At 41.8% G+C, this 144,179-nt stretch overlaps 7 protein-coding genes and 2 long non-coding RNA genes across 11 annotated transcripts in view; 3 read left to right on the top strand and 6 right to left on the bottom strand.

The window, feature by feature from the left end:
- The window catches only part of LOC307029862 (NLR family CARD domain-containing protein 3-like), an 11,912-nt gene extending 5,497 nt beyond the window's left edge, over positions 1–6,415 (bottom strand). The window contains exons 1-3 of the mRNA XM_079665951.1: positions 6,341–6,415; positions 3,977–4,202; positions 1–706 (exon numbers count right to left, since the gene is read on the bottom strand). The exon at positions 1–706 is cut by the window's left edge and continues 1,098 nt beyond it. Of these exons, the coding sequence (XP_079522077.1) occupies positions 1–706; positions 3,977–4,202; positions 6,341–6,343 (935 nt within the window). The 5' untranslated portion in view covers positions 6,344–6,415. The remainder of the gene's footprint in view (positions 707–3,976; positions 4,203–6,340) is intronic.
- A 29,013-nt stretch (positions 6,416–35,428) lies between these two features.
- LOC307029861 (NLR family CARD domain-containing protein 3-like) lies at positions 35,429–61,076 on the top strand. Of its 3 annotated transcripts, none has more exons than XM_079665948.1 (11): positions 35,429–35,527; positions 37,514–37,666; positions 38,735–38,818; positions 38,923–39,036; positions 47,924–48,002; positions 54,840–55,065; positions 55,447–57,241; positions 57,342–57,515; positions 59,136–59,309; positions 59,840–59,886; positions 60,085–61,076. In XM_079665948.1, the coding sequence occupies exons 3-11, from the start codon at positions 38,799–38,801 to the stop codon at positions 60,666–60,668; spliced, it is 3,213 nt and encodes a 1,070-aa protein (XP_079522074.1). In that variant the 5' UTR covers positions 35,429–35,527; positions 37,514–37,666; positions 38,735–38,798; the 3' UTR covers positions 60,669–61,076. The 3 variants fall into 3 exon arrangements, with proteins under 3 accessions (XP_079522074.1, XP_079522075.1, XP_079522076.1); XM_079665949.1 differs by lacking the exon at positions 35,429–35,527 and adding an exon at positions 37,214–37,321; XM_079665950.1 differs by lacking the exons at positions 35,429–35,527; positions 37,514–37,666; positions 38,735–38,818; positions 38,923–39,036 and adding an exon at positions 46,938–47,031.
- A 5,655-nt stretch (positions 61,077–66,731) lies between these two features.
- Positions 66,732–71,502, bottom strand: LOC307029869 (annexin A2-like). The gene is made up of 8 exons (XM_079665958.1): positions 71,368–71,502; positions 70,333–70,412; positions 69,291–69,350; positions 68,955–69,048; positions 68,245–68,340; positions 68,002–68,060; positions 67,223–67,345; positions 66,732–66,878 (listed from the first exon to the last, which is right to left on the bottom strand). The coding sequence occupies exons 1-8, from the start codon at positions 71,423–71,425 to the stop codon at positions 66,819–66,821; spliced, it is 630 nt and encodes a 209-aa protein (XP_079522084.1). The 5' UTR covers positions 71,426–71,502; the 3' UTR covers positions 66,732–66,818.
- Positions 71,503–80,749: 9,247 nt separating this feature from the next.
- Positions 80,750–143,118, bottom strand: LOC307029870 (NLR family CARD domain-containing protein 3-like). The gene is made up of 10 exons (XM_079665959.1): positions 143,013–143,118; positions 141,791–141,874; positions 141,301–141,414; positions 89,858–89,936; positions 88,037–88,265; positions 83,014–84,817; positions 82,737–82,910; positions 82,303–82,476; positions 81,881–81,927; positions 80,750–81,761 (listed from the first exon to the last, which is right to left on the bottom strand). The coding sequence occupies exons 2-10, from the start codon at positions 141,808–141,810 to the stop codon at positions 81,208–81,210; spliced, it is 3,195 nt and encodes a 1,064-aa protein (XP_079522085.1). The 5' UTR covers positions 141,811–141,874; positions 143,013–143,118; the 3' UTR covers positions 80,750–81,207.
- LOC307029873 lies at positions 90,347–94,089 on the bottom strand. Its single transcript, XR_013805432.1, has 4 exons — positions 93,963–94,089; positions 92,003–92,127; positions 90,781–90,864; positions 90,347–90,676 (listed from the first exon to the last, which is right to left on the bottom strand). It is a non-coding gene; the product is annotated as an uncharacterized lncRNA (long non-coding RNA).
- LOC307029874 lies at positions 102,913–104,530 on the top strand. Its single transcript, XR_013805433.1, has 3 exons — positions 102,913–103,039; positions 104,048–104,131; positions 104,465–104,530. It is a non-coding gene; the product is annotated as an uncharacterized lncRNA (long non-coding RNA).
- LOC307029865 (NLR family CARD domain-containing protein 3-like) lies at positions 106,767–113,705 on the top strand. Its single transcript, XM_079665954.1, has 7 exons — positions 106,767–107,070; positions 107,439–109,236; positions 109,341–109,514; positions 109,605–109,778; positions 111,653–111,826; positions 112,367–112,413; positions 112,614–113,705. Exons 1-7 carry the CDS (start codon positions 107,034–107,036, stop codon positions 113,186–113,188), a joined length of 2,979 nt encoding a protein of 992 aa, XP_079522080.1. The 5' UTR covers positions 106,767–107,033; the 3' UTR covers positions 113,189–113,705.
- LOC307027892 (annexin A2-like) lies at positions 114,482–127,994 on the bottom strand (the record flags this gene model as incomplete). The annotated part of the gene is made up of 11 exons (XM_079662585.1): positions 114,482–114,713; positions 116,720–116,842; positions 117,548–117,606; positions 117,791–117,886; positions 118,307–118,400; positions 118,643–118,702; positions 119,682–119,761; positions 120,716–120,806; positions 122,277–122,390; positions 122,717–122,829; positions 127,976–127,994. The coding sequence occupies 11 exons, from the start codon at positions 127,992–127,994 to the stop codon at positions 114,654–114,656; spliced, it is 909 nt and encodes a 302-aa protein (XP_079518711.1). The 3' UTR covers positions 114,482–114,653.
- Positions 131,195–140,082, bottom strand: LOC307030064 (NLR family CARD domain-containing protein 3-like; the record flags this gene model as incomplete). Its single annotated transcript, XM_079666282.1, has 6 exons — positions 131,195–133,014; positions 133,134–133,180; positions 133,556–133,729; positions 134,279–134,452; positions 134,810–136,607; positions 139,842–140,082. 6 exons carry the CDS (start codon positions 140,080–140,082, stop codon positions 132,347–132,349), a joined length of 3,102 nt encoding a protein of 1,033 aa, XP_079522408.1. The 3' UTR covers positions 131,195–132,346.
- Positions 143,119–144,179: the final 1,061 nt, after the last annotated feature.

Here is a 144,179-nt window from a genome sequence, read left to right as displayed (position 1 = left end):
TCCACACACTCAGGAGGGATCTGATTGGCTGCTGCAGGTCGTGTGCTTATCCAGAGGTGAGCAGAGGGAAGCAGCTTCCCCCTGATGAGGTTTGTCAGCAGCACATCCACTGAGGTGGACTCTGTGACATCAGTCAGGATGTCAGTGTTGAGGAAGTCCAGAGGAAGTCGACTCTCATCCAGACCGTCAAAGATGAACACAACCGGGAACTGATCAAACCTGCAGATTCCTGCGTCTCTGGTTTCAGAGAAGAAGTGATGAACAAGTTCCACCAAGCTGTACTTGTTCTCTCTCACCACATTCAGCTCTCTGAAGGTGAATGGAAATATGAACTGGATGTCCTGGTTGGCTTTGCCTTCAACCCAGTCCAGAGTGAACTTCTGTGTTAAGACTGTTTTCCCAATGCCAGCCACGCCCTTTGTCAGCACTGCTCTGATTGGTGCATCTCTTCCAAGTGAGGCTTTAAAGAGGTCTTCTTGTCTGATGGTTGTTTCTGGTCTGTCTGGTTTCCTGGATGCTGTTTCAATCTGTCTGACCTCATGTTCATCATTGACCTCTGCAGACCCCCCCTCTGTGATGTAGAGCTCTGTGTAGATCTGGTTCAGAAGGGTTGGGTTTCCTGCTTTAGCAATGCCCTCAAACACACACTGGAACCTCTCCTTCAGGGTGGATTTGAGTTTACGTCTGCAGACTGCAGCAGCAGTTCCTGAATGGACAAACAAGAAATGTAATTAAAAAGTAAGTAAGACGGTACAGTACATTTTATTTATTTTATTTTACCTTTATTTAACCAGGAAACCAGTAAGTAACTTTCTTCAGCACATAAATTGACTACCGATGGAGTATCTTAAAGATCTCCTATCATGCTATTTTAGGCATATATCATGGGTCTCAGATGTATACACATATACAAAAAAACATGTCTATAAAGTATTTTGCTCAAAATACCTAACAGATCATGCATTTTAGACATCCCTCACATCCCTCTATTTAAGCCCTGTAAAGGCCCGGACACACCAGGCCGAAATCGGCCGTTTTCGTTAGACGGATGACGAAGCGTGGCCTGTCGCCCAAACTCAATTTGGAGTGTCCCGCACCGTCGGCCGTGACACGCCTTATTTGGCCTTTCATGGCTGACGTCGGCCACAGGCAGTTGGACAAAGAAATCACTCTGATTGGCTGTTCAACTAGCGAATCAGTGCATGAGAAGTGAAACGGTTGCTTGAGAATGTCTTCCACAAGCAACACTCCAATGGCTGATAGCTCCAGTACCGCACGAGGCATGTTTTCGATGGACGAGAGTGGAAACGGAACGCACACGCTATTTGTTGTTTGTTTATATCACGCAGTCTGTTCTTCTTCTCTGTCTTCCGTTTGTTGCCTCTTTTGAATGACGAATACACACTACCGCCGCCTGCTGGTAAGGAGAGTTATTGCCACTCACGCACTGAAGTCTTTGCGGTGTGTTCCAGTGTGACACATGGCCAAGACGCAAGAGAACACGCCGACGCAACAGTCGGCGTCGGCAAGTTCTCTGGTGACTGCTTGGTGTGTCAGGGCCTTTAGACAATGGCTAATTATCTGATGTAGCTGCTGGCCCCGCCCCCTTTGGAGCAGAGCTGCAGAGATAAAGGCTGATAACCCAGCAGATTCTCAGCTAAATCCTGCTGTGAAGAAATGCCATATCATATTCCAGACCACATCAAGGATTATAACAGAAACAGTATTGAGCTCAAACTCCTTTTCTCTCTCAGGTTTACCACAAGGTGAGTTCCTTTTTTTATTTCCTGCTTTTTTACACATACTCTCTCCAGTACTGTGTTAGCTCTGAGTGTTAGCGATGCTAATGTAAACAAAGACCTAGGTCCTTGTGATAGAGTGTTGCAGTGATGACGTATTTTTGTAACCTGACCCTGAATAAGCTGCTGGTTCCCTTGACAAAAAGCAATGGGATTTCTCCACCGGATTTTGGAATATTGTAAACAATAACCTGTTTGATAAACGTTTTGTTCAGCTGGATAATCTCCACATGTCTATCCTACTTTTATAATTTCGAATCATAAATCTAATGTCCAGAAGCAAAATGCTAACGTCATGCTATAAAGGAACTACAGCCGAGTCCAGCAGCACGACCTCAACGTCACGCCAACTTCAGATCCATATTCAAACACACAGATTCTAAATGGTACGAGTTGAAGCGTTTGTTTGAACAGTCTGCAGGAGGCAGGGACTTGCTCTCAAGCAGAACAGAAACTAACTTAGAGGAGTGTTTACGTGTTCGGCGTAATGACGTACAACGTCCTCCACGACTTCTGTAGTCCTATTCAGCCACTTGGCAACAACCATCGTTTTTCAGACACGTCCACTCTTCAGAAATCACCAGTGGGGTCACTGCTGATGGATTTAATGTCGTAGAACAAAACGTGATCCGTCTCTTCAGTGTGTCTCAACCACAGACCTTATTTCCAGCTATTTTCCAAAAACATGTTAAAAAGTCAAACGATGACAGCTCCACCCGCACATGTACCGAATCAGACATTACGAAGGCATTGTGCTCTGGAGCTGGCAGAGTGAAGTCTTTCTGATGTCTGGTCCGTATGATTGGAACATTTGTGTCGTGGCTTCCTTCCTTGTTTCTCCATCAAGCCACTAGACGCCTTAAACAGACAGTTCTAACTCGTTTCTTTCCTTAAAGTACTCACAGTTTGAAGTGCTGCTTGGCCTCCTATGGTTTAGAAGATGTTGCGATGTGTTTGCTCAAAATAAAATAACAAACTTTTGCACATGCAACAAAGAAAAATAGGCCTTTACAATATTCAAAAGAAATAGGCAAAACTCAAATAAAACAAACAACTTAGGTATTCTTTCTTTCGTGATAATGCTTATAACTTCACAACTTAAAGGGTACTTGTACGGTTTGTATGTACGGTACGAATATGAGTGTTACGGTTAAAAACTGTTCCTCAACGGCGTCTCTCAACAGGTTGCCCATCACTGTGGCATTAGCACAGGCGCCGTGGGAATTGTAGTCCTTTATAGTGTGTTGACTACAGACGTCACAATTAGGTGGCCTTTCTTATCAAATCAAAATACTGGCTCTAACAATTTGCTTTCTCAACATACATATACAGCTCTGTCCGCTATCTCAAACTCCTGCCTAACTTCAGGAAACCGGCGCAGGACTTGGCAAAATGCCTTTCCTCTGTTTACACCACACTGAAAGATTGGGTGCAGAATGTACTCATGGATTAGGTGCGCAGCTGTAGCGAGGTACTGATGGTTCTCACTGATGTCCAGTGCTCTCCAGTCTAGCTTGTGCAGATTTCTGTTTTTCCTGTGCCTTTTAACTGCCATGCAAATTGCATGGCAGTTAAAAGTTAAGAATGGAAAATTACCAATCGGGTTCCACTACATGTTTGTAAAGCTTGGTTGGATGCTACACAATCAGATGCTGTTGGTACCTGTACATGTGGATAGATATGTAAATTGTAATCCCTGTAAATGTTGCTGTATGATGTCCTTTTGTTGTTCTGTTGTTTATGTTTGTATGTCTTCATGTGGAACCTACTGCTGCAGGTCTCCCTTGAAAAAGAGATCATTGATCTCAATGGGATTTCACCTGGATAAATAAAGGTTTTGAAATGAATTGAATTGAATGGTACAATCAGTGTCAACAAAATACATAAAGTTTGGTGAAGTGACTAATTTGCGCTACTTTTTTAGCCTGTTAAGGTTTCCAGATTAATCTGGAACATTAACGTTCACAAGTTTCATATCATCATAGCTAACTGTTCAGCTCCGTTTATTAGTAATGTACCCAGAGCAATAATATTAACAGCGCAAAGTTTTGTTGCTTCCTTAATGAATGTTTTAGTACCAGTAGTAACCAGTAAGCGTATGCACTGATTAACAAGACTATGCATTTTAAAGTGAAACTGGAAAGTGAATTATTTTTAAATGTATTGAACCCTCTTACTGCTCTGCAGACGGTCAGCCAGCTCCTCCTGCTTCATGCTCCTCAGGAAGTGCAGTGAGATGTTCAGAAATGCCTCTCTGCTGCTCCTCTGCTCTTCATCCTCACCGTCCAGCACCTCCTCATCCTCCCTCTGACTCTCTAAGCATTCTGGGTAATCTGAAGTCAGGACTGTCTGGATCTTCTTCAGCTCGCTCTTCACAAAAGTGACGATGTGGTCCTCCAGCAGCTGGAACAGAGTAAATGGCTTATATGGTTGAGCTGTGAACAGTGTGTGTGTGTGTGTGTGTGTGTGTGTGTGTGTGTGTGTGTGTGTGTGTGTGTGTGTGTGTGTGTGTGTGTGTGTGTGTGTGTGTGTGTGTGTGTGTGTGTGTGTGTGTGTGTGTGTGTGTGTGTGTGTGTGTGTGTGTGTGTGTGTGTGTGTGTGTGTTAGCGTACTAATGTTATAAATGTGCCAGTTGTTCCTTGTGTCTCTAACTGGAGGGAGCCAAAGATCATGTGTGCAGACTGCACCATAGAGACGGCCCTCTCTCAAATCAGATACTTCCTTAAGTACACTACCGTATTGTACACTGAGAACACACACATTGGGGAACATCCCTCTCCAACCTCTCTCTACCTGCTCCCTCCTCCTGCCACCCTGGATGGGCGGAGCTAGCTAATCTATAAAGACAGCCAGCTCACCTGTGGCAAACCCTCTCCCCCCATGAACACAGAAGCTGGCCTCATGCAGCTCTTGAGAACCAATTGTTTGTCTGAGTAAATAATCAGTAAGTTTTCCTTTCCTTTGTATTTTCATAGCAGCTTGAGTAGCCTAGTTTATCTCCATATTTTCTGTACCGTTTACACTGCATTTGGTTTATTTATTTCCACATTACAAGTAATTATGTAAAAAGATAACTGCTTTGCTGGATTATAATTTGAAGTATGAATATATAGAACACAGGATAGAATTTAAAATTCTTCTTCTCGCCTACAAAGCCCTTAATGGGCAGGCGCCATCTTACCTTAAAGAACTCATTATACCCTATTGTCCTACTAGGGCATTGCGTTCCAAGAATGCAGGGTTGTTGGTTGTTCCTAGAGTCTCTAAAAGTACAATGGGAGCCAGAGCCTTTTCTTATCAAGCTCCACTTTTGTGGAATCAGCTTCCAGTTTGTGTTCGGACGGCAGACACCCTATCCGTTTTTAAGAGTGTGCTTAAGACCTTCCTTTTTGATAAAGCTTATAGTTAGGGCTGATTAGATTCAGCCCCTAGTTTTGCTGATATAGGCTTAGTTTGTCGGGGGACATCTTACTTCTTCCTTCTCTCTGTCTATACCTGTGTACTCTCATGTTCCGATTAACCCAGCTTCCCCAAATGTCTTTCTTTTTGGTGTCTTTATACGCCGGGATCCGGAGTCATGGATGATCCTGCGGTCCTGTGTCATGGATCGCGAGTCCTGGATCTTGAGTCGTGGCTGTGGTCCTGGATCATAAGTCCTGGATGGATATCCTCGTGGATTCATCTTCCTATTATACACACATTTATTTCCAAACATCTGGTCTACCTATGTTGTAAATGTATTATCTTTTCAATTTACACACGGCATCTATTGCACGTCTGTCCGTCCTGGGAGAGGGATCCCTCCTCTGTTGCTCTCCCTGAGGTTTCTCCATGTTCCCCTTTAAACTTTGGGTTTCTCTGGAAGTGTTTCCTTGTACGATGTGAGGGTCTAAGGACAGAGGGTCTGAGGACAGAGGGTCTAAGGACAGAAGGTGTCGTATTGTCATAATGATATTCTGTACAAACTGTGAAGTCCACTGAGACAAATGTAACATTTGTGATATTGGGCTATATAAATAAACGTTGATTGATTGATTGAATATTATGTTTGAACTAAGATGTGTTGGACTTTCCTACCAGATCCACCAGACCACAATTAAGACCAACAAGAATCAACAAATTACGATTAAAAACAATGATCTGGAATTCCTGTCTGCATGTGCTCATCTTTAAATCCACTGCGTTGACCGTTTAATCCTTGAACCAACCACCCTCACCCCCCTCCATATTCTTCACACATCGCACACGGCTGCTGTGCCCTCAAAGGACTGCAAGCTGTTGCTAGCTACCAACGCTCTCGGGTGATTTACCAAATCGTTACAGGCTGCTCTACTAACCCAATATGTTGAGTGATATGTTTATCTAAAAGTAAAAAAAAGAAACATGAAACTTCTGTTTTGTATTGAGTGGCATTGTGAGGCACGTATACACTTAAAACGTCAATTGTAAATACAAAAGATGCATATTAAGACCGTATTGATCACAATTCAGTAGTGAGTTTGTGGCTGTTGTCGTCAGCAGGAGTAGCTGTATCTACTCACCATAAATATGGAGTCCAGGTCAGTTTGATGCTGCGGGGCAGACTGACCACCCGGACTCTCTGATCTCTGCTGATGAACTCTGTGGAACGAAGAGGAGGATTTAAAAACAAATACAGAAACTAAGAGTTACATGTGCTGTGTTAGAAGATCCTCCTTCAAACCGGACATACAGAGAGACATCAATGAAAAGCAGACGGGGGACAGGAAGTAGCTTTGATAAACAAACCGGAGGACTAAAGTGAGTAGGCTGATCCGAACAGGACAGTTTTGAATGTGCTGATTGTGTCAGACTGTCAGAAGTGTAATACATCTTCAGTGACTGACATCAGTTTGAAGCTCTGCTGTGTTCTCCTGATGGTTCAGTTCTTTGCTTCAAGAATTCCTTTACAATGTGCAGCAAATACAATTCAGCTGAGAATGATGTAGAAATAATAAAGTTTTAAAAGCGAACAACAAAAATAACTTGAATTCATACCCTGGTCCATCACTCTGCTCTCCATCTTTAAACGTAATAGGGTTAGGCATAGAGGCTTCACTCCTCATGGACACACAGCTGGGTCCAGGAGAGTCTGGTCTCTCATGCTGGATCCTGATAGAAACACAATCACTGATGAATGTTCAGAAGATAAAACGTTGTTGATAATTATGTTGAATTTCAAGCGTTTTAATAGAGAAAAAGAAAAATGACTTTTGCTTTAATTATTACCTTGGACTATCATCATGCTCTCCATCTTTACACTTAATAGGTCGAGGCATAGACCGGTCACTCTTCATGGACACACAGCTGGGTCCAGATTCAGGAGAGTCTGGTCTCTCATGTTCGAACCTGAAACAAATTGATACATGTGTTGAAGGTGTAACAGCTAACAACCCTGTCTCCTAAAAATTACGTTCCCACAGGACTAAACTGCATTCTCAATTACGTTTAGCAAGAAACTTATTTTCTCCCACGTTACGTTTGTTATGAACGTATCTCAAATACGTTTATTTTCTACATATCTTTGCCACTTATTGTCTTGCTTATAATAATGATAATAGTCATTTATAAATATCATTTTAGAGCACACCTTTGAAATCGACAATCGGGCTCGATATATGGTTAAATTAAAATCAGTAGGCGAGGCTGTAATTTCTCCAGCTGTTACTCTCATGAGCGAGGCAGAACATAATAGTTTTATCATGCCAAAAAGCTGCTGTGTCGTTTATTGCACCTCAAACATTAAAACAAATCCAGAGTTACGTGTTTCTGTACTTCCTCTAAGAAGAAAGGACAGTTAAAGAAGATCTCTGTGGCTTCAGGCTTGATCGCCGCTCAAATGACAGCGTTGGTTTCCCTGAAAGTGGGCGGGGTCGTAAAGTGACATAGATTTTACTCTCATATTATTCAAAACCATTCTATTTATTCTAACGTAAATTACATGCCAGTGTTTTATCTTTTTATTTATTTGTTTTTATTTTAAATCGTACAATGTCGGACTTTTTTTTGCCGAACTGGGGCTTAGAGCCTCAAAAAAAAATTAGCATGCTTTTTAGCCTTAAATAAAGTCACCGGAAACAGAAGGGACATTTCGATATTTAGGATGGCCGAAGACACTACACTACCCATAATCCCCAGCTATCGTTTGGGACTACAGTCCCGTTGACAAACCCCGTGATGTTGGAGTGGCCAAGGTTACGCCGAGCGTCAAGCTCTTTGAAATGGAACGAAACCACGGCAGACTATTCAAAACTGGAATCGAACGCCCCCCGAGAACTACACACGCTGGCTATTGTGTTTCGCACGTGGCACGTTTCTACTGGAAATTGTAGTTTTAAAATACGTTTTTCCCAAAATTAGAAGTTGACAGTATTAAACTGTGTACAGCCCTGGAGGTTTAGGCGATAGGAAACACATTGGTGTGTACACATTTAAAACATATAATTACTAAATGGGTGAAAATCACTTGTATCCATAATGCGCAGCATTAATATATACCCACATGACAGCTCATTGTTACTTTGTAATTCTACTCCACTACAATTCAGAGGTTAACCTGGTATTTTTACTCCACTACACTTATTTTAGTTACTTTGCAGATTCTGATTAATGATGTGAAATGTAAACAACCCTTAAAGCAGACTTTAGTTACACCTGAGTAAAATTCAGTGAAGGTGATTTTCAAGTGCCAACAATCAGGAGAGATATTTGATAGTTGAGTCTTGAGAAGACTAAACATTTATCTGCAGATCTCTATTAAGTATATTCATTACTCGTTATTCTCTACTAATAGTTAATTAAAGACTGTACAGTATAATGGCTATTTTGCACGGTGTAGTTATGCAATGAATGAAAAACTTGGGTCACATATCAATATGTGTGTATACCTCCACCATTAAACTGTCATATTCTGCACATTTCTTATTCTATCTTCATAAGAGTATAATTAATGTGTATAATATCAGTTAAAATAAGTGCTTCATAGTTAACATTGCAGGAAAGCAATATATTAGACGTTAAGTACTTTGTCAGGCTTAATATTTATCTGTAGATACCCCCAAAGCTTTTTTCTTATTTGAAAGAAGACCTTAACCTAAAGTATTATTTAATGTTTGAATAAAGGTTAATTAGTTTTTCTGTTTTGCACCTCTTCATATTATCTTTGTACATCCAGCACTAAACTGTTTTATTGTAGAGATCACTTACAGTATCTTCTTGATTTTTTATATTCTATATTTCTATCACAGACCTTCTACTTCCCCCTATGAAAGTATGTACTCTTAATATTTTTTTCATCAAATAACATTATTCAACAAAACTAACATTATTCAACAAAAATAATTCAATAACATGCTTTAACCACTAGGCGGTGCACACAAGGTACACAGCATCCTAATAATAACTTTGTATTATTAGTGTAGGACACTTATGTATATGTATAACATCTGAAGATATTTAGTTTTATTCATGTTTTTACATAATTTTACAGGATATTGCTAAACTATTTCTCATGTTTTACTTCTACACATTAATATCTCATTTGTAAAACATCACAGACAGAAAGGTATATCCATCATTTAATGGTAAGCTATTGAAATTGTGATTCCATAGCTGTGTCTCCCATCACCCAAAACCCCTGACTATTCTCTCAAATCAGTATTTACATTCTTATATTCAAAGAAAATCAGTAATATCTTTAAAAACTACAAGTCCTTTTCTATCAGCTGCGCACCGTTATGGTGTAAATACAGCCTATCTACCAACAGTGGCGTTTTCTCCCGGAGGCCAAGGGAAGCCAGGCTTCCCCAAGTTTTTTCGGATTGTAGTTATAATTTTAATAAATAAATAAAAACACTTCGTTTAGTTTCGGAAATTCTTTGTTGTGTGTTGCTGCCGGCCCGTCTCTCCCCCATTCTCATTGAGTATTTTACAAAGAGTGAAACAGCGCCCCTCTAGATGTTATGGTGAAACAGTAGATTGCACTCTCTGTTGCGAGAGGAGGCCAGCCGAAATTTGCTTCCCTTGGTGAAAAAAAATGGAGGGATTGACCAATCAGATGAGGCTCACGTCATGCCCCTGCCAACCTGTGATTGCTTCCGATTGCTTGGCGGCTGGCTTCCCTTGCCTCACAATCCAATCAAATCGCATCAACTTCAGCTCGTACTGTAAGTCATCACCGCCCTTAGAAAGTAGCAAGCAACTGAAGCAAGTGCAATTATGGAGGGTGGAGATTTGGAGTATTTCATCAAAAACTATTTTACTAAACTTCCGCCACAGCAGCAAATACAAATTAAATCTGATGACAGGCCAATGCCCAAACTGGAGTTGTGTACAGAGAGGAAAAAATGAGCGAATCGGACGTAAAACTTTAAATAACAAACAGCGGATTTCTAACGTTTGACATTTCATGTGGCCGGACTGGGTCAGTTTCAAGGGCTGAATTTGAGTCCCAGTCCGCCCCTGCATATAAGCAGGAGTGGCTAAATGTTTGTAAGCAGGAGAGCTAGATCCTATAGGTAGTGGGAGCCTGTAAAAAATGTGACTGTGTTCGTCCGTGTAAAGAGGCAATCCATCCTAGGTAAGGTAAACACTGCTGATTATGATGAATATCATAATTCAATTCCAATCAACAAACGTTAAATCCACTTTGCTTCAAGAATTCCTTTACAATTTGCAGCAAATAAAATGCAGCTGAGAATGTACTGTAGAAATTATAAAGTTTTAAAAGCGAACAACAAAAATAACTTGAATTCATACCCTGGTCCATCACTCTGCTTTCCATCTCCAAACGTTAGAGGGTGAGGCATAGATTTTTCACTCTTCATGGACACACAGCTGGGTCCAGGAGAGTCTGGTCTCTCATGGTGGATCCTGATAGAAACACAATCACTGATGAATGTTCAGAAGATAAAACTTTGTAGATAATTATGTTGAATTTCAAGCGTTTTAATAGAGAAAAATAAAAAATGACTTTTGCTTTAATTCTTACCTTCGACTATCATCATGCTCTCCATCTTCCATCTGCTCAGACAGGTCATTCTCCATGAACACACAGCTGGGTCCAAGTCCAGGAGAGTATGGTCTCTCATGTTGGAACCTGATAGAATCAAAAACATGATAAATGCAAAGATCCACTGAATTTCAACTGCATATTTTAGTGCTGATATTACATTACATCACATGTTACTTGTTAGACGCTTAAAAATGTACGGAGCCCTGGAGGGTTCATAGAGAGAAAAATAAATACAACGAGGCCACGCTTTATTAACTTGTGCGCACAATACACTTTCTCGTTCGCACGAGATACTTTCTTATGATTAAACACATCAAACTGCCCGATTATTACGCCATATTATTAGTTTTATGAAGAATATGTCCGGTTGCCAAGGCGTGTGTGTGTGTATTTGTTTATGATAGTGTCGTTCGTTCCGGTGCACTCCGGCAGGACTATAGCACTACATCGAGATTAAGATTAAACACATTTCTTTCACTTGGGAATACACATATAACTATGGAGAACCAGATTTGTGTAAATTACTGTTTGTGGTCATTTGAAAACAAATGCCGGTGGTGTCGGACACACACAAACACACCGAACACACACACACAGAGCGGAGCTGAGCACAAACACACACACACACACACACACACACAAACACACCGAACACACACACACAGAGCGGAGCTGAGCACAAACACACACACACACACACACACACACACACACACACACACACACACACACACACACACACACACACACACACACACACACACACACACACACACACACACACACACAGCCCACACACACACACACACACACAGCGGAGCGGAGCTGAGCACAAACACACACACACACACACACACACACACACACACACACACACACACACACACACACACACACACACACACACACACACACACACACACACACACACACACACACACACACACACACACACACACACACACACACACACACACACACACACACGCACACAGAGCCGGGCTGAGCACAAACACACACACATCATGCGCCCTGGTGACAGGACATCTCCTTCATAAAACGAGTAATATGGAATACTCTGGTAGTTCGATGTGTGTAGAGGTGTGTGTGGTTAAACGTAGCAGCCTCGACCTCTATTCAGCTGTTCTAATGAAGGTAAACACAGTGAAGTAAACAGTAAAAGGCTCAGCTCTTTGCAGCTGGTGCTGCTCTTCTCAGATTCTGCTGAGTTACACGTTACTGGGTCATTCTATGAAAACGTGCCATTTTGTGTCCCTGACACAAAAACTACCCCATTAAGCTGTATAAAAGCTGTATTAACATCAGAAAATAAACAAATGTAGTTGTTATTATATGGTAAACAAATAAAGTTCATTAAAAAAATTCATACATTTATATATTTTTTTATTTTAAAGATTTTTGTATTGTATATCTGTTAAATATGGTCAAAATGTCTTGTCCCTCGGTAAAACTTTTACATTACAACTGGCTTTTTAAGAGGATAAAACCAAATTATCTTAAAAAAACTTTTATATATGAAAAGCCTCAATTGTTAGTTAACCTATGACGCATGTATTTTATTCTTCACTTTTTTGAAATATTGAAAAATATTCAATTTTATAACTGTCCCTACGTTTTACGTCAAATGCGTTACTTTGAATAAACACGCCCCCCTGAGGGGCAATGAGCATCCCAGAAGTGACATCATTTTCAGGAAGTGACATCATATGCCTTTTCTCAAGACTGACAAACAGACAAGTAAGTGCTCCTATTTTTTTATGAATTTTCAATGAGTTGTGTTTAGTTTGACTGAAGGGGACGGTCATAGTGTGTCAACCCGCGGGTTACCATAATATCATGTATTAAAAAGTTAAACACTTTAAATTAAAATGTACATATAAAAATGCATTTTAGCCTCTTTAGAATGCACACCATGTGGTGTCATTGTGTGAACCACATGGCAAGTAATGGCTGCCAAAAACTTATTTTGTCAAACCTGTTACTGTCAAACCTGTTACTATTAACCCTTTCCCTGCCATGTTCCAATATTTATTCTGTGTCCAAAACCAGAATTATTAATACAATACATAATTATTACCTCCGCCCAGGAGGTTATGTGATCGCCTGACTTCTGTGTTTGTGTGTTTGTTTTGTGGAGTTGTTGGAAATGACAAAAGGAATAAGTGATTCAATTTTGGTGGTCATCTGAATCAGCGTGTAGATGTTATGGCGTGTAGATGTTATGGCATCAGTGACATGGTCATGGCGGAGGTTTGCGCTCTCTGAGTGCTTCTAGTTATTATTAATGTTATTTATATGATATAATATGAAATAACTTATTTTGAACAAGAAAGGTGATTTAATATGCATTTGTATTTTACATGCTTTTGTTAGGATGCCTCTATCTGCAGCAGAAAAACAGCGCCGATACAGGCAGCGTAGGGATGCTGATCCTGAGGAAAGAAAAAGTCATTTAGAAAAAGAGAAGGATAGATCGAGGAGGGACAAGGCTGTTAGCATTGTGTGTTTTAAAAAAAAATAAAAATGAAAAAGATCAGTTAAATTTGTTTTTTCCCGTTATATGGATATAAAATATTCATATTTTATTAAATATTAAGGTTCCTTATAGTTGTTTCCTGCAAATGACGCAATTTTGGCCCCGGAACCGGGTCCGTGGGGCTTAAGAGGTTTTAAATGTTTTCATCAAATAAAATGTATTCAACAACAAAATGCAATAACGTGCTTTAACCACTAGGTGGTGCAGGTTAAAAAAAAGTGGTGTAGTTAATAAAACATAATAATTAGGGCCGGGACTTTAATGCGTTAATTAAGATTAATTAATTACACAAAAATTAACGCGTTAAAAATATTTACGCATTTTAATCACGCTTATTTTTGCACCGCGGAAAGTTTCTCACTGGATGAGTTTCAGGGGTACCGATTATACTGGAGCACCAACTAACGTTCATGACTTCAGACAACAACAAATCAGAGTGAACAATAGTCAAACATGAACGAAGAAGCTGATGAGACCGCTTTGGTTGGTCCCGTGGATGGGACATTTTGTTTTAAAAAACGGACGGATGGAAGCATCGATAAGAGCACGGTTGTTTGCAAATTATGCAAAAAGGAATTCGCATATCACCGCAGCACATCAAGCCTCAAGTATCACCTCAATGCAAAACATATAGCAGCTAGCGTGGAAGCTAGCGTTGACGTTAGCCCGACTCGGAGTACAAGGACCCACACCCAATTCGCGTTGATCAAACAGTGGCCTATGCAACAGAGAGATTTTATTTTTCATCAGGATATTGGAAGAATAGGAGGGATTGAGGTCAATCACTGGCACTTTTTTATTTTATTTTAAATGGTACACTTTATGTTGAACTATTTATTACGTTGTTGGTGCAACTGGCACTTTATGTTGAACTGTTTATTGTTTTGGCCAAGGTTATTGAGAGAGTTGGACTGAAATTGATTAGATTTTTTAAATCAACTGTTGGTAAATCCACAAAGTCTGTTATGGCCTCTGAAGCAACAGAGAGATGTTTTCTAATAGTCAGGGTTTCCAATGTTCTGAATGTACTTGAAAGTATTGTGTTTTACTTCAAAAACAAAGTGTTATAGTTTACAGAAGGTCTACCTACCTATAGGCTACCTGAATCTCTGAAATGTACTATATTCCTAAATATGCTATTGCTACACTTTATGGCAAAAATTGCACTTTTCTGTTGGTCTTGGTTAAGAACCACATTGAAAAAAATAAACAATGTTTTGTTGCTTAAGCTTATGTATTCAGTCATTATTCAATGGTATACTAAAATCCATGTGAAAGAAATTGCTTCTCACTGTTCTCAGGTCAAATATTTATATGTGATTAAAAATGCGATTAATTTCGATTAATTAATTACAAGGCCTCTAATTAATTAGATTATTTTTTTTAATCGAGTCCCGGCCCTAATAATAATATCAAACATAATATGATTATTAACTTTATTGTGAAATTAAAAGAGAACGGTAAAGGAAAATGCAGTTTCAGTCTCTCTATTTGAAGATTATGCATTGTACCATGAACCTGTACAGACCTGTAACAGTCAACTGCATGAGGAGTTGGAAAGGTAGTAAATAATATCTTTAAAAACTACAAAAAGATCCCTTTCTATCTGTGCACCGTTATGGTGTATGTATAGCCTATCTACCAATTGGATCAAATATAAAAGTCAGCCAAATTAGTGTTGATACTGCAAGGAGACGTATTGTGTGAAAAGAAATGGAAGATGTTGTTTAATTGCTAATATATTTATGATCCACGTCACATATTCAGTTTTGGCGGCATTTCTTACAGTTTGTCAAAAGGTCTCCTCATCAGGGCTCTATAAATAAATATCTACGGCAGATATGTAATATTTAATGCAGCCGAACCGTGTATTACAATGCCGTTATGTGATGACTTCTAAAGAGAAAAGCAAGCACACTCGGAATAAAGCATTATTTTATTTAAAAAAAAATTGTTTTTCCGATTTCATATCGCATAAACACCATATCCCGACATGCATTGCGGCTAAAACAATCGATATTTTAGCCTATCAAAACCTCTGAAAAAAGAAAGGTGTCTCTCAGAATCGAAAGAGAAAAACCAATGGGAAAAACACAAAAGCATTGTACACAATTTAAACCAATAAATGTCGTATAATTAACTGATAAACTGATGTTTCTTAGTTGATGAGTACTGCAGATATCACTGCTAAATCATTTGATCATTGGTTTTATTATGAAAACGTTGAGACCGGAAATACTGTTTTCAACCCATAACTTTACATGGAGGCTGCCGCATACCTCAAATCATCTTCGTAATATCTATCAAACTATAGATCCTACATATCGACTGGACGTGGATTCTAAAAGTACAATATACACTTCTTGCTATAAATCTAATCAAAAAGCGTTTTAATGGCCAAACTATCCTACAATTTAGGATTTTACAGAGAGGGTTATTTCTGAATAAACGACCATCTGTAATGTTTGCATTCAATGGGAGCACTAGAGGGCAAACACTTTAAAACGTAATCATAGGACGTATTAAGCGCTTGAACAAACAACATATTTGGTCGTAATAAGGGCCTGAACAATCGGCCCATTTGGTCGTATGAGTTGGAGGACTTGTTGGTATGTTAACACTGATTTACATGTTTTGACAGAATGGAGGCATGCTTCACTATCTTATATAGAGTTTCTAAAGTATAAGGTTCTGTTTTTTATTTACAAAAAAATGTAAATATTGTTAGAAATCCTTGAGCTATTACGTTTTTGTTTGTTAATATTGGATTTTTTACTACAGGTTACTTTTTATGTGTGTAATACTCAAACAGCATTTAGCTAATTATACTTTTACTTAAGTAACATTTTCATTACCAGACTTTCACTTGTAATAGAGTATTCTTACAGTGTGGTATGAATATTTTTACTTAAGAAAAGGGCCGGATACTCCTTCGACCTCTGAGTGACAATGTGTTTATGGGCCTGCTTTGTTTAATTTAACGGGTGTATGTGCAGTATATGTTAAAATAATTGTAAACTCAGTGACCATCAACTGGCGGCCCACGGGCGCCATCCGGCCCGCCAGACATTCTGATCTGGCCCACACGGCGGGGGTGACTGTGGCATTGGCAGAGTGGTTAGTGCGTTCGCCCCCCACTCATTTTCTTTTTTACAATGTTTCGTGAGTAATGTGCAGTACCGGAGTCCAACAGAGAGGCAGCAGCTACGGGACAGTAGCCTGCGTACTGCGTAGCCTTCCCTGCCCTGAAGAAGAAGTGATCCTTTGTTAGCGTGAAAAGTCGTGCAGTAGCCCCACTACGAGGCTCCGGCTAGTTGACAGTACATGAGCGTGCTCCACTAGCACCCCCCCAACATAGTCCAACAGAGAGGCAGCAGCTGCGTGCGCAGACCCGCTACGAGGCTCCGGCGAGTTGACAGCACCCCACCCCCCCCAAATTGCATTTGATGATACTTAATAATTATATTTAAATATTACCTACATTTTTATTAAATAAAAAATACAAATAGCAAGTAAAAACAACCTGAAGAGCCAAATATATTTTACTGGAGATTTGTAATACGAAGCAAATGTAATTTTAAGTCAAATCTACTATGCAATAGTAAGTCAAATGTACTTACAAAAACTGAGTGTGACAGTAAAGTTTACTTAAGTGCCTTTAGTAACAAACACTTCTTAACTGTAAGTAGAAGCTACTTGAAATATACGTTGTTACATTTACTTAGGTTACTTAGGAGTGAGTTTTCTTACCTCGATTTTCCTAAGTAAATCTTGCTCCCCGATTTTTTCAGTGTACTCAGTACTGTGGGTAATCCCCACAGAAGCAATTTGGGGTGAAGTGTCTTGCCCAGGGACACATCGACATGCTGACTGCAGTGGGGTTTGAACCTGTGCTCCCCTGACCCGAACACCAACGCACTAATCCACTGCACCACACGCCTCCCGTATTGATCCGAGTGGTGTCCATCAGTGACGCCAGCAGGTTCAAACTCCCTCTTGAGAGTCATTACACTTTTTCCAAATAATCCAGGTTCATGTCCAGGTCTCTTTACGAAGGGAGGGACTCCCTCGTCTGTGTCCTCACACTGACTTATATCAGTCGTACCTGCAACAAACACAACAACATGCTCATTACTGCTCCTTCCTCTCTGTCACACACTGGCTCTGGGGATGTGACAGGAAGGGAGTTTAGAAGTGTGTTTATCATCAATGTCATGAATGAAAGAAGTTCATGGACGAGCGGCATATCTGCTGTGAATGTAAGGGTTAGGGTTAGGAAATGATATACTTTTTTTTTCCCCTCTTCATAAGAGGAGGTGGAGTTGCAGCAATCTTTGATTCAAGTTTACTTATCATTACTAAACAAAAATTAAATTATACCTCCTTTGAAAGCCTCGTTTTTAGTCTTACGCATCCGACCTGCAAAACTTTGCAGCCAATCTTATTTGTTACAGTGTACCGTGCACCAGGTCCTTATTCAGAATTCTTATCAGGATTCTCTGAGTTTTTATCAGCTTTGGTTCTTAAAACAGAGAAAGTAATTATCATAGGTGACTTTAATATTCATGTTGACGATGATAAAAATAGCCTTACTGTTGCATTTAACTCTATATTAGATTCTGTTGGTTTCAGTCAGAGTGTAAATAAACCAACCCACTGCTATAATCACACTCTCGACCTTGTTCTGACTTATGGTATTGAAATTGAGCAACTATTAGTTGAACCGCATAATCCTGCTTTATCCGACCATTTCTTAGTAACTTTTGAAGTACTGTTACTAGACTACAAAGCATTAGCCAAAAGCTCCTGCAGCAGAAACCTATCTGTTAGTGCTATAGCCAAATTTAAGGAAGAGATTCCACCAATACTTAACTCGATAGCATGTCTGCATGTAGGGGAGGAAACTTATACAAAATGTACACCACCCCAAATTGATCATGTTGTTGATAGTGCTACAGATGCGCTGCGAATACAATTAGACTCTGTTGCTCCTTTGAAAAAGAAGAAAATAAAACAACATAGATTAGCTCCATGGCATAATGCCCAAACCCGCAAAATAAAGCAAAAGTCGAGACAACTTGAAAGGATATGGCGTTCCACTAAACTTGAAGAATCTCGTTTAATTTGGCATATTACTCTCAATGAATAAAAGAAAGCACTGCGTAAAGCGAGAGCAGCCTACTACTCTTCATTAATAGATGAGAATAAGAATAATGCAAGATTTCTTTTCAGCACTGTAGCCAGGCTGACAGAGAGCCACAGCTCGACTGAGCCTTCTATTCCCATAGCACTCAGTAGGAATGATTTGATGTGATTTTTTAATGATAAAATTGTTACTCTTAGAAACAAAATCAATGACCTCTTGCCTTTAACCAGTATAGTGTTATCAACAGCTGCCGGAAACGTAAGTTCTAATATTACACTAGATACTAAACTAGAATGCTTTTCAGCCATAAACCTTGAACAATTAAATTCAATGATTCTCTCTTCTAAACCATCAACGTGTATCTTAGACCCGATTCCAACTAAGCTGTTAAAAGAAGTTTTTCCATTAATTAGCACTTCTTTATTAAATATTAGGAATATGTCTTTATTATCAGGCTATGTTCCACAATCATTCAAAGTAGCAGTGATAAAACCGCTTCTTAAAAAGCACAACCTCGATCCAGAGGTTTTAGCCAACTATAGACCAATTTCTAATCTTCCGTTCCTCTCAAAAATTATTGAGAAAGCGGTCGCAAAACAGCTGTGTGATTACTTAAAAAACGATGATTTATCTGAAGACTTTCAGTCTGGCTTTAGAACACATCATAGCACAGAGACAGCTCTGGTTAAAGTCACTAATGACATTCTAATAGCCTCAGACAAGGGACTTGTCTCTATTCTTGTTTTGCTCGATCTCAGTGCTGCATTTGATACTATCGACCATGATATCCTATTGCAAAGACTAGAGCACTTAGTTGGCATACAGGGAACTGCTTTAGGCTGGTTTAGGTCCTATCTATCTGAACGCTCTCAGTTTGTACGTGTCAACGATGAATCTTCCACGCAAACCAAAGTTAGCCATGGAGTGCCACAGGGCTCAGTGCTTGGACCTATTTTGTTCACATTATATATGCTTCCTTTAGGCAATATTATAAGGAATCATTCTGTAAACTTTCATTGTTATGCGGATGATACTCAACTATATTTATCAATCAAGCCTGATGAAATTAATCATCTTAATAAAATTCAAGACTGCCTCAAGGACTTAAAAACGTGGATGACCTTACATGTTTTGATGTTAAACACGACCAAAACTGAAGTTATTGTACTTGGCCTGAAAAATCTACGAAACAAATTATCTAAAGATTTACTAACTATGGATGGCATTAATTTGGCCTCCAGTGAGACTGTAAGGAATCTTGGTGTTATATTTGATCAGGATTTATCCTTTAACGCCCACATAAAATCAATTTCAAGGACCGCCTATTTCCATCTACGTAACATTGCAAAAATCAGGCATATCTTGCCTCAAAACGATGCAGAGAAACTAGTCCATGCATTTGTTACTTCAAGGCTGGATTATTGTAACTCCTTATTATCAGGGTGTACCAAGAAGTCAGTCAAGTCGCTTCAGCTGATTCAAAATGCTGCAGCTCGTGTACTAACCAGAGTTAGGAAAAGGGACCACATTACTCCTGTTCTGGCTGCCTTACACTGGCTCCCTATAGAACACAGGATAGAATTTAAAATTCTTCTTCTCGCCTACAAAGCCCTTAATGGGCAGGCGCCATCTTACCTTAAAGAACTCATTATACCCTACTGTCCTACTAGGGCATTGCGTTCCAAGAATGCAGGGTTGTTGGTTGTTCCTAGAGTCTCTAAAAGTACAATGGGAGCCAGAGCCTTTTCTTATCAAGCTCCACTTTTGTGAAATCAGCTTCCAGTTTGTGTTCGGGCGGCAGACACCCTATCCGTTTTTAAGAGTGCGCTAAAGACCTTCCTTTTTGATAAAGCTTATAGTTAGGGCTGATTAGATTCAGCCCCTAGTTTTGCTGATATAGGCTTAGTTTGTCGGGGGACATCTTACTTCTTCCTTCTCTCTGTCTATACCTGTGTACTCTCATGTTCCGATTAACCCAGCTTCCCCATATGTCTTTCTTTTTGGTGTCTATATATGCCGGGATCCGGAGTCATGGATGATCCTGCAGTCCTGTGTCATGGATCGCGAGTCCTGGATCTTGAGTCGTGGCTGTGGTCCTGGATCATAAGTCCTGGATGGATATCCTCGTGGATTCATCTTCCTATTATACACACATGCATTTCCAAACATTTGGACTACCTATGTTGCAAATGTATTATCTTTTCAATGTACACACGGCATCTATTGCACGTCTGTCCGTCCTGGGAGAGGGATCCCTCCTCTGTTGCTCTCCCTGAGGTTTCTCCCATTTTTCCCTTTAAACTGTGGGTTTTCTCTGGAAGTGTTTCCTTGTACGATGTGAGGGTCTAAGGACAGAGGGTTTCGTATTGTCATACTGATATTCTGTACAAACTGTGAAGTCCACTGAGACAAATGTAACATTTGTGATATTGGGCTGTATAAATAAACATTGATTGATTGAAGTTCTGCCACTGCAGTTACACAGTTTGTTCTCTTGCATGCAATAGGCATTACATTGGGACATACTACTTCTTCATAGCATTGCACCTTTACCCTCTTTTTTATCCACTGCAAAAGATTGTTGGTCAGAATAGCCTGAAAGGCATGTTGGTTTACAAACTATAAAATGCAACCAGCTGCAGTTGAACATCCTGGTATTCTGGAGTCCTGGACAGGATGCAGGGACCCCAACACGTGCTGCACAGCCCCCGTCATTACCCAGAAAAACAGTATGTTGAACACATATTTCTGTTAGATTGTCACAATGTGTTGAAGTACACCCACAATGAACTGACTTGAGATTGGAGAGGATTTCAGATAAAAGTCCAGCTGACATGAGACTCCACTGGAGCGTCTCTATAGGCAGTATCATTAAAGACTGAAGTATTATTTGAGTTATTTGAAGGATTAAAGTAACGTGTTATGGCAGGAAAGTTCAATCTGGTATATTCATTTTAATGTCACCTCATATATAGAATGTGTGTTAAACTTGTGATTTCTGCATTGAGTGACTTCTGCCTAGCAGATACCAAGAAGAGGCCCCTAGGGTCTTTCTGTGTATTATCAATAGTCCTTGCAATCAACAGGGGAATTCCCAGATACATTTTCAGATATAAGGCAGTTAAAGTCTTGTAGAATTAATGATTTATCTCCTACAGACCCCAAAAGAGGCCTTGAGACTTGGGTCACCCAGCAGTAAATGAGATAAAGGTCCTTTTGAGCTTATCAATAAAATGTATTCATTCCTAGTAAGCTGACTTTGGGGTGAAGGGAAGTTCAGGGAAGCCATTAAGCGACAAGAACAATTAACTTATGTTGGTTGACTGATGCGGTGACTGTCATGGGACGATGGCGTTTGGATATTTACAAATATGGCTTTCATAAAGGAAAACAGGTGACTGTTGTGTGATAAGATACATGATAGGATGTGTGTGTGTTGAAGATGTTTAGGGGGAATGAGTATGTGTCCTGTCAAAGAGTCCTCTGTCATGACTCCAAATCATTGATTGGGGGATCTGCCTGAGGGCAGAGGGACAAACACACACACACACACACACACACACACACACACACACACACACACACACACACACACACACACACACACACACACACACACACACACACACACACACACACACACACACACACACACACACACACACACACACACACACACACACACACACACACACACGCGCACAGAAGCAACATGGAATCAACAAACTGACTTACTACCTGGGATCCCGCCCAGAAGGGAAACCGACCAATGGAACACTGCCAGCTCACTGTCTAGCTCGCTCAGAAGTGAACTCTGTGTATAAATGTTGTGATCATTTTGAAGATCGGCGCTCTTGTTTCTGACTGGCCGTTCCTGAGACGTGTCTCACACGGTGGTAGAACCTGAGCCCGGACTACTCTGCAGAGTGCTTCGTGATTCGGTGATGTATTGTATGTTTTTGCCATTAAAGCAGATTATTGTTTAACCCTTATCCTGGCTGCTTTGACTTTTCCTTCTTTTAAAACAAACTCATAGAGGAACGCGCGAAGCAGAGATTCTGCCTCAACACACCCTGTCCCCAGAACTACACATGCTGGCTATTGTGTCTCGCAACATGTTCTCTATCTATGGCCCGTCTCTGCTGGGAATTGTAGTTTTAAAAGACGTTTTCGTATTTCCCATAATGAGAAGTTGCCAGTATTAAACTGTGAACATCCCTGGAGGTTTAGGGGATAGGAAACACTCAAATGTAAAACATATAATTAATAAATGGGTGAAATGTCTTGTGCCCATAATGGGCAGCATTAATATATACCCACATGCCAGCTAAGGTCAGAAGAGCTTTATTTAACAGCTGGTCTTATGTCTGTGACCCCTCCTGTTGTTCATTGATAAGCCTGAAACATGCACTTGTCAAGGTTCAGAGGCAAATCTGGCAGTAGCCATCGATCATCTTAAGATAAGATATACTTTATTGATCCCAAGTTGGAAACATTTGCGTTACATCAGCATGTGTAACAGTTGTAAATATGCAGTGGTGTTTATTTGTAAATCATTTAGTATAATCACACAAATTCTGTGTTTTATTTAATAATTCTGTGATCTTTATTTATTGATTATTCAATACCTGACAAGGCCGGAGATGAAATATCTACATACATCTTATAAGAGTATAATTAATATGTATAATATCAGTTAAAATAAGTGCGTCAACATACAGTAGTTAAAGCAATATATTAGTACATTTCAATAACATGCTTTAACCAGCAGGTGTCCCTTTCTATCAGCTGTGCACCGTTATGGTGTACATATACCAATTGGATCAAATATAAAAGTCAGCCGAATTAGTATTGATCCTGCGAGGAGACGTATTGGGAAGAGAAATTGAAGATTTTGTTTGATTGCTGATATATTTATGATCCACGTCACATATTCAGTTTCGGCGGCAGTTCTTCATGTTTGTCTAGAAGTCTTCTCAGCAGGGCTCTATAAATAGAGAACTACGGCAGATATGTAATATGTAATGCAGCCGAACCGTGTATTACAATGCAGTTATGTGATGACTTTCAAAGAGAAAAGCAAGCACACTCGGAATAAAGTATTATTATTATTTTCTTTTTTTAATTCGGATTTCACATCAACAGGAAGTCCGGTTAACTAAAATGTCCGTGCGGAACAATACCCCAACCCATAGATCCGCGGGTGAATAATAATCACCACATTACACACATCTCTTCACATTTACATTTTAATTTACATTAAAGTATTCCGTGAGGCCTTCTAAAATGTTTTTAAATATAATTAGGGTTGTAGTTGAAGAGTTTGTAACGGACAACGGCACGTCCATTAATTCCACAACCACACACATGGATTAACATCGATTTAATACATTAATGTAGCGATTGTTTCTGCTAAAAGAGGTGTCGACCAGCTGGGGCAACAAGAAAATTGGCAAAATCGAGTGTTATTATTATATATATTAAAAAATAAATAATTATTATATTAATATTTACAATAACAACCGACCGTCTGGGTAGCATTTGCCGGGGAGCGTTCTCATGGTGTCTATTATCAACGCTATGGGAGGTCTATGAAGGTCTAGGGACGCCCTGCCCATTGAAAACTGACTTCCAAGGGGTACCCTGTCCGTAATAGAGTGACGGGGAGGGGCCCTGACCGTCCGTCAATATGTGACGGGTTGGGAGTGAGAACGTGTTGAAAAAACACTTTGGTGGACAGTGATTTGGTCAGGTCGCTGGATTCACGGAAGAAGATGCAGGTGTCCAGGAATTCTACTGGGAGGGATTGAAAGTCCACCTGACACAAGACTCCACTGGAGCGTCTCTACTGTATATGCACTAAAGACGAGACATAAAGACCCTCTTCACACAGTGACTGTGGAGAGACCACAAAGGATGTTTTATAACCTTCCTGGTGTGTGTGCGATTCAAAGATAAAGAAATAAAAACACCTCAGTCTCGTTGATCCGAGCCGTCTGTCCGGTTCTTACATTTCCTCCCAGCACTAAGGATGCTTACTCAGATTACAATCTGTCACCTTTACAAGGAAGTCTTTCTTGAAAAACATTCTCCACAATACTTTAGAATAGATATTTAGCAGCAAGAAAAATTTAAACGGTGATACAGAACAAGTGATCCTGATGATCAAACATTTACAGATTCCTCTGGAAGGTTTCTCACCTGATGAGTTTTAGGAAACACAAATACTTTGTCTGGTTAGGTTACTTCTTTGCTGGAATCATCCAATCATCCAATTTCCAAAAAGCATTTAAATCATATTCTTACCTTCTGAATTCCCTTCAGGTCAATTGAAACACCTTCATGCTTCATGTATCTCTGCTCATCAATCCTGTATCTGCCGTCCCTCCCTCATAACTTCAGAGCATCAAAACACATGAGTCACAAGAAACCTGTCAATTTGAGATATGGTGTAGTTCTACTAGCTGTCCACTAGATGGTGCTAACTGATCATCTAATGAAATAAAGCTCAGCACTAATTTACAAATTTTCCCTCTGACAGTTGATGTGATCTCATTAGCATCCTAGTGTAGCTGTGATGAAGAGTTTTCCACAGACTCACAGTATTGACTGATCTCCGTCCTCTCTGCTGACGCCTGAAGACACAGATCTGTTCTTTTATTAGGTTTTTATCCAGGTTAAAGTCAAGACAATTGTAACTCTGGTTCCTACACCAATAACACAATAAATTAATGTTATTTATAATCACACTTTTCATTTTAATAAACAAAACTCAAAGTGCTACAGAGTAAAAATCTGAATAAAAACATTTAAAACATTAAGTAGACAAGGCAACAAGAGGATGGTTCAAGTTCAAGCAAAAGTCTTTGTTACAACAAATGTGTTTTAGGCCTTACAAATTCATAAGCTTCAAATAAGATAAACTATTTTGATTGATACCAGTAAAAATGCATTTTCTTGTTGTTATTTTGATTTGCCAAGTTGGACATTGCGATTTTAAGTATTTATTTGGAAAACATTTGTTTTGGATGAAGTTTAAGTAAACCTTTTTGATCAAACACAATGATGATTTGCGACTTACATCTTCTGATATTCACGCTGAAACATTATCAGTCAAACTGTCAAAAACACGAGACATCAAATGTCAATAAACAACAGGACTGATCACCGTGGAATTCCCCTGGAAACCAACATCAGAAACAACAACAGAGCCGACTGAGCCGCCTGCAGCGTCTTGGCCTAATAGTTGTGTCTCACACACATTGCAGTGAGAACAGCAAGTTATCTACGTTCTGCTCATACCGTCAGATGATAGAACTGGCCTTTTTGAATGGTCACGTTAAATACTGGATTCTGATTGGTGGATCTGTTATCTCTGTTTAGTAGTTAGTTGCTAAGGATGCTCTGATCAAGGGACCCTGTGCTGTCATATCGATCCGGTCAGTGTAACTTTAAAAAGATGTAAGTTTAAAGATATTTGAACTGTCAGAAAACAACATGGAATACTTTGTGAATATTATATTTTAAAGTAAATAAACAGAGAAGAAGAACAATAGAGTTTAAAGGGAATGGAATATCAGTCAAGACATAAAGGCCCTAAACATGCAGTCACTGTGAAGAGACCACAAAGAGGTTATATCACTTCTGCTATGTTTACTCTTCTATGTTGAACTTTTTTTTTAACAACATGTCAGTCACATTGATCAGAGCTGTTTTACCCGATCAGAAACTGCCTGCATTTTTCAACTGCTGATGATATCTCAGATTACAATCAAACTGCTGCCAAAAGCTGGCACCATTACAAGGAAGTCTTTCTAAAATCATTCTTTAACTCTGAGGGATATTCTCCACAACACTATAGAACAGATATATAGAATCAGAATCAGGAAACATTAGTCCTGTCCATTTAAACAGTGATACAGAACAAGTGATCCTGATGATCAAACATCTACAGATTCCTCTGGTAGGGTTCTCACCTGATGAACTGAGTTTTAGGAAACGAAAATACTTTCTCAGTTCAGGTTACTTCTTGGTTGGAATTATCCCCAAATATAATCTTGAATAAAAAAGCATCTCTATCATATTATCAGCTGCTGAATTCCCTTCAGGTCTATTGAGACGGCTTCACATGAGGAGGAAACTCTTCGACAGTCAGAAACCCAGTCAGTGTGAGGTGATGTAGTTCGAACAGCTGTCCACTAGGTGGTGCTAACGGACCCTCTAATGAAATAAAGCTCAGCACTAACACATGATGAAGCAGCGTGGATCACGTGCATGTGTGCCTGATCGGACACTTTATATTACATTTAGCCGACGCTTTTATCTAAAGTGACTAAAAAATGTGCAATAAATCAAACAACCTATAAAGATACAAACTGAGAGCAGCTAGCCTCCTGCAGGTACATTAACTTCAAACATCCCACACGTTTTTAGATTACTAAATACAGAATGAGAAGTTTATTTATTTGTTGCCCAAGGTGCACATCGTTAATACATGTAAATATCGTTGATAAAAATGATCAGTTAAATTCTCAAAGAGCAACACATCAAATGGCAATACAGATTGGGACTGATGTCGATGGGACTCAATTTCAAAGTCAAACTTTGGACTCAGCCGACTGTGACTTCAGAAACAAACAGGTATATTTTACATTATGTGCCTCCATGAGAGGAAAAATACTGTCTTTGTTACACACTAAGTTCAGTCCTGGATTCTGATTGGTCTGTTATTTCTGACTTGGACAGGTACAGAAAACCTCGATCAGTGCTGCCGTCATTTTAAGTCACGGTTGCAGTTCAGACACTGATAATAGAACAGAAAGATGGACCTCTACATAAACATATTTCATGTTATCACAAACATCCCTTCAGAAAAGTCAATGCTCCATCAAACCAGACCCGGCGCCCGAACAAATCTAAAGGGAGGGTGTTCTGTCATTCTAATGACTGACTTCTATCTCCTCGACTGCTATATCCTTAGTGGCCTCTAGGGACAGGCAAGTGCGTTCCTAGTAAAACGTCTGTGTTAGGCTTCCGTTCTGCCATTTAGTTTGAGAGCCGCATAGGGAACAGGTCCCTGACTCTATCTGTCTCCATCCGGTTATTTTCACCCTTGAGAAGGCATAATCTGAGAGTACATTTGTTTAGGGAAACATTTTGCATAATGTGCTAATTATATGTTTGCATCTCATGTAACATTTATCTAAATTCAGCATATGTAGTTAAGCCATGTAATTGCTGCATGAGTAGTAATTGTCCCTTATTGGATGTTGGAGTGCATTTGGTTTATTTTTGGGGAAAAGTACATTATATTTTGTTGTTGTTAGATATTTATACATGTCTTTGTTTGTATCATTTCAGTTTCACGCCGCTCCTATTAAAATACCAAACGTCAGCTCCTGTCTCTGTCATTTTTGGGAGAGTGTTTAGCTCGCTGCATAGCCATGCATCTACATGCGTGGTGAGGGCAGAAGAGAGGGCATATGATTTTCATGGGAGGGCACACAAAACCGTCACGTGCTTCGGGCCTGCGGTACAATATATATCAAACAGCAAGACCAACAGCATTGCGTAAAGACGCACACTTATCGCAAATACATACACAAATAAAGACAACAACATAGAAACCACTTTTGAAACATTGTGTGCGTGGAAGCACAAACACTGGTAAATCACGAACAAGGCACACACTGGGTAAGGATGGCAGCTTCCTCATCGTTGCACTCGGAGAGAAATAGTAGAGACGGCGACGATGAACTGTTCAGCCCGCCTTGGGCATGGTTCATGTTCCTGTGCACTGCCTGACTCGGACATGCTGTGGAGTGAGTCGTGGTCACCTCTGAGAGGGAGTTGGTTGACAGCTAAAAAAGCTATAATATCAACGACAGCGTATGGAGTATATATCTCTCTCTCTCTCTCTCTCTCTCTCTCTCTCTCTCTCTCTCTCTCTCTCTCTCTCTCTCTCTCTCTCTCTCTCTCTCTCTCTCTCTCTCTCTCTCTCTCTCTCTCTCTCTCTCTCTCTCTCAGCCCCGGGGTTTGCCGAGGTCAAGCTTGCAAAGGCAGGTGCAGGGTCGCCAGCAGCATCATCGGCTGCAGTTCTTTCAGCGCTATTTCGTTTGAATAAATCCTTAGACCTTTTAAGCCAATTTCTGATGTCCATTTTGTAATTCAAACAGAAATGGGAGTCTACAGAATCCACAATAAACAATAAACAAATCCAGAATAGGTGGCAGAGTGTGACGCTGTGATTGGTCTAAATGTGGACGAATCACAAATCTATGTGTTTATTTATAATTTAAAAACTTTTTTTTTTTTAAGTGTTATAAATAATAAAAAACGTGTTTATTGGGGGAGGGCAGGAATGCCCTCCCACGGCGCCGAGCATGCATCAAACTGTTTCAAATACAAAGTCCAGCAAACATGAGACACCACTGGAGCGACTCTGACTGCAGTATCATTACAGACAAAAAGGCCCTTTACACACAGGTATTATATCACGCTATGTTTCAATGTTAAAACTAGGGCTGTCAAGTTAACATGTTAATAAGGCGGTAATAACGCGTTAATAACGCGTTAACGCCAAAGAGAATTAACGCCACTAATTATTTTAACGCGATTAACGCATGTGCATTTTTTGTCCTCGGCCGCCCCATAGTTTAAGAGCGCATCGAATTTAAAATACCATCTATAAACTCAAGCACACTGCTCCTGCCGCCCGCTTGCGGCAGACCACCCTTGAAAGTGTGCGGGGGAGACGCCCGGACACGTCAACGAGCAGCAAACTTTCAACAAAGATCGCTAACAAAGTTTGCAGGCCAATTAACATTGTGGAGGAGGAGGGGCTAACGGCCCCTACACACGGCGGCGTGCGTTGCCGCTTCAACGCTTCTGCCCATTCACTTTGAATGGGGTGACGTCACGATTCGTCTGCAACTGCATTGTGGGAGCAAAGCGTAGCTTCTCTCGCGGTGGTCGCTGCAAAAGTAGAGCAATGTTCTACTTTTGATGCCTCGACGGAGGCGTCAGCCAATCAAATCATATGCCAGTCGAAGCTCGAGCCAATCAGACCGCGTGCTTGTGTGTCTGGAGCGGGAGATTCATGTGATTGGTTGTTTGTCGAGTTTCAGCCCCCCCCGCCGGCAAGCGACAACGCATGCCGCCGTGTGTAAGGGCCGTAAGTGATATAATTCGGATCGCATACAACGACTGTACTTATGAATTGCCTTCCAGAGCCATCGAAAATACACAACTTGTATGAAGTCCAAAAAGCGAAAGTAGAAGAGGATTTAAGAAAGACTCACCGGAGACTATTGGACTTCACTCAGTAAGGACAGTTACCTCGGGGTCACAGCGCATTATTTTGACAAACAGTGGGAACTTCAGTCTCATGCTTTGACAGTTATGAAAACAGAGGAGCGGCATTTCGCCGACAACTGCGCCGACACACACACACACACACACACACACACACACACACACACACACACACACACACACACACACACACACACACACACACACACACACACACACACACACACACACACACACACACACACACACACACACACACACACACACACACACACACACACACACACACACACTTTGTATTGTATTATTGTATGAGAGAGGTTCCAGGTTGAATTAAGGGTAATATTTGTAATGTTCAGAGGTTGTTGTGTTTAATATTCATGAGAATATTTGTCATTGTTCAAATGATAATAAACAAACATTAGCATAAAGCATATTTGTCCACTCATAGGTTGATAAGAGTATTAAAAACTTGAAAAATATCCCTCTAAGGAACATTTAGAACAGATAAAAAATGTGCGATTAATTTACGATTAATCGCAATTAACTATGGAGAATCATGCAATTAATCGCGATTAAACATTTTAATCGACTGACAGCCCTAGTTAAAACATTAAAAAACAAACAAACATGTCAGTCATGTTGATCTGAGATTTTAGTCAGGATCAGACACTTTTTTCACTGTAGATGTGAACTCAGATTACAATCAAACTGCTGCCAAGAACTGTCGCCATTACAAGGAAGTCTTTCTGAAATCATTCGTCTTTAATTCTGAGACTAATTCTCTACGATACTTTGGAATAGATTTATAGAATCAGCACCAAGAAACATTTGTTCTGATCAGTTAAACAGTGATACAACAAGATGTGATCAGAGTGATCCTGATGCTCAAACATTTACAGATTAAGTTTAATTAGGTCAAGTAACTTGTTGGCTGTATCCAACCTCAAATGTATAATAATGGACCAAACAAACTTACAAACCAAAAAAAGCATTTAAATCATATTCTCACCTGCTGAATTCCCTTCAGGTCAATTTAGACGCCTGCGTGTGTGTGTGGAGGAAACTCTGCTCATCTCTTCCTCATCAGTCCTGTGTCTGCCTGCATCTGATCTGAGGACGCCGTCACTCCCTCATAACTTCAGAGTATAACAACACACCAGAGTGACCTGAGAACAGGTCCAACGGGAAGAAGAACCAGTCAAGGCTACTAGCTCTCCACTAGATGGTGCTGACTGACACAAAACATTTCATATCAGCAAGTACAATAATAATAATAATAATAATGGCTTTAATTTATAAAGCACTTCATATTTGCATTCAAATCCCGAAGTGCTAACATCGTAAAAAGAATAAAATAAGATAAAAGGGTGATAATAAATAAGTAAAAGGTCTAGGGAAAGGCTCTATTGAAGAGGTGGGTTTTGAGGCCTTTTTTAAAAACCTCCACGGTCTGTGATGCTCTCATGTGGTCGGGGAGAGCGTTCCACAGACTGGGGGCAGCCGAGCAGAAGGCCCGGTCTCCCATGGTACGGAGCTTAGTCCTCGGGGGTTTGAGGAGGTTTGAGTTGCTGGAGCGGGTGGTCCGCACGGAGGTAAGGGGGGTGAGGAGTTCCTTGAGGTATGGAGGGGCTGTTCCATAGATACAAGTATATATATAGTACAAACACATCGGAGGGACATGAATATAGCGTAGCCACAAACCTGGATTCTCAAGAAGCTCAGGCTGCTCGGGTGATGTTCTTTTTCCACTTCTTCAAACACGCTTTGGCTTGCTCACACATGTTTATTTAATGGCAAATGTACTCCTTTGCCCTTGTGAAAACTGTGTATGTTAGCTTTAAAAGCTTTTCATGTGAAATATCCATACATGTGTTATGTTTAGGCAACCATACTACTTGCATAGGTTAGGTAGTTATATTTATCCCCAGATGTTTAATCCCAAACTTTAAAAAGAACCTGTAACAAATATTACATTTTATTCAGTTGGAATACCGCCATTGTTTTGTATTTCACCTACATATTCCAACAATTGTTTTAGGGGATTTATGGTGGCAGAGATAAATTAACATCTGTGACTGAAGTTAAAAGGAGAGACTTGGTCATTAAAATGTTGAGCATTTTGTTCTGTATTCAATTTTCTACGTAAGGACACTCCTTTGTTTTCAGACTAATTGAGGAATGCCATTTGGACCCTGAACACTTAAAGAACAACTTGCAGGTTAGAGACACCAGTGAATAAATGTGTAGGAAAATGATGAATACACTAGATTTTTTTTTAAATATACAGAAATATACACTACAGTGATATCTGGCGTCGTTTTAGTAAGAGATGTTCACTTCCGCATAAAAAAGCCTCCGCACGTGACCTCCCGCGTGTGACGTAACATGGGGGAGAGTGGCCGGTCTAACGTATGAATAAACATGGATCACAATGCCAGTTTTGACACAGAAGAGGTTGAAAATATATATTCAAATGCATATGATTATAATTATGAGCCTGCTAGGCGTCCAAGAGACCAGGAGCAGCCAAGGATTAGAAAAAATAACGGCCTTCGGAGAGAAATGGAGCTGTGGTGTGAGGAGAACCAGTGGAGAACTGGGCAGATGTCTTGGTGAGTGACCGGCGTTAGCTACAGAATGTTAGCTAACGTCACATCACAACATTGTAAAGTTAGCAATCATATATCAGGCTATAACTAAAGTAGCATTGATAATATAGTAACGTTACTGGCAGGACTGTTGATACTGATCCATAACAGAAACTAATGCGCAAGTATCAGCCGTATCTCACGTTACCTAATGCAACTCCACACTACGGTGCTGTGTACCGGAGGAGAGACGCGAGATACGGCTGATACTTGACGATCTGGCGGAGAAAGGTTGTGGAGCCTCCGTTGATATGCTGTTGTAAAGATGGCTTCATGGAAAGCAGGTGTGTAGTCGGGGAGGGTGCCCAGCTGATTGCAGCAGGTGAGTGGAGGTTGAGCCGGGAGCCAGGAGTGACAGCCACCACGCACACACAAACAACACAGACAGGGGGAAACAAACAAACACAAAGGAGACGGCTGGAGCAGTACAGCCACCACAGCGTTACCCAATGCAACTCCACACTACGTCTTACGGTGCCGTGTACCGGAGGGGAGAGAGAGCAGCGAAGGGGGGGAGAGAGAGAGAGAGCAGCGAAGGGGGGGAGATGTAATACGGTTTCCTGATAAAGCTGTGGAGAGTATGTGCTGCAGGGAGGTGGATGCACAACGCACCCAGGAACGAACGCTAGCTCCGGTCCTTTTCCCGTGAGGGTAACTGTGGACTCGATGTCCTGACAGGCTGGTATTTGTGCAACCTGCACAAACACCAGCTCACCATGATTACAAAGGGTGAAATGCAATGTAAAATTACTGAAAAAATACCAGCTCACTAAATCACAACCGCTCAAACCAACAAACTACTACCGCGGATTGGGCAGAGAAGGAGTCCGAGAAAGTTAACTCCCCCATGTGACGTAATATGACGCGTTTCACGTATGACGTTAAAAAAAAGCAGTTTTTAGTAGCAGAGCTCAAAACGGCTCCTTTTCCTATGAATTCCTAATGTCTTGTAAAACATATCAAATCCTGCATTAACATTTTTAATTGTAATTTTCAGGCAAGGTTAAGCATAAATGTAGTAAAAAAAAAACCTGCAAGTTGCTCTTTAATGCCTGCACGTTACAGTACATTAGGTGTTGAAATAGAATAGTCCCTCAGTCGCATTGATCAGTTTTTAAGACCTGTTTTGACACTTCCCTCATTTTACACAGAAGACAGGAAATGAAGATTACAATCTACGTGCTGCACATTCTGCTTGAGAAACACTGACAACACTAGCTGATGACCTGGATCACCCGAAATCAAACAAAGAGCCAGGACAAGACAATTATTGTAATGTTATTTTTGAATATGCAAATGAGGCTTCATTATATTCTAACTTTGGTGACTTTAGGAAAATCTACAAACACAAAGATAGAAAAATAAAATAAAAAGTAAATGTCGAAATTATTTCTTTCCACTTCTCTGAAATAAGAGATTTCAACCAATGCATGAGAAATATGTTTTTAGCTGTAGTCAGTCATTTAGAGCCATCTAGTGGAAAGCTATTGGAACTACATCACCACTAACACTGACTGGGTTTCTGACGATGGTTACACAGGTTTTCACGTCACTCTGTTTTGTTTTGATACTCTCAAGTAATTGTTTGGGTACATGTACCCCAGTGATGTTAATTATGCCTGTGACGGTAGGTCAAATTAAAGATCCGAATTCCAAACCCTCCCGAGAGAAAAGGGATGCACCGTTGGCCTCTTTCGTCGACAGAGATTACATGCATGCATAGGCGTTCATCGGGGAGTGCCAGAAGAGTTTAAAGCGAGAAATCAGATATTGGCGGGGCTCTAATCACTCTTCTTTTGGGTAACTATTAATAAGAATGTTGAGATGATAAATGATATGTATTATAATCAACAACGTTTTGTTAATTACACTCATGATGCTATTAAAGGATTAGCTGAACAGTTAGATGCAACCTCCCGCTGAAAAGAATGGCACCAGAGATGCTCCTGGCTGAGGAAGGAGGTGTTTGTGATCTGTTCGTGATGCTGAACATTTATCCCTACCAACACTGTTAGATGGATCTGTCACTAAAGCTTCAGCAGAGCTTAGCTCACTCAGAGTTAGCTGAACACTCTGAGCTAGACCCTTCACTTACAGGCTGGTTGATGGCTTGGTAAATGGAAAGCAGTGATTTGAGCTATTCTCACCTCTCTAATCTCTGGCATAGGACTGTTGGCTCTGTGTGGCTGTTGCTTTATTCCCTGTTAGAGGACTTGTTATGAAAGCTATTAACAAATCAGTATTAATGATGTTAGCCTATCAACCTCTGAAGACTGAAGCTGACATGTTGAAGTCTCCTCCTCCTCCTCTGACTCCAGTTCTGACTTTGATGAAACAAATGCGTAAATATCTTTTGTTTTATTTCCTTCAGATTAGCTTGCTCATCCCAGTGACTGCAATATGCTTCTTCTATCAGACACTGTGATGTATTAAATTGAATCCTTGTGAATTTTGAATGCCAATGATAACATGTATAATACTTCTATATTTGTGATCAATATGTAATATGAACAGAAGAGTGGAGTGTAATGGGAAATGTCATCCTGCTGAGTGAGCATTTCAAGTTCACCATCTGTTCTTCTTTGACAAGCTATTTCTCACAACAGGTAGCAGTAACATGTCCTAACCTAAATGAGTCGTAAATGGTGTTAGAGCTATTTAATGTTGCTAATGTATTTGCTAGCAGGTGTGTTTAAAAGAATCCTATATGTTTCTAATCAGACAGATATACACCTGATCAACACGGCTGCTTCATCACATCTCAATGTCACTGCTGACTGCGTTTCATTAGATTGTCAGTTAGCCCCATCTAGTGGACAGCTAGTAGAAGTACATCACCTCTCACTGGTGTCTTGCTCTTGTTGGACAGGTTTCCACGTGACTCTGATGTATTTTTACACTCTGAAGTTATGAGGGAGTGACGGCGTCCTCAGATCAGATGCACGCAGACACAGGACTGATGAGGAAGACATTAGCAGAGTTTATTCCACACACGCAGGCGTCTACATTGACCTGAAGAGAATTCAACAGGTGAGAATATGATTTTCAAAATGTGGGTTTATACATTTGGGTATAAAAACAACCAAGTAGTTACCTGAGCTAACCACAGAGATATGTTGACTAAAACGTAGTTCATTGATGAGAACCCTTCCAGAGGAATCTGTAGAGGTTTGATCACCAGGATCACTTTGATTAAATGGTTCTGTATCTCTGTTTAAATGGACAGGACTAATGTTTCTTGATGCTGATTCTATATACACATAAAGTATTGTGGAGAATTTCCCTCTGAGTTAAAGAAGGATATAAAAAAGACTTCCTTGTAATGGTGCCAGCTGTTGGCAGCAGTTTGATTGTAATCTGAGATCATCAGTGCTGTGAGGGAGTGTCAAACCCGGATCAACGTGACTGAGGTGCTTTTGTTTATTTGTAATCTTTGAAGAGTAAACACACCAGGAATGATGTACAACCTCTTTGTGGTCTCTTCACATTCACTGCGTGTTTAGGGCCTTTGTCTCTTTACTGATACTGCAGTCAGAGACGCTCCAGTGGATGTTAGCTGGACTTTGTATTTGAAACTGTTTGATGGAGCGTTGAGTTTTCTGACTGGATGTTTGTGATAGCGTGAGATATGTTAGTGGAGGGCTCCGTCTTCTGTTCTCAGCGTCTGAACTGCAGCATCGTAACTTAACGTGACAGCAGCACTGATCCAGGTTCTCTGTAACTGTCCAGGTCTGTTTAAATTGTATTTCCCATCAACCAGTCTCTAAATACAGCCAGAGCCCATTCCCTTTAAACTCTAGTGTTCTTCTTCTCTGTTTATTTACTTTAAAATATAATATTCTCAAAGTATTCCCTGGTGTTTTCTGACAGTTCAAATGTCTTTAAACTAAGTTACACTGAGCGGATCGATACGACAGCACAGGGTCCCTTGATCAGAGCATCTTTAGCAACTAACTACTAAACAGAGATAAGATCCACCAATCAGAATCCAGTATTTAACGTGACCATTCAAAAAGGCCAGTTCTATCATCTGACGGTATGAGCAGAACGTAGATAACTTGCTGTTCTCACTGCAATGTGTGTGAGACACAACTATTAGGCCAAGACGCTGCAGGCGGCTCAGTCGGCTCTGTTGTTGTTTCTGATGTTGGTTTCCAGGGGAATTCCACGGTGATCAGTCCTGTTGTTTATTATCATTTGATGTCTCGTGTTTTTGACAGTTTGACTGATAATGTTTCAGCGTGAATATCAGAAGATGTAGGTCACAAATCATTGTAGAACAATGAGTGTAATCAAAAATGTTCACTCAAACTTCATTACCTTACATTGCATTTAGCTGACGCTTTTATCCAAACCGACTTACAATAAGTGCATTTGACCAGGAAGATACAACCGTGAAGAAAACAGAATCATATAAGTACATCAGGTTTCATAGAGCTTACTTAAACTAGCAATGTCCAACTTGGCCAATCAAAAACAAAAAAATGTATCACCCAAAATGGTTTATCTTGTTTGAAGCTTATGAACTTGTAAGGCCTAAAAAATATTTTGTTTGTAACAAAGCCTTTTGCTAGAACTTTAACCATCCTCTTGTTGCCTTGTCTACTTAATGTTTAATGTTTTTATTCAGATTTTTACTCTGTAGCACTTTGAGTTTTGTTTATTCAAATGAAAAGTGCGATAATAAATAACATTGATTAATTGTGTTATTGGTGTAGGATCCATAGTTACATTTTTGTTGACTTTAACCTGGATAAAATCCTAATAAAAGAACAGATCTGTGTCTTCAGGCGTCAGCAGAGAGGACGGAGATCAGTCCATACTGTGAGTCTGTGGGAAACTCTTCATCACAGCTACACTAGGATGCTAATGAGATCACATCAACTGTCAGAGTGAACATTTGTAAATTAGTGCTGAGCTTTATTTAATTAGATGATCAGTTACCACCATCTAGTGGACAGCTAGTAGAACTACACCCTCTCCTAAATTGACAGTTTTGTTGTGCTTGTTGGACAGGTTTCTTGTGACTCATGTGTTTTGATGCTCTGAAGTTATGAGGGAGTGACGGCGTCCTCAGATCAGATGCAGGCAGAAACGGAACCGATGAGGATGAGATTAGCAGAGTTTCTTCCACAAGGTGTTTCAATCGATCTGAAGGGAATTCAGAAGGTAAGAATATGATTTAAATGCTTTTTGGAAATTGGATAATTGGATAATTGGATAATTCCAGCAAAGAAGTAACCTAACTTGAAAACATGTTTGTGTTTCCTAAAAAAAGGAATCTGTAAATGTTTGATCATCAGGATCACTTGTTCTGTATCACCGTTTAAATATTTCTTGCTGCTTAATATCTATTCTAAAGTATTGTGGAGAATGTTTTTCAAGTAAGACTTCCTTGTAAAGGTGACAGATTGTAATCTGAGTAAGCATCCTTAGTGCTGGGAGGAAATGTAAGAACAGGACTGACGGCTCGGATCAACGGGACTGAGGTGTTTTTATTTCTTTATCTTTGAAGCGTACACACACCAGGCAGGTTATAAAACATCCTTTGTGGTCTCTCCACAGTCACTGTGTGTAGAGGGTCTTTATGTCTTCAATGATACTGCAGTCAGAGACGCTCCAGTGGAGTCTCATGTCAGCTGGACTTTGGATCTGAAATCCTCTCCTCTCCAAGTCAGCTCATTGTGGGTGATCTTCAACACATTGTGACAACCTAACACCTATATGTTCAACATACAGTTTGTCTGGGTGAATCTGGGGGCTGTGCAGCACGTGTTGGGGTCCCTGCATCCTGTCTAGGACTCCAGAATGCCAGGATGTTCAACTGCAGCTGGTTGCATTTTGTAGTTTGTAAATCAGCATGCCTTTCTGGCTATTCTGACCCACAATCCTTTGCAGTGCATACAAAGTGGGTAGTATATCCTAATGTAATGCCTATTGCATGCAAGAGAACAAAATCTTTAACTGCAGTGGCAGAACTTATGAAGAGGAAAAATAAAAAGTATGTCATTTCCTAACCCTAACCCTTACCTCCACAGCAGATATGCCACTCGTCCTTTGACTTCTCTCATTCTTGATATTGCTGATAAACACACTTCATTGTAAATCTCCATAGATAAATACATTGTGTTTGATTTAGTATCAGCTCACACAGACTCCCTTCTTGTTCATTCCCAGATCCAGTGTGTGACAGAGAGGAAGGAGCAGTAATGAGCATGTTGTTGTGTTTGTGTTTAGGAACGACACCACAACAGATCCTCCAGGAATCTACAGAGGACGTTTGAGCCTGCCAACCTGCAAGATGGAAACCACTGATCCAAAGTTAGTATTTATCTTATCAGTATTAACATATTCAAAAGTCTGCATCATTTTCAGCAGAGTTTCAGTGCACGTTTACATTCATCATGTTTTTGTGTTTCTATCAGGATCCCCCCTGAGGGACCAGACTCTCCTGGACCCAGCTGTGTGTCCATGAAGAGTGGAAACTCTATGCCTCGACCTATTACGTGTAAAGATGGAGAGCATGATGATAGTCCAAGGTAAGAATTAAAGCAAAAGTCATTTTTCTTTTTCTCTATTAAAACGCTTCAAATTCAACCTAATTATCAATAAAGTTTTATCTTCTGAACATTCATCAGTGATTGTGTTTCTATCAGGATCCCCCATGAGAGACCAGACTCTCCTGAACCCAGCTGTGTGTCCATGAAGAGTGACTCGTCTACTACGTCTGAAGATGAAGAGCCATTTGATCTAGGGTAAGAATTTAGAGCATAAGTATTTTTTGTCGTGCGCCATTAAATGTTTGAAACTCTATAACTATTTAATTATTTATTTATTAATGTATTATTTATTTATATTGTAGTATTTATCTGTGTATTATTTATTACTATTACATATTTCCTATCTAATATTTTATAATTCCTCCTCATCTGGACTCTTTTATGAATTTTAAATGCATGGGTTTTATTGTTTATTATTATTAATACCATTTTATATCTTTTTTTAAATTTCATATATTTTATCTATTATTATTTATATTGTACATGTCACAGTTCATTCTATGTTTGCACGGTGTATTGCATGTTTTCTTATGTCCTTAGGTTCCAAATGAGGAGGTTATATCTTTTATCTTTTTTATATATTTTTAGTCCCCCGTTTCCTATCTAAACATTGTTTATATTATTTAATTTATATTTGAGTTATTACTTTCCACTTTATTTGAAATGGAAGTTGTAGCCTCCCGCAGGGAAACACCCTGAATTTCGGCCTTGCTCGGTTTGGTTAAGCCTCGCTAGGCCCGGCTCACTTTATGCTGCGTTTCCATTACAGTTTAGGAGCTGGGGCAGTAACTATAGTAACGCAGTGTAGGCGGAGCCGTGACATCATCTTCAATGAGCGCCCGTGAGCACCCCAGAAAAAACAACATCAGCCGTTAGCTGTTAGCCCTCACAGCTCCTCATATCTGTTCAGAAACTAGACAAAAGTGAAACAAGTCCAAACCACAGACTGTCTGTGTCATGGAGAATACAGTCGCTGGTTTATTTATGTCTGTATAGACTGTTGTGAGTGTGGACGGTCGGAGCATATAGCCTATATTGTGTTAGCTTAGCCGATCTCCATTTAGACAACAAATCAAATCAAGTTTTATTTATATAGCACATTTTTAAAGATTTTTGGTGGAGCCAAAGTGCTGTACATATAATAAAAAGACCCTACAGTAGAGACACTTTACTGCAAATACAACAGCACAGATTGTTCAGAATATCAGTGTGAGAAAACGACACCCTCTGTCCTCAGACCCTCTGTCCTTAGACCCTCTGTCCTGAGACCCTCACATCGTACAAGGAAAAACTTCCAGAGAAAGCCCACAGTTTAAAAGGGAACATGGAGAAACCTCAGGGAGAGCAACAGAGGAGGGATCCCTCTCCCAGGACGGACAGACGTGCAATAGATGCCGTGTGTAAATCGAAGAGATAATACATTTTACAGCGTAGGTAGACCAGATGTTAGGAAATGCATGTGTCTGTAATAAGAAGATCACGCATTTTTAAATTCATAGTTTTTACTAACCGGGATTAGTATGTTGTTACTTCGGCATCATTTTGAAACGTGTATTACAATTACATCACGGTCAAATATGTTCATCTTGTTGTAGTTGTAGCCCCCTTGACAGCGATTCTCTCTCTAGTTTAGCACACTCAGCCCGACTCAGCCCTGTTTGTTTGCCTCGATAGAAACACGATTTAGTCGGGCCAGAAAAAAGGTGAAAAAGTAGCCCCAGGCCGGAATTAGGCCGAGTGTAAGCGCAACCAAAAACAGGCCCCGCACGGCTCGGCACGCTTAAAGAGAGCCGCTGCAGTGGAAACTTTTTTTTGACTCCTGATACCTACCTTGAGATTTAGACCTTTTGCCAAGTGAGTTTTTGTGTTGCTGTACAACTTAGCTTTGGCTATTTAACTGCTTTCTATTTTATGAAAGTACGATTTAGTTTTTGTTATTAAAGAACATTCTATTTTTGGACAACTGTCTTCGAGTCCTGCTTTTGGGTCCTGCGTCCTGCGTCCTGTGTCTCGGTTCATAACAGCCATTGGTTGACTTTACGTTAAAATGTTTGTGTGCCTACTAACCCGTGTGTATTTTATATTTTACATTTTACATATTTGTTTTATATTTTAAATATTTCATTATTTGGGTTGATGTGATTTTTATTACCAGAACTTATTTTAAAACAACTTATTTTAAAAGCAGTTTTATGCATTTATTTATCATTTTTTCACACAAATTTTACCTGTATGCCGATTTTAAACAAAGTCGACCTCTGTACTTTTTGCCAGATGTTTTTAACCCACTTACCAGGTCTTTTACCAGATATTGACCGGGAGCACAGGTTTTAACCTCGCCGCATACGCTCTGTGCTTCAGCCGCTGCTCTCTTCTGTCCCTTTTATTGCATTTTCTTTATTTCATTAAAAAAAAATTAACACAGACCAAACTGGGCTTTTATAAACTTTTATTGGTTTTGTTACAGGAGTTATAGCGACAGCAGGAAACAAACTAAGTCGCTGAGAGGCTGAGGCCGGGCCTGTTTGATGTTGTATGACACGCTAAAAAAGTACTCGCTGAGATCTGAAGCTCTGTTTCGTAGTTTAATGAAAAAACTCGGTGATCAGACATACACATTGTTATAATCAAAGCAATTGTAATCTTGCGGTCAACAAAAAAATACAACGGCCCTGTGTCACCCTCTATTCCACACACACACACCTCACACAGGTGAACAGGATTATAATGAGTGCCACCCATACCCATGTGACCCAAGCCAACCAATCAATAGTGATCATGGCTCCTACACACCAGCCTCTAATTATTAGGATAGTATAAATAATGATTACTAACAATTCAAATGGGAGACATGTGACAATTATAACTTGGTAATCAAGTCCGTGCAGTTGCAGTTCATGCATGTGTAGTTTTCCTTCTTCTTTCCTGTGTACGAGTCACAAGTCAGTCAGGCCAAAAGGTACCACCTCCTAGGCTCAGTCAAAGATAATCCTGAGTGTCATTTAAGTCTGTCATTCGAAAAGAGTCAATACTGTGGAAAAGATGTCACTGATGTTCTTCCGTCTCTTCCTGCCGTTTCTGCATCTTCTCCACGATATTCTCGCTTTGATCGCCCCACTCCTCCTTTAACGAGGAGCGCAGCATGTCCTCGTCGTCTTTGACTCTGAGTCCTTCGGCCTTGTTGAGCACGTTGGTCCACTTCATCCTGTTCTCCATTTCTTTGTTTGTAGCGGGGGCCTTTCTGAGCAGCCGTTGAAGGAGAGGACTTTGTAGGGATTTGAGATGAGGCTTCTTCTCATCTTTAAAACTTTTCTTTTTACACTTCTTCTTCGACTCTTGCTGAGAAAACACTCTCTTCGCAAACTTCTTAAACTTGAGATCCTCTCTTGACATTCCAGCTTGTTCCTCCAATCTGCATTCAGGGAAGTCTCTGCTGAACTGCTGTTGCCAAGGTCCATCCAAATTCACAGCTGAGATTCTGTTCACAGATACTTCTGGTTTGTCAAAGTCCATTGCATTTCCACTCACTCCTTCAAGTGGTCCATTCCTGTCCAGCCCAGGATTGCCCTGCTTGCATAGGGTCCGTCCTCCACACTGCGTAGGACTTCCAATGGTTCCAAGGCCTTAGGAACATTGGTTCCTATCAACAGTCCAATCCCTGCATTTATTTCAGGCAAATTAACATCTTCCAGATGAGGCCATCTCTGTAGGTCCGCTTGTCTAGGAATGTTCCCACTGCCGGCGGGTATGCACTCTTGGGTGTAGCTTTGTGGTAGTTCAAAAAAAAGGTCATTTTTTAAGCCAGCCACTTCTAGTCCGAACACAATATGGTATTTACGACCCTCTCTTGGCCCATGGTTCGTAAAATAATCTGGATCTTCTTTCCAGTTAGGCCGAGCTCGTGCATCAGATCCTCTGTACAAAACACTGCTGTACTTCCTGGGTCCAAGGAAGCATAGGTGGGGACAATCTTGCTGCCCTTCGTTGACCTGACTTGCACTGGAACTATGTGAAGTTTACAATTGTCGTCACCAGCCCCTGTAAGGCCACTTGAAACCAGTGCGCTGTCCACTGATAGCTCTGATGTATTCTTGGCTTGAGCAGGATTGTGTCTTGCTTCATTGGAAGGGATGTGAAGTATGGTTGGATGTTTGAAGCCACATTTTGAACAGGAAATTTGTTTATTGCAATTTCTGCTGCCCCACACACAAACAGCCGAGGGCCGAGGGCGTCCAAAAATATTAGTAATTCGAGAGAAGATCGAGTTTTTATCGCTTGAAATAACGAAAAGGAAAAATGACAAGGACATCCCTCTGTTGGAGGGGCAAAGGAGTCTGGTGGGATTCTTTTCGGAGTATTGAAGATCGTTTCCCCGATATCGAAGGTGCCTGCTACAGAACAACAAGGAACGTGCGCGATTTGGACGCGATGAGCCGTGCTAGTGGAGCACGCGCGTGAGCTGCGAGCACCGGAGCCTCGCAGCGGAGAAACGGTGGCTCCGTGGTAAACTGTGGTAACATGAAGAGCCGTTTGGGAGCCGAAAGAGCCGGCGCTTTAAGAGAGCCGAGCCAAATGATCCGGCTCACTAACGTAAAAAGACAGTATCTATAAGGGACGGCTCAAGTCAGAATCCTCTTGTGGCTCCTTTAAGCACTGTTTAATGTCCCTCTGAAAGCTTTCACTGTATTCCAAGATACTGGCAAGCCATTCCTTTTGTTTCTTCAGTTCATCCTCTGGGAGTAAAGGAATCAACATTTCATGTGAGATAATGGCCTTTTCACTCAGTTGAATTAATGTATCTAAATGAGTTTGCACACGTGGGGCATTTCCCCTTTCTCTCGTGTGTCCTTTTATTTCTGGTATGAGTGCTTTTATTTTGTTCACACTGGTTTTACGTTCCCGTTGAAGTTTTTCGATGTGATTTTCCAATGCCTTCGCAGTGAGTTCTCTTTTCCCATGGTCCATTTCAACACCTCCAACGTCAACATTTATTTGACTAATTTCTCCGTTAGATTATTCAAGCTTCCTCAGTGCATTCGTTTGATTGTAACACACTTCAAAGATCGGAAGAAAATTACTTCAAAGCATCACATTTCCACATGTCCACACAGAGGCGCGGGAAGGTATTTTGAGTGGGGGTGCTGAGGTGCTGCACTCCAGTGAACAGTATTACGGGCACTAGAGCACGCACAAAAAAACTCCCCACACGCAAACACACAGTAAACCCGCGACTGTTATAATGAAGGCTCGATAATCAGCTCACGGCATATAGGCAGGGGTAAAGTGCTATTTTTTACGAGTGGGGAGCGGACCTCACCTCCTCTAGGGGGGTCCGGGGGGATGCTCCCCCGGGAAGATTTTTTTTAAATATTGAAGTTAAAAGCATCAATCTGGTGCACTTTGAGAGCAACATTAAGAGATCTATGGATACATCTCTCAACATCCAGATGAAACACAACTGTAAGCAGATGTTATTTTTCTTTATGGATATTTTACAAATCACTCCCCTTTCAAACTGTATTCTTGTTTTACTGTCATATAGTATTTCATAACTGTTTTTCCTTTATTCTCTTATTTTTTTTATAACTATAATGATCATATTAAGGTGTGCCGCGGAAATAATCTTTTGAATAATTTTTGACCAAACCGTTTGAGACCCACTGAGATAACTTAGACTAAAGTTAACTATCTAAACACTCAGAGAGTCCTTTAGCTCACCTGAGCCTCTCAGTCTGAGAGGAGAGCTCTCCTCCAGCTTGTTGTGGAACAAACAGCTCCGTATGTCCGTTAGTGCAGCTAGCTAACCAGATGCTAACAACACGGTCCCTGCTGCTGGAACCGGTCCCTCTCTCTCCCCCTCTCTCACACACACTAAATGCGCTATTTCCGCACACACACAGAGCCGCGAGCTTGAATGACACAAGCACACTTTTATTTCCATGCAACTCTCTGATTGGTCTGGTGTCTTGCCTCTGTTGCATTCACTGAACACGGGAAATTACATTCCTGCCGTCCTTTCTAGTGTCTTGATGAGGTTCACGTAAAGCACGGTTAATGTATTATATTATTGAGGTAGAATTGTCCGGGGCTACAGAAAAAACATTTGGGGCAGGCCAAAATATTATTTTACCAACAATGTGGAATTTATTGGCTACATATTACACAGATTATGCAGAGCGGGAGCAGCAATAACCGTCAAATAATAATTCAGACAGGGGAGCTCCGCACCCCCTACCTGCCGCTATGGGGTGCTGCAGCGCCCTCAGCACCCCCCTTCCCGCGCCCATGTGTCCACATCAACAGAGCAGCGTGACTTCCATGCGACAGAGCGGAGTTATACGGAGACACACAGCGGTGAATATGTGCACATTCAGCGGTAAGGCTTCCAAACTGCAGTCTCTGTTAACAGCCAGTGCTTACCTCCGTGAATTATTTCTATATCTCCATTCTCATCCAATAGATCCTTAATCCATGCGCTGTTTGAAGATGATCGCCTTACGTCTTTGTGCTTGTTGTTTTTTTTTGTTGACAAAATGTAGCGACAGCAGGAAACAAACTAAGTCGCTGAGAGGCTGAGGCCGGGCCTGTTTGCTGTTGTATGACACGCTAAAAAAGACCTCGCTGAGATCTGAAGCTATGTTTCGTAGTTTAATGGCAAACAACTTGGTGATCAGACATATACATTTGTAGGAGCCACATATGAAGCCATTTCTGTGTTTGTTACGATATATGTTTTTTGAGTCACTATAGGTGGTGGGCGTGTCATTGGATTTGTGTGGTGACGTTTGTGGTTATATCCGGTTGCTTGGGAGTGAGCTAGAGAAGGACAATTTTAGTTGACCGCAAGCAAGCACGCGTAAAGGAATATAGGCCTACGCATATGGATAAAGAATGTTTTTGCTTTGGAAATAAAAGGTCAAAAGCATTCTTTTGGAAAGACTGAGTTTTTGCGCGTCCACATTGTTTTTTCTCTTGTTTAGTCCCTCGCGGCACTTTGTTTAAGATTACTGCCGCAATAACATTGTTATAATCAAAGCAATCGTAAATCTTGCGGTCAACAAAAAAGTACAACGGCCCTGTGTCACCCTCTCTTCCACACACACACACACACACACACACACACACACACACACACACACACACACACACACACACACACACACACACACACACACACACACACACACACACACACACACACACACACACACACACACACATCTCACGCAGGTGAACAGGATTATAATGAGTGCCACCCATATCCATGTGACCCAAGCCAACCAATCAATAGTGATCAAACAAATATCTTATATTAAATCATAAAGGATTACTAAACACGTTTCATGGCTCCTACAGGAGTTTTTAAACAGGTTTTTAAACAAAACAGACTTACCCGAGAGCCCGTGGACCACGCTGCGCTCCTAAGGAGCACCACGCGTTCCCCGAAACTCTAACCCTTCCCCTTACCTCTACAGCAGATATCCCACTCGTCCATTGACTTCTCTCATTATTGATATTGCTGATGAACACACTTCATTGTAAATCTCCATAGATAAATACATTGTGTTTGATTTAGTATCAGCTCACACAGACTCCCTTCTTGTTCATTCCCAGATCCAGTGTGTGACAGAGAGGAAGGAGCAGTAATGAGCATGTTGTTGTGTTTGTGTTTAGGAACGACACCACAACAGATCCTCCAGGAATCTACAGAGGACGTTTGAGCCTGCCAACCTGCGAGATGGAAACCACTGATCCAAAGTTATTATTTATCTTATCAGTATTAACATATTCAAAAGTCTGCATCATTTTCAGCAGAGATTCAGTGCATCTTTACATTCATCATGTTTTTGATTCTATCAGGATCCAGCATGAGGGACCAGACTCTCCTGAACCCAGCTGTGTTTCCATGAAGAGTGACCGGTCTATGCCTCACCTTATAATGTTTGGAGAAGGAGAGCATAGCGATGGACCAGGGTATAAATTAAAGTTATTTTTGTTGTTCGCTTTTAAAACTTTATTATTTCTACATCATTCTCAGCTGCATTTTATTTGCTGCACATTGTAAAGGAGTTCTTGAAGCAAAGAACTGAACCATCAGGAGAACACAGCAGAGCTTCAAACTGATGTCAGACACTGAAGATTTATTACACTTCTGACAGTCTGACACAATCACCACATTCAAAACTGTCCTGTTCGGATCAGCCTACTCACTTTAGTCCTCCGGTTTGTTTATCAAAGCTACTTCCTGTCCCCCGTCTGCCTTTCATTGATGTGCACCCAGCCTGAATTTTATATGTAGCTGTTTTTACTTGTTGAGTGTTTCTTTTATGCATTGTAAGGTGTTCTTGGGTATCTTGAAAGGCTCCTCAAAATATAAAAAATGTATTATTATTATTATTATTTATTAGTCAGATGTTTACTCTCTGACTCATGGCATATATTGAGTCCTATCAGTGTCTGAAGAAGAGAATGTTTACAACCTTTCTTTCTGCATATTAAGAAGTAAGAAAGGGGTCATCTCTTAACACAGCTGATGAAGAGAGCCTCAGGAAACAGTCACCAGCAGATCTTCATACAATAGGGCGCCCAAACCCCAAGGCCCAATAACTGCTGACTGTGCAGACAATCAAGTTTAATCATTCTCTATTACTCTTTTATCAGTGATTGTGTTTCTATAAGGATCCACCATCTGAGACCAGTCCACCGCACACTATATTATTCGTAAATGGTATTATACTTAGAAAAATGTAATGACCATGGACATCGTTTTTTAAGCTGTATGTCCGGTTTGAAGGAGGATCTTCTAACACAGCACATAACTCTTAGTTTCTGTATTTGTTTTAAAATCCTCCTCTTCGCTCCACAGAGCTCATCAGCAGAGATCAGAGAGTCCTGGTGGTCAGTCTGCCCAGCAGCATCAAACTCACCTGGACTCCATATTTATGGTGAGTGTGTGGCTCCCTCCAGTTAAAAACACAAGGAACAATATCTTGAGTAAATACCTGTTTAATCCAGACCGCACCAACCCGTGAGAGCTGGGGTTAGAAGGAGTGAAATAAAAATAAAGAATAAATGAAATGCATGTTTTTCAATAACCTATTCAATCTCTAAAAGCTGTTCAATAGAGAGAGCTGACACATGTATACTATTAGTACGCTAACGCACGGACACACACACCCTTCACAGCTTAACCCAACCCGGTATCACGGCAAGACGTGAACATGTCACGTTGGTCCACGCTGGGCGACGTCAGGAGGACACGGTTTCACCCCCTCAAAACGGCACACAGTTACACGGTATTGTTAACATGGCCCACCATTGGAGAAATACCGGATGTTGACGAGCAAGCCTCTATCACGACTTTTGGTTCACTTTAACACAACTCTTTGTGGAGAATACGAAGATTTGTTCAGGTCTCGCCAGGGAAATGTATATATACTACGTATGTTACTAAAGAGGTTTTAGATTGGCCAGTGTCCATGTGAAGTTATCGTCATCTCTCGGTGTGAAAACAGTATTTCCGGTGTCGGCGTTTCTATAGTAACGTGGTTGTTAGGGACGCAGCTCTCGCTGCATACACCCGGAAATGAGTAATCTCGTCACTGTCGATTGATTTCACAGTGATATCTGCAGTACTCATCAACTAAAGAACACCAGTTTGTCCTTGTTCATTACACAACATTCATCGGTTTGAATTGGTTGCAATGCTCTTGTGTTTTTCCCTTTCAATTCTGAGAGACACATTTCTTTTTTCAGCGTTTTGGAAAGCCGGAAACATCTAATTACTTACCCATAATCCTCAGCTATCATTGAAGCCCGGTAATTGGATGTTTTAGCCGCAATGCACGTTGGGATATGGTGTTTATTAAATGTGAAATCCGAAAACATTTAATAATAATAAATACTTTATTCCGCGTGTGCTTGCTTTTCTCTTTGAAAGTCATCACATAACGGCATTGTAATACACAGTTCGGCTGCATTACATATTACACATCTGCCGTAGTTCTCTATTTATAGAGCCCTGATGAGAAGACTTCTAGAAAAACTGGAAGAACTGCCACCAAAACTGAATACGTGACGTGGATCATAAATATATCAGCAAATAAACAACATCTTACATTTCTCTTCACACAATGTGAGTCTCCTTCTTAAACAACAGTCCATTTCATCTTCATCCCATGCAGTTTGGCTTCAGGGCAAATTATTCAACCGAAACAGCCAACTGCTTTTTTATAGAAAAGGTCAAAGTAATGGTTGACAAAGGAGGTGTTGTTGGTGCAGTATTTCTGGATCTACGCAAAGCCTTTGATACAGTCAACCATAAGGTCCTTCTGTCCAAACTGTCTGCTTTTAACTGCTCTCCATTAACACTCAGTTGGATTTAATCATACCTCACTGGTAGGCGTCAGCATGTTATCGTCAATAATCGACTCTCTCCAGCTCTAGACTTAAGCACCGGAGTACCACAAGGTTCAATACTTGGTCCACTTCTTTTTTCCCTATTAAGGACCTGCCATCTGTCTGTCCTGGTGTGGAAACACAGCTATATGCCGATGACACTGTGATATCTGTGCATGCCAACACAAAGCAAAAGGCTGCTGATAAACTGACCTCAGCTTTAGTGCTGATCACTAGCTGGCTACACCGCTCCTGTCTTCAGCTTAATGTCAACAAAACAGTTGGAATGTTTTTCACAAAAAGAAAATGCAATATTGTGCCAAATATAAACATCTCAGGTGAACATATTAACATTGTGCCTCAGGTTAAGTACCTTGGAATCATTATTGACTCTAATTTAACATTCAAAACACAAGTCAAAAAAGTGACCCAAAGAGTCAAGTTTAGCCGAGCACATTTTAAATACATAAGAAACACAATGACATTGAATTCTGCCAAATTATACACGAATGCCATGATCATCTCACATCTTACATACTGTCTCACAAGCTGGGGGCAAACTAACAGCTCCACACTGAAGCCACTAGCAACCCTGTACAAACAAGCCCTCAAAGTACTGGACCAGAAACCTAACCGCTCCCATCACTGTACCATCCTCAACAAGCATAACATCCTGAGTTGGGAAGATTTAATAAAGTATAGGAACATCGTTCAGGTTTACAAAGTCCTGCACAATACACCCCCTCCACCTCTTAACTCATTGGTTACTCAACGTAACAACACCAGACTGACCACTAGAAGCTCCACACGTGGCGACCTATCAGAGTGCTTTTGGTCAGTCATCATTCTCGGTCACAGCAATACAAAACTGGAATTCTCTACCCACTCAAATCAAAGACATACATACACATACCACCTTCACAGCTCACTTAAAAACATGGTTCACTGAGAACTACACCTGCACACACTAGTCTGTGTTGAGTATGGCGTGAGTGTTGCATGTTGTGTTACATGTTGTGTTACATGTTGTGATCATGGATGTTGCCCCTCGTTTCTGTTATGTGCTATATGTCACATGTACTGTATGTAGTAACGTGTGTTATTTATTGTTCTCTTTTATCCTCACACCGGTATCTATTTAACTTTCCTCCTTTTTATTTTAATATATTTAATATATTTTCTTATAACTAATGCTGTTGATATATTGTAAATTTAAGGGTGTCTATTACCATCTGGCCGGGGACAACAGCTGGAAATTAGCCATGTCGGATAAAGCTGCACCATTTACTGTTTTTGTGACAGTTCATCGATGGGGACTGTCCACTATGAATGAATAAACTAAACTAAACAATACGTCTCCTGGCAGTATCAACACTAATTCGGCTGAATTTCATCTTTGATCAAATCGGTAGATAGGCTTTTAAAAACCCTTATCAGCACACCTCTTTGGATACCAAAACGAAACAAATATGGTGTTGTTTTGCATCACTGTACAAAGCTGATATAATGGGAGTTATTCATTTTAAAGAATGTAAATACTGAGTTGAGAGAATAGTCAGGGGTTTTAGGTGATGCAATCAGAATTGCAATATCTAAACGTTAAAAGACAAAAAATAATTAAAACTGCGGTCACAGAAGTGCGCGCAGTGATGAGTGGGCCCTCGCGTCCGTACGCCTGTCGGGGAGGGCCGGCGGTCGTCCCGGCGTCAAGCAGACGCGCGCGAGTCCTCGGAAATTAGTCGTTTGTCATTTATCTAATTTTCGCGTCCCAGACTCCCAGGTCCTCCGGCAGCGGCCCGGAAACGGATGTCGGCGCGCCGTCTCGAAGGAAAACTAATTTCTCTAAAGGGTCGTCGAGGATCGATTATCGAGGAGGCTGTCTGGAGGAGATATAACTGAGGGTACACTGATTTAGAGGAGAGAGGAGAGAGGAGAGAGGAGAGAGGAGTCTCTCTGGAGGAGCTATAACCGAGGGTACACTGATTGAGAGGAGGGAGGAGTCTCTCTGGAGGAGCTATAACCGAGGGTACACTGATTGAGAGGAGGGAGGAGAGAGGAGAGAGGAGAGAGGAGTCTCTCTGGAGGAGCTATAACCGAGGGTACACTGAAGTATTCTCCGGAGACGATTTCAGCCAACAGTGATGTTTAAAAGAGGCGTGACTCATGGCTGCACTTATGTCAACGAAGCACAGCTCTGCAAACTGTTCCCGTTGTGATTATAAGTTATTTGAGATGATCAAATGTGCATCAGACTTTCTGCCCTTTACCGTTTGTTTACTCACTAATCACGTCTCCCCTGGATGGTAGGCTATTTCTTTTTTAATACAAGCGCTTTCATTGTGACGCGATGTTTACAGTGAGAACAGCTGCTGAGGTCAGTGCAGAAGGCAGAACAGTGTGTATAATATATATTGCTCAATAATATACAGTATGTAACAGGCCTACATTTCACACTTTATTTGTTTGCTTTAGGAGATATTTACAAATAAACAGTAGATATTTTTCATGAAACCATATAGTGCTTCAAATGATAAAATATACAAGGGCTGTAGCCTGATATTTATTACATGCTTTATATGTGTGTGTTGTGGAGTGTATACGCTGCCAGCAAAAGGCGTTGTTGGACTAACTGTGTGTGTGTGTGTGTGTGTGTGTGTGTGTGTGTGTGTGTGTGTGTGTGTGTGTGTGTGTGTGTGTGTGTGTGTGTGTGTGTGTGTGTGTGTGTGTGTGTGTGTGTGTGTGTGTGTGTGTGTGTGTGTGTGTGTGTGTGTGTGTGTGTGTCAGGCAGACAGACAGACAGACAGACAGACAGACAGACAGACAGACAGACAGACAGACAGGTCTCAGTAGCTTATCTGACATATAAAAGGTCAAAAATTGTACATTCTCCGTTAGCCTACGAGCTCCCATTCCGAGCGAAGGACTATTCCTTCGCAATGTATTATCATATTGGATATGCGCTTAAGTTGTCCTGGATTGGAATATTTTCGATCTTTTTCCTATGAGTAATTAAAATGCTCATCGCGTCCAAATTGCGCACGTTCCGTGTTGTCCTGTAGCAGGCAACACCCATATCGGGGAAACGATCTTCAATACTCCGAAAAGAATCCCACCAGACTCCTTTGCCCCTCCAACAGAGGGATGTCCTTGTCCTTTTTCCTTTTCGATATTTCAAGCGATAAAAACTCGATCTTCTCTCAAATTATTAATATTTTTGGACGCCCTCGGCTCGAGTTCAGGGCGTCCCGAGCTGAATAAGGGCGTCAAATGACGGCAAGAGGCCCCCTGGCGGAAACGCTGACTCAGGGTCATCCCAAAGGACTTGTTAGAAGTTGCCAGCACATGGATCCAGTGAGGGGACATGTCAAGGCTAAAGCTTTAAAATGCATGAAAAACGCACATCTTTGAAACGACATCTTTGAAACAACATCTTTGAAACAACTTTCTGGGGGGCGGGGCTAATGGAAGGCAATTTGAAATATGTCCAGATTCATAAGAGCAATGTATATACAGCGTTTCGTGAATATCGGTAAAACTGTATGCGAGTAGTTTGGACGAATTTGTGAAATGTAAATCGTCAAAAAATGGTGTATTCGCTGTTAGCTTACGACCTCCACGATTGAGCTATCAAAAATTAGCTTCACAATTTAGCATCACATTGGATATGGGCTGAACTTGTCCTCGATTGGAATTTTTTCGATCATTTCCCTAGGAGGAATTTGCGAAAATGTGCTTAAAATGCATGAAAAACGCACATTTTTTAAACTGGATAACTTTCTCGGGGGTGGGGCTAATGAAAAGCAAATTTGAAATATGTTTGCAATCATAGTAGTAATGTGTATACAGCGTTTCGTCAATATCGGAAAAACTATATGCGAGTAGTTTGGAGTAATTTGCGAAATGTAAACTTTCAAAAATTGTGTATTCACTGTTAGCTTACGACCTCCCTGATTGAGCTATCAAACATTTTCTTCGCAATTTAGCATCACATTGGATATGGGCTGAACTTGTCCTGGATTGGAATTTTTCCGATCATTTCCCTAGGAGGAGTTTGCAAGAAAGTGCTTAAAATGCATGAAAAAACGCACATTTTTGAAATTGGCCGACTTTGTGGGGGGGCGAGGCTAATGAAAAACAATTTGAAATATGTGTGCAATCATAATAGCAATGTGTATACAGCGTTTCGTGAATATCGGAAACACTATATGCGAGTAGTTTGGAGTAATTTGCGACATGTCAATTGTCAAACATGTTGTATTCGCTGTTTACTTAGGACCTCCCTGATTGAGTTATCAAACATTTCCTTCGCAATTTAGCATCACATTGGATATGGGCTGAACTTGTCCTGGATTGGAATTTTTCCGATCATTCCCCTAGGAGGAGTTTGCAAGAATGCCCTTAAAATGCATGAAAAACTTTCAGGGGGGAGGGGCTAATGGAAGCTAATTAGAAATATGTCCGCAATTCCATTAGGAATGTCTATGCCAAAATTCGTGAAGTTCTGAGAAACTATATTTGACTACCACACAATAGCTTTATTTTTTGACTACCACACAATAGCTTTATTTTTATTTGTTTTTTTTCTTACATTCTCAAAAAGGTTGTGAGCTGTCACATGTGTGTCCCAAGTTTTGCGTCCGAAGCTCATTTTATGCTATCGCGATTCAAAAAATGTTTATAGGCCACACCCATATTCTGCATTTGTTGCTAAATGTGTCCATCTGTTCTTGAGTTATAAATTGGTGGTGTTTTTGGCGCCCCCTATAGTCCAAAATGAAAATACTTTGGTGTGCGTATTTCCCAAGACAGACTGAACCTATCCACTAAAATCTGTGATATATGGATATATTGTTGATGAGTTATGAGCATTTCTTTCTAAGCCCCGCCTTTTTGCGAGTACGTTTTGATTGACGGCGGAAATATTTATGGTGCTAACATGCTCATTTTCTACGGTAATGTGTCTGAGCCTCCACCGAGGCTGTCTACGAAGTTTGGTGTTGAAAAACTGAAAATTGAAATTTAAGTTAACATTTCACTGTTTTAGAGAATTATGCTAATTAAAATAAATAAAAGTGAACAACAGGTTCCTCACACTTCGTGCTAGGACGCCGTTGGGTCCTAGCGCTCCGTGCTCGGGCCCTAATAATTGTTCTCCCTATTTTAGAATCATATTCAGGCATTTTCTATCATTCAATTGTATTAATTGGTTATGAACAGTGAAGCATCAAGTCACACCTCGGTGATGGATACCAAATGGTCAAAGTTCCTTTCTCGCGTTACAACGTACTCAGCATTTATCTCCTATTTAGAGGAAGTTAGCCGTTACTCTGAGGGGTCGGGGCCGTCTCCATGTCTGATTCACGCTACATTTTATTCTGTTCCAGCTGCTGGAGGACCACATCGTCACTTTTGTGAAGAACGAGCTGAAGAAGATCCAGACAGTCCTGACTTCAGATTACCCAGAATGCTTAGAGAGTCAGAGTAAGGATGAGGAGGTGTTGGATGGTGAGGATGAAGAGCAGAGGAGCAGCAGAGAGGCATTTCTGAACATCTCACTGCACTTCCTGAGGAGCATGAAGGAGGAGGAGCTGGCTGACCGGCTGCAGAGCAGTAAGAGGGTTCAACACATTGAACATGATGGAGAAGAGATGGAGGAAAGATGGGAGGAGTTTCACTTTATAAAACTTTGTCTTGTTAATCAGTGCCTACGCATATTGGTTACTACTGGTACTAAGACATTAGTTAAAGATGTAACAATAAAGAGAACAAAACATTGCACTGTAAATATTTTTTTTACATTACAAATAAACAAGCTAAACAGTTAACTACGATGATATAAAACTTGTGAACGTTAACTTTCACCATTAATCGGGTAACCTTAGCGCGTTAACAGTAACACAAATGAATCACTTTACCAAATGTTATGTATTTTGTTGAAGCTGACTGACATCCTACTTACCTTATAATCACATTTCTTGTTTGTCCATTCAGGAACTGCTACTGCAGTCTGCAGACATAAACTCAAATCCACCCTGAAGGAGAGGTTCCAGTGTGTGTTTGAGGGCATTGCTAAAGCAGGAAACCCAACCCTTCTGAACCAGATATACACAGAGCTCTACATCACAGAGGGGGGGGCTGCAGAGGTCAATGATGAACATGAGGTCAGACAGATTGAAACAGCATCCAGGAAACCACACAAACCAGAAACAACCATCAGACAAGAAAACCTCTTTAAAGCCTCACCTGGAAGAGATGCACCAATCAGAGCAGTGCTGACAAAGGGCGTGGCTGGCATTGGGAAAACAGTCTTAACACAGAAGTTCACTCTGGACTGGGCTGAAGGCAAAGCCAACCAGGACATCCAGTTCATATTTCCATTCACCTTCAGAGAGCTGAATGTGGTGAGAGAGAACAAGTACAGCTTGGTGGAACTTGTTCATCACTTCTTCTCTGAAACCAGAGACGCAGGAATCTGCAGCTTTGATCAGTTCCCGGTTGTGTTCATCTTTGACGGTCTGGATGAGAGTCGACTTCCTCTGGACTTCCTCAACACTGAGATCCTGACTGATGTCACAGAGTCCACCTCAGTGGATGTGCTGCTGACAAACATCATCAGGGGGAAGCTGCTTCCCTCTGCTCGCCTCTGGATAACCACACGACCTGCAGCAGCCAATCAGATCCCTCCTGAGTGTGTGGACATGGTGACAGAGGTCCGAGGGTTCACTGACCCACAGAAGGAGGAGTACTTCAGGAAGAGATTCAGAGATCAGGAGCAGGCCGGCACCATCATCTCCCACATCAAGACCTCACGAAGCCTCCACATCATGTGCCACATCCCAGTCTTCTGCTGGATCTCTGCTTCAGTTCTGGAGGAGGTGTTGAAAACCAGAGAGGGGGGAGAGCTGCCCAAGACCCTGACTGAGATGTACATCCACTTCCTGGTGGTTCAGTCCAAAGTGAAGAACATCAAGTATGATGGAGGAGCTGAGACAGATCCACACTGGAGTCCAAAGAGCAAGAAGATGATGGAGTCTCTGGGGAAACTGGCTTTTGAGCAGCTGCAGAAAGGCAACCTGATCTTCTATGAGTCCGACCTGACAGAGTGTGGCATCGATATCAGAGCAGCCTCAGTGTACTCAGGAGTGTTCACACAGGTCTTTAGAGAGGAGAGAGGACTGTACCAGGACCAGGTGTTCTGCTTCGTCCATCTGAGCGTTCAGGAGTTTCTGGCTGCTCTTCATGTCCATCTGACCTTCATCAAGTCTGGAGTCAACCTGCTGGCAGAAGAACCAACAACCTCCTGGTGGCTTAAAGTCGAACCTAAACTGACACATCTCTACCGGAGTGCTGTGTACCAGGCCTTACAGAGTCCCAACGGACACCTGGACTTGTTCCTCCGCTTCCTCCTGGGTCTTTCTCTGCAGACCAATCAGAAACTCCTACGAGGCCTGCTGACACAGACAGGAAGTGGCTCAGAGACCAATCAGGAAACAGTCCAGTACATCAAGAAGAAGATGGATGAGGATCTGTCTCCAGAGAGAAGCATCAACCTGTTCCACTGTCTGAATGAACTGAATGATGGTTCTCTAGTGGAGCAGATCCAACAGTCCCTGAGTTCAGGAAGTCTCTCCACAGATAATCTGTCTCCTGCTCAGTGGTCAGCTCTGGTCTTCATCTTACTGTCATCAGGAGAAGATCTGGACGTGTTTGTCCTGAAGAGATACTCTGCTTCAGAGGAGGCTCTTCTGAGGCTGCTGCCAGTGGTCAAAGCCTCCAGGAAAGCTGTGTAAGTGGAAGGATGAAAGGAATACAAACATTATCCAACTTGTTTATATGTCATAGATGAGAAATAATACTTAATTTATTTTATTTATTTAAATCTTCAGGCTGAGTGGCTGTAACCTGTCAGAGAGAAGCTGTGCAGCTCTGTCCTCAGTCCTCAGCTCCCAGTCCTCTAGTCTGAGAGATCTGGACCTGAGGAACAACGACCTGCAGGATTCAGGAGTGAAGAACCTGTGTGCTGGACTGGAGAGTCCACACTGTGAACTGGAAACTCTCAGGTCAGGATTCTGCAATTCATTTTAAGTTTACCCCTTACGATTTCATTGGCTTCATATATTTAATTATAAAAATGACTTATTAAAGAGACTCTTTGGACTAAGGGGAACAATATTCAATGGTTTTTGTGTTTTCACGACTCGAAACTTTCAGGTTAGATGAGAAGATTATTCATTTTTTAAACAGTAATTATTAATGCTGTTCTTAACTATTTATTTAAATGATGACGCCCCAATGGGACTGTATAAAGTTTTAATTTTACACGATTTATTCCATATCACTCTGAAAAGCATATTTAAATAGTGTGTGTTGGACTGGATTGGTAACACTTTATACCAGGGGTGGGGAACCTCCGGCCTCCGGGCCGTATACGGCCCGCGAGACCATTTGGTACGGCCCTCGAGGTAATTTATAAACACACGCAAAAAAGAAAAAAATTCAAGAAATCTAGACCGCAAAATAATTAAACAGACTTTTTTTTTTTTCCTGGCCAAGGTCAGGGTCCTTGAACACAACACGAGCCTAACGTGTCATCACGTGGTATATATGTCTCGTCTGACAGGAGTGTAGTTCTAACGGAGAGCACCAGAACGCGGCTCCGGGTCGGGACTTCACAAATTACAGTACCCATAAGGAGCCGTACACATGCCGCAGTTTGTGCGTGGCTGTGTCTTTAGTTGAAAGCCCAGTGGCGATCTGTTCATCTGTCATACTGATCATACAGTCAATAGCTTTGTTGTTATTAGCATCTGGTTAGCTAGCTATGGTAACGAATATAAGAAGCTTTTTCTCCAACCAGTGAGGTAAAGGCACATCTTTATATGATCATTATAGTTATAGAAAAATAAGAGAATAAAGTAAACAGGTATACAATACTAATATTACAGTAAAAAAAAGTTGTTATTAATAAACAAGAATAAAGTTTAAAAGGGAAGTGATTTGTAAAATATCCATAAAGAAAAAAATCTGCTTCCAGTTCTGTTTCATCTGGGTGTTGAGAGATGTATCCATAGATCTCTTCATGTTGCTCTCAAAGTGCACCAGATTGATGCTTTTAACTTCAACATTTAAAAAAAGTCTTCCTGGTGGTGCATGCCCCCAAACCCCACTAGATGAGGTTAGATCCGCCCCCCCCCCCCCCCCCCCCCCACTTAAATCATGTCCACATGGATATGAAACTAAATACATTTGCACACATCTTGTGTCGATATCTTTCTGTTTCGGTGGTCATGCCACGGTGCATGAATGCGCGGGTCATGGTCAAATATCTGGATTAAGAGGTTGCTTTTTCTTTACACAGCATGAAAGAAACGCGAAATGAATGGGCTGTGATTTGAGTTTTTTAAGCAGACGTTGAGTTCAATCATTTGTACGGCCCTCGAAGGATGTTGTAAAAATTGAAATATACCATCAGTAAAAGGTGTGTGTGTGTGTGTGTGTGTGTGTGTGTGTGTGTGTGTGTGTGTGTGTGTGTGTGTGTGTGTGTGTGTGTGTGTGTGTGTGTGTGTGTGTGTGTGTGTGTGTGTGTGTGTGTGTGTGTGTGTGTGTGTGTGTGTGTGTGTGTGTGTGTGTGTGTGTGTGTGTGTGTGTGTGTGTGTGTGTGTGTGTGTGTGTGTGTGTAGGCTCTCAGGTTGTCTGGTCACAAACATAGGCTTTGCTTCTCTGGCCTCGGCTCTGGTCTCCAACCCCTCCCATCTGAGAGAGCTGGACCTGAGCTACAATCATCCAGGAGACTATGGAGTGAAGATGCTGTCTCTTCAACTGGAGGATCCAAAGTGCAGACTGGAGACTCTCAGGTACGGACAAACCTCACTCGCTATCTTAATTTTCTACTTTGGTCCTGATTGTTAAATCTCAACAATTCCTGAATATTTTGGGATACATTTAAGCTCAGACATGAATCATAATTAGATTCATTTATAGAGATCTGTTTACTTTCATGATATCATCACCAGAAGGTTTAAACCTGTGTAGTTTAGGGAAAAACAACGTTTGATCAAATGTGCAATACACTTGAGAACAGCTGTTCCTCAACCTATAAGATGCAATAATGTAGATTCAAACTAGAGACCATCTCGCTGGAACCCTCAATAAGAGGGGGGCCAATGGCCCTTTCAACCTCCTTGCTCCGATTCAACCCATCTTCACATTAATTTAGACTTTTCAATAATAACATTAAACACCCTTTGTGCCAAGAGAAACACCTTCTAGGTTGTTGTATTCTCTGGTAACTAAAATGATGCCTTAATATGAAGTTTGAAATGTTGACAGTCCTTTAACTGATGTGTGAAGTGTCCTTGATCATTCAGACTGTTTCTTCCTCCAGGACCGACCATTGTGGAGCGCACAGGTTAAAACCTGATGTGAGGAAATGTAAGTGTGGATTTAGGTTGACTTATGATGACACAACAGTCAGTTGAGATATGTATTCATTATCACATTACTGACAAGATCATATATATTATCACATTTATACAAATACATATAATAAACAGCACCTGTACAAACACAAAGAAAAAAGCCTTCTCATGTGTTTTAGGATAAACAGATGATGTGTTTTTCTTTCATCAGATTCCTGTGAACTCACACTGGACCCAAACACAGCATACAGAATTCTCAAACTGTCTGACAACAAGAGGAAGGTGACACGCGTGAAAAAGAAGCAGAAATATCCTGATCATCCAGAGAGGTTTGACTCCTGTCCTCAGCTGATGTGTAGAGAAGCTCTGACTGGTCTCTGTTACTGGGAGGTCGAGTGGAGAGGAGGGGTTCATATATCAGTGACTTACAGAGGAATCAGCAGGAAAGGAGAGAGAGAGGACTGTTGGTTTGGAAGGAATGATCAGTCCTGGAGTCTCAAGTGCTCTGATGTTGGTCACTCTGTCTGGCACAATAACACAGAAACACACACGTCCTCCTCCTCCTCCTCCTCCCCCTCCTCCTCCTCCTCCCCCTCCTCCTCCTCCCCCTCCTCCTCCTCCTCTGGTAGAGTAGCAGTGTATCTGGATCATCCTGCTGGCTCTCTCTCCTTCTACAGAGTCTCCTCTGACACACTGATCCACCTCCACACCTTCAGAACCACATTCACTGAACCTCTCTATGCTGGGTTTGGGTTCTGGTCACATGACTCCTCAGTGTCTCTGTGTTCTCTGTAGGAGGAGACCACTTCCTGTCCTGTTGTAATGTCTCTGGTCTCGGGGGACATTACATGAGTGTAGCAAGAGATATCTTCTAGTCATGTGGTTAAAATGTTGGTAGTGACGCGGCTACACTTTGGCTGTGCCTTTACAGGAAAAGCAGCATTTAGTTATAATGTATGTATATATCTGCAAAAATTGCCTTGTTGATATGTGCTGTATAGATACACTTTCTTTTACTGGCAGAAATATTTATTTTCTTTGTAAAATGGTGAAATCATGTTCCCTGGGCTGAACTTGTTGTGTACAAACTGCTGTGACGTATATGCAGTTTAATAAAGCTTTCTTTAGAGCAGCATCTAATAGCTCCAAATACTCTCTGTAATAATCGTTATTAAGTTCAATAAAGGTTTGCAAACTAAATAATCTGTCAATGATCTCATGACTAAAGATATTTCTTTTGCATCCAAAAAAGAATTCTAAAGTGTATATTGTACATACATTTACTTTTCAAGTCCCCTCTCAAGTCCCTTCTCGAGTCCCCTCTGAAGTCCCTTCTCGAGTCCCCTCTCCAGTCCCCTCTCCAGTCCCCTTTTGAGTCCCCTCTCGAGTCCCCTCTCGAGTCCCTTCTCGAGTATTCTCTCGAGTCCCTTCTCGAGTCCCCTCTCGAGTCAATTTTCAAGTCTCCTCTCGAGTCCCCTCTCAAGTCTCCTCTCGAGTCCCTTTTCAAGCCCCCTCTCGAGTCACTTTTCAAGTCCCTTCTCATGTCCCTTCTCTTATCCCAACTCATGTCCCAACACCATGTCCTGTCCTGTTGGGAGTTCTGCTGACACCTGCTCCGCCGGGTTTCCTGCCAACTCCATATCCTGTGTCGTTGGGGGTTCCGCTGAGGGTCCTGCCAACTCCACGTCCTGTGTTGTTGGGGGTTCCACTGAGGGTCCTGCCAACTCCATGTCCTATTTTGTTGGGGGTTCCACCGGATTTCCTGCCAACACCAGGTCCTGTCCTGTTGGGGGTCCCTCCGACACCTGCTCCGCCGGATTTCCTGCCAACACCATGTGCTGTCCTGTTGGGGGTTCTGCCGACACCTGCTCCGCCGGGTTTCCTGCCAACACCATATCCTGTCCTGTTGGGGGTCCCGCCGACACTAGCCCTTGCTCCGTCTGGGGTCCCACTGAAACCAGCCCATGTCCCGTCCAGGGATCCTGTTACGCCGTTGGCTCCGCCGGCTACGAACTCTTTCCTGCTGGGTGTCCCGCAGACACCAGATCCTATTCCGCGGGTGGTCCAGTCGGCCACGAACCCGGTCCGTCCTTGTGCCCTGCTCCCTGAATAAGCCCGCCGTGGCCTTAGGCGCTTCTCTGCCTCTGCCTTGCCACTGGGCCATCCGCCCGAGACCACCTCCGTTTCCTCTGCCTTGCCCCCGGGTCGTCCGCCCGAGACCCCTTCCTGGTCCTCTGCCGTGCCTCCGGGCTGTCAGCCGAAACCCGTCCGGACCCCCTCCACCCACCCTTTTGGAAGTGTAGGACTTTGGTGGAACGTCTGTCACAATCCTAGTTTTCTGTCACAATCTGTCTTGTCATGATTTTATGTTGAAATTCTGCTCACCATGTGTCTTGTCTTCCTTCCTGTGTTTTCCCTCATGTGTCTGATTGTCTGATTGTGTTCACCTGTTGCCCTTGTGTTTCTGCCTCCTCTGCCCAGCTGTGTCTTGTCCTGTGATTACCCTTGTTTGTATTTAGTCTTCTCTTCCCCTGTTCTCCTTGTCGGTTCATTGTCTTTCTTGTCACCCTTAGTTTTGTCTCGATGCTACCTCGTGTTACCTACTTTTTGGATTCATGGTTTTGTTTAAGTATTTTTCATTGTCAACAGCTTTTTTTGTAAATAAAGCTCGTTTTTGTTACATTTTTAAACCCGCTTCCATTTTTAAACTGCATTTGGGTCCTACCTTTTCCCGAACCTTAACACCGGCTCCCTTCAAAGAGCCGTAATTCCCATCTGCCAATATGTTATGATATTTGGTCAAAGTGCCTATATAAAACGGAGGAGAACTTTGATAAGCCTCTTACCCCTAGATTCCACCGGGCCTGTCTGTGTCGCGCTATGGCTGCACCGCGGCGTTCGCTACAATCGCGGCCGCTCTAGTCAATGGGCGCTATTCCACCAGACGTGCCGCTTTACGGCTCAGAAGATCCCTCCATAGTCTTTCAAGTAGGAGGAGAAATGCCAGCGTTCTCCTCCGGCTTACAGGCAATGTGTAAATTATATATATAGAATAATTATGATGATGAATGGATTTTTTTGCCACTAAAATACAGCAACACATCTTTGATTCATTTTGTTTATAACTGGAATATTACAATTATTATTAACTTTGTCTGTACAAAGTAGCCTGTCCAGGAAATATGCCCAAATCAACAAAAACTGCGAGCCGGCAGGCAAGACGCTCCGCTTCTGAAATGCTTTTGAAACGCGCCCGGTAGGGTATGGGCCCTTATTTCCCCTTCTCCGTTGTAAGCTGCAACGGAGAAGGGGAAAATGTTCCGGGGCTTAATTTCCCCTTCTCCATCAAATATTTCAAAAAAATTTACTTTGCCGTCTGCACGAAATCAGAAATTGGGACACATTTTTTCATTTCACTTTTTTTACTTTTTGACCCTGTTCTGGCCACGGCGTGGCCTGGAGGATAGGACCGAGAGACGACAGGGGTCTCTGGCGGCCTCACAAGTCACTATTGTCGGACACTTTCTTTGTTTTAACCCGGTTCTATTACTCTTTCCTCCTTTGACCATAAAACCTGGTTCCTGCTGGGGTGCTGCCTGGTTCCGGGGCACCCCAAGCCCTCTGATGGTCTCCCCCAAATCACTGGTCCACTGGGAGGGGACGGGGGAATACCATGCGTGCAATCATGTTCCCTAAAAGCATTGAGGTGTACCTTCAGGCATACAGGGATCATTTTGAGGGTGTCGCTCCGACAGTAAAACAGAAAGAAAATGCTCTGGTCAGCCGGATAAAGAACTTCCTTCTATTCATGGCCCATGGTGTAAACCGGCTGTCAGACTGGCTGTTCCTAAAAGACATGAAGAGGATCCGTGGCTGGAGCATGTATATTTCAAAGTCGGGCCGGGCAGTCACGACATCGGAGTTCTTCCTGAAGAATGTGAGACATTTCATGAGGTACATGTCTGAGTCAAAGCTCCGGGGGTGCAGGCTCATTACATTACATGTCATTTGTTAGACACTTTTATCCAAAGCGACTTACATACATTCGGTACTGTGGACAATCCCCACAGGAGCAATTTGGGGTGAAGTGTCTTGCCCAGGGACACATCGACATGTTGACTGCAGTGGGACTCAAACTTGCTATCCCCTGATTCAAAGTCAAGCACGCTAACCACTGAGCCACAGCCCCCCCGGCTTACAGTTTCACCCGACAATATCCCCTCCAAATTCCTCAGAGACACAGCAACCGCCATCTCACCAGTCATAGCTCACATAATTAACCTCTCCATAAAACAGGGAAAAGTACCCAAAGACTTCAAAATTGCAAGAGTAACCCCCCTGCACAAAAAGGGCAGCAAATTGGACCCAGACAACTACCGCCCTGTTTCTATACTTACCTCCATCTCGAAAGTCATGGAAAAAATAGTATATGAACAGGTTGAAAAGTACCTCGCAGACAAGAAACTAATCTATGAATTTCAATCTGGCTTTAGAACATCCCACTCCACTGACACATGCCTTCTTTATTTAAACGACCACATCAAACAAGAGGTGGACGAGGGCAGATACTGCGGCTTGGTGATGCTGGACCTGCAAAAGGCTTTCGTCACTGTCAATCACCCCGTTCTGATTGACAAGCTAAAAGCAATTGGTTTTGATAAAGTATCGGTGAGCTGGATGCAATCCTACCTGGAGGGGAGAGAACAGATGGTGGAGGTGAACGGTACTCTGTCCCCCCCCCTCCCAGTGAGCTGTGGTGTTCCACAAGGAAGCATATTAGGTCCGTTACTGTTCCTAATTTATGCAAATGACATGTCATCAGCATGTGACTGCAACTTGTTCCTGTTCGCGGACGACTCAGCCCTGCTGGTCTCTGACAGGAGCAGATTGCAGGTTGAAAAAACCCTCAGCTCCGAGCTCGGCAGAATCTGCACCTGGCTCGCCGATAATAAATTATCATTACACCTGGGTAAAACAGAGTCCATCCTCTTCGGTTCGAAACATAATCTCAGCAAATCCGACGACTTCTCAGTTGCAGTGGGTGACATTATTGTCTCAAGTAAGAAGGAAATTACATACCTAGGATCTATTCTTGAGGCAAACCTCTCCTGGGACAAAATGGCATCCAATGTAATAAAAAAAGTCAATCAAAGAACTAGATTCCTCTACCGGATCTCCTCTCTGGTAAACAACAACACCCTGAAGACTCTGGCAGGAGCACTCATTCAAGGGTACTAGGACTATGCTTGCACGTCATGGTACCATAGCACCTCCAAAGCGCTAAAAATCAAACTTCAAACATCACAAAATAAACTGGTCAGACTACTGCTTGACCTTTCATCTAGAACCCACCTCGCCTCTGCCCACTTTGACAACCTAGGATGGCTTAGAGTAGACGACAGAGTACAGCTACTTGCAATGGGCCTGGTCTACAAGATGCAATACACCTCTATGGTACCCATGTACATGTCAAAATTCTTCCCAAAGGTCAAGGAATACCATGATCATAACACCAGAGGGAGCTCCACAAATCATGTAAAACCCAGATTTGGCACAAAAAAAGGGGAATACACGTTTCGCAATTATGCCACATCAAGGTGGAACGCTCTTCCCACTACTGTAAAGGAAAGTAAAACTATACTGACCTTCAAAACCTCTCTTAAAGAGCACCTTCGGGGGAGAGCATTGCAAAACTGGCTCCGGTAATGGTACAAATCTCAACCTGTCGTACAATGGACAGCTTCCCCCCCCATCTATGTATATACTCGCATTTTAGACTCTGTTACTAACTGTATATCTGTAGACTTGGTATGTCTTAACTGTCCGGTTAGGATGTATTAGAACGAAATCTAAAATGAAATTTGTAAGTAAGCCATCTGTATGTAAAAAAACACCTGTATGTAAATTGTAAATAAGCCATCTGTATGTCAAATATGTCTTATATGTCTTAAATGATATGATGAATTGGAAATGGGGGACCCTGATGTAAACAAGACGAAAGTCTTTCTCTGGTCTGCATCCCCTTAACAATTGTATGTTTTGAGCTGTACTGTACTGTACCCAATATACAAGCTGTTAATAAACTTTTCAATTAATCAATCAAACCAGTCTGATATGACCAACATAATCAGAGAGGTGAAAGCCAACATGAAAAACATGAAGAAGGCAGTCACTGTCCACCAGTTTAATGTGAAGAGGGACAAGCTGGATCGTCTGCAGAGCCAGGCAAACCTTCTTGCCATGGCGGCCGCTGAGAAGCGCATCCCCGATCTCCTCGACCTGATGGCCGGCAAGCCTACCTCAATCACCCAGTACCTGTTCTATGGCTATCTCACCCTCCATTGGAGCCTCCTGTATGGCCACCGTCCGGACATGTATGCCAACATGACCAACACTAAGTTCAGAGAGGCGGATAAAAGGGGAACTGCTGAGGGCTACATCATCCACGTGCAGGATCACAAAACATTTAATATTTTCTATCTCAGAGAGGAAAGCTCGCCTGACCCCCATTTTCCAGGCGGAAGCCCCCGGCGGTGCCTATGCGTGGATCACCCCGGCTTATTTTAGGTGCACTCTGGGGCAAAGATAAGCGTAAAATTAGGTCTGTCACTTTGGGTGACCGCACCACTAATGTAAAACTCCGCAGAGTGGACGTCCATTATTTGTACTGCCTCTAATACGAGTAAATATATTTGTAAACTCTTTATTTTTATTTTTCTCTGTGTCTCCGCTGACCTGCTGTATGGTGGTCGTCAAAAAATGAAAAACACAATCCGGTGAAACGATTTTATTTAAAAACTGAAGCTGCTCAGAGAGATGGAGGTGATCTGTTTAACAGAGAAGAAACTACAAAAAGGCTCTTATGGACAGAGTTAAAAGAAAATCTGCAGTCAGCTGATGTTTTAAGACCCAGCGGCCTTCTGGGAAATGGAGTCCACTCAGAGCTCAGTCGTCTCCTCCGCACAGATTCAGCAGAGCCTTCTGGTAGTCTCCTTTAGTGTGCTCCTGAAACAAAGAACAATTATATTAATACTTTGGGACTCAAGCCTCTGCACACCGTTTACATGCACATAAACCTTTATAACACACTGCAGGAAAGGCAAATCCCAGAATAGGTCCCCTTTAAAAATGTTTGGATGTTTGATGAATAACTTTCCCCAACATACTTTTGGACAATATCACATCCAGTCAGTGCTTTGTGTCATTAAACACAGCATGCACAGTATCTTTTGATTCAATTCTTTTTTTAATTACAGAACACAGAGACCCATACTGGAGGTGGTTAAACAACACACACACACACACACACACACACACACACACACACACACACACACACAGATACTCACAGTGATGGTCTGGTACAGAGTTCTCTTGTGCGTCTTCTTGAACTCTGAGCGGATTTTCATCAGGTCGACTTCACAGCGAGAGACCATGATCCTCGTCACCACCTTCTCCTTCGCTCCTTTACTCTGCACACACACACACACACACACACACACACACACACACACACACACACACACACACACACACACACACACACACACACACACACACACACACACACACACACGGTTACTTTAGAAATATATGAAAAAATATGTGCATTTAAAGTTAACACATTGTTAGCATATTACCAGAAATATACTTAAAGTCTCGAAAGTGAACGAATATGCATCATATTATTTTAATGTGGGTGTTACAAAAATATACATTTATAATATAAAATAGCATTATATTAAATAAAAGAAAGCCACCTACAGCAATAACCCTAGTGTAATGTTAGTGTTGGCTGTTCATGTTTTAGCATTTTTTTTGGTTTTCCTTGATTTGTGTTGTTTAATTGTATATTATTTACTCCATTAAGTTTTCACTTTAGTAAAAATAGGATGTATTTCATGAACTATTCTAGACTGCATTCAGAAATCACCTGCAACAAAAATAAATCTTCAAAACCAAAATCGAGAGAAGGAATATAAATAAGAGTAGAAATGATGAAAGGAGCAATTACACTTTGTGCACCAACACTACAGTATTTCCTGTGAGATGTAGTGAAGTAGAAATATCAGGAAGCAGAACATTAAACATGTGTAGTAGCAGTGATCGAGGTAAACCTGATCTGTACCTTCATGGCTTCATTGAGTCTGTTGGCGAAGTACAGCTGTCTGTTCTCAAAGCACTCCACTGTGAGAGGACAAATTCATATATTAAATATAATATCATTACATCCTATGCAACAGTGTTTGATTTTGAAAAGCTATAAACATTTACAAAGATGTTCATTTTAAAATCAGTATCCCCTTCCTCCCACACCGCGCTCACATGCACATACTGTGAATATCATAATAAAACGGTGGTGTGTTTTTACCCAGAGTGAGGAAGGATTTCTCCAGGTCTCCCTTCACCTCCTTCCTGATGCTCTCCTTCATGTCGTAGGGACTGTAGCTCTTATAGCGCTCAAACACTACACACACACACACACACACACACACACACACACACACACACACACACACACACACACACACACACACACACACACACACACACACACACACACACACACACACACACACACACACACACACACACACACACACACACACACACACACACACACACACACACACACACACACACAGACAGAAAATACATACAAAGTTAAAGCATATTGTTTTATGAATGTTTATAGAGGACACTGCTTGACCCTCTGTACAGTGTTCCTTATGGCAAGAATAAACTCCCTAAAAGACTGTCTTTATCCAATAATCTTCATTTCAGTATAACGGAAAAGGTTTCCTCAACATTTTATTATTATTTGTTTGTTTGTCTCTGTAAACTACCACCACAATTTGGCGTCACGAACAGGATCCCTTGAAAGACAGTACATTTCCAGCACACAATGTAAAATGTGTGTGTGTGTGTGTGTGTGTGTGTGTGTGTGTGTGTGTGTGTGTGTGTGTGTGTGTGTGTGTGTGTGTGTGTGTGTGTGTGTGTGTGTGTGTGTGTGTGTGTGTGTGTGTGTGTGTGTGTGTGTGTGTGTGTGTGTGTGTGTGTGTGTGTGTGTGTGTGTGTCACCTTTCTGCAGGTGGGGGACGCTCCTCTGGGACATGATGGAGATCCAGACGGCCACGTCGGTGCCTTTCCTCTGAACCCCGGCTTCATACAGACACTGAGGTGAGAGAAGTAAAAGTCATTACTGTACTTAGGTTAGAAAGGAAGGTGAGATCTCTTTATTGCTTAGGGTTAGTTAATTAATGAAATCCCGCAACAACAACAAAAAAACAATCAATAACTGAGTGTTTGATCATGAAAGAAATTCACACTAAGATCATAAAAAAACTGTTTTTACCCCAGAAATCAAATGTTTTTGAATATGTTTTAAGGAAGAACTCTCTGAGGTGTTTCACTCACTCTGGCGTCCTCGTCGATCTTCTCATAGTCCACCACGTTAGACGGCTCATCTCTCTTTGTCTACATGTCAACAAAGAAAATGCATATTAGTGGTTTAAAATGTTTAAATTACAGTCAAACACCAACCTGGGTTTTCTTTCAGCGTGCTTAAGGTCGCATTCACAACTAATAGTCCGTTTTCAGGTGCGCACCAGACGACAGTTTGTTACATGGTTTCATTTCTCAGAAGGTTCGGTTTGCGTTGGGCAAAACTCAAACGGACTACAAACTTTAAACACAAGTCATGTGCACGGAAATGCTGTTCAACCATTGGTCAGACATTAAGGGGGTAAAAACGCAAATCCCGGCGATTTCTAGCGGAGCCTCCGCCATGGAGCATCGGCAGGTTGTTCTCATGCTGCTGTTAATCTAGAGATCAACAGACACTAGCGGCCCGCGCATATGATTATATAATCAGACAAAGTCCGTTAAACAACATTATAACACATATAATGAGAGACGTTCTGCAGTACGGAGGGCGTTTCACCGACGACAGGTGTTCTTACTTTTATATAGTTGACGGAGCATTTTGACTTTACACGACACTGTTCAACACTTCATTCTGCTTCACTCTTTAACTAAAGAACCGCGGATGTCTTGAAAGACTCTTTCGCTAAAGATTTGGAAGACATCGCGTTGTTGTGACTCGTAAATACTACGCTTCCTATGTTTTGGTGCGGACTGCGTTCGCACCAGCGATGAACCGCTCCAGAGTTCACTTGAAAGCGGTCCGAGACCACCTCCGGTTGATGAGTTCACTTCAGAGGTCTCGGACTGCGTTCACACCGACCCAAACGAACCCCACCAAGCGGTTAAACGCACCATGGTTCGATTCAACCGGACTATACAAGGCAGGTGTGAACGCACCCCAAGACTTTAACCTTAATATACCATATAGCCTGACAGAAGGGTCACAATGTGCAGTAGGTTTGTAAGTATTTTATATTACCCAGATACTAAAATGACAATTATACAAAGGTCTTTGCAGTTAGCATTGAGCTACCTGAACCAGCGCTAGCAGCAGTTTAGCGAAGTCTCCTGAAGTGTCTCCAGCTACCTCTTTATCCAGCTCCTTCTTAAACACTGCAGACAGAAAGAAAAAGACGTGCACATTATTAAAAAATACGTAATAAGTTAAATACAACGTACAGTATGATGTATCTGATATTAGCCACCGAAGCTAACTAGCTAGATGTTTATAGTTGATCCTAATAGTAAAGTTCATCGAGCTAACATGCTAACAGCTTACATGTGGTTCAATGTAATTTTATTCTAAACTGATAACGATATGTTACTTTAGCTTTTAGCTAACTTAGCCACTCTGAGTAAAGGTGAAAGCTGTACAGAACATTTTCCATCATGAAATGTCATTTATATAGCGATAGTCATATATCATAATCATTTATTGATAAAATATCTAGATACAAAATGATATATAATTTTGAATTACTCCAATTAAATAGACTTATCAAAATAAAGTGTCGCGATTTTGACGTATTTGTAATTTTACTCTTAAACTACAAAATGTATTATGGATAATATTTGTCATCTTTGTATGTCATTGAGTATTGCAATATTATATATAACGATACCCAAAGTTACTTATTGAAAAGATTACTTAGGTTATCAAGTAAATGAAACAAAAGAGAGCATATTCATCGTGATTCAAAGTGCAATTTGAAATACTTCATAGGACATTTGAATTGTAAAATGTGTTAATTCATATGTAAAATAAAGAATTTCACATATCCTGTTTTGGTAATGGTTCAATTAGATATGCAGGTTAATGTTCAATTGGCAAACATTAGTCATGCTAATTTAATTGAAACACTGCATACTTACAAACAATTAAATCAAAATGACAGATTATTCAATGGACAGTTTAACTTAAGCTCCTCTGTTAGATTGGCCACTTTAGTCTCACAGTATTATAATTATTGTGATATTGGTTGTAGTGTAAGCAACAATACTAACAGCAATGTGAGCTTTTAGCATTTAAAATATAATAAATGTTTTTCTGTATTTGAGATAAACGCACTCTCTCTGTAAGCCCTCTTTATCTCCAGCAGCTCCTCGTTGTTTCTCGAGCAGACCATCTCGATGAGCGTTTCCTCGTCCGTCCCCAGGCCCTGAAAACCAACACACACAGATAAGACTTCATTTGTAATATTAAAAAACGCTATTATATAACAATGTTATTCTGTCAGAGCTTTTTCATTGGTAAAATATGTTTTTCATCAAAAGTAAAATAACTTTTCCTGCAGAAAAATGTCCCAAATTCAACTATAAACAATACGGAGGCTAAATAAAGTTCTGATTGGTCGATTCAGAACATGTGACATGTTGTTAATCCAGTAGAACAGACCGCTGTCAAGGACTGTAATGACCGTTGCTAAGGAGGATCAAGAAAGAGAAAAGAAAGAGGTTCAAATTTAAAAATCTTAATCATGAAAATGTTTCAACACAAATCATAATGTCTTGCAAATTATTTGGCGGCACACTTGCGATGCCTGCGCGGACCACTAGGGGGGCCGCGGTCCACAGGTTGGGATCCGCTGGTTTAACTTATCTTAAAGGTGGGTTAGGTAAGTTTGAGAAACCGGCTCGAGATACACTTTTTGTTATATTCCATGCAATGTTCTTAACATCCCGAAAGCAATGAATATCTGAAGTGCTTTGACAAAAAATCCATTAAAAAAATATCATCTGTGGAAGCCGTAGTACTGTACAAAGCACGACCAATCATCTGAGCCGGCTAAAGTAACTGGATGGCCTACCTGCCTGTCAGCCTTCCATCTGTGCACAAACTTATCTCGTGCCCTGATTGGTCATGTGCACGTTCGTGTGTGTTGGAGGAGGGGCTCTGTGAGGAAGTGGCAGATTTTCTCCGGTCGTGTATTTTCAAATTCTAGCGCACTCGAGCCGGTTTCTCAAACTTTCCTACCCCACCTTTAAGATAATTTAAACAAGCGGATCCCAACCTGTGGACCGCGGCCCCCCCTTGTGGTCCGCGATACCATTAACATAATTGACTGTAAAGCACCTTTTAACTGCTCAGTAAAAATGTGTAATCTCTATATCATTTGGAAAATGCAGAGTTTCCAAAGGTCGATCTCGCATTAAAGTGCTCCTCTAATATTTTGTTTAGAAAGTTGTTCTTCAGGATCTGGTGTTGTTCTGTTGCAGTACCTAATTCACCCAGTAGATGGTGGGGTAGACCCTGATGTATGTTCTGCATAATGGTTTTTTAGCCCGCCCGTTAGTTATCCAGTTGCATGATAAAGTCAAAAAAGATAATTCCGTGATTGAATACTCACACAGACAAATAAAATGCTATGCACATATATACAGCGGGGCAAACAAGTATTTAGTCAGCCACCAGTTGTGCAAGTTCTCCCACTTAGAAAGATGAGAGGCCTGTAATTTTCATCCTAGGTATACCTCAACTATGAGAGACAAAATGAGAAAAAAAAATCCAGAAAATCACATTGTCTGATTTTTAAAGAATGTATTTGCAATTTATGGTGGAAAATAAGTATTTGGTCAATAACAAAAGTTCATCTCAATACTTTGTTATTTACCCTTTGTTGGCAATGAAAGAGGTCAAACGTTTTCTGTGAGTCTTCACAAAGTTTTCACACTGTTGCTGGTATTTTGGCCCATTCCTCCATGCAGATCTCCTCTAGAGCAGTGATGTTTTGGGGCTGTTGCTGGGCAACACGGACTTTCAACTCCCTCCAAAGATTTGGGTTGAGATCTGGAGGCTGGCTAGGCCACTCCAGGACCTTGAGATGCTTCTTACGAAGCCACTCCTTCGTTGCCCGGGCGGTGTGTTTGGGATCATTGTCATGCTGAAAGACCCAGCCACGTTTCATCTTCAATGCCCTTGCTGATGGAAGGAGGTTGTCACTCAAAATCTCACGATACATGGCCCCATTCATTCTTTCCTTTACACGGATCAGTCGTCCTGGTCCCTTTGCAGAAACACAGCCCCAAAGCATGATGTTCCCCCCCCCCCCCCATGTTTCACAGCAGGTGTTCTTTGGATGCAACTCAGCATTCTTTCTCCTCCAAACACGTCTAGTTGAGTTTTTACCAAAAAGTTCTATTTTGGTTTCATCTGACCATATGACATTCTCCCAATCCTCTTCTGGATCATCTAAATGCTCTCTAGCAAACTTCAGACGGGCCTGGACATGTCCTGGCTTAAGCAGGGGGACACGTCTGGCACTGCAGGATTTGAGTCCCTGGCGGCGCAGTGTGTTACTGATGGTAGCCTTTGTTACTTTGGTCCCAGCTCTCTGCAGGTCATGGACTAGGTCCCCCCGTGTGGTTCTGGGATTTTTGCTCACCGTTCTTGTTTCTCATTTTGACCCCACGGGGTGAGATCTTGCGTGGAGCCCCAGATGGAGGGAGATTATCAGTGGTCTTGTATGTCTTCCATTTTCTAATAATTGCTCCCACAGTTGATTTCTTCACACCAAGCTGCTTACCTATTGCAGATTCAGTCTTCCCAGCCTGGTGCAGGTCTACCATTTAGTTTCTGGTGTCCTTTGACAGCTCTCTGCTCTTGGCCATAGTGGAGTTTGGAGTTTGACTGTTTGAGGTTGTGGACAGGTGTCTTTTATTCTGATAACGAGTTCAAACAGGTTCCATTAATACAGTTAACAAGTGGAGGACAGAGGAGGCTCTTAAAGAAGAAGTTACAGGTCTGTGAGAGACAGAAGTCTTGTTTGTTTCTCGGTAATCAAATACTTATTTTACCGAGGAATTTACCAATTAATTCATTAAAAATCCTACAATGTGATTTCCTGGATTCTTTCCCCCCATTCTGTCTCTCATAGTTGAGGTGTACCTAGGATGAAAATTACAGGCCTCTCTCATCTTTTTAAGTGGGAGAACTTGCACAATTGGTGGCTGAATAAATACTTTTTTGCCCCACTGTATGTACAAATAAGTAAGTAAGTAAGTAAAAGTTTATTTCTAAAGCACCCCTCCCAGCACGAATGCACAGAGTGCTGTACAAAATATAGCAGTCAAAACAATTAGGCCAATATGGCACTAAGGCATAATAATAACAAAGCATAACATGACAGGAAAATAGAATAAAAACTTAAAAACAATATACAAACATGAAACCAAGTGCAAGAGGACCAGTGATCGACAGTGACAGGAAAGTGACGTGATGAACGGCCTAAGACTGCTCAAACGCCTGCTTAAATAAGTGCGTCTTTAGGTGTCCCTTGAACAGGTTGAGGGAGGGAGCCGATCTCAGGACCGGGGTAAGTGCGTTCCAGAGTCTAGGGGCGGCCGCCCCAAACGCCCGGTCCCCCCTGGTCTTTAGTCGGGTCCTGGGCACTGCCAGAAGCCCCTGGTCAGAGGACCTCAGCGAACGAGTGTTTTGGTGTGGTGGAATGAGCTCGCTGATGTAGGCTGGGGCTTGGCCGTTTAGAGCTTTGTATGAGATAATCAGGATCTTGTACTGGATCCTGAAATGAACTGGTAGCCAGTGCAGGGAGGCTAGAATGGGGGTGATATGGCAGGATTTTTTAGACCTGGTGATTAAGCGGGCGGCAGCGTTTTGAACCAGCTGCAGACGGTGAACAGAGGCTTTGCTGAGACAGGTGAAAAGTGAATTACAGTAGTCTAACCGGGATGATATGAATGCGTGGACAGCCATTTCAAGCTCTGCATGAGACACAATGGACCTGAGTTTAGCGATGTTGCGGATGTGGAAAAAACAGTTGCGGGTCAGTGAGGAAACATGTTTGTCCATGTTCATAGCCTGGTCGAAGAACACCCCAAGATTTCTGATGTGGGGGTGAACGTTGGTGGTGAGGGGCCCCATTAGGTTTTTTACCTTGGCTGCTAAGGAGTCTGAGGCAATTATAAGTACCTCTGTCTTCGCCGCATTTAGCTGGAGGAAATTTCTCCCCATCCAGCCCTCAATGGCAGCTAGACAGTCCAGTAGGATGTTAATTTTCTGCATGTTTTGCGGAGTGAAGGACACATACAGCTGGATATCATCAGCGTAGCAGTGGTAGGACACACCCTTAAAGCTGCTGATGATAGAGCCAAGGGGGAGCAAATATAAGGCCCAGAGGAGCGGGGCCAAGATGGAACCCTGTGGTACCCCACAGGGTAGGGGAGCAGGGTCAGAAGTGAACGGACCAACGGCCACTGAGAATGACCTTCCTCCGAGATATGAGGAAAACCAATCTAGGGCTCTCCCTGAAATGCCCACCCACTCTCTAAGCCTATCCAGCATGATGCTGTGGTCCACAGTATCAAATGCTGCGCTGAGGTCTAACATGATCAGCACAGCGCATTCACCCGAGTCTGCAGCCATCAGGATGTCGTTAGAGACCCTGAGGAGTGCAGTCTCAGTGGAATGCTTCGTGCGGAAACCAGATTGAAATTTATCTAGGGTGTTAGTGTTGGCCAGAAAAGCGTTGAGCTGGTTCGCAACAACCTTTTCAAGCACTTTGGAGGTGAAAGGCAGCTTAGAAATAGGTCTTTGACACATTTTTGTCACATCTGACAGGCCAACACTCTTGAATCCTTCAAAAAATATCTCACAAACTCACTTATTCACTCTAGCTTTCTAACCCCCCCCACACACACACTTACTCGTAATTGTTAATGTTATTGTATCTGTCCACTAGATGGCACAAACTAACCATCTAATGACCTGAAGAAAGAACAGGAACATACAGGTCAGATTGAAACAGACCTTGGTTGCGATTGAATATTATTTTTCTCACAGAAGGTTCCTTACGGAGTGAAATGACACGGATTTATATATATTAAAAAATGCATATTTAAAATGTATTTCTCAACTCATGAGACATAATTCATTCATGACACATTATTATTGTCTTCAAACCTTTATTGAACATAATTAGAATTACTACATAGATTATTAGCATCTATTACATGCTGCTCCAAACTGAATGTTATGAGGTGCATATAAGTCTCAGAGGTTTGTACACAACAAGTCCAGCCCCAAGGAGATCATATCACCCAGGAAGAAAAGAAGCATTTCTGCTCATTAATAAAGGCAAGTGTATCTATACATTTCAACAACAAGGCAACTCAAACTGCTTCACAAAAATATTAGAAACATTGAGACAATGTGCAAAAAGAAACACATTATAAAATCACTTATGAATACATTAAAAACATTCATCAACTAGCCAAGTGCGAAACAGTTGATTACTGGGAGATGCTTTCATACATTAAAGTCATGTAAAGTCACAATAAGTGATCCACATGTTAACTGAAGTGAAGCCTTCTCTATATAGAACATTTCATCTTCAGGACAGGAAGATTTCACAGAGAACACAGAGACACTGAGGAGTCATAGAACAATAACCTAAGCCCAGTCACAATGCTTCTTGGCAATACAACGTATACCGTTGCAAACCCTGTTCTCTTACCTTTGAAATGGTGACACATTTGTGAGGAACATGGATTCGTCTCTTCAAGATGTTCTCGAGGTCGAGGCTGAAGGAGATCAGTCTCCGTCCTCCTTTGGTTCCTGACGGTCTTTCAAGGGATCCTGTTCGTGACGCCAAATTGTGGAGGAAATGTACCGAAACAAACTGACAAATAATAATAAAATGGAGAGAAAACCTTTCTGTTATACTGAAAAGAAGATTCTAGGAAAAAGACGGTTCTTTAGGGAGTTTATTCTTAAAGAAGGTAAATCGTTACAGAGTCAAGCAGTCAGCATCAGGAGGGTCTGCAGCGAAGAACAAAAGGCAGGAGGTCTGCAGAGGGTCTGGTATTCACATAACAAATAGAGGAGGATGGGCTAAGATAGATAAAAAACATAAACAAAGATTATTTTAAACACACCTGCTAGCAAATAGAGAAACATCATGTCTACGCTCCACAAAAGGAAAAGACCACTGACCTTTCTAGAACACATGGTGACCTTTGAACGCTCCCTCAGGGTGATAACACTTTCCATCACACTCCACTCTTCTGGTCTTATTACATATTGATCACAAACATATTCCATTACATGTGTAATGTGTAACCGTGTTACATCCTAACAGATTCCTTATTGGGCATTACAAAGATAATCAACTTCTGTGTTTTAAAATATTAAAATGTTCTCCATTTCTCTTTATATATCTACTGACACTACTTTACATGATGACACACTTTGAATGGAGTCACAACGGATAGTTCAATCTGATCATTCTCAGTGTTGGAAGATGGCTGCATTGAGCCCTTCTCACTTTATGCACTTAACTCCAGAGTATTAAGAGTTTAAATAAAAGCCTCTCAGTTGATTGGAGCTGTCAGACCAGTTCAGCCACGCCCTGCATTTTTCACTGATGATCTCAGATTACAATCAAACTGATGCAAAAAACTGCCTCCATTTCAAGAAACTCTTCATAAATCCCTCTCCAGTTATCAGACATGCTGTCATTTCTTCATTTCCTCAACTATTTACAAGGGAATGGCAAACAGCCAGGCCTGCTGAACTCTGCAATTCTGGACAATTCAACTCTGCAACACCACCGACTGTAACCAACCTGCACCGACCCAACGATGGCACTAAGAGCTTCTATAGCCCCACTATTTAGGACAGGGGTGTCAAACTCATTTTAGCTCAGGGGCCACATGGAGGAAAATCTATTCCCAAGTGGGCCGGAGCGGTAAAATCATAGCATAATAACAAAAAAATGACGACAACTTCAGATTGTTTTCTTTGTTTAAGTTTAGTGAACTTTAGTGCAATAACAGTACAAGCACATTTAGACTTGGCGTATCAACAAAAAGCCATACAACAACATTAAGTCATATACTGGGAATGAACAAAATACAAAAACTCTTCTCAAATAACTAATTTGTCATTTTAACATATTAATCCTGTACTAACTCACCAAATGATTGAGACAAATTGAGGTAGAAACTTTTCAAGAGGGTTGAGTTACTTACTTCCTGCCTTGTAGGCTACATTACTTATTGATAAATAAAAGCTGTGCAATGCATGAACAATTTCAACAAACCTAACTTATGATTATTATTATTATTACAGTAAATCACACACTGTTCACTTTCTTTCAATCTGCACAGAAGACAATCATTTTTTAGATAACTATATCAGGGTGCAGTGTCTTATGCAGCATTTTAAGTTGGGTTACCCACTGTTGTTTTTGCTCCTGAAACCTGGCATCTTTTAGCTTTCGCAAGTGCATCAATATCAGGGGTCAAAGCCTGAGTGGCAGCCAATTTCAGGATGTCATTTAAGTGCTTGTGCGTGAGCCTTGAGCGCAGCTTTGTTTTATTGATGCTCATTACAGAGAAAACTTGCTCACAAATATACGTGGTTCCAAACATGCACAACACTTTTGCAGCAAGGGCTGTCAAGTTGGGGTAACCTGGCAAAAGATACTGATAAATGTGTCTAAGCCAGCTGCAGCAAATTTCCCCTTCAAATCTGAGTCACACTGCAAGTCTATTATTTCAAGTTGAATGTTGACGGGCAGATCAGAGGCATTCGCGGTGAATGGCGAGCAGAAAACTTTGAAGTCTTTCTCCAGTTCACCAAAAATCTGAAAGCGTTGCTCAAACTCCCGCAATAGTCCTATTAGTTTATCTTTGAACCGCTTCATGTCTGCGACATGTTGGGTATCGCACACATTTTTCAGACAAGGAAAGTGCGCTGCATCACCTCCCGCGAGCTGCGTCTCCCACAATGACAGCTTCAACTTGAACGCACATACGCTGTCATAATACTGCGTTACAACTTTGTTGCGCCCCTGCAGCATTGTGTTCAAGTTATTCAAGTGCTCTGTAACATCCACCATGAACGCAAGATCCTGCATCCATTCTTTGGACTTAAATTCTAACACTGGTCTGCCTTTTTGTTTCATGAATTGTTCAATTTCCTCTCGTAAATCAAAGAAACGCCTCAGCACAATGCCTCGGCTTAACCATCTTACCTCGGTGTGGTAAGGCAGGCCGTAGTTGTGGTCTTTATCTCTGAGAAGGTTGTCAAACTGACGGTGATTCAAGCCTCTTGATCGGATGAAATTAACAGTTTGGACGACCACCTTCATGACGTTATCCATCTTTAATGACTTGCAACACAATGCCTCCTGGTGCAAAATACAGTGAAAAGTCCAAAAATCACGTCTTCCATTTGCAGTCTGCACTTTTTCCCTGAATTTCGTCACAACACCTGCTTTTTTCCCGATCATTGAAGGCGCACCGTCTGTAGCCACGCTGACAGCGCGTGACCAGTCCACTCCGACTCTGTCCAGGGCACCCTCGAGTGTGTTGAAAATATCAGCCGCTGTCGTGGTATCCGTCATCGGCACCAACTCCACAAACTCCTCGGTTACGGTCAAAGTATCATCAACTCCGCGGATGAATATGGCCAGTTGCGCAACATCTGTAATGTCCGTGCTTTCATCAATTGCAACTGAAAACGCAATAAACGACTTAACTTTGCGCTTCAATTGGCTGTCCAAATCCTCCGAAAGATCAGAAATCCTGTGTGCAACTGTGTTTCTTGTCAGGCTGATATTTTCAAAAGCTTGACGCTTTTCAGGGCACACAATCTCTGCAGCTGTCAGCATGCATGTCTTCACAAATTCACCCTCGCTAAATGGTTTTGAAGCCACTGCAATTTCATTAGCAATAAGGTAGCTGGCTTTCACTGCAGCATCGCCGATTTCTCGGCTATGAGTAAACACAGACTGCTGTTTTTTCAGACCCGCCAGCAATTCCTTCACCTTTTCGCTTCTCTGTTTTCCTTTCAAGTTATCATATTTGTCGGCATGTTGAGTCTCATAGTGGCGACGAAGGTTATATTCTTTCAGCACTGAAACGTGCTGCGAACAAACCAAACACACGGGTTTCCCATTCACTTCCGTGAATAAATAGGAGGATGACCATTTTTCTTCGAAAACTCTGCACTCTGTGTCCACTTTTCTCTTTTTTGATAGCGACATTTTGGGGAGTGAGGAAGCCAAGCACGATAGACTGTAAACACAGGATTACTTCCTCAGCCCCGTTATACATAGTTTGCTCGCTTCACATAATTGCTATTGCGACACCCAGTGGACACATTTAGAACAGCAGTTTCTTTCATTGAAAAATTGCAGCTCTTTTTATTTTTTATACTTTCCAAAATCATCTCGCGGGCCGGATTAAACTTGTTCACGGGCCTGATCCGGCCCGCGGGCCGTACGTTTGACACCCCTGATTTAGGAGGTACCAATGATAGGGTGCTACAGTCAGACATGTGCTTACAATTAAGATGAAGACGAGTTAAACAATTACATACATATAATAATCTATATATAATGCATGTATGAAAGAAAAACTAGCATCTCCCAGCAGATATAAATCTAACAGCACCCCCCCCCTCCCCCCCCCCCCCCCCGCATCATCCTGCTCATTAAACCCCACCCGGAACCTTAAAAGAGGTTGTTGTTCGACGGGGACTCTTTTAGTGGCGGACCATTGGACCGTAGACAGGAGAGCAGATGTGAGTGTTTTCATACCTCACCCGATATATGTGTACTTAAATTAAAATGTTAACAAACTGCATTTGTTACAAGACACTATGTTTTTAATCTTACTTATTGTATTATTGCCTATATATATTTTCCTGTGACCCAGGAATGCATAATGTTCATATGTGTTGCAAATAATGTGCTTCACCAATGAGGAAGCCATTTGAAGCGTAAAGAGATCTTTGTCACCTGAGATCCTCTCCGTTACAGAGACATATGGAGCAGAATAACTAAATGCCTCTTCAATTACGCTCAATCATTGAGCCACGTGTTAACCAAGGTGAAGCCTTCTGGATCTACAACATTCAAACCACTGGACAGGAAGTGGTCTCCTCCTACAGAGAACACAGAGACACTGAGGAGTCATGGAACCAGAGCCCAAACCCAGCACAGAGAGGTTCAGTGAATGTGGTTCTGAAGGTGTGGAGGTGGATCAGTGTGTCAGAGGAGACTCTGTAGAAGGAGAGAGAGCCAGCAGGATGATCCACATACACTGCTACTCTACCAGAGGAGGAGGAGGAGGAGGAGGAGGAGGAGGAGGAGGAGGAGGAGATGAGTGTTACTGTCTTATTGTGACTCACAGAGTAACCTTCACAGCATCTCAGACTCCAGGACTGATCATTCCCTCCAAACCAACAGTTCCCCCTGCCTCCTCTCCTCCTGCTTCCTCTGTAAGTCACTGATATAGAAACCCTTCTTCTCCACTCGACCTCCCAGTAACAGAGACCAGTCAGAGCTTCTCTGCACATCAGCTGAGGATAGAAGCTAAACCTCTCTGGATGATCAGGATATGGCTGCTTCTCTCTCACACGTGTCACCTCCCTGTTGTTGTCAGACAGGTTGAGGTTTCTGTGTGCTGTGTTTGGGTCCAGTGTGAGTTCACAGGAATCTGATGAGAGACACACAGCAGCAGTTTATCATCAGACAACATGAAAGCTTTATTCTGTGTTTGTGTACTGATGTTATTTATTTCTTTGTCATCATAAGTCAACATGAATCCACACTTACACTTCCTCAGACCTGGTTTTAACCACCTCTCTCCACCATGGTCCACTCTGGAGAAAGAAACAGTCAGGATGAGTTTCTAATGCATTATAAATCTTATAGGTGTGAGAACAGGTGTTCTCGTGTGTTGCACTAAAGTTCAGATATTTCCCTAAACATCAGAGGTTTGATCCTGCTGGTGGTTCTAGAATAAAAATCAAATGATCACTATTAATGTCCGAAACAGAAGGACCGAAGTAGAGAACCAACACATCCCTTATAAATAATGAGAATGATTTTACTTCCTCAATGTTAATGTTACTTATAAATGTTTCCATTCAATAAGATTTGAAGGGATCCGTGTGTTTCCTTACTCAGGCTTTAAAACTTCTCTGAACAGAATTAAGAGAAACAAGAAGTTCTTCATGCTGACGGTCTGTCCGTACCTGAGAGTCTCCAGTCTCCAGTCTGGAGCCTCCTGTAGAACAGACAGCAGATCCACTCCTGAGTCTCCTGGATGATTGTAGCTCAGGTCCAGCTCTCTCAGATGGGAGGGGTTGGAGGTCAGAGCTGAAGCCAGAGAAGCACAGCCTTCCTCTGTGACCAGACAACCTGAGAGCCTACACACACACACACACACACACACACACACACACACACACACACACACACACACACACACACACACACACACACACACACACACACACACACACACACACACACACACACACACACACACACACACACACACACACACACACACACACACACACACACACACACACACACACACACACACACACACACACACACACACAGCGTTAAATTAATTAAATTAAGTAAATAAAAGCTTACGGGGTAAACTTTAAATCCTGACCTAATAGTTTCCAGTTCACAGTGTGGACTCTCCAGTCCAGCACACAGGTTCTTCACTCCTGAATCCTGCAGGTCGTTGTTACTCAGGTCCAACTCTCTCAGTCTAGAGGACTGGGAGCTGAGGACTGAGGACAGAGCTTCACAGCTTCTCTCTGACAGGTTACAGACACTCAGCCTGAAAGATTTTTTAAAAAGACAAATAAATAAAGTATTATTTCTCCTCTATGACATATAAACACATTTGATGATGTTTGTATTCCATTCATCCTTCCACTCACAGAGCTTTCCTGGAGGCTTTGACCACTGGCAGCAGCCTCAGAAGAGCCTCCTCTGAAGCAGAGTATCTCTTCAGGTCAAACACGTCCAGATCTTCTCCTGATGACAGTAAGATGAAGACCAGAGCTGACCACTGAGCAGGAGACAGATTATCTGTGGAGAGACTTCCTGATCTCAGGGACTGTTGGATCTGCTCCACTAGAGAACCATCATTCAGTTCATTCAGACAGTGGAACAGGTTTATGCTTCTCTCTGGAGACAGATCCTGACTGATCTTGTCCTTGATGTACTGGACTGTTTTTTGATCGGTCTCTGAGCTACTTCCTGTCTGGGTAAATAGGCCCTGTAGGAGAGTCTGATTGGTCTGCAGTGAAAGACCCAGGAGGAAGCGGAGGAACAAGTCCAGGTGTCCGTTTGGACTCTGTAAGGCCTGGTCCACAGCACTCTGGTAGAGATGTGTTAGTGTGGATTGAGGTCTGAATACTTTAAGCAGCCTGGAGGTTGTTGATTCTTCTGCCAGCAGGTTGACTCCAGAGGTGATGAAGGTCAGATGGACATGAAGAGCAGCCAGAAACTCCTGAACGCTCAGATGGATGAAGCAGAACACCTGGTCCTGGTACAGTCCTCTCTCCTCTCTAAAGACCTGTGTGAACACTCCTGAGTACACTGAGGCTGCTCTGATATCGATGCCACACTCTGTCAGGTCGGACTCATAGAAGATCAGGTTGCCTTTCTGCAGCTGCTCAAAAGCCAGTTTCCCCAGAGCCTTCATCATCTTCCTGCTCTCTGGACTCCAGTGTGGATCTGTCTCAGCTCCTCCATCATACTTGATGTTCTTCACTTTGGACTGAACCACCAGGAAGTGGATGTACATCTCAGTCAGGGTCTTGGGCAGCTCTCCTCCCTCTCTGGTTTTCAACACCTCCTCCAGAACTGAAGCAGAGATCCAGCAGAAGACTGGGATGTGGCACATGATGTGGAGGCTTCGTGAGGTCTTGATGTGGGAGATGATGGTGCCGGCCTGCTCCTGATCTCTGAATCTCTTCCTGAAGTACTCCTCCTTCTGTGGGTCAGTGAACCCTCTGACCTCTGTCACCATGTCCACACACTCAGGAGGGATCTGATTGGCTGCTGCAGGTCGTGTGGTTATCCAGAGGCGAGCAGAGGGAAGCAGCTTCCCCCTGATGAGGTTTGTCAGCAGCACATCCACTGAGGTGGACTCTGTGACATCAGTCAGGATCTCAGTGTTGAGGAAGTCCAGAGGAAGTCGACTCTCATCCAGACCGTCAAAGATGAACACAACCGGGAACTGATCAAAGCTGCAGATTCCTGCGTCTCTGGTTTCAGAGAAGAAGTGATGAACAAGTTCCACCAAGCTGTACTTGTTCTCTCTCACCACATTCAGCTCTCTGAAGGTGAATGGAAATATGAACTGGATGTCCTGGTTGGCTTTGCCTTCAGCCCAGTCCAGAGTGAACTTCTGTGTTAAGACTGTTTTCCCAATGCCAGCCACGCCCTTTGTCAGCACTGCTCTGATTGGTGCATCTCTTCCAGGTGAGGCTTTAAAGAGGTCTTCTCGTCTGATGGTTGTTTCTGGTCTGTCTGGTTTCCTGGATGCTGTTTCAATCTGTCTGACCTCATGTTCATCATTGACCTCTGCAGCCCCCCCCTCTGTGATGTAGAGCTCTGTGTAGATCTGGTTCAGAAGGGTTGGGTTTCCTGCTTTAGCAATGCCCTCAAACACACACTGGAACCTCTCCTTCAGGTTGGATTTGAGTTTATGTCTGCAGACTGCAGCAGCAGTTCCTGAATGGACAAACAAGAAATGTAATTAAAAAGTAAGTAAGACGGGACAGTAAATAACTTTCTTCAGCACATAAAGTGACTACCGACTGAGTATCTTAAAGATCTCCTATCATGCTATTTTAGGCATATATTATGGGTCTCAGATGTATACACATATACAAAAAAACATGTCTATAAAGTATTTTGCTCAAAATACCTAACAGATCATGCATTTTAGACATCCCTCACGTCCCTCTATTTAAGCCCTGTGAAGGCCCGGACACACCAGGCCGAAATCAGCCGTTTTCGTTAGACGGACGACGAAGCGTGGCCTGTCGCCCAAACTCAATTTGGAGTGTCCCACACCATCGGCCGTGACACGCCTTATTTGGCCTTTCATGGCTGATGTCGGCCACAGGCAGTCGGACAAAGAAATCACTCTGATTGGCTGTTCAGCTAGCGAATCAGTGCATGAGAAGTGAAACGGTTGCTTGAGAATGTCTTCCACAAGCAACACTCCAATGGCTGATAGCTCCAGTACCGCACGAAACATGTTTTCGATGGACGAGAGTGGAAACGGAACGCACACGCTATTTGTTGTTTGTTTATATCACTCAGTCTGTTCTTCTTCTCTGTCTTCCGGTAGTTGCCTCTTTTGAATGACGAATATACACTACCGCCCCCTGCTGGTAAGGAGAGTTATTGCCACTCACGCATGCGCATTTCGTACGTGCTCGGCTGAAGTCTTTGCGGTGTGTTCCAGTGCGACACATGGCCAAGACGCAGGAGAACACGCCGACGCAACAGTCGGCGTCGGCGAGTTCTCTGGCAACTCCTTGGTGTGTCAGGGCCTTTAGACAATGGCTGATTATCTGATGTAGCTGCTGGCCCCGCCCCCTTTGGAGCAGAGCTGCAGAGATAAAGGCTGATAACTCAGCAGATTCTCAGCTAAATCCTGCCGTGAAGAAATGCCATATCATATTCTAAACCACATTAAGGATTATAACAGAAACAGTATTGAGCTCAAACTCCTTTTCTCTCTCAGGTTTACCACAAGGTGTGTTCCTTTTTTTATTTCCTGCTTTTTTACACATACTCTCTCCAGTACTGTGTTAGCTCTGAGTGTTAGCGATGCTAATGTAAACAAAGACCTAGGTCCTTGTAATAGAGTGTTGCAGTGATGACGTATTTTTGTAACCTGACCCTGAATAAGCTGCTGGTTCCCTTGACAAAAAGCAATGGGATTTCTTCACCGGATTTTGGAATATTGTAAACAATAACCTGTTTGATAAACGTTTTGTTCAGCTGGATAATCTCCACATGTCTACCCTACTTTTATAATGTTTTAATCATAAATATAATGTCCAGAAGCAAAATGCTAACGTTATGCTATAAAGGAACTACAGCCGAGTCCAGCAGCACGACTTCAACGTCACGCCAACTTAAGATCCATATTCAAACACACAGATTCTAAATGGAACGAGTTGAAGCGTTTGTTTGAACAGTTTGCAGGAGGCAGGGACTTGCTTTCAAGCAGAACAGAAACTAACTTAGAGGAGTGTTTACGTGTTCGGCGTAATGATGTACAACGTCCTCCACGACTTCTAGTCCTATTCAGCCACTTGGTAACAACCATCGTTTTTCAGACACGTCAACTCTTCAGATGGATTTAATGTCGTAGAACAAAACGTGATCCGTCTCTTCAGTGTGTCTCAACCACAGACCTTAGTTCAGATATTTTCCAAAAACATGTTAAAAAGTAAAACGATGACAGCTCCACCCGCACATGTACCGAATCAGACATTACGAAGGCATTGTGCTCTGGAGCTGGCAGAGTGAAGTCTTTCTGATGTCTGGTCCGTATGATTGGAACATTTGTGTCGTGGCTTCCTTCCTTGGTTTTCCATCAAGCCACTAGACCTCTTAAACAGACAGTTCTAACTCGTTTCTTTCCTTAAAGTACTCACAGTTTGAAGTGCTGCTTGGCCTCCGATGGTTTAGAAGATGTTGCGATGTGTTTGCTCAAAATAAAATAACAAACTTTTGCACATGCAACAAAGAAAAATAGGCCTTTACAATATTCCAAAGAAATAGGCAAAACTCAAATAAAACAAACAACTTAGGTATTCTTTCTTTCGTGATAATGCTTATAACTTCAAAACTTAAAGGGTACTTGTACGGTTTGTATGTACGGTACGAGTACGAGTGTTACGGTTAAAAACTGTTCCTCGACGGCGTCTCTCAACAGGTTGCCCATCACTGTGGCATTAGCACAGGCGCCGTGGGAATTGTAGTCCTTTATAGTGTGTTGGCTACAGACGTCACAATTAGGTGGCCTTTCTTATCAAATCAAAATACTGGCTCTAACAATTTGCTTTCTCAACATACATATAAAGCTCTGTCCGCTATCTCAAACACCTGTGTAACTTCAGGAAACCGGCGCAGGACTTGGCAAAATGCCTTTCCTCTGTTTACACCACACTGAATGATTGGGTGCAGAATGTACTCATGGATTAGGTGCGCAGCTGTAGCGAGGTACTGATGGTTCTCACTGATGTCCAGTGCTCTCCAGTCTAGCTTGTGCAGATTTCTGTTTTTCCTGTGCCTTTTAACTGCCATGCAAATTGCACGGCAGTTAAAAGTTAAGAATTGAAAATTACCAATCTGGTTCCACTACATGTTTGTAAAGCTCGGTTGGATGCTACACAATCAGATGCTGTTGGTACCTGTACAGGTGGATAGATATGTAAATTGTAATCCCAGTAAATGTTGCTGTATGATGTCCTTTTGTTGTTCTGTTGTTTATGTTTTTATGTCTTCATGTGGAACCTACTGCTGCAGGTTTCCCTTGAAAAAGAGATCATTGATCTCAATGGGATTTCACCTGGATAAATAAAGGTTTTGAAATGAATTGAATTGAATGGTACAATCAGTGTCAACAAAATACATAAAGTTTGGTGAAGTGACTAATTTGCGCTACTTTTTTAGCCTGTTAAGGTTTCCAGATTAATCGGGAACATTAACGTTCACAAGTTTCATATCATCATAGCTAACTGTTCAGCTCCGTTTATTAGTAATGTACCCAGAGCAATAATATTAACAGCGCAAAGTTTTGTTGCTTCCTTATTTAATGTTTTAGTACCAGTAGTAACCAGTAAGCGTATGCACTGATTAACAAGACTATGCATTTTAAAGTGAAACTGGAAAGTGAATTATTTTAAATGTATTGAACCCTCTTACTGCTCTGCAGACGGTCAGCCAGCTCCTCCTCCTTCATGCTCCTCAGGAAGTGCAGTGAGATGTTCAGAAATGCCTCTCTGTTGCTCCTCCTCTGCTCTTCATCCTCACCGTCCAGCACCTCCTCATCCTCCCTCTGACTCTCTAAGTATTCTGGGTAATCTGAAGTCAGGACTGTCTGGATCTTCTTCAGCTCGCTCTTCACAAAAGTAACGATGTGGTCCTCCAGCAGCTGGAACAGAATGAAATGTAAACTTTAACTGGAAGTCATCAGATCGAGAACCTGCCTTACATTTATACGTTTACAGCTACACTGACGTTTGTTCCGACCCGTAGAAAATATCTTCTCTCGAGTGTTCAGCAATTTAATGTTTGCATTGTCTTCACAGGAACTAAAAATACAATGCCTGGTAATGTAATAATATAATCCAGCATGCACACACACATACTCAGATGCTGATGTGTGTGGCTCAGTCTCACGAAGCAATCAAGTGTGGTGACACAATTCATAATAAAGACGTGATCTTTAATGATTGTTGAATGAACTGTTATTTTTCAACACGGCACGACTGTATTTGCACCGTTTTCGTAAAATGAAAGTGTGTGTGTGTGCGTAATGATGTTATAAATGGAAGGGAGCTACCTGCTCCCTCCTCCTGCTAATCTATAACGGCAGCCAGCTCACCTGTGGCAAACCCTCTCCCCCGTGAACAAAGAAGCTGAACTCATGTAACTCTTGAGAACCAATTGTTTGTCTGAGTAAATAATCAGTACGTTTTCCTTTGTATTGTATTTTCATAGCAGTTTGAGTAGTTTATCTCCCTATTTTCTGTACCGTTGTTACGTGCTCCCCTCCTTGTCGTCTTTCTGTCTCCCTGGCTCAGCCTCTGCAGGTGTTCCAAATTCCACTCAGCCGTGTCGGAGAAGCTGGAGGAGAAGGATGTCTCGCCTATCCTAACGCCGGGAGACACTCTCCTTAGAATACCCCTTTGCCCTTTTGAGCTGTAGACCATATCTTTGCTGATGTGTTTATGTTTAGCCTGGAGGACCTGGTAGTCCAGTTGTTGCAGCTTCATTTTGTTTCCCATAGGGGTTATAATTTATTTCTGGTTAGGGGGGGGGGGGGGAGCTCTGGGTCCTACGGCCCGTGGTGTGGCTGGCTCGGGTTCCCTCCTTCTGTTTGTTCCTTTTGGCCGTCCTCCAGACTTCTTTTTGTTTCCCTTTTCGCTTGTGTGAGCAAACGGCTGATGATCAATAAATGCTCGTTACCAAGTACCGGTTATTGCGTGTATTCTTTCATGTTGCGGGTCTCAGCACGAGCCACTACCGCGGAGTAGAGGTTGGGGCCGTAACAACCATTTACACTGCATTTGGTTACTTTATTTCTACATTACATATTATTATGTAAAAAGATAACTGCTTTGCTGGAATATAATTTGAAGTATGAATATTATGTTTGAACTAACTAAGATGTGTTTTACTTTCCTACCGGATCCACCAGACAACAAAGAAGACAAGAATCAACAAATCAAAATCAAAAGAATGATCTGGAACTCCTGCCTGCATGTGCTCATCTTTAAATCCACTGCGTTGACTGTTTAATCCTTGAACCAACCACCCTCACCACCCTCCATATTCTTCACACATCGCACATGGCTGCTGTGCCCTCACAGGACTGCAAGGACTGGCATTACGAGGTACTTATACATATCACTTAAAATGTCAATTGTAAATACAAAAAAAGTATATTAAGACCGTATTGATGACAATTCAGTAGTGAGTTTGTGGCTGTTGTCGTCAGCAGGAGTAGCTGTATCTACTCACCATAAATATGGAGTCCAGGTCAGTTTGATGCTGCTGGGCAGACTGACCACCAGGACTCTCTGATCTCTGCTGATGAGCTCTGTGGAGCGAAGAGGAGGATTTTAAACAAATACAGAAACTAAGAGTTACATGTGCTGTGTTAGAAGATCCTGCTTCAAATTGGACATACAGAGAGACATCAATGAAAGGCAGACGGGGGACAGGAAGTAGCTTTGATAAACAAACCGGAGGACTAAAGTCAGTAGGCTGATCCGAACAGGAAAGTTTTGAATGTGGTGATTGTGTCAGACTGTCAGAAGTGTAATACATCTTCAGTGTCTGACATCAGTTTGAAGCTCTGCTGTGTTCTCCTTGTGGTTCAGTTCTTTGCTTCAAGAATTCCTTTACAATGTGCAGCAAATAAAATGCAGCTGAGAATGATGTAGAAATAATAACGTTTTAAAAGCGAACAACAAAAATAACTTTAATTCATACCCTGGTCCATCGCTCTGCTCTCCATCTTTAAACTTAATAGGTCGAGGCATAGACCGGTCACTCCTCATGGACACACAGCTGGGTCCAGGAGAGTCTGGTCTCAGATGGTGGATCCTGATAGAAACACAATCACTGATGAATGTTCAGAAGATAAAAAGTTGTTGATAATTAGGTTGAATTTCAAGCGTTTTAATCGAGAAAAAGACAAATGACTTTTGCTTTAATTCTTACTCTGGACTATCATCATGCTCTCCATCTTTAAACTTAATAGGTCGAGGCATAGACCGGTCACTCTTCATGGACACACAGCTGGGTCCAGGAGAGTCTGGTCTCTCAGGGTGGATCCTGATAGAAACACAAAAACATGATGAATGTAAAGGTGCACTGAAACTCTGCTGAAAATGATGCTGACTTTTGAATATGTTAATACTGATAAGATGAATAGTAACTTTGGATCAGTGGTTTCCATCTCGCAGGTTGGCAGGCTCAAACGTCCTCTGTAGATTCCTGGAGGATCTGTTGTGGTGTTGTTCCTAAACACAAACACAACAACATGCTCATTACTGCTCCTTCCTCTCTGTCACACACTGGATCTGGGAATGAACAAGAAGGGAGTCTGTGTGAGCTGATACTAAATCAAACACAATGTATTTCTCTCTGGAGATTTACAATGAAGTGTGTTCATCAGCAATATCAAGAATGAGAGAAGTCAATGGACGAGTGGGATATCTGCTGTGGAGGTAAGGGTTAGGGTTAAGAAATGACATACTTTTTATTTTTCCTCTTCATAAGTTCTGCCACTGCAGTTACAAAGTGTGTTCTCTTGCATTCAATAGGCATTACATTAGGATATACAACTTCTTCAAAACATTGCACCTTTACCCACTTTTGTATGCACTGCAAAGGATTGTGGGTCAGAGTAGCCAGAAAAAGCATGCTGGTTTACAAACTACAAAATGCAACCAGCTGCAGTTGAACATCCTGGCATTCTGGAGTCCTAGACAGGATGCAGGGACCCCAACACGTGCTACACAGCCCCCAGATTCACCCAGACAAACTGTATGTTGAGCATATAGGTGTTAGGTTGTCACAATGTGTTAAAGTACACCCACAATGAACTGACTTGGATAGGAGAGGATTTCAGATCCAAAGTCCAGCTGACATGAGACTCCACTGGAGCGTCTCTGACTGCAGTATCATTGAAGACATAAAGACCCTCTACACACAGTGACTGTGGAGAGACCTCAAAGAATGTTTATAACCTGCCTGGTGTGTGTACGCTTCAAAGATAAAGAAATAAAAACAACTCAGTCCCGTTGATCCGAGCCGTCTGTCCGGTTCTTACATTTCCTCCCAGCACTAAGGATGCTTACTCAGATTACAATCAAACTGCTGCCAACAACTGTAACCTTTACAAGGAAGTCTTACTTGAAAAACATTCTCCACAATACTTTAGAATAGATATTTAGCAGCAAGAAACATTTAAACGGTGATACAGAACAAGTGATCCTGATGATCAAACATGTACAGCTTCCTCTGGTAGGTTTCTCACCTGATGAACTGAGTTTTAGGAAACACAAATACTTTGTCAGGTTAGGTTACTTCTTTGTTGGAATTATCCCCAAATATATAATCCCAGATTTCCAAAAAGCATTTAAATCCTATTCTTACCTTCTGAATTCCCTTCAGGTCAATTGAAACACCTTCATGCTTCATGTATCTCTGCTCATCAATCCTGTATCTGCCGTCCCTCCCTCATAACTTCAGAGCATCAAAACACATGAGTCACAAGAAACCTGTTTAACAAGCACAAGAAAACAGTCAATTTGAGATATGGTGTAGTTCTATTCGCTGTCCACTAGATGGTGGTAACTGATCATCTAATTAAATAAAGCTCAGCACTAATTTACAAATGTTCACTCTGACAGTTGATGTGATCTCATTAGCATCCTAGTGTAGCTGTGATGAAGAGTTATCCACAGACTCACAGTATTGACTGATCTCCGTCCTCCTGTGGACGCCTGAAGACACAGAGATGTTCTTTTACTGTGATTTTATCCAGGTTAAAGTCAAGACAATTGTAACTATGGATCCTACACCAAAAACACAATTAATCAATGTTATTTATAATCACACTTTTCATTTTAATTAAACAAAACTCAAAGTGCTACAGAGTACAAATCTGAATAAAAACATTAAACATTAAGTAGACAAGGCAACAAGAGGATGGTTAAAGTTCTAGCAAAAGGCTTTGTTACAAACAAAAATGCATATTTTTGTTGTTATTTTGATTGGCCAAGTTGGACATTGCGAGTTTAAGTATTTATTTTTGGACAAATTATTTTTGGATGAAGTTTGAGTGAACATTTTTGATCAAACGCATTGTTCTAAAACGATTTGGGACCTACATCTTCTGATATTCACGCTGAAACATTATCAGTCAAACTGTCAAAAACACGAGACATCAAATGATAATAAACAACAGGACTGATCACCGTGGAATTCCCCTGGAAACCAACATCAGAAACAACAACAGAGCCGACTGACCCGCCTGCGGCGTCTTGGCCTAATAGTTGTGTCGCACACACATTGCAGTGAGAACAGCAAGTTATCTACGTTCTGCTCATACCGCCAGATGATAGAACTGGCCTTTTTGAATGGTCACGTTAAATACTGGATTCTGATTGGTGGATCTTATCTCTGTTTAGTAGTTAGTTGCTAAAGATGCTCTGATCAAGGGACCCTGTGCTGTCAAATCGATCCGGTCAGTTTAACTTAGTTTAAAGACATTTGAACTGTCAGAAAACACCAGGGAATACTTTGAGAATATTATATTTTAAAGTAAATAAACAGAGAAGAAGAACACTAGAGTTTAAAGGGAATGGGCTCTGGCTGTATTTAGAGACCGGTTGATGGGAAATACAATTTAAACAGACCTGGACAGTTACAGAGAACCTGGATCATTGCTGCCGTCATTTTGAGTTACGATGCTGCAGTTCAGACGCTGAGAACAGAAGACGGAGCCCTCCACTAACATATCTCATGCTATCACAAACATCCAATCAGAAAACTCAACGCTCCATCAAACAGTTTCAGATACAAAGTCCAGCTAACATCCACTGGAGCGTCTCTGACTGCAGTATCAGTAAAGAGACAAAGGCCCTAAACACGCAGTGAATGTGAAGAGACCACAAAGAGGTTGTACATCATTCCTGGTGTGTTTACTCTTCAAAGATTACAAATAAACAAAAGCACCTCAGTCACGTCAATCCGGGTTTGACACTCCCTCACAGCACTGATGATCTCAGATTACAATTAACCTGCTGCCAACAACTGGCACCATTACAAGGAAGTCTTTTTTATATCATTCTTTAACTCCGAGGGAAATTCTCCACAATACTTTATGTGTATATAGAATCAGCATCAAGAAACATTAGTCCTGTCCATTTAAACAGAGATACAGAACAATGTGATCAAAGTGATCCTGGTGATCAAACATTTACGGATTCCTTTGGGTTCTCATCAAAGAACTAAGTTTTAGTCAACATAACTCTGTGGTTAGCTCAGGTAACTACTTGGTTGTTTTTATCCCAAAATGTATAATCCCACGTTTTGAAAATCATATTCTCACCTGTTGAATTTCCTTAAGGTCAATTTAGACGCCTGCGTGTGTGGAAGGAACTCTGCTCATGTCTTCCTCTTCAGTCCTGTGTCTGCGTGCATCTGATCTGAGGACGCCGTCACTCCCTCATAACTTCAGAGCATCAAAATACATCAGTCACGTGGAAACCTGTCCAACAAGAGCAAGAAACCAGTGAGAGGTGATGCAGTTCTACTGACTGTCCACTAGATGGGGCTAACTGACAATCTAATGAAACGCAGTCAGTAGTGACATTGAGATGTGATGAAGCAGCCGTGTTGATCAGGTGTATATCTATCTGATTAGAAACGTATAGGATTCTTTTAAACACACCTGCTCGCAAATACATTAGCAACATTAAATAGCTCTAACACCATTTACGACTCATTTAGGACATGTTACTGCTACCTGTTGTGAGAAATAGCTTGTCAAAGAAGAACAGATGGTGAACTTTAAATGCTCACTCAGCAGGATGACATTTCCCATTACCCTCCACTCTTCTGTTCATATTACATATTGATCACAAATATAGAAGTATTATACATTTTATCATTGGCATTCAAAATTCACAAGGATTCAATGTAATACATCACAGTGATATAAAACAAAACATATGCCATATTGCAGTCACTGGGATATATGAGCAAGCTAATCTGAAGGAAATAAAACAAAATATATTTACGCACTTGTTTCATCAAAGTCAGAATTGGAGTCAGAGGAGGAGGAGGAGGAGACTTCAACATGTCAGCTTCAGTCTTCAGGGGTTGATAGGCTAACATCATTGATACTGATTTGTTAATAGCTTTCATAACAAGTCCTCTAACAGGGAATAAAGCAACAGCCACACAGAGCCAACAGTCCTATGCCAGAGATTAGAGAGGTGAGAATAGCTAAAGTCACTGCTTTCCATTTACCAAGCCATCAACCAGCCTGTAAGTGAAGGGTCTAGCTCAGAGTGTTCAGCTAACTCTGAGTGAGCTAAGCTCTGCTGAAGCTTTAGTGACAAATCCATCTAACAGTGTTGGTAGGGATAACTGTTCAGCATCACGAACAGATCACAAACACCTCCTTCCTCAGCCAGGAGCATCTCTGGTGCCATTCTGTTCTGTGGGAGGTAGCATCTAACTGTTCAGCTAATCCTTTAATAGCATAATGAGTGTAATTAACGAAACGTTGCTGATTATAAGAAATATAATTCATCATATAATATGATGAATTATATTTATTATAATATGTTGATATTATCAACATTTGTTTTAATAGTTACCCAAAAGAAGAGTGATTAGAGTCCAGCCAATATCTGATTTATAGCTTTAAACTCACAGAGGAATGCCTATGCATTAGTCGAAATCTCTTATTTCAGACAAGTGGAAAGAAATCAGCCTAAATCGACATTTACTTTTTATTTTATTTTTCTATCTTTTTGTTTGTAGATTTTTCCTAAAGTCCCCAAAAGTTAGAACATCATAAAGCCTAATTTGCATATTCAAAAATAACATAAAATAATTGTCTTGTCCTGGCTCTTTGTTTGATTTCAGGTGATCCAGGTCGTCAGCTAATGTTGTCAGAACAGTAGAATGTGCAGCACTTAGATTGTAATCTTAATTTCCTGTCATCTGTGAAAAATGAAGGAAGTGTCTGAACAGGTCTAAAAAACTGATCAACGTGACTGAGGTACTATTATTTTTCAACACCTAATGTAACATGCAGGCATTAAGTGAGCAGGGTTCAAATACATCTGTTACCCACATGGCATTCCTCAATTAGTCTGAAAACAAAGGAATGTCCACAAACAAAATTACTCAAAATGTTCGATATTAATTACCAAGTCTCTCCTTTTAACTTCAGTCATAATTTAAGGATTTAAAAACACAAATGTTAATTTATCTCTGCCACCATAAATCCCCTAAAACATTTTTTGGAATATGTGGGTGAAATAAAAAAAAAGGGTTGTATTGTAACAGAATACAATGTAATATTTGTTACAGATTTTTTTAAAGTTAGGGATTACACATTTGGGGATACAAATAACTCGGCATACCTAAACTGTGCAAGTAGTATGGTTGCCTAAACATAACAAATGTATGGATATTTCACATGAAAAGCTTTTAAAGCTAACATACACAGTTTTTACAAGGGCAGTACATTTTCCATTAAAAATGTGTTTGCAAGCCAAAGCGTGTTTGAAGAAGTGGAAAAAGAACATCAACCTAGCAGCCTGTCAGTCAGCACCATCTAGTGGAGAGCTATAGAACTTCATCACCTCCATCACCTCTCACCTTGACTGGTTCTTCTTCCCGTTGGACCTGTTCTCACGTCACTCTGATGTGTTGTTATACTCTGAAGTTATGAGGGAGTGACGGCGTCCTCAGATCAGATGCAGGCAGACACAGGACTGATGAGGAAGAGATGAGCAGAGTTTCCTCCCCACACACACGCAGGCGTCTAAATTGACCTGAAGGGAATTCAGCAGGTGAGAATATGATTTAAATGCTTTTTTTTGTTTGTAAGTTTGTTAGGTCCATTATTATACATTTGAGGATGGATACAACCAATAAATTACTCGACCTAATTAAACTTAATCTGTAAATGTTTGATCATCAGGATCACTCTGATCACATCGTGCTAGCCTATCACTGTTTAACTGATCAGAACAAATGTTTCTTGGTGCTGATTCTATAAATCTATTCCAAAGTATCGTAGAGAATTAGTCTCAGAATTAAAGACGAATGATTTTAGAAAGACTTCCTTGTAATGGCGACAGTTCTTGGCAGCAGTTTGATTGTAATCTGAGTTCACATCTTCAGTGGAAAATGCAGGGAGTGTCTGATGCTGTCTAAAATCTCAGATCAACATGACTGACATGTTTGTTTGTTTTTTACGTTTTAACATTGAAACATAGCAGACGTGATATAATACCTGTGTATACTGTAAAGGGCCTTTATGTATTATGTATGTCTTTGTATTTAAAGCTGTTTGTAGGAGCATTGACTTTGCTGATGGGATGTTTGTGATAGCATGAGATGTGTACATGTAGGGGTCCGTCGTTCTGTTCTATTATCAGTGTCTGAACTGCAACGTGAATTAAAATAACGGCAGCACTGATCGAGGTTTTGTGTTCCTGTCCAAGTCAGAAATAACAGACCAATCAGAATCCAGTACATAACTTAGTGTGTAACAAAGACAGTGTTTTTCCTCTCATGCAGGCACATCATGTGAAATATACCTGTTTGTTTCTGAAGTCACAGTCGGCTGAGTCCAAAGTAGAAATTGAGTCCCATCGACGTAAGTCCCAATCTGTATTGTCATTTGATGTGTTGCTCTTTGAGAATTTAACTGATAATTTTTATCAACAATATTTACATGTATTAACAATAAGCACCTTGGCCAAAAAATAAATACACTTCTCATTCTCTATTTAGTACTTTAAAAAAGTGTGAGATGTTTGAAGTTAATGTACCTGCAGGAGGCTAGCTGTTCTTAGTTTGCATCTTTATAGTTTTTTTGATTTATTTTAAAAATGTTAGTAACTTTAGGTAAAAGCGTCGGCTAAATGTAATATAAAGTGTCCGATCAGGCACACATGCACCTGATCCACGCTGCTTCATCATGTGTTAGTGCTGAGCTTTATATAATTAGATGGTCCGTTAGCACCACCTAGTGGACAGCTGGTAGAACTACATCACCTCACACTGACTGGGGTTTTGACTGACGAAGAGTTTCCTCCTCATGTGAAGCCGTCTCAATTGACCTGAAGGGAATTCAGCAGCTGATAATATGATAGAGATGCTTTTTTATTCAAGTTTATACATTTGGGGATAATTCCAACCAAGAAGTAACCTGAACTGAGAAAGTATTTGTGTTTCCTAAAACTCAGTTCATCAGGTGAGAATCCTGCCAGAGGAATCTGTAGATGTTTGATCATCAGGATCACTTGTTCTGTATCACTGTTTAAATGGACAGGACTAATGTTTCCTGATGTTGATTCTATATATCTATTCTATAGTATTGTGGAGAATGTCCCTCTGAGTTAAAGAATGATTTTAGAAAGACTTCCTTGTAATGGTGCCAGCTTTTGGCAGCAGTTTGATTGTAATCTGAGATGAAATATACAAATATCAGCAGTGAAATATGCAGGCAGTTTCTGATCGGGTAAAACAGCTCTGATCAACGTGACTGGCATGTTTTTAAAAAAAAAGTTTAACATAGAAGAGTAAACATAGCAGAAGTGATATAACCTCTTTGTGGTCTCTTCACATTCAATGTGTGTATAGAGTCTGTATGTCTTTAGTGATACTTCAGTCAGAGACGCTCCAGTGGAGTCTCATGTACGCTGGACTTTGTATTTGAAACTGTTTGATGGAGCGTTGAGTTTTCTGGTGGGATGTTTGTGATAGCATGAGATATGTTAGTGGGGGGTCCGTCTTCTGTTCTAGTATCAGCGTCTGAACTGCAGCATCGTAACTTAAAACCTGTTACGGCCCGTCCACACAGCAGCTTTTAAAAAATCTTCCAACGCTTCTCTGCCCATTCACTTTGAATGGGAGTGACGTCATTTTGCCTCACTTTTCGCCGAACTGCATTGTGGGGAAGCAAGGCGAAGATTTCCAGGATTGTCAGGATCCAAAAGTTGAGCAATGTTCAACTTTTGAAGCTGAGCTGGAAGCGTCAGCCAATCAAATCCCGTTTATGCAAATCTGATAGTACAAGCGCTAGCCAATCAAACCGTGTGTAAGCTGGGAGAGACAGACCGCAGTTCATTTCCTCATATTCCAAACGAGAAATTACGGTAGCAAATCATCCGGTTCTTTACGACCAGAACTATTTACCGGGATACAAACCGGAGGAACCAGGCATGGAGGGAGGTGGCAGAGACAGTGGGTGAAACTGGGTTTTCGCCTGTTTGGAGAGTTTATATCCAGTTTACTTCGTTTTAACATTGCTATTGCTTTGTATGTCGGGGGCGGGAGATTCATGTGAATTGTTGTTGGTCGCGTTGCTCGCAAAAAATCCCCAAGCTTTCAGACACACCCACCTCCAAGATTTTCAAGATTTTTTCATAGCTGCTGTGTGGACGGGCCGTTAAGCTCTGGACTCATTTTTACCAAAAGAAAACACAAGTCTAATAAGAAGCGTCTAAATGACCCCTGAACGAAAAAATGCAAACTGACTTTGGCACAGAACCAGTGGCGGCCGGCCCATAGGGGCGCGGGGGCGCCGCCCCCCCTCTTCCCACATGTTTGATTGTCATTAAAAATTTAAAAAAAATTAAAAATATATATTTCAAAAAAATAGTGATACTGTGTGATAGTGAGCACTTCTCCTTTGCCGAGATAATCCATCCCACCTCACAGGTGTGGCACATCAAGATGCTGATTAGACAGCATGATTATTGCACAGGTGTGCCTTAGGCTGGCCACAATAAAAGGCCACTCTGAAACGTGCAGTTTTGCTTTATTTGGGGGGGTCTGGGGGGGTCCGAAAACCCTAGGGTTAAACCCTAACCCTAACATGTCACCCATTGAGCATGTTTGGGATGCTCTGGATCGGCGTATACGACAGCGTGTTCCAGTTCCTGCCAATATCCAGCAACTCCACACAGCCATTGAAGAGGACCAACATTCCACAGGCCACAATCAACAACCTGATCAACTCTATTTGAAGGAGATGTGTTGCACTGCGTGAGGCAAATGGTGGTCACACCAGATACTGACTGGTTTTCGGACCCCCCCAGACCCCCCCAATAAAGCAAAACTGCACGTTTCAGAGTGGCCTTTTATTGTGGCCAGCCTAAGGCACACCTGTGCAATAATCATGCTGTCTAATCAGCATCTTGATATGCCACACCTGTGAGGTGGGATGGATTATCTCGGCAAAGGAGAAGTGCTCACTATCACAGATTTTTTCAGATTTGTGAACATTATTTGAGAGAAATGGTGATTTTGTGTATATAGAAAATTATTTAGATCTTTGAGTTCATCTCATGAAAAATGGGAGCAAAAACAAAAGTGTTGCATTTATATTTTTGTTCAGTGTAGTTGGTATCAGTAAAATGTATAATCTACAATAAAATCTTGTTTAAAATTGTTTTACGATGTCTAAAGTTACTGATAAGTCACATGTTTCCTGCCTGGCCGCAGCGTACGTGTATTATTACCCTCTCTCGCCCGGGCGGTAGAAAGGAGCCCTCAGCCAGAGCAGATGCAGCCAACAAGCTGACTGTTGCTATCTGTAAACTATGCCACCGAAACATAATTTCAGCCAATCAGCATCGTCAGATCTGATGCTCAAAGGGCGCCCTGTCAGCGCCCTGGCCTGTGTGTCTGTGAGTTGTTTAGACTCGTCGTATCCAAGGTGACGCTACAGTATTTTTCTGCAGGTGTATACTCCGGTGCTAGTGGATCGCCAGAGCTGTAGATTAACATTTACATGCTTATTGTAGTTGTAAGGGCAATGCCTGTGGCACCATGGAGCATATGTGTGGGCTGGACCTGTATTTTACAGGAAAGGAGTGATCAGAGGGTTGAGTTGTCGATTCTTGTTCAGTTTTCATCTTCCTCACCCTCTCAGACTTTGAGTTGCACGCGCTGCTAAAGAGACGCGCTACCATGGAAACCAAACAATGGTGTAGCTGTATTAAAGTCCGAGTGGAAACAGTCGTGAGTAAATCTGATTTTCTCAGAAATCGGGAGAATCGGGAGGGTTGGCAAGTATCTCACACACACACACACACACACACACACACACACACACACACACACACACACACACACATACCATGTATACATCACTTCAGGGGACATTACATTGACTTACATGCATTTCCTGGAGACTTATCCTAACCTTAACCATAACCAACACATGCCTAACCCTAACCCTTACCCTTACCCTAACCCTAATCCTAAACCTAACCAAGTCTTCACCCTAAAAGTAATGATTCCCCTCATGGGGACCTCCAATTTGTCCCCATAAGGGAAGCGAGTCCCCACACGTGACTGTGTAAACAGATTTAGGTCCCCACAAGTATAGTAATGCTAGGCCACACACACACACAGACACACACACACACACACACACACCACTTTAGTCTCCTGATTTTAAACAGGAATTAAATCATTTGTCTTCCCAAAGCACCAGTGTTCTGCAGTTTGTGTGGGCCTACTGTACTGTTGCACAGGAAGATTCATAGCTAACCACACTGAAGATTATGGATTATCTCATATTTTTAAACCGCCTCCTCTCTAACATCACCAGAAGTCATCATTTAAGGGGTCATTTCTCAAAACATTATTCCGGGGGAAGATCCCCCGGACCGCCCTAGTATTGTTTTGTCACCATTTCCATAGCCCCACCAAAAATATTTTCCACCAGCCGCCACTGCACAGAACTCAAGATAAAGATACCCTTATTACTTATCGTAGCTGCACATAAAATATATCCGATTAAAGCTGAGACTCCAAAGATTATATAGGTTTAGTATCATCACTGAGCGATCAGAACTCGTGACAGGGGAAGCAAACACAGACATCACAACACGTAGCATTACGGAGCTTGTACGGGAGATCGTCTCACCAGCTGTCAATCTGATCAAAAGACGTGTTCAATGGCATTAAAACGAGAAGAAACGCGGCTGAATCGGTTAATCCATAGGTTAATAATGTATCTGTCGCTTTGAAAAAATTATTTATAATCCATAATTCCTTTTTTATGTAAAAATCGGAGAAAAAAAGTTAGCTGCTAATGGAAGCCACCAGAGTTATCGAAGCTTCCGGTTTTGGCTATGCGTCACTCTCACTCCTTATTTGGTAACGTGTTTGTGTGTGTAGAACTTTCCCTCGATTCCATTGGCTCTAACGGTTATAAAGAGATTTCATTCGTCAAAATCGACCAAGGGGGGCCAGAGATATGGAAAACCCACCCAAATGACCCCAGAAGTGGTTTTATTGTTGCTAAATCTGTCTAAAAAGGTCACATTTCACTTGTTTTGCAATAATCTTGATACAGGGTACTTATGTTGTAGTTTGGATTCCTAAAGCTTTTAGTCTACTAACCCATCATTCAAGAGTGGTTTTCACTATAAGTAAAAACGAAGTTTTGGACGGACACTATCATTTACAGTTTTTTACAATGTTCAATCTGAATTTTCTTTAAAATAAAAAACATCTATATTGATTCTGACTCTTCTACATCCAACTCACAGGTTTATCATTACTTTGGGAAAAAAGATTATTAGTTTAACCCTTTGAGAAAGGAAGATATGGTCATTAGTTCTGGGAATGTCATTTTCGAGCCTGAGACCTGAAAAACAGGCTCAGGGTGAACAGGTTAAAATGACAGCAGCACAGATCCAGGTTTTCAGTAACCAGGTAACTGTCCAAAAATAATTTGTTCTTAAATAAATACTTAAACTTGCAATGTCCAACTTGGCCAATCAAAATAACAACATTGTGTTTTTATCTCTCAAAATGGTTTATCTTATTTGAAGCTTATGAACTTGTAAGGCCTAGAAAGCCTTTTGCTAGAACTTGAACCATCCTCTTGTTGCCCTGTCTACTTAATGTTTTAAATGCTTTTATTCAGATTGTTTTACTCTGTAGCACTTTAAGTTTTGTTTATTAAAATGAAAAGTATGATTATAAATAACATTAATTTATTGTGTTATTGGTGTAGGATCCATAGTTACAATTCTCTTGACTTCAACCTTGAAAAATCCTAATAAAAGAACAGATCTGTGTCTTCAGGCGTCAGCAGAGAGGACGAAGATCAGTCAATACTGTGAGTCTGTGGAAAACTCTTCATCACAGCTACACTAGGATGCTAATGAGATCACATCAACTGTCAGAGTGAAAATTGGTAAATTAGTGCTGAGCTTTATTCCAAGATGATCAGTTACCACCATCTAGTGGACAGCTAGTAGAACTACACCATATCTCAAATTGACTGGTTTCTTGTGACTCATGTGTTTTGATGCTCTGAAGTTATGAGGGAGGGACGGCAGATACAGGATTTATGAGCAGAGATACATGAAGCATGAAGGTGTTTCAATTGACCTGAAGGGAATTCAGAAGGTAAGAATAGGATTTAAATGCTTTTTGGAAATTGGATAATTGGATAATTGGACAATTCCAACAAAGAAGTAACCTAACCTGAACACATTTTTTGGTTTCCTAAAACTCAGTTCATCAGGTGAGAAACCTTCCAGAGGAAGCTGTACATGTTTGATCATCAGGATCACTTGTTCTGTATCACCGTTTAAATGTTTCTTGCTGCTAAATATCTATTCTAAAGTATTGTGGAGAATGTTTTTCAAGAAAGACTTCCTTGTAAAGGTGACAGATTGTAATCTGAGTAAGCATCCTTAGTGCTGGGAGGAAATGTAAGAACCGGACAGACGGCTCGGATCAACGGGACTGAGGTGTTTTTATTTCTTTATCTTTGAAGCGTACACACCAGGCAGGTTATAAAACATTCTTTGAGGTCTCTCCACAGTCACTGTGTGTAGAGGGTCTTTATGTCTTCAATGATACTGCAGTCAGAGACGCTCCAGTGGAGTCTCATGTCAGCTGGACTTTGGATCTGAAATCCTCTCCTATCCAAGTCAGTTCATTGTGGGTGATCTTCAACACATTGTCACAACCTAACACCTATATGCTCAACATACAACATACATTCTGGGTGAATACGGGGGCTGTGCAGCACGTGTTGGGGTCCCTGCATCCTGTCCAGGACTCCAGAATACCAGGATGTTCAACTGCAGCTGGTTGCATTTTGTAGTTTGTAAACCAGCATTTCTGGCTATTCTTACCCACAATCCTTTGCAGTGGATAAACAAGTGGGTAGTATGTCCTAATTTAATTCCTAACCCTTACCTCTACAGCAGATATCCTGCTCGTCCATTGACTTTTCTCATTCTTGATATTGCTGATAAACACACTTCATTGTAAATCTCCATAGATAAATACATTGTGTTTGATTTAGTATAAGCTCACACAGACTCCCTTCTTGTTCATTCCCAGATCCAGTGTGTGACAGAGAGGAAGGAGCAGTAATGAGCATGTTGTTGTGTTTGTGTTTAGGAACGACACCACAACAGATCCTCCAGGAATCTACAGAGGACGTTTGAGCCTGCCAACCTGCAAGATGGAAACCACTGATCCAAAGTTACTATTTATCTTATCAGTATTAACATATTCAAAAGTCAGCATCATTTTCAGCAGAGTTTCAGTGCACCTTTACATTCATCATGTTTTTGATTCTATCAGGATCCAGCCTGAGGGACCAGACTCTCCTGAACCCAGCTGTGTGTCCATGAAGTGTGGAAACTCTATGCCTCGACCTATTGGGTTTAAAGATGGAGAGCATGATGATAGTCCAAGGTAAGAATTAAAGCAAAAGTCATTTTTCTTTTTCTCTATTAAAACGCTTGAAATTCCACCTAATTATCAACAACGTTTTATCTTCTGAACATTCATCAGTGATTGTGTTTCTATCAGGATCCACCATGAGAGACCAGACTCTCCTGAACCCAGCTGTGTGTCTATGAAGAGTGAAGCCTCTATGCCTAACCCTCTAACGTTTGAAGATGGAGAGCATAGCGATGGACCAAGGTATGAATTCAAGTTATTTTTGTTGGTCGCTTTTAAAGCTTTAGAATTTCTACCTCATTCTCAGCTGCATTTTATTTCCTGCACATTGTAAAGGAGTTCTTGAAGCAAAGAACTGAACCATCAGGAGAACACAGCAGAGCTTCAAACTGATGTCAGTCACTGAAGATGTATTACACTTCTGACAGTCTGACACAATCACCACATTCAAAACTGTCCTGTTCGGATCAGCCTACTCACTTTAGTCCTCCGGTTTGTTTATCAAAGCTACTTCCTGTCCCCCGTCTGCTTTTCATTTATGTCTCTTTTTCTGTCCGCCCAGCCTGAATCTTTATATTTAGCTGTTACTTGTTGATTGTTTCTTTTATGCATTGTAAGGTGTTCTTGGGTGTCTTGAAAGGCTCCTCCAAATATAAAAATGTATTGTTATTATTATTTATTAGTCAGATGTTTACTCTCTGACTCGTGGCATATATTGAGTCCTATCAGTATCTGAAGGAGAGAATGTTTACAACCTTTCTTTATGCATATTAAGAAGTAAGAAAGGGGTCATCTCTTAACACAGCTGATGAAGAGAGCCTCTTGAAACAGTCGCCAGCAGATCTTCATACAATAGGGCGCCCAAACCCCAAGGCCCAATAACTGCTGTCTGTGCAGACAATCAAGTTTAATTCTCTATTACACTTGTATCAGTGATTGTGCTTCTTATAAGGATCCACCATCTGAGACCAGTCCACCGCACACTATATTATATTATTCGTAAATGGTATTATACTTAGAAAAATGTAATGACCATGGACATCGTTTTTTAAACAGTATGTGTGGTTTCAAGGAGGATCTTCTAACACAGCACATGTAACTCTTAGTTTCTGTATTTGTTTTTAAATCCTCCTCTTTGCTCCACAGAGTTCATCAGCAGAGATCAGAGAGTCGTCGTCAGTCTGCCCAGCAGCATCAAACTGACCTGGACTCCATATTTATGGTGAGTGTGTCCCTCCAGTTAAAAACACAAGGAACAATATCTTGAGTATATACCTGTTTAATCTATACCACACCAACCCGTGAGAGCTGGGGTTAGAAGGAGAGCTGGGGTTAGAAGGAGTGAAATAAAAATAAACAATGAATGAAATGCATGTTTTTCAATTACCTACTGTAGGACCTCCCCGATTGAGTTATCAAATATTTTCTTCGCAATTTAGCATCACATTTTATGGTCTGAAGTTCTCCAGGATTGGAATTTTTCCGATCATTCCCCTAGGAGGAATTTGCAAGAATGTCCTTAAAATGCATGAAAAACGCACATTTTTCAAAATGGCGGACTTTCTGGGGGGCGGGGCTAATGGAAACTAATTAGAAATATTTCCACAATTCCATGAGGAATGTCTGTGCCAAAATACGTGAAGTTCTGAGAAACTATATTTGACTACCACAAAATAGGGGGCGCTTTTTTTATATTTGGTTTTTTTTCTTACATTCTCGAAAAGGTCGTGAGCTGTGATGTGTGTGTCCCAAGTTTTGCGTCTGAAGGTCATTTTACGCTATCGCAATTTTAAAAAAAATGTATAGGCCACACCCATATTCTGCATTTGTTGCAAAATGTGTCCATCTGTTCTTGAGTTATAAATTGGAGGTGTTATTGGCGCCCCCTATAGTCCAAAATAAAAATACTTTGGTGTGCCTATTCCCCAAGACAGACTGAACCTATCCACCAAAATATGTGATATATGGATAACATTGTTGATGAGTTATGAGCATTTCTTTCTAAGCCCCGCCTTTTTGCGAGTACGTTTTGATTCATGGCGGCAATATTCACGTCTGAACATGCTCATTTTCTACGGTAATGTGTCTGAGTCTCCACCGATGCTGTATACGAAGTTTGGTGTTGAAAAACTGAAAATTGAAATGTAAGTTAACATTTCACTGTTTTAGAGAATTATGCAAATTACAAAAAATAAAAGTGAACAACAGGTTCCTCACACTTCGCGCTAGGACACCGTTGGATCCTAGCGCTCCGTGCTCGGGCCCTAATAATTGATCTCCCTATTTTAGAATCATATTAAGGGATTTTCTATCATTCAATTGTATCAATTGGTTATGAACAGTGAAGCATCAAGTCACACCTCGGTGCTGGATACCAAATGGTCAAAGTTCCTTTCTCGCATTACAACGTACTCAGCATTTATCTCCTATTTAGAGGAAGTTAGCCGTTACTCTGAGGGGTCGGAGCCGTCTCCATGTCTGATTCACGCTGCATTTTATTCTGTTCCAGCTGCTGGAGGACCACATCGTCACTTTTGTGAAGAGCGAGCTGAAGGAGATCCAGACATTCCTGACTTCAGATTACCCAGAATGCTTAGAGAGTCAGAGTGAGGATGAGGAGGTGTTGGATGGTGAGGATGAAGAGCAGAGGAGCAGCAGAGAGGCATTTCTGAACATCTCACTGCACTTCCTGAGGAGCATGAAGCAGGAGGAGCTGGCTGACCGTCTGCAGAGCAGTAAGAGGGTTCAAAACATTGAACATGATGGAGAGGGGATGGAGGAAAGATGGGAGGAGTTTCACTTTATAAAACTTTGTCTTTAATCAGTGCCTACGCATATTGGTTAGTACTGGTACTAAAACATTAGTGAAAGATGTAACAATAAAGAGAACAAAACATTGCACTGTAAATATTTTTGTTACATTACTAATAAACAAGATAAACAGTTAACTACGATGATATAAAACGTTATACAACATTAATCGGGTAACCTTAGCACGTTAACAATAACACAAATTAATCACTTTACCAAATGTTATGTATTTTGTTGACACTGACTGACATCCTACTTACTTTTTGATCACATTTCTTGTTTGTCCACTCAGGAACTGCTGCTGCAGTCTGCAGACGTAAACTCAAATCCACCCTGAAGGAGAAGTTCCAGTGTGTGTTTGAGGGCATCGCTAAAGCAGCAAACCCAACCCTTCTGAACCAGATCTACACAGAGCTCTACATCACAGAGGGGGGGTCTGCAGAGGTCAATGGTGAACATGAGGTCAGACAGATTGAAAGAGCATCCAGGAAACCAGACAGACCAGAAACAACCATCAGACAAGAAGACCTCTTTAAAGCCTCACCTGGAAGAGATGCACCAATCAGAGCAGTGCTGACAAAGGGCGTGGCTGGCATTGGGAAAACAGTCTTAACACAGAAGTTCACTCTGGACTGGGCTGAAGGCCAAGCCAACCAGGACATCAAGTTCATATTTCCATTCACCTTCAGAGAGCTGAATGTGGTGAGAGAGAACAAGTACAGCTTGGTGGAACTTGTTCATCACTTCTTCTCTGAAACCAGAGACGCAGGAATCTGCAGGTTTGATCAGTTCCCGGTTGTGTTCATCTTTGACGGTCTGGATGAGAGTCGACTTCCTCTGGACTTCCTCAACACTGAGATCCTGACTGATGTCACAGAGTCCACCTCAGTGGATGTGCTGCTGACAAACCTCATCAGGGGGAAGCTGCTTCCCTCTGCTCGCCTCTGGATAACCACACGACCTGCAGCAGCCAATCAGATCCCTCCTGAGTGTGTGGACATGGTGACAGAGGTCCGAGGGTTCACCGACCCACAGAAGGAGGAGTACTTCAGGAAGAGATTCAGAGATCAGGAGCAGGCCGGCACCATCATCTCCCACATCAAGACCTCACGAAGCCTCCACATCATGTGCCACATCCCAGTCTTCTGCTGGATCTCTGCTTCAGTTCTGGAGGAGGTGTTGAAAACCAGAGAGGGAGGAGAGCTGCCCAAGACCCTGACTGAGATGTACATCCACTTCCTGGTGGTTCAGTCCAAAGTGAAGAACATCAAGTATGATGGAGGAGCTGAGACAGATCCACACTGGAGTCCAAAGAGCAGGAAGATGATCAAGTCTCTGGGGAAACTGGCTTTTGAGCAGCTGCAGAAAGGCAACCTGATCTTCTATGAGTCCGACCTGACAGAGTGTGGCATCGATATCAGAGCAGCCTCAGTGTACTCAGGAGTGTTCACACAGGTCTTTAGAGAGGAGAGAGGACTGTACCAGGACCAGGTGTTCTGCTTCGTCCATCTGAGCGTTCAGGAGTTTCTGGCTGCTCTTCATGTCCATCTGACCTTCATCAACTCTGGAGTCAACGTTTTGGCAGAGAAACAACCCTCCTACCAACGGCGTAAAGATTACGAGGGCAAATTAATATGTTTCTACCAGAGTGCTGTGGACAAGGCCTTACAGAGTCCAAACGGACACCTGGACTTGTTCCTCCGCTTCCTCCTGGGTCTTTCACTGCAGACCAACCAGAAACTCCTACGAGGCCTGCTGACAGAAACAGGAAGTGACTCAGAGACCAATCAGGAAACAGTCCAGTACATCAAGAAGAAGATGGATGAGGATCTGTCTCCAGAGAGAAGCATCAACCTGTTCCACTGTCTGAATGAACTGAATGATCGTTCTCTAGTGGAGCAGATCCAACAGTCCCTGAGATCAGGAAGTCTCTCCACAGATAATCTGTCTCCTGCTCTGTGGTCAGCTCTGGTCTTCATCTTACTGTCATCAGGAGAAGATCTGGACGTGTTTGACCTGAAGAGATACTCTGCTTCAGAGGAGGCTCTTCTGAGGCTGCTGCCAGTGGTCAAAGCCTCCAGGAAAGCCAAGTAGGTGGAAGGATGAATGGAATACAGACATCATCAAATGTGTTTATGTGTCATGGATGAGAAATAATATATTTATTTTGTATTTATTTAAAAAAATCTTTCAGGCTGAGTGGATGTAACCTGTCAGAGAGAAGCTGGGAGGCTCTGTCCTCAGTCCTCAGCTCCCAGTCCTCTAGTCTGAGAGATCTGGACCTGAGTAACAACGACCTGCAGGATTCAGGAGTGAAGAACCTGTGTGCTGGACTGGAGAGTCCACACTGTGAACTGGAAACTATTAGGTAGGTGTAACATGGTTTAAAGTCTGGGTCCTCTGAGCTCTCTCTTTCATGTATTACTTGTTTTTTGGTCTGATGAAAATCCTCTTTCAGGCTGAGTGGCTGTAACCTGTCAGGGAGAAGCTGTGAGGCTCTGTCCTCAGTCCTCAGCTCCCAGTCCTCTAGTCTGAGAGATCTGGACCTGAGTAACAACGACCTGCAGGATTCAGGAGTGAAGAACCTGTGTGCTGGGCTGGAGAGTCCACACTGTGAACTGGAGACTCTCAGGTCAGGATTCTGCAGTTTATTTTAAGTTTACCCCGTAAGATTTGATTGGCTTCATATATTTAATTATAAAAATGACTTATTAAAGAGACTCTTTGGACTAAGGGGACCAATATTCAATGGTTTTTGTGTTTTCACGACTCGAAACTTCCAGGTTAGATGAGAAGATTATTCCTTTTTTACACAATAATTATTAATGCTGTTCTTAACTATTTACTTACTTACTATTTATTTAAATGATGACGCCCCAATGGGACTGTATAAAGTTTTTATTTCACACGATTTATTCCATATCACTCTGAAAAGCATTGTGTGTGTGTGTTAGAGATGTTAAGATTCACCGATTCGCATAGGTGCAACGGCATAAACGTTCAAGATGCGAGTGCACCGGTTGAAAAAGTGCACATCGGCTACAGTTTGGGTTGAACCGGGTTGAACTTGCGATGCATCGATTGCCTAGCGTCTTTGCATCGGTAAAAAACCGATTCATTCGTATAAAATCCCCTCATTTTGTCAACGCTCAGCAGAGACGATCTTTGATATTTGCTTCGCCACTACGGAGAACGAGAGTCTCAGTTATCAACACACACGGAAGTTGAGGAGAAAGAGAAACACAGCGCACCGAAAAATACCTACAAATCAAACGTTTGGCAACACTTCGGATTGTTCAAGAAAGACGGTGTAATAGTCCTTTATGCTATATAGTTGAGCGCAGGTCATGGAGAGTAATAAGGTATCCGTAGACCTTTGTATGAGGTATCTTTATTACTGAACAGGTCTACAGCCATGATACATAGATCCGTCCTAGATGCGGACTTGCATACACACAGTATCACTCCGCAGCCGCACCCCATCAGTAACGTCCTGATGGTATATGTGCGCGGCACTATTACTACAGACGGTCAACTTGAAAAATCACTCGCAAATTGTTAACGATGCCGAGCCGCTTTAAAGTACACAAGTAGTACGAGGAACTTAGCGACGCACATAAAGAGGCGACGTGGGGTCTGCGGCTGAAAAGAGAAACCTGAAAGTGAGACATGAGTTAAATCACTCAGTGAGGTGTTCTGTCAGAGAGAGGTGTTTAGCTTACAGCAGCCTGTGACGGCCAATAGTAATTTAAATGTCTTCCTCACTGTAAGCAGTTATGAAAGAGCTGTTTGTGAAAGGTTATTTGTATTCTTTATTGTTCAGATAGAAACCACTGCTTTCTGCTCACTGGTGTGTTAGCCTATGAATGAGTGTTAAGCACATCAGGCTGGCAGCTGTATGGGCATTGCTCTATGGTAGCTGTTATTTGCACATTGTTAATCATGAGCAATGCATCCTTACATTGTTTAACTGTGAGGTGTTATACAATTGTACTCTGGAGAGCTTTTAAAGGTAAAAAAATAAACGGCATGATGGGATGTGCAGTACCAAATATGTAAAGCACTTTTTTGTTAATGTATGATTTGCTGCATATCAGGAATAAAACAAAAATCCTCTGTCGTACCATATTGAAGTATCATTATTTTTGCATTGTGTTGAATCGCATCGTATCGCCCCGAATCGCATAATGTTGAATCAAATCTTATCGAACTGTATCGCAACAGGGGTGAATCGTATCGTATCGCATCGCCTGGTGTTTCAAAGGTATCGTTAATGTATCGTATCGTGGTAACGTATCGAGATGCGCATCGAATCGGCCTCAGTGATGGAGATGCACATCCCTAGTGTGTGTGTGTGTGTGTGTGTGTGTGTGTGTGTGTGTGTGTGTGTGTGTGTGTGTGTGTGTGTGTGTGTGTGTGTGTGTGTGTGTGTGTGTGTGTGTGTGTGTGTGTGTGTGTGTGTGTGTGTGTGTGTGTGTGTGTGTGTGTGTGTGTGTGTGTGTGTAGGCTCTCAGGTTGTCTGGTCACAAAGAAAGGCTGTGCTTCTCTGGCCTCGGCTCTGGTCTCCAACCCCTCCCATCTGAGAGAGCTGGACCTGAGCTACAATCATCCAGGAAACTATGTAGTGAAGATGCTGTCTGTTCAACTGGAGGATCCAGAGTGCAGACTGGAGACTCTCAGGTACGGACAAACCTCACTCGCTATCTTAATTTTCTACTTTGGTCCTGATTGTTAAATCTCAACAATTCCTGAATATTTTGAGATACATTTAAGCTCAGACATGAATCATAATTAGATTCATTTATAGAGATCTGTTTACTTTCATGATATCATCACCAGAAGGTTTAAACCTGTGTAGTTTAGGGAAAAACAATGTTTGATTAAATGTGCAATACACTTGAGAACAGCTGTTCCTCAACCTATAAGATGCAATAATGCAGATTCAAACTAGAGACCATCTCGCTAGATCCCTCAATAAGAACGTAACAATGGGGGCCAATGGCCCTTTCAACCTCCTTGCTCCGATTCAATCCATCTTCACATTAATTTAGACTTTTCAATAATAACATTAAACATCCCTTCCTGCCAAGAGAAACACCTTCTAGCTTGTTGTATTCTCTGATAACTAAAATGATGCCTTAATATGACGTTTGAAATGTTGACAGTCCTTTAACTGATGTGTGAAGTGTCCTTGATCATTCAGACTGTTTCTTCCTCCAGGACCGACCATTGTGGAGAGGAGAGGTTAAAACCTGATGTGAGGAAATGTAAGTGTGGATTTAGGTTGACTTATGATGACACAACAGTCAGTTGAGATATGTATTCATTATCACATTACTGACAATATCATATATATTATCACATTTATACAAATACATATAATAAACAGCACCTGTACAAACACAAAGAAAAAAGCCTTCTCATGTGTTTTAGGATAAACAGATGCTGTGTTTTTTTCTTTCATCAGATTCCTGTGAACTCACACTGGACACCAACACAGCACACAGAAACCTCAAACTGTCTGACAGCAACAGGGAGGTGACATGTGTGATGGAGGAGCAGCCATACCCTGATCATCCAGAGAGGTTTGACTCCTTGGAACAGCTGATGTGTAGAGAAGCTCTGACTGGTCTCTGTTACTGGGAGGTCGAGTGGAGAGGAAAGGTTTCTATATCAGTGACTTACAGAGGAATCAAGAGGAGAGGAGAGAGAGAGGACTGTGTGTTTGGAGGGAACGATCAGTCCTGGAGTCTCAAGTGCTCTGATGAAGGTTACTCTGTCAGGCACAATAACACAGAAACACACACCTCCTCCTCCTCCTCCTCCTCCTCCTCCTCCTCCTCCTTCTCCTCCTCCTCCTCCTCCTCCTCTCATAGAGTAGCAGTGTATCTGGATCATCCTGCTGGCTCTCTCTCCTTCTACAGAGTCTCCTCTGACACACTGACCCACCTCCACACCTTCAGAACCACATTCACTGAACCTCTCTGTGCTGGGTTTGGGTTCATGTCACATGACTCCTCAGTGTCTCTGTGTTCTCTGTAGGAGGAGACCACTTCCTGTCCTGTTGTAATGTCCCTGGTCTCGGGGGACATTACACGAGTGGAGCAAGAGATATCTTCTAGTCATGTGGTTAAAATGTTGGTAGTGACGCGGCTGTGCCTTTACAGGAGAAGCAGCATTTAGTTATAATGACCCGTGTATCTGCAGAATCTCCCAGTAATCAAGTGTCTCACTCTTTTTAACAAATGTTTTTTCTATGTATTCAAATGTGTTTTTTAAATCTTTCTTTTGCTCTTTGTCATAAGTATTTTAATGTTTTTGTAAAGCCTTTTGAATTGCCTTGTTGATATGTGCTGTATAGATCAACTTTCTTTTACTGGCAGAAATGTTTCTTGTCTTTCTAAAATGGTGAAATTACTCGGGGCTGAACTCTTCGTGTACAAACTGCTGTGACATATATGCAGTTTAATAAAGCTTTCTTTAGAGCAGCATCTAATAGCTCCTAATACTCTCTGTAATAATCGTTATTGAGTTCAATAAAGGTTTGAAGACAAAAAAATGATGATCTCATGACTCAAGACATTTCTTTTGCACCCAACATGTTTTCTAAAGTATATATAGTTGTAAATTGTTACAAAGGTCTTCCCTAACGTAGAAACTGTAAGAAGTGCTTGATTGCTCACTGAGATGCAGGGCAGTTAGAGTAAAGGAACTGCATGGTAAATGGATATATAAAGATCTTTTCCAGTCTATGCCAACCAGCTTGACTAGATAGCAGTAAATTGAGAAGACTCATTCTCTCTAGAGAGTATTCCCCTCAAAGCCGCAGATCTTAGGGAGAATGTATCAATGTGATTGGTGCCAGGCCTACGCATCGAAGTAGTCTCACAACATAGTACACTCCCCTCAAAGCTGTAATGAAGGAAAACGTTAATTGAGGCCTACCCTGAACAGCATGGCTCTTTAGGGCTGGTCCCAGGCCTACACATAGCATTCTCACTAGATAGTATATTCCCCTCAAAGCCACAGTGCTTGAGTCATTGTGTCACATTTCGGACTTCTGTTATGATATTTGGTCAAAGTGCCTTTATAAAACGGAGGGGAACTTTGATGAGCCTCTTAGGCTTTGTGCTCTCCTTGCAAATTCTGCCATTATTTATATTTTTAACCAAATCGAATGTAGTGGAATTTCGCAGATGTATAAAATAGTGTAAAAAAAAGAAAGAGTGAAGAACAAGTACCTAACTTCAGTAAATGTGTTTGTAAAAACTAAAAAATATATTTTCTCAGTGTCCCTGCTGACCTGTCGTGGTCGTCAACAAATGAAAAACACAATCCGGTGAAACGATTTTATTTAAAAACTGAAGCTGCTCAGAGAGATGGAGGTGATCTGTTTAACAGAGAAGAAACAACAAAAAGGCTCTTATGGACAGAGTTAAAACAAATCTGCAGTCAGCTGATGTTTTATGACCCAGCGGCCTTCTGGGAAATGGAGTCCACTCAGAGCTCAGTCGTCTCCTCCGCACAGATTCAGCAGAGCCTTCTGGTAGTCTCCTTTAGTGTGCTCCTGAAACAAAGAACAATTATATTAATACTTTTGGACTCAAGCCTCTGCAGACCCTTTACATGCACCAGGGTATGCAGGAATCCTGAGGTCAAATGTAATACCTTTTAAGACCTTTTTTAAGACCCTTTCCATACATTTTAAGACCTCATCGCAACTTTGAGTTCTAACTGGTTACATTGGCGACACACTTTACCTCACATTTACTATATTGATTGTAAGATAGCAAAACTAAACAGAGTGCAGACAGACTACTGAAGCCTTCTCTCCACATGAACTTCAACCTCTCTGTGAAGGTCAGGTTTAATGCAGTATGCTGCTTTGTTGCTTCTGTACTCTGTGCTCTTTCATTCCAGTAAAACTCCTCAGAAACCATTAGAAACCAGTATTTGACCAATAAACAAAACTATTGACAAAACTTTGAACTATGAAATATGTTAAACTTTGGTGAGCTTCAGCGGGGTAATGCCATATAGGAGCTCCCTCACAAATACCCAGGGGTTAAATTGGGCTGGGGCTGTCCGGGGCTAAGCCCTGGCACATAAGACGATGCTCTGACGTCATCACCCTCACACATTTGTCATATGTTTACAAAAAAGGATATATATGTTAAGACTTTTCTCGTTCATAATATAGACTATATTAGGGTCGATATGTGTTGACTTTACTTTAAAATAGCAGATCTCTGTGACCGGATATAGTTTGGCTTAGACCCCGGCCCCACACGGTAAAACGCATACGCAAGCGCAAAAAAGGCTTCCGTTCACACGCATTCGATTCATTAATGTGTCCGTTCACACTAGACCGCTGCAAATGCTGGAAACGATGTAGTACATATGTCATGCCTGTAAGTGGCGCTGCTGCCGCCCGAAATACACCAAAAGCAGCGAAGAAGAACCCGGAGCATGGTTGCCATGGTTGCCCTTCTGTTTATTCTCCGCGGTGGACGGCGTGTTCTCCTGCTGTATCTCTCAGGTAGTCCACCAGCAGATGAAAAACACCCCCCTCTTCCAAGGAACGAGGGGTCCGTGCGGCAGTTTCCGTAAAAAAAAATGTTCCACCGGTCAACATGTCCGTTAAAGTTTAAATCTTCCGTACAAAATTAGGAAAGTGCCGGTCAGAGGTCTTCTTTGTTATTTATTGAGCTTTAAAACAAATTGATAACGACTCTGTTCTCTGTATAATAATATAAGAATATTTAATAAACGGTGACTGCCTCTCTTTTCCTCCCCCTCTTCTGACAGCCCAGCAGCAGCAGGAGACGTGGGGAGAGGGAGGCGGGCTCTTTCATCGTTATCAGAAAATGATCATATAGGGCACACACGGAGCCGTTGGACCCCCAGAGCGTTGCGTATGCCGGTCTACCCACCTTGGGACCCGTTACCGTAGTCGTTTATTTCCCCCCCCCCCCCACACACACACACACACAGAGCGGAGCAAGGCAACGAAACTTAAAATAATAAGCAGCATTTTACGGCGCGCTATGCATGGGGCCGCCTTGTGGGGTTTCCCGACATGTCGTTTCAGTAAATTAAAGGGTGTTTCATGTTGTCGTTGCTGCGGGACTTCTTAATACCTTGGAAAATGCCATTTAATACTTTTTAATACTTTTTAAAAGCCTTAATTTTAGCTAAATTGATTTATCAACTTTTAATACTTTTTAAGACCCCGCGGACACCCTGATGCACAGAAACCTTTATAACACACTGCAGGAAAGGCAAATCCCAGAATAGGTCCCCTTTAAAAATGTTTTGATGTTTGATGAATAACTTTCCCCAACATACTTTTGGACAATAACACATCCAGTCAGTGTTTTGTGTCATTAAACACAGCATGCACAGTATCTTTTGATTCAATTCTTTTTTTAATTACAGAACACAAAGACCCATACTGGAGGTGGTTGAACAACACACACACACACACACACACACACACACACACACACACACACACACACACACACACACACACACACACACACACACACACACACACACACAGATACTCACAGCGATGGTCTGGTACAGAGTTCTCTTGTGCGTCTTCTTGAACTCTGAGCGGATTTTCATCAGGTCGACTTCACAGCGAGAGACCATGATCCTCGTCACCACCTTCTCCTTCGCTCCTTTACTCTGCACACACACACACACACACACACACACACACACACACACACACACACACACACACACACACACACACACACACACACACACACACACACACACACACACACACACACACACACACACACACACACACACACGGTTACTTTAGAAACACATGAATAAATATGTGCATTTAAAGTTAACACATTGTTAGCATATTAGCACCAGAAATATACTTAAAGTCTCAAAAGTGAACGAACTAATTTTGAAGAATAATATGCATCATATTATTTTAATGTGGGTGTTACAAAAATATACATATATAATATAAAATAGCATTATATTAAATAAAAGAAAGCCACCTACAGCAATAACCCTAGTGTAATGTTAGTGTTGGCTGTTCATGTTTTAGCATTTGTTTTTGTTCTCCTTGATTTGTGTTGTTTAATTGTATATTATTTACTCCATTAAGTTTTCACTTTAGTAAAAATATTATGTATTTCATGAACTATTCTAGACTGCATTCAGAAATCACCTGCAACAAAAAGAAATCTTCAAAATAAAAACGAGAGAAGGAATATAAATAAGAGTAGAAATGATGAAAGGAGCAATTACACTTTGTGCACCAACACTACAGTCTTTTCTGTGAGATGTAGTGAAGTAGAAATATCAGGAAGCAGAACATTAAACATTTGTAGTAGCAGTGATCGAGGTAAACCTGATCTGTACCTTCATGGCTTCATTGAGTCTGTTGGCGAAGTACAGCTGTCTGTTCTCAAAGCACTCCACTGTGAGAGGACAAATTCATATATTAAATATAATATCATTACATCCTATGCAACAGTGTTTCATTTTGAAAAGCTATAAACATTTACAAAGATGTTCATTTTAAAATCAGTATCCCCTTCCTCCCACACCGCCCTCACATGCACATACTGTGAATATCATAATAAAACGGTGGTGTTTTTTTACCCAGAGTGAGGAAGGATTTCTCCAGGTCTCCCTTCACCTCCTTCCTGATGCTCTCCTTCATGTCGTAGGGACTGTAGCTCTTATAGCGCTCAAACACTACACACACACACACACACACACACACACACACACACACACACACACACACACACACACACACACACACACACACACACACACACACACACACACACACACACACACACACACACACACAGAAAATACATACAAACTTAAAGCATATTGTTTTTATGTTTATAGAGGACACTGCTTGACACTCTGTACTCTCTTTTTCCAATAATCTTCATTTCAGTATAACGGAAAAGGTTTCCTCAACATTTTATTATTATTTGTTTGTTTGTCTCTGTAAACTACCACCACAATTTGGCGTCACGAACAGGATCCCTTGAAAGACAGTACATTTCCAGCACACAATGTAAAATGTGTGTGTGTGTGTGTGTGTGTGTGTGTGTGTGTGTGTGTGTGTGTGTGTGTGTGTGTGTGTGTGTGTGTCACCTTTCTGCAGGTGGGGGACGCTCCTCTGGGACATGATGGAGATCCAGACGGCCACGTCGGTGCCTTTCCTCTGAACCCCGGCTTCATACAGACACTGAGGTGAGAGAAGTAAAAGTCATTACTGCACTTAGGTTAGAAAGGAAGGTGAGATTTCTGTATTGCTTAGGGTTAGTTAATTAATGAAATCCCGCAACAACAACAAAAAAAAATTCAATAACTGAGTGTTTGATCATGATTGAAAATCACACTAAGAACATAAAAAAACAGTTTTTACCCCAGAAATCACATGTTTTTGAATATGTTTTAAGGAAGAACTCTCTGAGGTGTTTCACTCACTCTGGCGTCCTCGTCGATCTTCTCATAGTCCACCACGTTAGACGGCTCATCTCTCTTTGTCTACATGTCAACAAAGAAAATGCATATTAGTGGTTTAAAATGTTTAAATTACAGTCAAACACCAACCTGGGTTTTCTTTCAGCGTGCTTAAGGTCGCATTCACACCTAATAGTCCGTTTTCAGGTGCGCACCAGACGACAGTTTGTTACATGGTTTCATTTTTCAGAAGGTTCGGTTTGCGTTGGGCAAAACTCAAACGGACTACAAACCTCAAACACAAGTCATGTGCACGGAAATGCTGTTCAACCATTGGTCAGACATTAAGGGGATAAAAACGCAAATCCCGGCAATTTCTACCGGAGCCACCGCCATGGAGCATCGGCAGGTTATTCTCATGCTGCTGTTAATCTGGAGATCAACAGACACTAGCGGCCCGCGCATATGATTATATAATCAGACAACGTGCTTTAAAAAACATTATAACACATATAATGAGAGACGCTCTGCAGTCAGGAGGGCGTTTCACCGACGACAGGTGCTCTTACTTTGATGTAGTTGACGGAGCATTTTGACTTTACACGACACTGTTCAACACTTCATTCTGCTCCACTCTTTAACTAAACAACCGCGGATGTCTTGAAAGAATCTTTCGCTAAAGATTTGGAAGACATCGCGTTGTTGTGACTCGTAAACGCTACGCTTCCTATGTTTTGGTGCGGACTACGTTCACACCAGCGATGAACCGCTCCAGAGTTCACTTGCAAGCCTTCCGAGACCACCTCCGGTTGATTAGTTCACTTCAGAGGTCTCGGACTGCGTTCACACCGACCCAAAAGAACCACAAGCGGGTAAACGCACCAGAGTTCGATTCAACCGGACTATACAAGGCAGGTGTGAACGCACCCTCAGACTTTAACCTTAATATACCATATAGCCTGACAGAAGGGTCAACATGGGCAGTAGGTTTGTAAGTATTTTATATTACCCAGATACTAAAAGGACAATTATACAAAGGTCTTTGCAGTTAGCATTGAGCTACCTGAACCAGCGCTAGCAGCAGTTTAGCGAAGTCTCCTGAAGTGTCTCCAGCTACCTCTTTATCCAGCTCCTTCTTAAACACTGCAGACAGAAAGAAAAAGACGTGCACATTATGAAAAAAACGTAATAAGTTAAATACAACGTACAGTATGATGTATCTAATATTAGCCACCGAAGCTAACTAGCTAGATGTTTATAGTTGATACTAATAGTAAAGCTCATCGAGCTAACATGCTAACAGCTTACATGTGGTTCAATGTAATTTTATTCTAAACTGATAACGATATGTCACTTTAGCTTTTAGCTAACTTAGCATCTCTGAGTAAAGGTGAAAGCTGTACAGAACATTTTCCATCATGAAATGTCATTTATATAGCGATAGTCATATATCATAATCATTTATTGATAAAATATCTAGATACAAAATGATATATAATTTTGAATTACTCCAATTAAATAGACTAATCAAAATAAAGTGTCGCGATTTTGAGGTATTTGTAATTTTACTCTTAAACTACAAAATGTATTATGGATAATATTTTTCATCTTTGTATGTCATTGAGTATTGCAATATTATATATAATGATACCCAAAGTTAATTATTGAAAAGATTACTTAGGTTATCAAGTAAATGAAACAAAAGAGAGCATATTTATCGTGATTCAAAGTGCAATTTGAAATACTTCACAGGACATTTGAATTGTAAAATGTGTTAATTCATATGTCAAATAAAGAATTTCACATATCCTGTTTTGGTAATGGTTCAATTAGATATGCAGGTTAATGTTAAATTGGCAAACATTAGTCATGCTAATTTAATTGAAACACTGCATACTTACAAACAATTAAATCAAAATGACAGATTATTCAATGGACAGTTTAACTTAAGCTCCTCTGTTAGATTGGCCACTTTAGTCTCACAGTATTATAATTATTGTGATATTGGTTGTAGTGCAGGCAACAATACTAACAGCAATGTGAGCTTTTAGCATTTAAAATATAATAAATGTTTTTCTGTATTTGAGATAAACGCACTCTCTCTGTAAGCCCTCTTTATCTCCAGCAGCTCCTCGTTGTTTCTCGAGCAGACCATCTCGATGAGCGTTTCCTCGTCCGTCCCCAGGCCCTGAAAACCAACACACACAGGTAAGACTTCATTCGTAATATTAAAAAACGCTATTATATAACAATGTTATTCTGTCAGAGCTATTTCATTGGTAAAATATGTTTTTCATCAAAAGTAAAATAACTTTTCCTGCAGAAAAATGTCCCAAATTCAACTATAAACAATACGGAGGTTAAATAAAGTTCTGATTGGTCGATTCAGAACATGTGACATGTTGTTAATCCAGTAGAACAGACCGCTGTCAAGGACTGTAATGACCGTTGCTAAGGAGGGTCAAGAAAGAGAAAGTAAAGAGGTTCAAATTTAAAAATCTTAATCATGAAAATGTTTCAACACAAATCATAATGTCTTGCAAATTATTTGGCGGCACACTTGTGATGCCTGCGCGGACCACTAGGGGGGCCGCGGTCCACAGGTTGGGATCCGCTGGTTTAACTTATCTTAAAGGTGGGGTAGTTAAGTTTGAGAAACCGGCTCGAGATACACTTTTTGTTATATTCCATGGAATGCTCTTAACATCCAGATAGCAATGAATATCTGAAGTGCTTTGACAAAAAATCCATTAAAAAGATATCATCTGTGGAAGCCGTAGCGCTGTACAAAGCATGACCCATCATCTGAGCCGGCTAAAGTAACTGGATGGCCTACCTGCCTGTCAGCCTTCCATCTGTGCACAAACTTATCTCGTGCCCTGATTGGTCATGTGCGCGTTCGTGTGTGTTGGAGGAGGGGCTCTGGAAGGAAGTGGCAGATTTTCTCCGGTTGTGTATTTTCAAATTCTAACCCATTCAAGCCGGTTTCTCAAACTTACCTAGCCTACCTTTAACATAATTGACTGTAAAGCACATTTTAACTGCTAAGTAAAAATGTGTAATCTCTATATCATTTGGAAAATGCAGAGTTTCCAAAGGTCGATCTCGCATTAAAGTGCTCCTCTAATATTTTGTTTAGGAAGTTGTTCTTCAGGGTCGGGTGTTGTTCTGTTGCAGTACCTAATTCACCCAGTAGATGGTGGGGTAGACCCTGATGTTCTGCATAATGGTTTTTTAGCCCGCCCGTTAGTTATCCAGTTGCATGATAAAGTAAAAAAAGATAATTCCGTGATTGAATACTCACACAGACAAACAAAATGCTATACACATATATATGTACATACACCTCAACATTTAACTTTTTTTCCAGAATTTATTTTCAAATCATTTTGTGACATTCTCACTCAAGAGACTTGGAATTATTTGCCCAAGACTTCTGCTTTCAGACGTAGTTAATTATGAAGTTATTACCCTATCAGATAACAATCCAATGCAGAGGCAATAATATGATATAATACATTATTTTATATATATGTATATTTATATAGTCTTAAAGTTACAACTGGCCCTTTGAGTAACCATAACAACCATAATGCTAATGTGGACCACGATGAAATAGAGTTTGACCCCCCTGGTTTAGAGGGGAAACATGTCTGACCTTCATGGAGGCTTTGAGCTCCGAGGCGTCGTACTGAGCGGTGCTCTTCATCAGACCCAGCAGCAGAGCCTCCAGGGAGCCGGACAGCGCCCCCTTCAGGGCCACGCTCAGATCCTGGGACAATACAACACTGCAGGTCAATGGGGGGAAAATGTACTGATGGATATCAACATGAAACTTCCTCACTTCAGTACTGACAATAACACAATCATTTTTTATATTACAAGTTTTCTGACATGTTATGTTTGTTAACATGAAAATAAGGTGTCGTGTAGGGTTAGGGTTACGGACACAGACAAAGTTATTGATATAAACTCCTAAAGATTGGTGTCTTCGTGTCTGACCAAACCAGATGGAAGTACAAATAACAAAGTTAATAATCCAAAGTGAGTTAGGGCCAGTATGTTTCAACATGTTCATTAATAAGAAACATTTTTAACCTTCTTAGCGATCCGTTCATATTCGAAGGCGATCTCTCTCCGCTGCTCCGTGCTGCGTCTCGTCAGGATGTCGATCACCGTCTGCTCGTCCACTCCTGCAGACAGAGAGGACTCTTTAAAGTAGAGACACTACATACTGATATACACCTGAACATCAGCAGGAGAGGACTCTTTAAAGTAGAGAAACTACATACTGATATACACCTGAACATCAGCAGGAGAGGACTCTTTAAAGTAGAGACACTACACACTGATATACACCTGAACATCAACAGGAGAGGACTCTTTAAAGTAGAGACACTACATACTGATATACACCTGAACATCAGCAGGAGAGGACTCTTTAAAGTAGAAACACTACATACTGATATACACCTGAACATCAGCAGGAGAGGACTCTTTAAAGTAGAGACACTACACACTGATATACACCTGAACATCAACAGGAGAGGACTCTTTAAAGTAGAGACACTACACATTGATATACACCTGAACATCAGCAGGAGAGGACTCTTTAAAGTAGAGACACTACACACTGATATACACCTGAACATCAACAGGAGAGGACTCTTTAAAGTAGAGACACTACATACTGATATACACCTGAACATCAGCAGGAGAGGACTCTTTAAAGTAGAGACACTACATACTGATATACACCTGAACATCAGCAGGAGAGGACTCTTTAAAGTAGAGACACTACACACTGATATACACCTGAACATCAGCAGGAGAGGACTCTTTAAAGTAGAGACACTACATACTGATATACACCTGAACATCAACAGGAGAGGACTCTTTAAAGTAGAGACACTACATACTGATATACACCTGAACATCAGCAGGAGAGGACTCTTTAAAGTAGAGACACTACATACTGATATACACCTGAACATCAGCAGGAGAGGACTCTTTAAAGTAGAGACACTACATACTGATATACACCTGAACATCAGCAGGAGAGGACTCTTTAAAGTAGAGACACTACATACTGATATACACCTGAACATCAGCAGGAGAGGACTCTTTAAAGTAGAGACACTACATACTGATATACACCTGGGGCCGTATTCACAAAGCATTTTATCTTACCGCTAGGAGTGCTCCTAACTCGCGCTAAAACATTTTACGTAGGAGTTTTTTCTTAAAAGTTATTCACAAAGCCGCTGAGACCTACTCATACTAAGGATAAATCACTAAGAGTGAACTAAGAGTGACGCGCCGTTGCTATGGATTACGTTGATTCTCGTGCATGAGTTTAGAAGCGGTCAGTACGGTGATTGGTTGTTCAGAGCAGGCGGTCTCGGTGAAACTCATCCGCAACATCCCACAAACGAGCCCACTAAAACAAGGAAATAGCCTCGGCTAGAAATGTATTCCTATCAAATAGTTATGGACAGTGCAGTTAGCAGAATACACGCATGATGACAAGTTTTTGCAGACTACGATAATGACGTTGTATATGCACGTTAAAGAGAGAGAGCAAACAATACAAATACGTAAATTGCATTAAAACAAGGAGGCAATTAAAAGCACCCCGCAAACTATTATCCAATGAGCATATTTCCAGCACTTAAACACTTTCAATAACAGCCCATACCACCGTTAAAGTCCCCCTATCATGACGAATGAAAACAATCTGCGTGTTGATGGAATGTACTTTCTTTCTATTGACGAACACGTCCTCATCTTTTGATGGCGCAATTATTTTTATGTGCGTCCCGTCAATAGCACCGACCACACCGGGCATACCTGCAATTGCCATGAAGTTGGCTTTGAGCCTGTGTAGTTGTTGATTGTCCAAAGGAAACCGGATAAACTGTTGGATGATATGTGGTCTAGAGAGCGCGTTGATGGTTTGGTTTATGGCACGGCTGACTGATGGTTGCGATATTCCTAAATCGTTGGCATTGCAAAGTTGCATTTTCCCTGTTGCTAAATATCGTAGTGTTGCCAAACATTTTATTTCCGGACTAATCGGGTTATTCCTGTTAGTCGGGGATGTTATTGCATCCCGCACTAATTCCACAACAAGTTTGATACCCTCACGATTTTGCCTATATCTCTTGATCAATTCACAGTCTTCCATTGTCTCCAAAACATTTCGTCTCGCAGCCATTTTCCGATTCTTTGTGAATAGGTCTTACTGAGTTAGGAGTCCTCTCGAGGACTTTTAAGTTCTCCTAAACTTAGGTGCTACTTTTAGGCCTAAAATACTTTGTGAATTGCTCTTAGTGAATACAATTAGGAGTCCTAAATGTAAGACTGACACGCCCATTATGTTTAGGAGTTTCTCCTAAATTCGCCAGTTAGGAGCTACTTTTAGCCCCAAGACCCTTTGTGAATACGGCCCCTGGTGTTCAAATGAAGAAACATCAGGGATTATGATAGTTTTTATGTCCTTTCTGATAATAGCAGCTATACCACCTCATCCAACCACACACCCCTTCCTCAGTGACCTCATCCAACCACACACCCCTACCTCAGTGACCTCATCCAACCACACACCCCTACCTCAGTGACCTCATCCAACCACACAACCCTTCCTCAGTGACCTCATCCAACCACACACCCCTTCCTCAGTGACCTCATCCAACCACACACCCCTACCTCAGTGATCTCATCCAACCACACACCCCTTCCTCAGTGACCTCATCCAACCACACACCCCTACCTCAGTGACCTCATCCAACCACACACCCCTACCTCAGTGATCTCATCCAACCACACACCCCTTCCTCAGTGACCTCATCCAACCACACACCCCTACCTCAGTGACCTCATCCAACCACACACCCCTTCCTCAGTGACCTCATCCAACCACACAACCCTTCCTCAGTGACCTCATCCAACCACACACCCCTACCTCAGTGTCCTCATCCAACCACACACCCCTACCTCAGTGACCTCATCCAACCACACACCCCTACCTCAGTGACCTCATCCAACCACACACCCCTTCCTCAGTGACCTCATCCAACCACACACCCCTACCTCAGTGACCTCATCCAACCACACACCCCTTCCTCAGTGACCTCATCCAACCACACACCCCTTCCTCAGTGACCTCATCCAACCACACACCCCTACCTCAGTGTCCTCATCCAACCACACACCCCTACCTCAGTGACCTCATCCAACCACACACCCCTACCTCAGTGACCTCATCCAACCACACACCCCTTCCTCAGTGACCTCATCCAACCACACACCCCTACCTCAGTGACCTCATCCAACCACACACCCCTTCCTCAGTGACCTCATCCAACCACACACCCCTTCCTCAGTGACCTCACCCAACCACACACCCCTACCTCAGTGACCTCATCAAACCACACACCCCCTCCTCAGTGACCTCATCCAACCACACTCCCCTACCTCAGTGACCTCATCCAACCACACACCCCTACCTCAGTGACCTCATCCAACCACACACCCCTTCCTCAGTGACCTTATCCAACCACACACCCCTTCCTCAGTGACCTCATCCAACCACACACCCCTACCTCAGTGACCTCATCCAACCGCACGCCCCTACCTCAGTGACCTCATCCAATCACACACCCCTACCTCAGTGACCTCATCCAACCACACACCCCTACCTCAGTGACCTTATCCAACCACACACCCCTTCCTCAGTGACCTCATCCAACCACACACCCCTACCTCAGTGATCTCATCCAATCACACACCCCTACCTCAGTGACCTTATCCAACCACACACCCCTTCCTCAGTGACCTCATCCAACCACACACCCCTACCTCAGTGACCTCATCCAACCGCACACCCCTACCTCAGTGACCTCATCCAACCACACACCCCTTCCTCAGTGACCTTATCCAACCACACACCCCTTCCTCAGTGACCTCATCCAACCACACACCCCTTCCTCAGTGACCTCATCCAACCACACACCCCTACCTCAGTGACCTCATCCAACCACACACCCCTACCTCAGTGACCTCATCCAACCACACACCCCTTCCTCAGTGACCACATCCAACCACACACCCCTACCTCAGTGACCTCATCCAACCACACACCCCTACCTCAGTGACCTCATCCAACCACACACCCCTTCCTCAGTGACCTCATCCAACCACACACCCCTTCCTCAGTGACCTCATCCAACCACACACCCCTACCTCAGTGACCTCATCCAACCACACACCCCTACCTCAGTGACCTCATCCAATCACACACCCCTACCTCAGTGACCTCATCCAATCACACACACCTTCCTCAGTGACCTCATCCAACCACACACACCTTCCTCAGTGACCTCATCCAATCACACACCCCTTCCTCAGTGACCTCATCCAATCACACACACCTTCCTCAGTGACCTCATCCAATCACACACCCCTTCCTCAGTGACCTCATCCAACCACACACCCCTACCTGCCGCCTCAGGTCAGCAGAAGCTAACCTACTACATTACTTACTCGTAATTGTTAATGTTATTGTATCTGTCCACTAGATGGCGCAAACTAACCATCTAATGATTTAAAGAAAGAACAGGAACATACAGGTCAGATTGAAACAGACCTTGGTTGCGATTGAATATTATTTTTCTCACAGAAGGTTCCTTACGGAGTGAAATGACACGGATTTATATATATTTATTAAAAAATGCATATTTAAAATGTATTTCCCAACTCATGAGACATAATTCATTCATGACACATTATTGTTGTCTTCAAACCTTTATTGAACATAATTAGAATGACTGCATAGATTATTAGCATCTATTACATGCTGCTCCAAACTGAATGTTATGAGGTGCATATAAGTCTCAGAGGTTTGTACACAACAAGTCCAGCCCCAAGGAGATCATATCACCCAGGAAGAAAAGAAGCATTTCTGCTCATTAATAAAGGCAAGTGTATCTATACATTTCAACAACAAGGCAACTCAAACTGCTTCACAAAAATATTAGAAACATTGAGACAATGTGCAAAAAGAAGCACATTATAAAATCACTTATGAATACATTAAAAACATGAATCAACTAGCCAAGTGTGAAACAGTTGATTACTGGGAGATGCTTTCAGACATTAAAGTCATGTAAAGTCACAATAAGTGATCCACATGTTAACTGAAGTGAAGCCTTCTCTATATAGAACATTTCATCTTCAGGACTGGAAGATTTGACAGAGAACACAGAGACACTGAGGAGTCATAGAACAATAACCTAAGCCCAGTCACAATGCTTCTTGGCAATAAAACGTATACCGTTGCAAACCCTGTTCTCTTACCTTTGAAATGGTGACACATTTGTGAGGAACATGGATTCGTCTCTTCAAGATGTTCTCGAGGTCGAGGCTGAAGGAGATCAGTCTCCGTCCTCCTTTGGTTCCTGACGGTCTTTCAAGGGATCCTGTTCGTGTACCGAGACAAACTAACAAATAATAATGAAATGGTGAGGAAACCTTTCCGTTATACTGAAAAGAAGATTCTTGGAAAAAGACGGTTTTTTAGGGAGTTTATTCTTAAAGAAGGTAAATCATTACAGAGTCAAGCAGTCTGCATCAGGAGGTCTGCAGCGAAGAACACCATTCACACCTGCTAGCAAATAGAGAAACATCATGTCTACGCTCCACAAAAGGAAAAGGCCACTAACCTTTCTAGAACACATGGTGACCTTTGAACGCTCCCTCAGGGTGATAACACTTTCCATCACACTCCACTCTTCTGGTCTTATTACATATTGATCACAAACATATTCCATCACATGTGTAATGTGTAACCGTGTTACATCCTATCAGATTCCTTATTGGGCATTACAAAGACAATCAACCTGTGTGTTTTAAAATATTAAAATGTTCTCCATTTCTCTTTATATATCTACTGACACAACTTTACATGATGACACACTTTGAATGGAGTAACAACGGATAGTTCAATCTGATCATTCTCAGTGTTGGAAGATGGCTGCATTGAGCCCTTCTCACTTCATGCACTTAACTCCAGAGTATTAAGAGTTTAAATAAAAGCCTCTCAGTTGATTGGAGCTGTCAGACCAGTTCAGCCACGCCCTGCATTTTTCACTGATGATCTCAGATTACAATCAAACTGATGCAAAAAACTGCCTCCATTTCAAGAAACTCTTCATAAATCCCTCTCCAGTTATCAGACATGCTGTCATTTCTTCATTTCCTCTCACTGACCGGCCTTCAGTCATTACCAAAGTGATGTTGGTGTTCTGCACACGTTGATGCTGAACCCTGATGTGCTCCATGGCCAATGGGGTGAGTGAGTGTGTGTGTGTGTGTGGGTGTGTGTGTGTGTGTGTGTGTGTGTGTGTGTGTGTGTGTGTGTGTGTGTGTTTGTATGTGTGTGTGTGTGTGTGTGTGTGTGTGTGTGTGTGTGTGTGTGTGTGTGTGTGTGTGTGTGTGTGTGTGTGTGTGTGTGTGTGTGTGTGTGTGTGTGTGTGTGTGTGTGTGTGTGTGTGTGTGTGTGTGAGTGTGCATTTGTGTGTATGAGTGTGTGTGTGTGTGTGTGTGTGTGTGTGTGTGTGTGTGTGTGTGTGTGTGTGTGTGTGTGTGTGTGTGTGTGTGTGTGTGTGTGTGTGTGTGTGTGTGTGTGTGCATCTTAAACTGCTGGCTAAAAATAAACGTAAATACAGTAGGATTGTTATTCACGTCGGTGGTAATGATGTTCGTTTACGCCAATCAGAATGTACCAAACTTAATGTGGCGTCGGTGTGTAGATATGCTAAAACAATGTCGGACACCTTAATCTTCTCTGGTCCCCTCCCCAATCTGATCAATGATGACATGTATAGTCGCATGTCATCATTTCAGCGCTGGTTGTCTTGGTGGTGCCCAGCAAACAATGTGGGCTTCGTGAATAATTGGACAGCCTTCTGGGGAAAACCTGGTCTGATTAAGAGAGACGGCATTCATCCTACTTTGGAAGGAGCAAATCTAATTTCGGCAAACATTTCAGGGCTCTGTGGACTTAATCCATGACAAACTGGAGTTGAGACCAGGAGGCGGAGTCATAGTCTTACACGCTTCTCTGCGCTCTCTCCTTGGCAGTCATCCATAGGAATCCCGAACCCAATAAAATACCCAATATTAACGGTGTGTGTGTCTGCCCAAGGACAATTTAAGGTAAAAACCTAATAGAGGTGTCATACATAATAACCTAATAAAAGTAAATGTAACAACTACTACAGTGCAACAAAACAGGAAGATTGAATGTGGTCTCTTAAACATAAGATCTCTAGCATCTAAAGCAATATTGGTAAATGATTTAATATCAGATTATAATATTGATATATGCTGTCTCACTGAAACTTGGTTGAGACATGAAGAATATGTCAGCATAAATGAGGCCACTCCACCCAGCCATATCAATACTCATATTGCCCGAGGCACGGGCCGAGGAGGTGGAGTTGCAGCAATCTTTGACTCAAGTTTACTTATCAATACTAAACAAAAATTAAATTATACCTCCTTTGAAAGCCTCATTTTCAGTCTTACGCATCCGACCTGGAAAACTTTGCAGCCAATCTTATTTGTTACAGTGTACCGTGCACCAGGTCCTTATTCAGAATTCTTATCAGAAGAGTTTTTATCAGCTTTGGTACTTAAAACAGATAAAGTAATTATCGTAGGTGACTTTAATATTCATGTTGACGATGATAAAAATAGCCTTACTGTTGCATTTAACTCTATATTAGATTCTGTTGGCTTCTGTCAGAGTGTAAATAAACCAACCCACTTAATGGGCAGGCGCCATCTTACCTTAAAGGACTCATTATACCCTACTGTCCTACTAGGGCATTGCGTTCCAAGAATGCAGGGTTGTTGGTTGTTCCTAGAGTCTCTAAAAGTACAATGGGAGCCAGAGCCTTTTCTTATCAAGCTCCACTTTTGTGGAATCAGCTTCCAGTTTGTGTTCGGGCGGCAGACACCCTATCCGTTTTTAAGAGTGCGCTTAAGACCTTCCTTTTTGATAAAGCTTATAGTTAGGGCTGATTAGATTCAGCCCCTAGTTTTGCTGATATAGGCTTAGTTTGTCGGGGGACATCTTACTTCTTCCTTCTCTCTGTCTATACCTGTGTACTCTCATGTTCCGATTAACCCAGCTTCCCCAAATGTCTTTCTTTTTGGTGTCTATATATGCCGGGATCCGGAGTCATGGATGATCCTGCGGTCCTGTGTCATGGATCGCGAGTCCTGGATCTTGAGTCGTGGCTGTGGTCCTGGATCATAAGTCCTGGATGGATATCCTCGTGGATTCATCTTCCTATTATACACACATGCATTTCCAAACATTTGGTCTACCTATGTTGTAAATGTATTATCTTTTCAATTTACACACGGCATCTATTGCACGTCTGTCCGTCCTGGGAGAGGGATCCCTCCTCTGTTGCTCTCCCTGAGGTTTCTCCCATTTTTGAGGTGTGAATGGGTGAATGACGCGTAGTTTGTTGGATGGAAGAAACACTACTTGGATTCATGAGATCATTAACACATGTTTTGTCTTCAAACCTTTATTGAAAAACGAATACATCGATCATTAGCAGATATTAGATGCTGCTCCAAACAAAGCGTTATTAAGGTGAATATAAGTCACGTTGGTTTGAACACAACTAGCTCAACGCCAAGGAGATCATTTCACATTTTTTAGGAAGAGATCCAACATTTCTGCCAGCAAAGGAAAGGCAAGTTTAACTTTACATCACATTTCAACAACAAAGCAATTCATAGTACTTTATACACATATTCAAATATGAAATTACTGGGAGATTGTTTCAGACGGTTAGGTCGACCTATGAGCGGTCAACCAACAGTAAGAGGGCAGAGGCAGAACATCCAGACAATCGTCAGCGTGGGCATTTATTTATACAATTCACTATATTTACAACTATTTACAAGGGAATGGCAAACAGCCAGGCCTGCTGACCTCTGCAATTCTGGACAATTCAACTCTGCAACACCACCGACTGTAACCAACCTGCACCAACCCAACAATGGCACTAAGAGCTTTGATAGCCCCACTATTTAGGAGGTACCATTGATATGGTGCTACAGTCAGACATGTGCTTACAGTTAAGATGAAGACGAGTTAAACAATAACAAACATTATTGCAAAATAACAAACACACATTAAATAATTTATATAATTCATGTATGAAAGAAAAACTAGCATCTCCCATCAAACATAAATGTAACAGATATCCACCACCCAATTTTATAACGTTAACAAACAGCATTTTTTACGAGAAACCTATGTTTATAATCCTACTTTGAGTTAAGAATGATTGCTCTGATCGGTAACTATACGATTATTTATTCACAGGAGGCGGGACCAATCCATCATCAAATGTTAATGCACGTTTACCAGCTGTCATACCATTCAATAAAGGTTTTTAAACATAACAATGACCAATGTCCTTGTGTTGCAAATAATGTGCTTAATGTGAGGAAGCCATTTGAAGCGTAACGGAGTCTGAGATCTTTGTCACCTGAGATCCTCTCCGTTACAGAGACATATGGAGCAGAATAACTAAATGCCTCTTCTCAATTACGCTCAATCATTGAGCCACATGTTAACCAAGGTGAAGCCTTCTCTATCTACAACATTCAAACCACTGGACAGGAAGTGGTCTCCTCCTACAGAGAACACAGAGACACTGAGGAGTCATCTAACATGAGCCCAAACCCAGCATACAGAGGTTCACTGAATGTGGTTCTGATGGTGTGGAGGTGGATCAGTGTGTTAGAGGAGACTCTGTAGAAGGAGAGAGAGCCAGCAGGACGATCCAGATACACTGCTACTCTACAAGAGGAGGAGGAGGAGGAGGGGAAGGAGGAGGAGGAGGAGAAGGAGGAGGAGGAGGAGGAGGAGGAGGGGAAGGAGGAGGAGGAGAAGGAGGAGGAGGAGGAGGAGGAGGAGGAGGAGGGGAAGGAGGAGGAGGAGGAGGAGGAGGAGAAGGAGGAGGAGGAGATGTGTGTTCTTCTCTTATTGTGCCAGACAGAGTAATCAGAGCACTCCAGACTCCAGGACTGATCATTGCATCCAAACCAACAGACCCCTCTCTCTCCTCTCCTCTTGATTCCTCTGTAAGTCACTGATATGAGAACCCCTCCTCTCCACTCGACCTCCCAGTAACAGCGACCAGTCAGAGCTTCTCCACACATCAGCTGAGGATAGGAGTCAAACCTCTCTGGATGATCAGGATATGGCTGCTCCTCCATCACACGTGTCACCTCCCTGCTGTTGTCAGACAGGTTGAGGTTTCTGTGTGCTGTGTTTGGGTCCAGTGTGAGTTCACAGGAATCTGATGAGAGACACACAGCAGCAGTTTATCATCAGACAATATGAAAGCTTTATTCTGTGTTTGTGTACTGATGTTGTTTACTTCTTTGTCATCATAAGTCAACATGAATCCACACTTACACTTCCTCAGACCTGGTTTTAACCACCTCTCTCCACCATGGTCCACTCTGGAGAAAGAAACAGTCAGGATGAGTTTCTAATGCATTATAAATCTTATAGGTGTGAGAACAGGTGTTCTCGTGTGTTGCACTAAAGTTCAGATATTTCCCTAAACATCAGAGGTTTGATCCTGCTGGTGGTTCTGGAATAAAAATCAAATGATCACTATTAATGTCCGAAACAGAAGGACCGAAGTAGAGAACCAACACATCCCTTATAAATAATGAGAATGATTTTACTTCCTCAATGTTGATGTTACTTATAAATGTTTCCATTCAATAAGATTTGAAGGGATCCGTGTGTTTCCTTTCTCAGGCTTTAAAACTTCTCTGAACAGAATTAAGAGAAACAAGAAGTTCTTCATGCTGACGGTCTGTCCGTACCTGAGAGTCTCCAGTCTCCAGTCTGGATCCTTCTGTAGAACAGACAGCAGCTTCTCTCCTGAGTCTCCTGGATGATTGTAGCTCAGGTCCAGCTCTCTCAGATGGGAGGGGTTGGAGCTCAGAGCTGAAGTCAGAGAAACAAACCCTTTCTTTCTGACCAGACACCCTGAGAGACTACACACACACACACACACACACACACACACACACACACACACACACACACACACACACACACACACACACACACACACACACACACACACACACACACACACACACACACACACACACACACACACACACACACACACACACACACACACACACACACACACACACACACACACACACACACACACACACACACACACACACACACACACACACACACACAGTGTTACCAATCCAGTCCAACACACACTAATTCAATAAGCTTTTCAGAGTGATATGGGATACATCGTTTGAAATAAAAAACAAGATATATAGTCCCATGGGGGCGTCATCATTTAAACAAATAAGAACAGCATTAATAATTACTGTGTAAAAAATGAATAATCTTCTCATCTAACCTGGAAGTCTCGATTAGTGAAAACACCAGAACCATTGAATATTGGTCCCCTTAGTCCAAAGAGGCTCTTTAATAAGTCATTTGAATAATTAAATATATGAAGCCAATCAAATCTTACGGGGTAAACTTAAAATAAACTGCAGAATCCTGACCTGAGAGTTTCCAGTGAACAGAGTTGACTCTGCAGTCCAGCACACAGGTTCTTCACTCCAGAATCCTGCAGGTCGTTGTTACTCAGGTCCAGATCTCTCAGACTAGAGGACTGGGAGCTGAGGACTGAGGACAGAGCTGCACAGCTTCTCCCTGACAGGTTACAGCCACTCAGCCTGAAAGAGGATTTTCATCAGACCAAAAAACAAGTAATACATGAAAGAGAGAGCTCAGAGGACCCTGACTTTAAACCATGTTACACCTACCTAATAGTTTCCAGTTCACAGTGAGGACTCTTCAGCCCAGCACACAGGTTCTTCACTCCTGAATCCTGCAGGTCGTTGTTACTCAGGTCCAGCTCTCTCAGTCTAGAGGACTGGGAGCTGAGGACTGAGGACAGAGCTTCACAGCTTCTCTCTGACAGGTTACAGTCACTCAGCCTGAAGGATTTAAAATAAATTAAGTATTATTTCTCATCTATGACATATAAACACATTTGATGATGTTTGTATTCCATCCATCCTTCCACCTACTTGGCTTTCCTGGAGGCTTTGACCACTGGCAGCAGCCTCAGAAGAGCCTCCTCTGAAGCAGAGTATCTCTTCAGGTCAAACACGTCCAGATCTTCTCCTGATGACAGTAAGATGAAGCCCAGAGCTGACCACTGAGCAGGAGACAGATTATCTGTGGAGAGACTTCCTGAACTCAGGGACTGTTGGATCTGCTCCACTAGAGAACCATCATTCAGTTCATTCAGACAGTGGAACAGGTTGATGCTTCTCTCTGGAGACAGATCCTCATCCATCTTCTTCTTGATGTACTGGACTGTTTCCTTTTTGATCTCTGAGCCACTTCCTGTTTGTGTCAGCAGGCCTCGTAGGAGAGTCTGATTGGTCTGCAGTGAAAGACCCAGGAGGAAGCGGAGGAACAAGTCCAGGTGTCCGTTGGGACTCTGTAAGGCCTGGTCCACAGCACTCTGGTAGAAACGTATTAATTTGCCCTTGTAATCTTTACGCCGTTGAGAGGTGGGTTGTTTCTCTGCCAGCAGGTTGACTCCAGAGTCGATGAAGGTCAGATGGACATGAAGAGCAGCCAGAAACTCCTGAACGCTCAGATGGACGAAGCAGAACACCTGGTCCTGGTACAGTCCTCTCTCCTCTCTAAAGACCTGTGTGAACACTCCTGAGTACACTGAGGCTGCTCTGATATTGATGCCACACTCTGTCAGGTCGGACTCATAGAAGATCAGGTTGCCTTTCTGCAGCTGCTCAAAAGCCAGTTTCCCCAGAGCCTCCATCATCTTCCTGCTCTCTGGACTCCAGTGTGGATCTGTCTCAACTCCTCCATCATACTTGATGTTCTTCACTTTGGACTGAACCACCAGGAAGTGGATGTACATCTCAGTCAGGGTCTTGGGCAGCTCTCCCCCCTCTCTGGTTTTCAACACCTCCTCCAGAACTGAAGCAGAGATCCAGCAGAAGACTGGGATGTGGCACATGATGTGGAGGCTTCGTGAGTTCTTGATGTGGGAGATGATGGTGCCGGCCTGCTTCTGATCTCTGAACCTCTTCCTGAAGTACTCCTCCTTCTGTGGGTCAGTGAACCCTCGGACCTCTGTCACCATGTCCACACACTCAGGAGGGATCTGATTGGCTGCTGCAGGTCGTGTGGTTATCCAGAGGCGAGCAGAGGGAAGCAGCTTCCCCCTGATGAGGTTTGTCAGCAGCACATCCACTGAGGTGGACTCTGTGACATCAGTCAGGATCTCAGTGTTGAGGAAGTCCAGAGGAAGTCGACTCTCATCCAGACCGTCAAAGATGAACACAACCGGGAACTGATCAAACCTGCAGATTCCTGCGTCTCTGGTTTCAGAGAAGAAGTGATGAACAAGTTCCACCAAGCTGTACTTGTTCTCTCTCACCACATTCAGCTCTCTGAAGGTGAATGGAAATATGAACTGGATGTCCTGGTTGGCTTTGCCTTCAGCCCAGTCCAGAGTGAACTTCTGTGTTAAGACTGTTTTCCCAATGCCAGCCACGCCCTTTGTCAGCACTGCTCTGATTGGTGCATCTCTTCCAGGTGAGGCTTTAAAGAGGTCTTCTTGTCTGATGGTTGTTTCTGGTTTGTGTGGTTTCCTGGATGCTGTTTCAATCTGTCTGACCTCATGTTCATCATTGACCTCTGCAGCCCCCCCCTCTGTGATGTAGAGCTCTGTGTAGATCTGGTTCAGAAGGGTTGGGTTTCCTCCTTTAGCAATGCCCTCAAACACACACTGGAACCTCTCCTTCAGGGTGGATTTGAGTTTATGTCTGCAGACTGCAGCATCAGTTCCTGAATGGACAAACAAGAAAGGTAATTAAAAAGTAAGTAAGACGGTACAGTAAATAACTTTCTTCAGCACATAAAGTGACTACCGACTGAGTATCTTAAAGATCTCCTATCGTGCTATTTTAGGCATATATTATGGGTCTCAGATGTATACACATACACAAAAAAACATGTCTATAAAGTATTTTGCTCAAAATACCTAACAGATCATGCATTTTAGACATCCCTCACGTCCCTGTATTTAAGCCCTGTAAAGGCCCGGACACACCAGGCCGAAATCGGCCCTTTTCATTAGACGGACGACGAAGCGTGGCCTGTCGCCCAAACTCAATTTGGAGTGTCCCGCACCATCGGCCGTGACACGCCTTATTTGGCCTTTCATGGCTGACGTCGGCCACCGGATTTTGGAATATTGTAAACAATAACCTGTTTGATTGTTTTGTTCAGCTGGATAATCTCCACATGTCTATCCTACTTTTATAATTTCGAATCATAAATCTAATGTCCAGAAGCAAAATGCTAACGTTATGCTACAAAGGAACTACAGCCGAGTCCAGCAGCACGACTTCAACGTCACGCCAACTTCAGATCCATATTCAAACACACAGATTCTAAATGGTACGAGTTGAAGTGTTTGTTTGAACAGTTTGCAGGAGGCAGGGACTTGCTTTCAAGCAGAACAGGGCAAACAAACTCAGAGGAGTGTTTACGTGTTCTGCGTAATGACGTACAACGTCCTCAACGACTTCTAGTCCTATTCAGCCACTTGGTAACAACCATCGTTTTTCAGACACGTCAACTCTTCAGAGATCACCAGTGGGGTCACTGCTGATGGATTTAATGTCGTAGAACAAAACGTGATCCGTCTCTTCAGTGTGTCTCAACCACAGACCTTAGTTCCAGATATTTTCCAAAAACATGTTAAAAAGTCAAACGCCCACCCGCACATGTACCGAATCAGACATTACGAAGGCATTGTGCTCTGGAGCTGGCAGAGTGAAGTCTTTCTGATGTCTGGTCCGTATGATTGGAACATTTGTGTCGTGGCTTCCTTCCTTGTTTCTCCATCAAGCCACTAGACGCCTTAAACAGACAGTTCTAACTCGTTTCTTTCCTTAAAGTACTCACAGTTTGAAGTGCTGCTTGGCCTCCGATGGTTTAGAAGATGTTGCGATGTGTTTGCTCAAAATAAAATAACAAACTTTTGCACATGCAACAAAGAAAAATAGGCCTTTACAATATTCCAAAGAAATAGGCAAAACTCAAATAAAACAAACAACTTAGGTATTCTTTCTTTCGTGATAATGCTTATAACTTCACAACTTAAAGGGTACTTGTACGGTTTGTATGTACGGTACGAATATGAGTGTTACGGTTAAAAACTGTTCCTCGACGGCGTCTCTCAACAGGTTGCCCATCACTGTGGCATTAGCACAGGCGCCGTGGGAATTGTAGTCCTTTATAGTGTGTTGACTACAGACGTCACAATTAGGTGGCCTTTCTTATCAAATCAAAATACTGGCTCTAACAATTTGCTTTCTCAACATACATATACAGCTCTGTCCGCTATCTCAAACTCCTGCCTAACTTCAGGAAACCGGCGCAGGACTTGGCAAAATGCCTTTCCTCTGTTTACACCACACTGAAAGATTGGGTGCAGAATGTACTCATGGATTAGGTGCGCAGCTGTAGCGAGGTACTGATGGTTCTTACTGATGTCCAGTGCTCTCCAGTCTAGCTTGTGCAGATTTCTGTTTTTCCTGTGCCTTTTAACTGCCATGCAAATTGCAGGGCAGTTAAAAGTTAAGAATGGAAAATTACCAATCTGGTTCCACTACATGTTTTTAAAGCTTGGTTGGATGCTACACAATCAGATGCTGTTGGTACCTGTACATGTGGATAGATATGTAAATTGTAATCCCTGTAAATGTTGCTGTATGATGTCCTTTTGTTGTTCTGTTGTTTATGTTTTTATGTCTTCATGTGGAACCTACTGCTGCAGGTCTCCCTTGAAAAAGAGATCATTGATCTCAATGGGATTTCACCTGGATAAATAAAGGTTTTGAAATGAATTGAATTGAATGGTACAATCAGTGTCAACAAAATACATAAAGTTTGGTGAAGTGACTAATTTGCGCTACTTTTTTAGCCTGTTAAGGTTTCCAGATTAATCGGGAACATTAACGTTCACAAGTTTCATATCATCATAGCTAACCGTTCAGCTCCGTTTATTAGTAATGTACCCAGAGCAATAATATTAACAGCGCAAAGTTTTGTTGCTTCCTTATTTAATGTTTTAGTACCAGTAGTAACCAGTAAGCGTATGCACTGATTAACAAGACTATGCATTTTAAAGTGAAACTGGAAAGTGAATTATTTTAAATGTATTGAACCCTCTTACTGCTCTGCAGACGGTCAGCCAGCTCCTCCTGCTTCATGCTCCTCAGGAAGTGCAGTGAGATGTTCAGAAATGCCTCTCTGCTGCTCCTCCTCTGCTCTTCATCCTCACCGTCCAACACCTCCTCATCCTCCCTCTGACTCTCTAAGCATTCTGGGTAATCTGAAGTCAGGACTGTCTGGATCTTCTTCAGCTCGCTCTTCACAAAAGTAACGATGTGGTCCTCCAGCAGCTGGAACAGAATGAAATGTAAACTTTAACTGGAAGTCATCAGATCGTGAACCTGCCTTACATTTATACGTTTACAGCTACACTGACGTTTGTTCCGACCCGTAGAAAATATCTTCTCTCGAGTGTTCAGCAATTGAATGTTTGCATTGTCTTCACAGGAACTAAAAATACAATGCCTGGTAATGTAATAATATAATCCAGCATGCACACACACATACTCAGATGCTGATGTGTGTGGCTCATTCTCACGAAGCAATCAAGTGTGGTGACACAATTCATAATAAAGACGTGATCTTTAATGATTGTTGAATGAACTGTTATTTTTCAACACGGCACGACTGTATTTGCACCGTTTTCGTAAAATTAAAGTGTGTGTGTGTGTGTGCGTAATAATGTTATAAATGGAAGGGAGCTACCTGCTCCCTCCTCCTGCTAATCTATAACAGCAGCCAGCTCACCTGTGGCAAACCCTCTCCCCCGTGAACAAAGAAGCTGAACTCATGTAACTCTTGAGAACCAATTGTTTGTCTGAGTAAATAATCAGTACGTTTTCCTTTGTATTGTATTTTCATAGCAGTTTGAGTAGTTTATCTCCCTATTTTCTGTACCGTTGTTACGTGCTCCCCTCCTTGTCGTCTTTCTGTCTCCCTGGCTCAGCCTCTGCAGGTGTTCCAAATTCCACTCAGCCGTGTCGGAGAAGCTGGAGGAGAAGGATGTCTCGCCTATCCTAACGCCGGGAGACACTCTCCTTAGAATACCCCTTTGCCCTTTTGAGCTGTAGACCATATCTTTGCTGATGTGTTTATGTTTAGCCTGGAGGACCTGGTAGTCCAGTTGTTTCAGCTTCATTTTGTTTCCCATAGGGTTTATAATTGATTTCTGGTTAGGGGGGGGGAGCTCTGGGTCCTACGGCCCGTGGTGTGGCTGGCTCGGGTTCCCTCATTCTGTTTGTTCCTTTTGGCCGTCCTCCAGACCTCTTTTTGTTTCCCGTTTCCCTTGTGTGAGCAAACGGCTGATGATCAATAAATGCTCGTTACCAAGTACCGGTTATTGCGTGTATTCTTTCATGTTGCGGGTCTCAGCACGAGCCACTACCGCGGAGTAGAGGTTGGGGCCGTAACAACCGTTTTCACTGCATTTGGTTACTTTATTTCTACATTACATATTATTATGTAAAAAGATAACTGCTTTGCTGGAATATAATTTGAAGTATGAATATTATGTTTGAACTAACTAAGATGTGTTTTACTTTCCTACCAGATCCACCAGACAACAAAGAAGACAGGAATCAACAAATCAAAATCAAAAGAATGATCTGGAATTCCTGCCTGCATGTGCTCATCTTTAAATCCACTGCGTTGACTGTTTAATCCTTGAACCAACCACCCTCACCCCCCTCCATATTCTTCACACATCGCACATGGCTGCTGTGCCCTCACAGGACTGCAAGGACTGGCATTGAGAGGTACTTATACATATCACTTAAAATGTCAATTGTAAATACAAAAAAAGTATATTAAGACCGTATTGATGACAATTCAGTAGTGAGTTTGTGGCTGTTGTCGTCAGCAGGAGTAGCTGTATCTACTCACCATAAATATGGAGTCCAGGTCAGTTTGATGCTGCTGGGCAGACTGACCACCAGGACCCTCTGATCTCTGCTGATGAGCTCTGTGGAGCGAAGAGGAGGATTTTAAAACAAATACAGAAACTAAGAGTTACGTGTGCTGTGTTAGAAGATCCTCCTTCAAACTGGACATACAGAGAGACATCAATGAAAAGCAGACGGGGGACAGGAAGTAGCTTTGATAAACAAACCGGAGGACTAAAGTGAGTAGGCTGATCCGAACAGGACAGTTTTGAATGTGCTGATTGTGTCAGACTGTCAGAAGTGTAATACATCTTCAGTGACTGACATCAGTTTGAAGCTCTGCTGTGTTCTCCTGATGGTTCAGTTCTTTGCTTCAAGAACTCCTTTACAATGTGCAGCAAATAAAATGCAGCTGAGAATGATGTAGAAATAATAAAGTTTTAAAAGCGACCAACAAAAAAAACTTGAATTCATACCTTGGTCCATCGCTATGCTCTCCATCTTCGAACTTAATAAGTCGAGGCATAGAGTTTTCACTCTTCATGGACACACAGATGGGTCCAGGAGAGTCTGGTCTCTCATGGTGGATCCTGATAGAAACACATTCACTGATGAATGTTCAGAAGATAAAACGCTGTTGATAATTATGTTGAATTTCAAGCGTTTTAATAGAGAAAAAGAAAAATGACTTTTGCTTTAATTCTTACTCTGGACTATCATCATGCTCTCCATCTTTAAACCCAATACGTTGAGGCATAGAGTTTCCACTCTTCATAGACACACAGCTGGGTCCAGGAGAGTCTGGTCTCTCATGGTGGATCCTGATAGAAACACAATCACTGATGAATGGTAGAGTGAAAGGCTGTTTTAAAGGTTGCTCACTTTGAAAACAATAAGTGATAAATGTGCAAGAGATAAAACATTGCTGATTATCATCATGTCAATACTGATAAGATAAATAATAACTTTGGATCAGTGGTTTCCATCTCGCAGGTTGGCAGGCTCAAACGTCCTCTGTAGATTCCTGGAGGATCTGTTGTGGTGTCGTTCCTAAACACAAACACAACAACATGCTCATTACTGCTCCTTCCTCTCTGTCACACACTGGATCTGGGAATGAACAAGAAGGGAGTCTGTGTGAGCTGATACTAAATCAAACACAATGTATTTCTCTCTGGAGATTTACAATGAAGTGTGTTTATCAGCAATATCAAGAAGGAGAGAAGTCAAAGGACGAGTGGGATATCTGCTGTGGAGGTAAGGGTTAGGGTTAAGAAATGACATACTTTTTATTTTTCCTCTTCATAAGTTCTGCCACTGCAGTTACAAAGTGTGTTCTCTTGCATTCAATAGGCATTTAATTAGGATATACAACTTCTTCAAAACATTGCACCTTTACCCACTTTTGTATCCACTGCAAAGGATTGTGGGTCAGAATAGCCAGAAAAAGCATGCTGGTTTACAAACTACAAAATGCAACCAGCTACAGTTGAACATCCTGGCATTCTGGAGTCCTAGACAGGATGCAAGGACCCCAACACGTGCTGCACAGCCCCCGTACTCACCCAGAAAACAGTATGTTGAACATATAGGTGTTAGGTTGTCACAATGTGTTGAAGATCACCCACAATGAACTGACTTGGATAGGAGAGGATTTCAGATCCAAAGTCCAGCTGACATGAGACTCCACTGGAGCGTCTCTGACTGCAGTATCATTGAAGACATAAAGACCCTCTACACACAGTGACTGTGGAGAGACCACAAAGGATGTTTTATAACCTGCCTGGTGTGTGTACGCTTCAAAGATAAAGAAATAAAAACACCTCAGTCCCGTTGATCCGAGCCGTCAGTCCTGTTCTTACATTTCCTCCCACTAGTAAGGATGCTTACTCAGATTACAATCAAACTGCTGCCAACAACTGTAACCTTTACAAGGAAGTCTTACTTGAAAAACATTCTCCACAATACTTTAGAATAGATATTTAGCAGCAAGAAACATTTAAACGGTGATACAGAACAAGTGATCCTGATGATCAAACATGTACAGCTTCCTCTGGTAGGTTTGTCACCTGATGAACTGAGTTTTAGGAAACACAAATACTTTGTCAGGTTAGGTTACTTCTTTGTTGGAATTATCCCCAAATATATAATCCCAGATTTCCAAAAAGCATTTAAATCCTATTCTTACCTTCTGAATGTCCTTCAGGTCAATTGAAACACCTTCATGCTTCATGTATCTCTGCTCATCAGTCCTGTGTCTGCCTGCATCTGATCTGAGGACGCCGTCAGAGTCTAAAAACACATCAGTCACAAGAAACCAGTCAATTTGAGATATGGTGTAGTTCTACTAGCTGTCCACTAGATGGTGGTAACTGATCATCTAATTAAATAAAGCTCAGCACTAATTTACAAATGTTCACTCTGACAGTTGATGTGATCTCATTAGCATCCTAGTGTAGCTGTGATGAAGAGTTTCCCACAGACTCACAGTATGGACTGATCTCCGTCCTCTCTGCTGACGCCTGAAGAAACAGATCTGTTCTTTTATTAGGTTTTTATCCAGGTTAAAGTCAAGAAAATTGTAACTATGGATCCTACACCAATAACACAATTAATCAATGTTATTTATAATCGCACTTTTCATTTTAATAAACAAAACTCAAAGTGCTACAGAATAAAAATCTGAATAAAAACATTAAACATTAAGTAGACAAGGCAACAAGAGGATGGTTCAAGTTCTAGCAAAAGGCTTTGTTACAAACAAAAATGCATATTTTTGTTGTTATTTTGATTGGCCAAGTTGGACATTGCGAGTTTAAGTATTTATTTTTGGACAAATTATTTTTGGATGAAGTTTGAGTGAACATTTTTGATCAAACGCATTGTTCTAAAACGATTTGTGATTTACATCTTCTGATATTCACGCTGAAACATTATCAGTCAAACGGTCAAAAACATGAGACATCAAATGATAATAAACAACAGGACTGATCACCGTGGAATTCCCCTGGAAACCAACATCAGAAACAACAACAGAGCCGACTGAGCCGCCTGCAGCGTCTTGGCCTAATAGTTGTGTCGCACACACATTGCAGTGAGAACAGCAAGTTATCTACGTTCTGCTCATACCGTCAGATTATAGAACTGGCCTTTTTGAATGGTCACGTTAAATACTGGATTCTGATTGGTGGGTCTGTTATCTCTGTTTAGTAGTTAGTTGCTAAAGATGCTCTGATCAAGGGACGCTGTGCTGTCAAATCGATCCGGTCAGTTTAACTTAGTTTAAAGACATTCTAACTGTAAGAAAACACCAGGGAATACTTTGAGAATATGATATTTTAAAGTAAATAAACAG

Source organism: Notothenia rossii (assembly GCF_949606895.1).
Source record: "Notothenia rossii genome assembly, chromosome: 2".
Taxonomy (NCBI): domain Eukaryota; kingdom Metazoa; phylum Chordata; class Actinopteri; order Perciformes; family Nototheniidae; genus Notothenia; species Notothenia rossii.
The sequence above is the reverse complement of the archived record's forward strand: the minus strand, read 5'-3'. Positions and strand labels throughout refer to the sequence as shown.

What these genes read in the sequence shown, in the direction of transcription:
- LOC307029861 (XM_079665948.1), top strand. Translation starts at nt 38,799, where the DNA reads ATGGAAACCACTGATCCAAA. An exon ending in ACCTGGACTCCATATTTATG is followed by an intron (nt 48,003 to 54,839) that starts GTGAGTGTGTGG and finishes ATTCTGTTCCAG; the next exon opens with CTGCTGGAGGACCACATCGT. An exon ending in GGCTGACCGGCTGCAGAGCA is followed by an intron (nt 55,066 to 55,446) that starts GTAAGAGGGTTC and finishes TTGTCCATTCAG; the next exon opens with GAACTGCTACTGCAGTCTGC.
- LOC307029869 (XM_079665958.1), bottom strand. Translation starts at nt 71,425, where the DNA reads ATGGTCTGCTCGAGAAACAACGAGGAGCTGCTGGAGATAAAGAGGGCT. An exon ending in GAAATCCTTCCTCACTCTGG is followed by an intron (nt 68,061 to 68,244) that starts GTAAAAACACAC and finishes GTCCTCTCACAG; the next exon opens with TGGAGTGCTTTGAGAACAGA. An exon ending in GACTCAATGAAGCCATGAAG is followed by an intron (nt 67,346 to 68,001) that starts GTACAGATCAGG and finishes GTGTGTGTGCAG; the next exon opens with AGTAAAGGAGCGAAGGAGAA.
- LOC307029865 (XM_079665954.1), top strand. Translation starts at nt 107,034, where the DNA reads ATGAAGCAGGAGGAGCTGGCTGACCGTCTGCAGAGCA. An exon ending in GGCTGACCGTCTGCAGAGCA is followed by an intron (nt 107,071 to 107,438) that starts GTAAGAGGGTTC and finishes TTGTCCACTCAG; the next exon opens with GAACTGCTGCTGCAGTCTGC. An exon ending in TGCAGACTGGAGACTCTCAG is followed by an intron (nt 111,827 to 112,366) that starts GTACGGACAAAC and finishes TTCTTCCTCCAG; the next exon opens with GACCGACCATTGTGGAGAGG.
- LOC307029870 (XM_079665959.1), bottom strand. Translation starts at nt 141,810, where the DNA reads ATGGAAACCACTGATCCAAA. An exon ending in ACCTGGACTCCATATTTATG is followed by an intron (nt 88,266 to 89,857) that starts GTGAGTAGATAC and finishes ATTCTGTTCCAG; the next exon opens with CTGCTGGAGGACCACATCGT. An exon ending in AAAGCCTCCAGGAAAGCTCT is followed by an intron (nt 82,911 to 83,013) that starts GTGAGTGGAAGG and finishes AAAATCTTTCAG; the next exon opens with GCTGAGTGTCTGTAACCTGT.